General features: G+C 36.9%; 9 protein-coding genes and 1 long non-coding RNA gene across 16 annotated transcripts; 6 read left to right on the top strand and 4 right to left on the bottom strand.

The window, feature by feature from the left end:
- Nucleotides 1-3511: 3511 nt before the first annotated feature.
- On the top strand, nt 3512-4083 carry LOC129236251 (uncharacterized). Its single transcript, XM_054870516.1, has 3 exons — nt 3512-3611; nt 3675-3860; nt 3923-4083. Exons 2-3 carry the CDS (start codon nt 3686-3688, stop codon nt 3988-3990), a joined length of 243 nt encoding a protein of 80 aa, XP_054726491.1. The 5' UTR covers nt 3512-3611; nt 3675-3685; the 3' UTR covers nt 3991-4083.
- Nucleotides 4084-6169: 2086 nt separating this feature from the next.
- On the top strand, nt 6170-10550 carry LOC129236248 (TBC1 domain family member 5 homolog A). The gene is made up of 10 exons (XM_054870510.1): nt 6170-6440; nt 7481-7660; nt 7733-7817; nt 7872-7988; nt 8046-8191; nt 8253-8303; nt 8599-8695; nt 8754-8890; nt 8952-9513; nt 9592-10550. The coding sequence occupies exons 1-10, from the start codon at nt 6307-6309 to the stop codon at nt 10177-10179; spliced, it is 2097 nt and encodes a 698-aa protein (XP_054726485.1). The 5' UTR covers nt 6170-6306; the 3' UTR covers nt 10180-10550.
- A 5081-nt stretch (nt 10551-15631) lies between these two features.
- On the bottom strand, nt 15632-20111 carry LOC129236246 (protein suppressor of variegation 3-7). Of its 3 annotated transcripts, none has more exons than XM_054870507.1 (9): nt 19985-20111; nt 19262-19660; nt 18765-19184; nt 18536-18706; nt 18077-18412; nt 17799-18014; nt 17543-17734; nt 16927-17472; nt 15632-16849 (listed from the first exon to the last, which is right to left on the bottom strand). In XM_054870507.1, exons 2-9 carry the CDS (start codon nt 19606-19608, stop codon nt 16264-16266), a joined length of 2814 nt encoding a protein of 937 aa, XP_054726482.1. In that variant the 5' UTR covers nt 19609-19660; nt 19985-20111; the 3' UTR covers nt 15632-16263. The 3 variants fall into 3 exon arrangements, with proteins under 3 accessions (XP_054726482.1, XP_054726481.1, XP_054726480.1); XM_054870506.1 differs by lacking the exon at nt 19985-20111 and adding an exon at nt 19781-19954; XM_054870505.1 differs by lacking the exon at nt 19985-20111 and having other exon boundaries at nt 19262-19954.
- A 2325-nt stretch (nt 20112-22436) lies between these two features.
- Nucleotides 22437-26097, bottom strand: LOC129236250 (protein suppressor of variegation 3-7-like). Its single transcript, XM_054870515.1, has 4 exons — nt 25950-26097; nt 25597-25893; nt 25468-25543; nt 22437-23465 (listed from the first exon to the last, which is right to left on the bottom strand). The coding sequence occupies exons 1-4, from the start codon at nt 25997-25999 to the stop codon at nt 22926-22928; spliced, it is 963 nt and encodes a 320-aa protein (XP_054726490.1). The 5' UTR covers nt 26000-26097; the 3' UTR covers nt 22437-22925.
- Nucleotides 26098-27198: 1101 nt separating this feature from the next.
- Nucleotides 27199-28453, top strand: LOC129236253 (uncharacterized). The gene is made up of 2 exons (XR_008581646.1): nt 27199-28199; nt 28261-28453. It is a non-coding gene; the product is annotated as an uncharacterized LOC129236253 (long non-coding RNA).
- LOC129236249 (peroxisomal carnitine O-octanoyltransferase) lies at nt 28382-49179 on the bottom strand. Of its 4 annotated transcripts, XM_054870511.1 has the most exons (10): nt 35383-35464; nt 35099-35162; nt 34500-34889; nt 34265-34448; nt 33994-34199; nt 33687-33902; nt 33338-33529; nt 33137-33267; nt 28670-29086; nt 28382-28590 (listed from the first exon to the last, which is right to left on the bottom strand). In XM_054870511.1, exons 3-10 carry the CDS (start codon nt 34875-34877, stop codon nt 28461-28463), a joined length of 1854 nt encoding a protein of 617 aa, XP_054726486.1. In that variant the 5' UTR covers nt 34878-34889; nt 35099-35162; nt 35383-35464; the 3' UTR covers nt 28382-28460. The 4 variants fall into 4 exon arrangements, with proteins under 4 accessions (XP_054726486.1, XP_054726488.1, XP_054726489.1 ...); XM_054870513.1 differs by lacking the exons at nt 35099-35162; nt 35383-35464 and adding an exon at nt 49075-49179; XM_054870514.1 differs by lacking the exons at nt 35099-35162; nt 35383-35464 and adding an exon at nt 35575-35662.
- On the top strand, nt 38944-42885 carry LOC129236244 (RNA exonuclease 1 homolog). The gene is made up of 11 exons (XM_054870504.1): nt 38944-39192; nt 39248-40395; nt 40478-40667; nt 40733-40899; nt 40971-41105; nt 41293-41395; nt 41454-41556; nt 41628-41914; nt 41972-42272; nt 42367-42626; nt 42685-42885. The coding sequence occupies exons 1-11, from the start codon at nt 39063-39065 to the stop codon at nt 42762-42764; spliced, it is 2904 nt and encodes a 967-aa protein (XP_054726479.1). The 5' UTR covers nt 38944-39062; the 3' UTR covers nt 42765-42885.
- Nucleotides 45148-48128, bottom strand: LOC129236247 (protein CASC3). 2 transcript variants are annotated; one of them, XM_054870508.1, is made up of 2 exons: nt 48006-48128; nt 45148-47940 (listed from the first exon to the last, which is right to left on the bottom strand). In XM_054870508.1, the coding sequence occupies exon 2, from the start codon at nt 47911-47913 to the stop codon at nt 45193-45195; it is 2721 nt and encodes a 906-aa protein (XP_054726483.1). In that variant the 5' UTR covers nt 47914-47940; nt 48006-48128; the 3' UTR covers nt 45148-45192. The 2 variants fall into 2 exon arrangements, with proteins under 2 accessions (XP_054726483.1, XP_054726484.1); XM_054870509.1 differs by having other exon boundaries at nt 45148-47950; nt 48006-48107.
- LOC129236243 (attractin-like protein 1) lies at nt 48573-59951 on the top strand. The gene is made up of 9 exons (XM_054870503.1): nt 48573-49390; nt 50730-50948; nt 51009-51166; nt 52407-52554; nt 52643-53617; nt 55402-57265; nt 57339-57425; nt 58742-58823; nt 58892-59951. Exons 1-9 carry the CDS (start codon nt 48918-48920, stop codon nt 59044-59046), a joined length of 4161 nt encoding a protein of 1386 aa, XP_054726478.1. The 5' UTR covers nt 48573-48917; the 3' UTR covers nt 59047-59951.
- Nucleotides 59952-76410: 16459 nt separating this feature from the next.
- On the top strand, nt 76411-119713 carry LOC129236255 (uncharacterized). The gene is made up of 8 exons (XM_054870524.1): nt 76411-76681; nt 95460-95721; nt 108030-109105; nt 113730-113958; nt 114095-114295; nt 114382-115839; nt 115941-116129; nt 117848-119713. Exons 2-8 carry the CDS (start codon nt 95619-95621, stop codon nt 119272-119274), a joined length of 4683 nt encoding a protein of 1560 aa, XP_054726499.1. The 5' UTR covers nt 76411-76681; nt 95460-95618; the 3' UTR covers nt 119275-119713.
- The last annotated feature ends 3475 nt before the right edge of the window (nt 119714-123188 follow it).

Here is a 123188-nt window from a genome sequence, read left to right on the forward strand (position 1 = left end):
TCTGATAAATAGCATAACCTGGCGACCTATGCTATCGCTTGCATCAGACCACTTGCCCATTATCGTCTCGATTGAGAGACCTGCCGACTTCGTTTCCGCGAATCACCGGTCATACATCAACTTTAACAAAGCTGATTGGACCAGATTCGCGGAATTTACTGAGAACATCTTCGCAGCCCTACCCACTCCCACCGATGTGCGCGCAGGCGAACGCGCATTCCGCAAGGCGATTACAGCCGCCGCGACTCGCTTCATACCTACTGGACGGATCCGGGAATTACGTCCCAATTTCCCAGCCGAAGCAGCCGTTATGGCAAACGAGCGTGACCGCCTACGCCAGGCCGATCCCGGGGATCCTCGCATAAAGGATCTCAATTCGGAGATCCGGCAACTGGTCACCCAACATAAACGGACCAAATGGGTAGAGCATCTGAAGTCCTGTAACTTCACCTCTGGTGTGAGCAAGCTCTGGTCCACCGTAAGGTCCCTGTCGAACCCGACGAAGCACAACGACAAGGTGGATATCACCTTCAACGGTCGTACTTCGTCGGACCCGAAGAGATGCGCGAGCTACTTTAACCGGCAATTTATATTGCATCCTCCGGTCGACAGATCCAAGCGTTGTGCCACCAGACGGCTGCACAAACTGCCCTACAACAGTGCACCGCTTGCTTTCACCAGCGACGAGGTTCAGGGGGCCATCAAACAAATGAAACCATCAAAAGCCATTGGCCCCGACGGACTAAACATGCTGATGCTGAAAAAGCTGGGTCCATTGGGAGTAGATTACCTCACAAAGGTCTTCAACCTGTCTATGGCCACTCTCATCAGTCCTGATAAGTGGAAATTAGGGAGAGTGGTCCCACTGCTGAAGCCTGGGAAACCCGCCAACCAAGGGGAGTCTTATCGTCCGATAACTCTCCTTTACCCAGTAGTGAAAACACTTGAAGCCCTCCTACTCCCACTCTACACGACACACCTGGCCCCAGCCCCACATCAGCACGGATTCCAACGAGTGCACAGCACCACCACTGCACTCACCGCCATAAACGCCCAGATAAATCGCGGGCTTAACCAAAACCGCCCCTGCGAGAGGACTGTCCTAATAGCGTTGGACCTAAAGAAGGCTTTCGATACAGTCAGCCATTCCACGCTAATAGATGATATTTATCAGTCGAAACTCCCGCTAGGGCTGAAGAGGTGGTCCGCGAACTACCTGAGCGGTCGTCACTCGTCAGTGATTTTTCGAGATCAAATATCTAAGCAGAGGAAGATTAAGCAAGGCGTACCGCAGGGTGGTGTCCTTTCACCCTTGCTTTTTAATTTCTGCATTTCGAAACTCCCCCAACCACCAGCGGGAGTTTCCCTGATCTCATACGCACGATTGCACGATAATGGCGTCGGGCAATGACATCGATGGCCTGTGTTCCAAAGTGAACAACTACCTCACCGACCTTTCTCGCTTTTTCACTGCGAGGAATCTCCAACTTTCCCCCACCAAGTCCACGGCGACCCTTTTCACCACCTGGACAAAGGAGGTCAAGCTGTCCCGTAAGGTAAAAGTCGACGACACACCATTCCGACTGTAAATAACCCCAAAATCTTGGGTGTAACCTTTGACAGCTTGCTCTCCTTCTCTGCGCATACAACCGCAATTGCCACAAAAGTCCAAAATCGCAACAAGGTCCTCAAATCGCTGGCCGGCAGCACTTGGGGCAAAGACAAAGAACTGTTGCTCTCGACATTTAAGGCAATTGGCCGGCCGGTTCTAAACTATGCTGCGCCTGTCTGGTCGCCTGGAACTAGTGATTCGCAGTGGACAAAGCTTCAGACATGTCAAAATACCGCCATTCGGACAGCGACCGGGTGCCTCCTGATGTCACCCATCCAACATCTACACAACGAGGCACAAATACTCCCAGTTGCGGAGCACAACAAATTGCTCAGCAAGCAGTTCCTGCTGGGGTGTTACCGCAGGTTTCACCCCTGCAGACACCTGCTTGAGCCTGAGCCGCCTCTCAGGCACGTCAGGAGACACCTCCTAGACTACGCTGACGAACTCCAGGACAAAACTGACCGAAACCTACTGGACCGGACAGTATCTAGACTGTCAATAAACGACATTCACCGGGAGACCGTTACCACCTTCATGAACTCCCGTCCTGTGAATGCCGTAATCGGAGTCCAACCACCACCTATCGCAGATGAAGAGCTCCAGCTTCCCCGTGAGACTCGTGTAACTTTGGCACAATTACGTTCTGGATATTGTAGCAGGTTAAACTCCTACTTATCCAGAATTGATCCCGACATACCAAACACATGTTCGGCATGTGAAGGTACCCCGCACGACACTAACCACCTCTTCACATGCCCCCTCAAACCGACTCATCTAACCCCCCTCTCCCTCTGGACCCAACCTGTCGAAACAGCATGTTTCCTGGGCCTACCCTTAGATGAGCTAGACGAAGACGACCGATGATATACTTACACTGACAGGGCTAACTATGCTGTTAAAACAACAACAACAACAATATGAACAAAAATGAAGTATTTCAGTTTAGTGTTAATGGTGGGGATGGGGGTTATTGTGTCCTTATTACATACACGCATATGACGTTTTAATTTTGGGTTTTTATGGTTTTAACGCGGAAAGGAGTTCTACGCAAAAATACTGTGGATTACGTAGCCGGAGTTGGACTGATGAGGGTTATTTTTTTGAAAGGAAAGGAGTTCTTCGGTAAAGACAACTACGACCACCCTATTTGCTTTGCAGATATGATAATCGAATTTTTTTGGAGAAAATCTGTTTATAAAAGGCATGAGGACCCGTTTGTAAAACTGATCGAAACAATGCAATACACTTATTATAAACCGTAATTTTTGGCTTTTAATTACTTTATTATTTTTTGTGATACTCTTAATATTATTGTTTTTAAGTTTCGATGAGTTGTAAGGTTATTTTTTCAAAAATATTACAGCAAAAAATACTACAGTTTTACAATCAACTGAACATCTCTGCATACGAACTTCGTTTTTATTTGAGGTGTATGGCAACACCAACTATTCGCTAAATTACAGAGCTTTAACATTAAATTATCCCCCTTTAAACTTTTTTTTTCAAAGCGATAGACATTGTACTAAATATTTCCCCATGGTTTTTTTTCTCATTTTTCAATACATCTTTACAATTCTTATCAGTAATCCATAATCTTGTTTAAAAAAATCCCTTTGGTGGCAAAAATAGTAAAATAAATCTAGCAACACTCACTCATATCATGGCAACACCAACTATTTGCTAAATTACAGAACTTTAACATTAAATTATCCCCCCTTTAAACTTTTTTTTTCAAAGCGATAGACATTGTACTAAATATTTCCCCATGGTTTTTTTTTCTCATTTTTCAATACATCTTTACAATTCAAATAATCCATAATCTTGTTTAAAAAAAATCCCTTTGGTGGCAAAAATAGTAAAATAAATCTAGCAACACTCACTCATATCAGTTGGAACAACACTGACTATCTGACAATTGCTCTTGTGAATGATTCGTTTCTGATAGAAGAGGAATCACATTGTGTTGCGCTGCTGTTTTTTGCCAGAGGGAATAATTGTAAGTTACATAATTTTTAACAAATATACTTTTAAAAATTATAGAAAATATCTATTTTCTTAGAAATCGTAAAGATGTCTGACAAAGCCGTTGAAAAAGTTGGACGCCCTATGAAGTATCCATATACTTTCAGTGCGAAAATCGCTCAATTCCCAATAAAGCACTACATTCAGAAACAGTGGATCTGGAAATATTATTTCGTTGCCTTTGGTCTCTGCATTCCCGTCTTCTACAAAATCAGCAAATTGGGTAAATAGAAACTAGATTACATTCCTTAAACAAGTAATATTGTTATTTTATTTTCATTTTAGCGAACTCACCTGAAAACAAAAAGAAGTGGGCCGAGAGCCAAGCAAAGGAAGCTGCCGAACATCATTAAACATAAAAAATTATCATTGGTCGCATCATGTATATCTAATATTTGAAGTTATATTCTGGAATAAATAGCGCGCTTTCGACCCTAAAAAATATATTTGCGCTCGGTTGAGTAATTTTTAATATCATAGTTGTAACTGGATACATTGTAACAACCAATAATAAATTGCTCTAGCTTTAACGATAGGATTGACACCTTTTACAGTTTGCGATATTGATGCTAAATGATCTATGTCCGCGAGCAAGTCGCATTCGGTCGGTCTTGGACATCGTCGGCCACTGTGAGAATACACATCAAGTGGTGGAAAGAATTTTTTCTGGTAGCGATCGCCTTAACCGGCAATATCAAACCTTTAAGTGGATTTTTAATATAAAAAACCATTCAGAGGCATATACCACAAATTAAAGCTCTTCTATGCTCCCAACAAAGCATATATAAATATATATATAATCGGCTCGTACGCCGTTTCTGAGTGTTTGGCCGAGCTCCTCCTCCTATTTATGGCGTGCGTCTTGATGTTCCACAAATGCTGCTGCTTTTTCATGGCAGAAATACATTCAGAGGTTTGCCATTGCCTGCTGAGTGACGACCGCTCTTAGAAAAAACTTTTCCTTCATTTTAGTCTTTCACCGAGATTCGTTCTCTCTGAATCCCGAATGGCAGTCACGCGCCAACCTATTCGGCTACGGCGGCCGCAAAGGATGCATGCATTAAATATACAAATATATGTATGTAAATATACACAGATATATTCATATTTTTGTTTTGTCGTTGATAGGACAAATTATAGGTATTTTACTACCATACATATGACAAGCTTTTATGATTTACACACTCCATAGTTGTACTATGAATTGAAGGTCGAGGGATTGTGTAACGGATATACATACATATATAACAGACACATGCCAGAATATAATTAACACTAAGAAGCTGAAACTCTCCAGCTGATAGGTGGACGAGGTTTTTTATAAGTCTGAACCTCATCAGTAAACTGGAAGAAACGAGTTCTGAAATGCCCAGGAGGTGGCTCCGCTTCCACCAAGTACCCACTGGGGTGGACCCCCGTTAGTACCCCAGCACAAAATGCCTGTTCAGCATGGTGTTATGCTGCTCAACTGACAGCATACATAACTCAATACATTTAACTCAATACAAATGTAAAGACAAAGTTCGGGAGCATCAGAAGGCATCCTCAGTATTTTTCGAGCGTCGAAATATTGAAGCTGAATACTAGGGGGAATGTACACCACACTGTGTACTCCATCCCGCACTTTATCCTCCACTTTTGTGAATTTTGATATAGAAATATTACGGTTGATTGGATTACCCCATGTCTTTTAGTAGCGTTGTGTGGCTGATGGCGTCGAAAGTTTTCAACAAGCCTTAGGCTACTAGGACAGTTCTCTCAAAGGGACGGTTTTGGCTATGGTCACGTTTCTGTGTGTTTATGGCGTTAAGTGCTGTTGTAGTGTTATGCACTTTACGCAAGTCATGTTGATGTGTAACTGGGACCAAGACCTTAATGAGTTCATCAACATGCTTATTACATCATAGTCACTAGTTTTGGAAGCTTTTGACTGCCTGATGACTACCTAAGCTTCATTACTAATGAAATCAAATAGCGCATTGAAGTGTGTCCAATTGTGCCACCTTCTGATTACACCACGTTAAGCCTGATCCACCAAATGTGATTGCCATCATTTCATTGTGCTTCACCTTATTGGATCGCCTCCATCCTACACACAACTTTATCATGGTTCGACGGAAACCGAACCACACATTTTTGATTCATAAAGATGAAATTGTTTAATTAACATTACTTTCAATGCTGTACCCGATAGTCACCCCATCCTGCCATTTAGCAACAAGTAATTCACAGCAATATTCAGAAGTTTTCGTAATCAGGCATCGAATTGTTGTCAGTTTCAAAACTGAAATCTATGCACAGGGTTACACAAACAAATGAAAAACATATAAGAACCAAATATTTAAGCAAATTTTCAACAAAAAGAGCACATAAATGTTCGGCTATTTTTAATTTTATTATATTTATGATTAACGGACATGGGCGAAATAAGTGGTATTACTGATATGCAAATTTGATAATAGCGCATTTTAATCGAAATCATTAAACCTCATTCAAAAGGGCAAAATTTTTCAAAAGGGCAGCACTGATAAGACAATGGGAATTGATAAAAACAAAAATATAGTAAATTCGAGTGCACCGTGCCGTATATTGCAAGAGCTGGAATTAATAAACCATTGGTGTTTGGGAATGATATACTATATTAAAAACGTGTACAATTTCTTTGGAAAATGTATGTGAGGGGCATAGAAGCTATAAAGCAATATATGCCTCAAGATAACTCTCAGATTTCTGCAAATATAAAAGAAGAGCGAGGAGAAGAACTAAGTACAACCAACACAATGTCCTCGGCTGAACGGTATAGGTAATTCGTAATTAAAACACGAAATGTTTAAATAAAATTGTCCATTATTAGTGTTTATATTTCCTCTTGTTATCAATTCTGCATATAAATACGTTTGCACTACTTACGCATGAAAATGGCAAACACAAATGATGTACAACCGCAAACGGAACAAACAAGAATAGCTATGTGGACACACAAATTAATTTGTTGTAATCGACATTTGACATATGTATGTATGTATGTGACATATGGCAATATTTTGCCAAGTATATTTGGTTAGATTTTAAATAAATGGGCGTTTATTTTATATTTATATATATGCAAAACCAATGTATTTGTATAAAGATTTGATACTTAAAAAATAATCTTCACATGTCGTTTCTCCGTAAAAATTTAGACTCTCGACAATTACATTCAATGTTATTTTTGTTGTAACATCAACTTAACAATATAATAAATTTACTGTTATTATTTTCGAAATTGTTAGTTTTAAGTTCTATTATATATGTGGGTAAACAATAATTGACTTCGTATTTTGTACGTACTAAAAAGCCTTAACGTACTTAAAAGTCTTTACGATACAGCCGCATTTCTTAAATAAATCATAAAACATTTCGTATAGTTTTGCTAAAGTAACTACTTTTGGTGGTATTTAACCCTCCGTTGGGCACTCGGACCTGGCCAGACTTTTTCGACTTTGGACGTGAATTTAACATATTTCTATTATAGCTAAGGACTTGAGCTTCCAGGTAGCTTCCTAAACGATGCTCGAACAGGACGAAAAAAGGCCAATCGGGTGCCCAACCGAAGGTTTTAAAAAAAGGTATCCAACGGAGAGTTAAATTCAGGTAGTTCCGGCAAAATATATGCTGACTGTCGATGGAACTAGTTGGATCCTGTTCGACCGTTGCGTATTATCTTCACTTTTAAAATAAATTTCTATTAGATTGAGACCAAAATGGAAAAAAATATTTAATTATTCTGTACTAAGAATTTTGAACGTATGGTATTTGCGTCATTAAGTTAACATATTAAATATTATGGAATTATTTAAACAGAGAAGAATGGGAGAATCTGTTGAAATACCTGGATGACGACCCAGAATATATACGTGAACAAGCATTTGAAGGGGATTTGAAAATTTCAAAGTTTCGCAGTATTTATTGGTCATTATTGCTGCGGGTTTTGAATACAGATTACCGCAGCTGGAAGGAACAACGAGTGAAGCAAAGAAAACGGTTTGTATAAATAAATTTTTTCTAAATGTAATGTCAATTTAAAAGCTGCATTTGAATTTTTTTTTTTGCCAGTTATGACAAACTCAAAGATGAATTTATAAAAGATCCGCATGATATTGATATGCCTGATGATAATCCACTATCGCAATCGAAAGAGGTGCATCTATACATCAATATTCAATATTTTACTAATTTCTTTTTCATATTTAAGAGCGTGTGGAACCAATATTTCAGTGACCAGGAACTATTTGCTGTTATAAGCCAAGATGTTATCCGTACTTTTCCTGGTGTGGACTTCTTCCGTAAAAAAATTATACAAAATGCTATGGTCCGTACAAATGTATAATATATTATGATCAAGTAATTGCCATTTACTTATCCGCAGTGTAACATCCTTTTCTATTATGCGCGTGAGCATCCTTACATGAGTTACCGCCAAGGTATGCACGAAATTCTCGCCCCTATATTATTTGTATTATATGGGGATCAGCAGTCACTGCTACATTTTTTGGAAATATCGCAGCATCAGAGGTAAATGCGCATAGCTTTACTGGCATACATCAACTAATTGAATGGAAATATAATTTTTCAGTGAGCTTCTGTTGAACGTGCTTGATGCCAATTATTTAGAAGCTGATTCTTAGTAAGTTTTTTCAATATTTTAATGTTTTAATAGTAGTTTATTTTTGTTACTCAACATCACAACAATATTGGTTGGCTGAAGTACTTTCTTTTCTATGTATTTAGAAATAGAAATTATTCAGAGTTATTAATTATAGCAGGTCCTTCGCGGCCGATTCTTCACGACCTCAAATATTTTAAAAGAATGCAAATGATGCATTCTAGGTTTTTGATTTTTCAAAGTTGTCACTAGGTCCCAATTTTGTATGTATTTTAATGTCATATCCAGATGTTTTAGTAATTTTATATCTTTCTAGTTCAATATTCTCGCGGTTGATGTCATCTATTGAGTCTTACTATCGGATAAAGAATTTCGTGCAGCCACCAAATGATTTCGTTGCAGCGGATGGTGATGTATGTAGGCTATAAAATAATATTTTCTGAAATTTAACAACTCCGTTTCCAATTTTAGTCGGGTAAAGCATTTGAGACTGGGGTGGAAATTATAAGTCAGCTGAATTCCATTCGCGAAAAAATTCTTGCCAAAGAAGACTTGCACTTGCATAATTACCTCCTGAAGCTCGATATACCGTTACATGTGTTTGGAATGTATGTAAAAAAAGATTTAATAGGAGAATTTACATATATTTGTAATGTGTTTTTGTAATAGACGATGGCTTCGTCTGCTATTCGGCCGAGAATTCGCACTTATTGATTTATTGGTATTTTGGGATGCAATTTTCGCTGACAGCGATCATTTCGAGTTGCCAAAATATATTCTAGTGGCAATGTTAATACGAATTCGAGATAAACTGCTCTTAAGTGATCAAACAACTTGCCTTACCCATTTAATGCGTTATCCGACCAACGTGGATGTGAATTTGATTCTACGTCACGCATTGCACATGCTTACGCCGCAAAAATTTGAACGTCCACCAAATATTTTTGTTTACTTCAAAACGAAGAAGCAAATTACGGGCACATCACCAAAAACGGGAGTGAAAGCAACGTTACAAAGTTTGCGGAAATTAAGTGGTACTTCTAATAACACAGATTCTTCTAGCAAACAGCAAAGTGTGCCAGTTTATACTAGGGATAATTTTGCTAGGTTAGAGCAAGAAATAGCAAAACTACAAACAAGAAATGCTGCGGACTCTGCAGCTATTTCTCGGTTAAGGAAAGACGCGCTTCTCGAAGAGGCAAGCGCCATCGCTGAGGGATATTCAAAAAATGTACTTTCAATTATATTGTTGCAATGTGAATCATTCTGAATTAAATATATTGTTTTCCTTTTTTTGTTTTCCCCTTAGAGTCAAGAACTTTTGAATTTGGAATTGAAGAATGCTCAAACAATAATCTCTATAGCACGACACAAACTTCAAACATATGTAACAACTATTAAGGATCATCTTCCAAGAAACAGCTCAAAAGAGTTATTACAAGCAGTGGATGGTATTGATGAAACTTGCAGTTTTCTCGATGTAAAATTTATGTTTCCAATACATGTGGCCAGAGCTCCAATTGACGAAGCGCTGGAAGCCAATGAACAAGTTAATTTGACAAAAGGCCGTTGGAAAAACCATACCAGTGGAGAAAGTATATCTATGGCGGATGTAGGCTCCATTATAGATGGCGCCACTGAAAAGGAGCTTTCAAGTGTTGCAGATGAAGTCTCATTTGCTGCAAGTGCAGTGGTTGGTGTGAATTCTTACGAGCGACCCGAAGACAATGTCTCACCGACATCGTCTTGTTTGCTTGGTGGCATTCGTGAAATCGAACTGTTAACCATTGCACCGTCCGAATGTGTGCTTGAACCTATCAATGCCAGTCAACAGAATATTGAGTTGAATCAAGAAAATGATCTACACAATGATAGTAGCATATCTCAAAACCCTTGACAACATAGCAAATGACTATGGATTTGTGGAATATATACAAACACACATATCCTTATCATGCAGATGTTACGTATAGTGATATTCGATTAAACGTTTAAGCATATTGCTTAAGTATAAAATACTAAACATCTACGACTATCTGCCCATGTTCACAAAATCTTTTTAATACTTTATTTGCTTAATTTTATGTTCTCATATTAATCAGGGCAAAATTTTAACATTTTTGGTATATAATTTAGTCACAAAATACATTTGTTTATATTTTGCTTGGAGAGAAATGAACTACTCGGACTGAAGTTTTGAAATATATGTACATAAAATGTTTATGCAAAAGTAAAAGTGTTAGACACAGCAATAAAAATAAATTCATAAATATTTTGGGAAAAAAAAAATTAAAATTAGCGTATCTATTATATATATTTTTTGTTGTTGAAGTAGGAGTGTTGAGTTCCAACATTTTCATCTTCCGTCGCGGTTAGCTTGAAGGCGAGAAACCGTGCGACAACAATTGGTGTTGTCCATAATGCTTCCCATGTCAGAGTTGTCAAGCGTGGTCGATAGACGAATCGAAACTGATGCAAATTGGGAAACTAGTTAGGATCTGCGGGAAGACGAGTTGTCTCCTAGGCACGTTAGAAGGCAGCTCTTTTACGACGCTCAACGTCTGAATCCGACGAATATGTAAACTGCTATTGCAACAACGACAGCAGGTAACCAAGAAATCTTCATTTCCATGGCAGTCGGTTCTGCGTACCGGAAAGTCTAACCTCGACCCGAAGTTTATTTCTGCACCGTTTACTAAAAAACGGCTCCAACCGAACTCAACTTCGATGAGATGTAATAAACGTAACGGGTGGTGCTGATTTAAGATCTATTCAAGCCCACAGTTTGTGACCACATGCAGATGCCGGCTCCGGCCTCTATTTCGCACAACGCGCCGGTGCCTCCGTTAAGCACCACAATCGGATCATCTACGGTTTCTCGGAGCTCACCAGAGCAGCATCACTTCCCTATTATTTCATCCCACCCACCCCAGTTGAAGCTCCAACAATTTATTTATTTATTTATTACAAGTGCAAGGAATCGAGCAAGATTACCGCGATAGCGGATTTCACATTTGGAAAATTGGTACTGTGGCCTAAGAAACAAAACTGCATAGTAGCTCCTCGCAGATTACCCTAAAGGCTACAATGTCCACCACAAGGTTCGGTAGCGGCGGTGACGTAACGTTTATAGTACACCATATTTTGCAACATCGGATTATCGATGAAGACATCGACAGCACCGTAGAATGTCATGGTCTAGCGCTCCGATCAGGCACTGTCGACCTCGAAATATTTAATGCCTGTACACCCCCCCGGCACTTGCTACTCGGGAGGATACTACCCTGAGAGTGGTACGTTTTTCAGAGGTGAAAGCCGATTGTCGGTTAGTGACTTCAATGCACATCACGATCCTTAGCATTCAAATATGCCAAATGCCGTAGGGGGGCAGCTTTCTGCAGAGCAGATAGAAGAGGTCACGAAATTCAGCCCAGGAAAAGACGATGCCGCCACCAAGATAGAGGGTAACTGCAGTAGCGCGCCTGACCTAACCAATAAAAGCGCTGATCTGATTAATATCATAACTTGGCGACATATGCCATCTCCTGCACTAGACCATTTGCTCATTATCATTTCGACTTTACTTCCGCTCTCGCTCCCCGTGAGGTCCCTCTCAAATCCGATGAAGCGCAATGGCAGCGCTGCCATAGCTTTCGCTGATCATCAGTAGCATTTCGAGATTAAAATTAAAAACAGAGGAGGATAAAACAAGGAGTGGCACAGTGCTTTCAACTTCTATATTTCAAAGTCTCTTCAATCACCAGAAGGAGTTTAGTTGATCTCATATTCCAGCGATTGCTCAATATTGGCGTCCGGCAACGACATCAATGACTTGTGAGCGGCTATCTCGCCAGACTTTCTCGCTTCTTAAGGGGGTCTTCTGGTCTCGAGGCCCTGAAATGAAGGGTTTTTTTGGGGATTGATTGTGACAAATCCTGTGAATATTTAAAAAAAAATTTTTTTTATTTTAAAGGTACATGTCTTGGCTTTTAAAAAATGGTTTTGACTTTGAAAAAAATTAACACCCGCGACCTTGAAATGGCGCTGAAGACGTCCATCTCCAAACGAAACAGGTCTCCATTTTGGTCACGGTTTTTCCACCTGGGTAATCAGAAAGCAAAAATTAGATATGCGTTGTCTTCAGAGTTGCCCTGGTTAAGTTTTCCCGTGACAGATTTTTTTTTTTAATTTTTTTCAAAAGTTATGCAACAATTTGCAAAAAAAATTTTTTTTTGCTCATTTTTTGAACTTTAAAAGGTTATAAAAATGGAATGAAAAAAAATTTCAAAAATCGTACACGGGGAAACTTAGCGGTAAGTTTTCCGAACCTTTTAAGACCAAAACCATTGAAATCGGAGTATAACTACTATGAAAAGTGTGACCAAAATGCTTAAAAAACACGATTTTCGGGGAAACGCGTTTAAAGATAAAGTTTATGATAAAATGGCCGGAGGAGGGTACACTTCGGTGCCCAGAAAAATGTGAAAAAATGCGATTTTCAAAAAATCCTTTCTTTGGCGTATTCTCGCATACACATACAACAAAATTATGCAAAAAAAAAAAATCGATTTTTTTTTCGCTGGAGACCAGAAGACCCCCTTATGCGCAAGGAGCCTCCAACTTTCCCCCACTAAATAAAATGCGATCCTTCTCACTACAGGGACGAAGAAGGTTAAACTACAACTGAGCGTCAAACCAAGGCACATCAAAATCGATTGTCAGCAACCCCAAGTTGCTGGGCGTTACCTTCGATAGTTTGCTACCCTTCTCGCGCATATAACCGCAACAAGAACCACAAATCGCTAGTCGGGAGCAAGACAAGCAAATGTTGCTTGCGGTCTGATAAGCAGCACCCGTCTGGTACTAGTGACACGCTGCTGATGAAGCCCCAAACCTGCCAAAATACTGCTATCCGGACCGCCATTCAATGTATCCTGATGTCTCAGCAAGGCTACTATGCTCCCAGTTAAGCGATTCCCACTGGTATGACACCGCAGGAATCACCACTGCCAGCACTTGCTGGACGCTGAACGCTTTGCAGGCTCTTCGACTTAACTGACGAGATCCAAGATTTCATACGAAGCCTACCGGACCCAGCAGTTTACAAAGTGGCCTTAAACGGCATTCATCGAAAGCTTCTTACCACATTCTTAATGGTCCAAACATGTTTGTCAGCTAAGGCAACAGGCAATATGATTTGAAGTGGTCACACTTGGTTAACCTTAAAAATACGTTTTGCTTAGACTTAGCCTCATTAGCAAATTTAAAGAATCGCATCTTTCGTTTAATGTCAAGTTTTACTCAGGCTGAATGTTTGGCGCTACTGAACTCTATACCACGCAGTCTTAGCAATATGAATGCTCGTAACTTCCCATTGTGGATATTAATTATGTATGTATGTATGTGTTTATCTATGACAACTTCACTTTGCAACGTAGTTTTCTGAGATGGCGCTATATTTCGCTCTTAATGTTTCGCCTCCGGATGCCGTCAGTCCAACCATCGGCATGTGAAGGTAAACCCTACGACATGAACCACCTATTCACGTGCCCTTAAACCCACTCACCTAATACCCCCCACCTTTGGACCCACCCCGTCGTAAAAGCGAGTTGTTTGGGCCTACCATTAGATGAGACCGACGACAACGTCCGTCGACTTCACCGTGTCCAGCAGGGCGTGATAAACAACCAACAAACCTTAGTTAAACCATCTTCCAATCAGTTAGTTAAACCAACAGCCATCAGTCTGTGTGCGGAGCTAAATTTGCAGAGAAGCTTCTGCAATGATAGCCAAGCAGCCCTGAAGGCTTTATCATCCTTTGAGGTTAAATACTTAATAGTTCCGGAATACGTAGACTAAACATAAGACATAAAACGGAACAAGATAACACATTGGCTTGATAGAGAGACTGGCGACAACATATCGTTGCCGTGATTTTGGCCGAGTTTAACAAAGTGCGCCAGTCGTTTCTTTCTCATGCTAACCGGCGCGAGTTGGAGACACCAAGTGAAGTCAAGTCCTCCACCTGATCTGCCCAACGCAGAGGAGGCCTTTCTCTACTTCTAGCAGCTGGTACCGCATCGAATACTTTCAGAGCCGGAGCGTTTGTATCCATTCGGACGACATGACCCAGCTAACGAAGCATCTTTATCTTTATATGCTGCGCTATGTCTTTGTCGTCTTAAAGCTCATACGGCTGATACTTTGTTCTTAGAAAGCTTTATGAAGTATTTAAATATTTTGAGGTTATACCCTATTAGTGGCAGAGCTAATACTCTATAAGGCTCTCATCTATGATGCAGAAGCGTGGACGATGACAATATCCGATGAAACGTCGCTTTGGTTAATTTGAGTGAATGATGCATATGATGGGACCCCGACCTGTACGAGCTGTATGCCGACATCGACGTAGTGAAGCGCATTAAAATTCTGCGACGGCGTTGGTTAGGTCATGTTGAGCGAATGGACAATAACGCTCCAGCAAAGAAGGTGATCTTTTCGAAATGTACTGGTGGAACTCGCAAAAAAGGACGTCATCATCTACGTGGGAAAGACCAAGTCGACAACGACCTGACCGTCCTTGGTGTTGCTAACTGGCGTCAATGCGCGTAATGCAGATGTGATTGGCCCAACATTTTGGTAGTGGTCAAGGCCGACCATCGATTGTAGTTGCCAGCTAATTAAGTAATCTATGTAAATGAGACTGCGAAGCTATCTACACAGGGTTGGGATATGGTTTGTCAACTCTGCCACTCTTCGTCAGAAACACCACTGCACTTACTGCTCGAATGCGATCCCATATCGTAAATAAGTAAGCATCTGATATGTCCCAAACCATCACAGATTCCTCGAGAGAACTGGGTCTGGACAATGTGCTCTGAGTAGTCATGGTTTCTGGCTGTGCGAGTATAAAATAACACCAAGTTTTTCTAACAACGGCCGCCCCCCGGGTAGACTACGGTCAACTTCTGAGTGTATATTTATCATGAAGGTTCTTATAAAAAATCATTTAGTTGGCATTCAACTTTAAGACAACTCTCGGAAAATCTTCCCAAAATGTATATGGTAAGCCAAACAGGATATGTATCGTCAGAAAGGACAGGGAAGGCATAAACAGAACAACGTTGAACTGGAACCCTCAAGGACACAGACGACCCGGTCGCCTATGAAATACGTGGAAGCGTTCTAACCTTCGTGATTTAGAAGCACTTAACCAAACGTGGGATGTTCGCAAAGAAAATAGCAGTAAATAGAATAAGATATAAATGGTTTGTTGCCCTATGCCCTACGTTCCCAAGTCGAATAATAAATGAATATAAAAATAGAAGCAAAAAACGGTGCGTCTCTCATATTATGTTAAATTTAAAAATACTTATTTGTTTATTTGTATTTTTTTCAAAAACTTTACTAATGGTGATAATTTTACCACTCATTACGCTTACATTTCTACTTAATAATACATGTGTGTATGTATGTACATACGACTATATCAGACATATTTTTAAATTTTACGTTGATGAAGCCATAACTAAGAGGACATATGAGATGAAGCTTAAACAAATATATTAATGTTTTTCTATAACTGCTAAGAATTCCTATATGTAGATCGAGCGTCTCAGATTGACCCAAAATTATATTTTTTTTTTCTTTCTTTGAGATTAGAGAGTCAAGTCAATGATCAAGTTTGTACAGTTAAATATCTCAAAAGTAGTTTAGCTTAATGCAATAAGATGGGGTATCTAGAAACCAGTTGCGGCTAGGTTTAAATACAATACATTATGAGCACTATAGTGCAATAAAAATCGAAGTGAGGCAATACCCACTTATCAATAAAATCCGCATGGAAATAACTCGCCAAACAACATACATACAATATATTTTTCTTAACAGTTCTGGCATTGAAACACAAAAATTATTTAAAATCGTTAAATAAAAAAATGTAAGTATATAAATATAATAGGTGTGATATAATAGTATTTCTTCACGGCGTTTCGTTTGCATTGCATTGATTTGTACTTTGCTCGCCTTTGTCTGGAATGATCGTTTCAGCAGCATTCGGCTTCGTGATGGAAGTGCTACGTTCTCTCATGGTTATTGTCGAACGAGACGACAGCGGTGTCGTGTTCGGACTACGCGCTGGCTGCTGTGTTGTTGTACGTTTCATCGCTCGCATTTCTAAATCATAAACGATTTGCATAATTTTAATTCGGCTCTCTGCAGCCAAATCGGATGGTAACCGCTTTACTGTCTCATTCATGCTTTCAAAGAACAAATCGTAGGTATTGCGTTCTCGCTTAGCTTGACTCAAAACATTCAATTCCAATTTTCCATTATGTTGCTCTGAAACGCGCGAATAACAAATATCAGCATCCGAAGGCGAAAGCGATGCAGCTGTCGAAAGTGGCCCCGACAACAATGTCATGTTCTGCCGCGTCTTATTGCCTCTCATTTCACGTATTAAGCTAAGCATTTCCGTGTGAGCGTTTGTTAGGCGCGTAGCCAGTGATGTTTCTGAACAAGTTTCATCCGGATTAATACCTTCCATATTATGTAGTTGCTCTGTCGTGCTAAATACGAGATATACATATTTATTGAGTTGCGGACTATAATTTTTTACACATTTTACATATTACTTAATACTTACCTATCGTCGAGTATACTATTTTGACCGATCTCATCGAAATCTTCATTTTTCTGACTCAAAAATATGGTAGTGGCTGTTCTGTGGCTCCGCGAGTTGTGATGAGCTAAAGCCATCAAACCCTCAGTCATAACGCGAGTTTTGCAAAATTTACAATAGCCAAAACTTCTATTCTCTTCTGGATCAGGTAAAAGCCATTTATACAGCTTATGTTTCGCACTCATATTGTTTTGAGTATTGGCTTCCTGTGTTTTGGTGTTTTGTGACTTTTCTATTTCGCTTTGCTGAGTTAATTGTGATCGTATGTGATTCGCACTGCATTCATGCTTCAACGCGAACTTGGTAGTAGGTACGAATATATCTTGTTTACAATAATTGCAATAGCCGTAGCATTCACGTGATTCCGTTTCTCTAAATGATAGCCAAACGTATTTTTTGTGCCAGTTCGGTACATTATCATCAGTGCCCTCCATTGCTGGTTTGACCTCCTCCTCACTGGCAATACTTCCCTCTCGTGTCACACCCGAGTGATGATTTTCAGTTTTAAAGCTAGAGAATTATGAAAAAATTATAAAACATTAAAACTAACTTCATAATTGCAACAATATATCGTACATACCCATTGCTATCTTGTCTATTCTTTCTTGCAAGAAATATTTGTGCTGCTATTTTATGTCGCTCCGTACGTTCGTGTAGAGCTGGCCGGTATTGACGGGATAGTACAACTCGACAAAACTTGCAAAAGGTTTGCCCATTCTTTGTACGTCTTATCCAGGGTAAATTTACATGTTTTTCTTTCCGTACTTGGTGCCTAAAATTACGAATTAGGCAAATGAAATATTACTCGTATGGCTATCTATAAGTAATGAGCTTACAAATTTGTAACAGTTAACTTGTCGCCCTTTAACTGCTGAGCCTGTACACTTTGGGAAAAACGGTGACGTTCCGCCCTTTCATGCTTGCCGAGATTCAAGTTTTTGATTAAAAGCAGTACTTTACAACATTTACAATAGATATAGTCCTCATCCTCTTTGTTTCTCTGATAACACGGATTTAATTCAAACCACTCATCGGTATAAATGGCTCGTTTGCTGTTGTGAATTAATGTAATGTAGAATATTTTATTAAAAGTACGTAGAAAGCATTTGCATACCGTTTCAGGTTGCTGTCATTTGCTGCACGCTCACTTTCTTCGCATTCAAATTCAACATTTTCTTCTTCATTTCGCTGCATGGAATCCGGTTTGTTTGTAGAGTCACCATTGACTTTACCCTCACCGAGTTTTCGCTTCACAGCATCGCGATGTGAATGTGATTTTTCATGCAGAGTTCTTTTTACGCTTGACAACCCATACATAAAACGTTTTTCGCAATATGAACAGTACGCGTATTTAGGATCATTTGGATCTGCACAAATCCAACTGTGGATCTTGGTGTACTTGCTCCAGTCGATTGGCATATTATTCCCATTTACTTGACAAATACTGATTCTTAAAAAAAAATTAATTCAAGTAAATATTATGAGTTGAAGTGTGTTTGATGATTAAATCTATATAAGACCTTATTTATAGAGCTGTGCCCCTGTTACAAAGAATAGTACATTAGATAATTACTTTTTATCTTTTCTGGAACTGATGGCTAGCGCCTGCATATTCCTCCGATGTTGCTTTGACTTCATGTGTTTCCTGCAGCTGTGTTTATCCATTACAACTCTACAAACACGGCAACAACGATGAGTACTTTTGTTTGCTACTTTATCGAATAAGCGTCCTTTCAATACCTTACTATAAAATTAATTTAACGTGAGACAATTGATAACAATAATTAGTCTACATTTCCAACCTGGTAATATGATTATCTACTCTTGTTATTGTGTTTTCACCATCCTCTACTTGATCCCCTCTGTCAAAGCCATTTCCAAATATTTCATGATGAACTTCCGCTGTTTCATTTGAATATTGTTCATTAGCTTGATTTAAGAACATTTTTTCACCAAGTTTGTGTTTAGCAGCGTTTTCGTGCCTTTTTCTAGTAAGTGAAAACTCCACGTCGAATACGCATTTACAATATTTACAATAACCCTTTGTACCAACTTCGTCTTCGATATTCTCACGTTCTAACCAGCTGTGAGCAGCTAGCCAATTTTTCCAATTAAAATCGGACAGTTCCTTAGACTTCCCTAAACGTTTCTCTATTAGTTCTACCGAGAGTCGTTCTGCGGATTCAGGGTCTATCTCTTTTTTTATATCACATAAACCGTTTCTGAAAAATGTGTTCCAATTCATTTGCATTTTATTAAGTAAAAGTGAAGATTGACAATGGTGTTTCTCTATACTTACTCATTAAATGTTTCCTCACAACTACGTAGAAATGCTTCGTAGTTTTGTTGCCTTTCCTTATGTATCAAGGCTCCATCGTGCCTTTGTAAATAAGAAGTTCCTTCGACGGTCAAATTTTTTCCGCAATAAAGGCAAAAGCCGAGACGTTTTCCTGACCGGTGTAATAACCATGGAAAAGTTCTCATCCAATTTTGCCACTTTTCAACAGTTCCCTCGTCATTGCCGTTAACAGTTACATTCATTTGGTCCTGTTCTTCATCGCTGCAACGCTCCGCCACGGGTTCTAACAAATTCATTGGGTCTACTTCGACAATAGTGGCTTCATCGGCCTGAAATGTGACTTCCATGGTCTCAATATTTTCGGGATAATCAACTGGTTCGTCTTTTATATTTACGTTCCTTAAACAAACAAACTCCATTTTACGAATATATCAAGAAAAAAGCCGCCAATTTCGCTTCAAATATCGAAACTGTTGGTTGTGAAGAAAACGAAATGGCGAATATCGGATATAGTCTTACGAAATATTAAGTAACATTTTAACAGCTCCTCACGAAATATTCTTGCAAACGAAGATAATATACGTATTTTAACTGTGTTTTCAATCTCCTCCGAACAAAAAATCTTAAACAAACTTCCGAATTAAGAATGGTGTACTGATAGAAACAAAAAGTCCAGACGCGACTGCATAAAAATATTGCATGGTTGCCAAACTTCAAAAATACCTAATTCATAAATACCATGATTAGTAGAATGCCAAGGCGAATTGAATGCTAAAAGTGCGACCAACGCGAATCTATTAAAGGTGGTATCGGCAAATAAGCTGATTTGCTTTTTTCTTTCGCTGTGTCCACGTGTCTGTCAGCCCAGAATGAAACAAAGCAATTAATATTTTGTTTCCTATTTGTTTTTCTTAATGATTTGTTTGACAATCAAACGTACAAAACATTGCTGTTGGTACAGTGCTGCCACCTTTAATGAATGCGCCTTGGTGGCGACTATCCAAAATAGTTAATTTTTCGCGATTTTGATGAGTTTGACGTTAGGCACAAGAGAAAGAGAAATTACACGTTTGTAAAAATTAAGTGAATGACTGGATATATTGTGTTTCGTGAGATTTAAACTAAACAAACTAATAAAGTACCGAGCGTTAAATTGTGACAGCACGTAATATAAAAATATCTACAAGGATGCGCCTTCCGAATTAGTGCCCATTTACACAGGGAAATATTTTGTTCGTGTGAGAAGCCAGACATGGAAGAGAGAGAGGATTTTGTCTCCCATACTGGCCACACGCTTAACACTTCTTATTCGTATCTTAAAGCAAATTTTTGACAGTTGACAGTGTTTCCCCTGTGTAAATTAGCACCAATCGAATTTTTCTTATTTGAGGTGGTTACCAACATCAACTTTTCGCTAAATTACACAATTTTTACAAAAAATTACTTAAATCTATAAGCCTCCGGAGGGTGAGATTTTCAGTTTTAAGATGGGGGGTACATCCCTCCATTCCCCTTTACAACCTTTTTTTCAAAGCGTGTCACATTATACTGAAGTTTTCCAAGCTATTGGAGGAAATCCGTAAACAACGTCTACTGAAGTTGTGAAAAATTATGGCAGCAATAAGAACGTGAAGCTCGATGATGCGTTTTACAATAAGCAATAACAGGTTGAAGCGTTTATGGACACACGATTTTTTCTGTTATATGAATGCTGAATTAATAATATCTAAGAAAAATTTTATTAGAATTATGTCTACAAACCTCTTTTCTTTGCCGGCATCCATTTTATTTAGTTTTTACTTTGACGTTTCTCCTTACATGCGTAGTAGTAATTATCGATAACACATGGAAAAAAGTATCTTTATAATCTAAGATTATTTTATACTCTCGAATTTGGAGCTAAATCGAAACAGTAGATAATCTAGTCATATGTGAACTTATTATAAGAGCGCGCTCAGGATATATAAAAGTATTTTCAAATTATCGGCATTTTTCGATTTGTTTTATTTTTCGGGTTTTATTAATCAATTTTTAAAATCAGGCAATATTGAATGAGAATATATGTATTTCAACTTGGTCGGGCGGCCTAGCAATTTTTATATTTATTAGTAAGTAAAGTATTAGAAAAATCACTGAAGCCAGTTTTGCACGAGAATGATAGAATACAAGATTTGGCCCCCATCAGAGACGTAACATCGTACTGATCGTTACAATTTTTTCACTTTGTTTTTTTCTAGGACAATAGAAAGATAGAGTTAATTTTCATGGGCGACCTGTTGACTGGATGGATATCATTCATGTACATACATATATGAAAAAGGCACTAATTGTGATATTTTTTGCCGTCATAAATTGATTTCTACACATGTAAGACCTAATCCTTTTAATGAAATGAGTACCTAATTAGGTTCACAGGTTTTCAGTTGTTTTGTGACAAGTGCAATGTTTGCTACCTAGCACCCGGGTTTTGAGATAATTCTGAGTCTCCATAATTTTTAATACAGCCGACTTTGCCCTTTTTCGTGATAAATTTTCAATATTTTGAATTTTTGTGTATGAAGCCTTGAGATAATTTGAAGGTTATTTCAAAAATAAGTCGTTTGAGATTAGTGTCGTTTTAGTATGACTTTGACAGTCGAAACGGATAAATTGTAAAAAAGCACGTAAACGTTTACGATAAATTGTAATATTATCTATATTTATTAATTTATAATTAAATATATTTATGACTAATGTTATTATGCTCTTTATGTAAATTCCTATTTGTTTGTGCTTTGATAGCCATTTAGTTTCGTTTATAACTTCACGATGGGAACAACTGCCACCACTGAGTTCAAAAATTAAACGTTTTCATTTATAATCAAGCAATATTTTTAATATAATTTTATATTGCATAAATTATATCGTCCTCTTAGTATTAAAATAGCCTATAAATTTTTTGATGTTTTGAGAAAATGAATTTCAAACTTTTTGTCGAAAGTAGCTCTCACCCAAATCTCGTTATGTCTGTAAATATTTATTATTTTTTGACTGACATTTTGACCCACTTTGTGGAACTAGAATTTGACAAAATTTTGACCACATATAAAATCGACGATGGAGAATCCAAAAATTCAATAAAAAAATAATAGCCTATGAGCACATAGGCTATTGTTATACTAAGGGGACGATATTATTTAAATTACTTTATAATTGGCGATTACACACTTTATTGCTTGTTTGGCCGAGCTACTCTTCCAATTTATGGTGCGCATCTTGATATTTTTCTACAATTGGAGGGACCTACAACGTAAAGCTGACTCCGAACGGCAGATGGTTTTATGAAGAGCTTTTTCATGGCGGAAATACACTCGGAGGTTTTCCATTACCTGCCGAGGGTCGACCGTTATCAGAAAACGCTATTTACTGTTCCTGCACAGAGTACAATACCGAATGGCAGTCACGCACCAAACCACTCGGCTACGGCGGCCGCTAAATTTAAAACTTAAAATTTTTATTTAAATTACATAAATAACAAACTAATATTCTATGTATAATCGGATTACTTTCCTAAAACGTAATATATGTATGTAAGTATGAAAAAATACATAAACTAATGGTGGCAATCCGACGTGTAATACAATTACAAATTTACATTTATTTTCCTGGCATGCCATCTTTTAAATCATTCCGGTACTTTCGACTGAAAAGTGTAAACGATATGTGGAACACCATTGGGATCTATGACCGTTGACTCCTGCGTTACCGATGGTGTTGGGTCTGATGGATGAGTTGTAGTGGCAGCAACTACCATTGCGGTATTTTCCGTTGTTGTTGAAGGTAATGTAAGACTACATTGTTGAGCTTCCCTCTCACATATCGCACGTAACTCGAATTCCGCTATCAACTGCGATATTCGACCCTTCACTTCAGCACCCAGTTTTGGAGGCAAAGCTTTTACAGTTGCACATACGCTATCAAAAAATAAGTCGAATGTATCTTTGCACTGTTGAACTGCTGGTGAATGTTGTCTCTTTCGTATTAAATAATATTCATTGAGCGCATTACGGTCGCGGTCGATACGTTTGAGCAATTTAAAACGGTCCAATTTGAAGCTCCGGTTTTTTAGCCTTTCTTCTTGCGATAAACCATTCACAGACGATTGGTGTGATGAAGTCTTTAGTTTATGTGAAACATTTCTCTTAAATCTTTTTTCAGAATCTCGCTATAAAAGTTTAAAGTCATAATCAAAATTTAGCAATTAGAAACTGTAACTTGTACTATCATTAATTTATATAAAATGCAAAACCCTATTAACACTATACAATATCAGCTTTATAGAAAGAATTTAGTTGGCTTCTATAAATATTGGTGCACTGAATTCCAAACCGGTCCCATGAATTATATTTTACCGTCACAATTTAGAGAAAACTTTGGTCGGAAAATGAATTTTTTTATTGTTTTTGATTTAAAAACAGATCACTGAGATTGAGAAATTAATAATTTGCCCAATTGCTTTCAAAAAACTACTGTCAACATAAAGCTGAAAATTTACCTGTATTACGACGAACAAAATTACCAGGAAATAATGGCTCAACTTAACACATTGTGTGCGGGACAGGTAAAAATACGTTTTTCGCAAACTGTGGGTAGAGCGCGGGTCACGTAGTTATACGTTTTTATAGATGGGTGGTAGAATAAGGGAAATAAAGATATACGGGTTATTAATTATTTGTTGGTTAAAATTTTCTTTTTTTCGAGTAAACGACCGCATCTTCACAGTATACAGAAAGTAGCTTTATTTATTATAATAACGATAGAGAATACATTCTAAGATAAGAAAATAAAAGTTAAAAAAAGAAATCAGAGCCTTTTTAAATTTATACTGATTTTTAATAACAATAAAATTCGCGCACATTTTTCAATAAATTACCCGCTCCAGCCGTAATGCACTGGCACAAAACGCCCACCACAATGTGTTGAAAAATATTTATGCAAGCTCGGTAATCGCGGCAATTCAAAGTTAAGCTTTGCGGGTTCTATAAGCCCGACACTTGGTATTATTACATATATGTATATATACATAAATATAATTGGCGCGTATACGTGTTTTGGGTGTTTGGCCGAGCTCCTCCACCTATTTGTGGTGAGCGTCTTGATATTGTTCCACAAATGGAGGGACTTACAGTTTCAAGCCGACTACAAACCGATAAAATAGTTTTATGAGGAGCTTTTTCATGGCAGAAATACACTCGGAGGTTTACCATTGCCTACCGAGGGGCGACCGCTATTAGAAACAACATTTTTCATTCGAGAACCGAACCTACGTTCTCTCTGGATTCCGAATGGTAGTCACGCACCAACCCATTCGACTACAGAGGCCGCCAATTGGTATTATTACGACTCTTAAATTTGCTGCATGGATTTGCATGATATTGAATACATATTAAAAGTAATTTTTTTTTGGTAACACTATTGCGACTATACCGTCCAGAATACAACTTCACTGAAGTAAAAATTGTGTTCAATTACAGAAAACAATATATGGCTAGAGTTACAGTAAGATCCTCTTCTAAGATGTGAAACTTACGTCTTTAAGTGCATACTTGACGAGCAAGACTCTTGCATTATTTTGACACTTTCCTGAAAAGTGTTATGTGACGGAATATTTTGAATAAAAGAAAAATCTGTTTGCAATGTGAAAATAAGCATTTTTTAGAGCCGGGCTAATACTATTAGATTACAAGACAGCCGACTTTACGTTAAAGGAATGCCATGGGCTTATATCTTACCAAGGATTGTCAGTTCAGTAAAATTCCTTAAAAATATATAGGTAATATTTTTTCTGTATTCTACAACACAACCATATGGGTATTTTGTTTTAAAAAGTTGAGTCCAATTGTTGGTATTACCAACAAAATTCCTAAACCTTGAATAATTAGCTATGTTAGCATGCGTCATAAATAAAAAAGGTCTAGCTACTTTTTTTTTTCAATTTATACAAATTCTCTTATGCACCAGATATTTGTGTAGCAAGGAAGTGTCCTGTAAGAGGCTTATTCGTATACAGTATTATAGTTGCACTGAAAAAGTCGTCTAGAAGTACTTTTCAATCAATAGTATTTTTATACAAGCAGTGGCAGAACTACGGACGATTTTTGCAGCCAGTGCAGTAAATACAACAAATTGTCGTTGCGAGAAACCGCAGCCAAAATGTACTTACTTACCTCATTATCTAAATTATAATCTGGATCCAGCTCAATCGCTTGGCCAAATTCCTGCTCTTCTTGTTCGAACTCTCGCCTGCAAAAACAACAAAATAATTAGAACGTAGATATTTATATTTAATCTCGTACTTTCCACACTCCATAAATTCAGGCACATTTGGTTGTGATGGTTCACCTTCTGTGTCAAATGATTCAAAACCCTGAAGCCTCTGATGTTTATATGATTTCTGATGACGCTCCAAATGGCTTTTTTTACACACTAAATGCTTATTACATACGGTACATATTCCAACAGATTCATCTACTTTATCGGCTTTAAGCCAAGGAAAATCTTTTTCCCAACGAGCACAAAATTTCTGTCGGGGATGTCGCAATTCAGTAAGATTTTTCCGGACACGAGTTTTAATTAATGGAAGCCGAGAGAAACTAAAATTTTTGTAATATAAATTGAAGTTCATAAAACGAACCAAGCAGAAACATACCTTTCCTCAGTGTCATCCTCGGTAGACATATTTTTCTCGTTTTCACTCATTACAAATTCTCATACAGGATAATAGATATTTGAAAGGATTTACTTTGCTTTAAAATTCAGTTTCAGAATTTTATTTAGTTGTTTGTAGGAATGTACAAAAACGAACGATATACACTGATATCGATATGAATAGATTTTATGGTGTATCGATTTATTTTTGATTTTTAAGAATTGCGATATGTTTCAGAACAAGAATGATTCGCCTAGGTTTCTGAAAGGTTTATTTCATCGTACAAAAATACAAATAACAAACACTCTTCTTCTTCATATTTTTTGACAGGCAGACTTGATAGGAGTTTGACAGGCAGTCTAGCGTGTGATGGTGTGAGTGCTTGGTTTTTTTTACTTGAGCGTACTGGCGGCAATTTCAAATTAGAATTTTTATGGCAACATTAAAAATAACAGAAAAAATGCGAAATAATATCTTTGACTTCGAAAATTTACAATAGCAAATATTGTTTACCATATTTCTTAGTTATAATATTTTTTTTTATTGAGAAATATATGAATTTTTACATAATTTTTTAGACTTTTGGATACGCTTTTCTATGTTATATGAGCGTTTGGAATCAGGTGATCTCATCTCTGGGCATTTTTTGACAACCAGCTGAGAATGTTTTTACTAATGACTCTGTATAATGCTTTATTTAGCTGTTAACCAAATATCGGTAGATTTTTAGAGCTTGCGAATTTAAAAAAATTATACAAAACAGAAATTTTGTTGGAATGATTTTTTTTTTTTTTTTGTTATAGTCTGGTTGATAATTTTATAGTATTTATTTTTTGTATACTTGTATATTCGCCGCGGCTACGAGTTGCATGGTCCAGTGGATCAGCCCAATTTGTATCTAAATCTGACAATTGTGGCTTGAGCCATCTGGCCGTAGCGCCCTGTATACCAATTTACGCCGTCTTGTTATAATCGGATCTCGTCGTTGTTTAGCTGATTAATCTTTAGAAACAAAAAATCAGTCAACATGGCTCGATGGCGCTCGCCATTCTCCTTCTTCATTCCGAAATAAATAAAGATCGATGATGCCACCAGTACTTTATGAACTTCGTGAACTGTTTGATTTTTTTCGAAGTAAATTTCCACAATCTGGAAGCTTGTCAAACCATAGTTATCGATATCGATAATTCTCATGCAGCTAGAAAAGCTCCCGATAAATAAGTTATTCGCAACTTATTTTTTACTTTGGCAGCTCTCCTTCTTATTCGTTCCTCTTAATTATTATTATTTCTTGTGAATACTGGTGAAAGATAAAACAAGTTAAAACTAAGGATTTACTTTATTTGATAATTCTCAAAATTTATAAAAAAGTTTCCGGCTCATCTGAAAACTTTTTTTAAAGGAGGGTGTATCAACGCGCTATCAGTCAATATTTGTTCACAAGTTCATATTAGCTTTTCAAAGAACTAATTTTCTTCCAAGTTAAACTTAGAAGATGCAGTTGCTTCAATAGCTGCAACTGCTCCTTATGGAAGTGGAACACAATTTGACCCTCAGAACCCAATTTGGTCTACTCCACAATTCTGGAGGTGTTCAGCAACTTCCTCGACTTCATACATTTTTCATGATATCTTTTTGAACATCCATTATTAAAATTTAACTTTTTTCGGTTATCATTCAATGTTTGTTAATTTTGTTCTAATTTACAAATTCGTTTTGGTTTGACAGCTAATTTCGATAAATTTTCGATAAAAAATAGTAAGTGCAACGATTTGTTCGTAATTCACAAGTAAGTCAAGCCGAATTGAATATAGAAGGTGGCGTCTTCCCACAACAGTTACTTTATTTTTCGCGACTTTGACAAATCTGACGTCAGGCTTCTTTCCAATATGAAACAAACTAATAAAAGGATGAAAAATTGCATGTTTGTGGAAATTCAGTGAATGGCTTGATTTAGCAAACTTTTTTTTTTAACTGACGTGATTTTTGCTCAAAAATGCTCATTTTATTTATAAAAAAATTCTATATATGCAAATCGGTCTAGTTTACGGTACTTAATATTTTTCGAATTATTTCTCTTATAATTCCAATGGAATGGGTGGAAACCGTACCTACTTTTTTATGGAAAGTAATGCATGCTAATGTACAGATATAAGAAGCATGGATATAACGAAATCAAAGCTGCAATGTATTCTGCTTCCTATTGTCTTGTACTAAACATTAATACTTACCAGATGCGGAAAACAGGCTGTAAGCATGAATCACCTAAAAAATATAGAAGGCTTTTGTTTAATAGCTTCGCCCCCTCTAGTTGTGGAAGCACATACAGACGGCGACGACGAGCTCGATCAAACACCCAAAGGTGGTGTAAATATCAAATATACATGTATGTAGATACTCGTATATTTAATCTATAAATAAGACTCAAAATGTCGTATGATGCCTTTAATAAAATGTATACTTGAAAAATAAGTGATAACAAAATAAATAACAAAAACCAATAACACTATCTTATAACTTTGAATTATATGTATCCTCTAAAATAGTTCTGAGTTTGGAAAACTCCTGCTTAAATATTTCATTAAATTTATGTGCACACGTAATTGTACTACCGCGAAAAGCTGTGATTTGAATGTAAATACTAAAAAGAAATACAAACAATTTTACAAAATTTTAGTAATCACAAAAGTTAGGAATAAAACTGAATGAATAAAACGTACGTGTCCGAAGTTATAGTGTAGAAAACACCATATCCATCTAATGTCATTGGTGCTACAAATCCTACATTGGTCGAGTAACCCAACGTACTTGTAGATAGAATAAAATTTCCTCCGCCACCACTTCGAATATACAATGGATCTTCATAAAACTCAGGTATATCAATTTGGTTTTCGTAAGCTATGCACCATAGACCAAATAGGTGCCTGTCCACTCCATTTCCTTTCCGTGCTTCATTCATCATGCGATTGTGATGGTTAACAGCATTCCGAAAGCCGAAGGCAATTTCTGAAGTGGAAGACATTGAATTGCTTGCAACTTGAATAAATTTGAGTACTTCTGTGGAGCAGGAACGCAAGGTTTCGGTACGACCATTGTAATAGTGCCGCATAAGAGCAGTTTCATAAGTCGAAGCAATCCTGTGGAAAATATTGTAATAATCAATGAATTGGCATACACAAAATAACAAAAAAAAAAACACCAGTCTAACGGTTAGACGCGATAGAAGTGAAACCTTGCGTAAAACAAACTGAGAGAGAGTAAGACGAAAGCAGCATTAGGAGCAAGATAATTATAGGTTCATTATAATGTTGCTATAGAGTTCATATTTTATTTTCTTCATTTTATTATTATTCATCCTCAATGTTTTCAATTTCAACAAATGATACGAGTGGCTTATGATAGCTAAAATATGATACAAATGCTTTGGTTTCGATGTTCTCACCATGTCTTTGAAATACCGCGTCAATGGTTGTTTTTGATCGTGTTGTCGATTCAGTGCGATTGTTACACATTTTTAAATTGAATGTTGTATTGAGAACGTCAATTAAAGGAACCGCTGTGTCCAATGCAAAATTTACGTTAAAATCGCCACTTAAAATCATTGGAGCTTTATTGTAATCTTTTCTAAGTATCCGCGATACTTCTGGTGTATACTTTATTAAATTTTCGTGAATGAATTCCGTGATGCTATTTATTGATTTTTTTTCTGTCGATATTCACGACACTTTTCTGCATTATTTTTCGACATAATTGCGGTAAATATTTAAAAATGAAAATATTTACGAATATTAAAATACACACGCGGTTGCTATTATGAGCGTCCCCAGCAAAACCTGCGTGACCGAAACTCTAACACAATTAAATTTTTTTGAATGTTACAAACACATATGCACGCAGGTTTTGCTGGGGCGTGACCGAAACTCTAACACAATTACACATATGCACTCGTATTTGTTTGAAAATCGACTTTTTTTTTGGTTCTCCGTCACCTTTGGAAAATGTGTAAACAGTAAGCAAACTTTATTCATATATTTTTCCTCATTTTTGCATCAGTAAAATTAAACAAACGCCGTAGCCGAATGGGTTGGTGCGTGACTACTATTCAGAATTTACAGAGAGAACGTCAGTTCGAATCTCGGTGAAAACACCAAAATTAAGGAAAACTATTTTTCTAATAGCGCTCACCCCTCAACAGGCAATGGCAAAACACCGAGTGTATTTCTGCCATGAAAAAAGTTCCTCATAAACATATCATAAAATAAAATAAAATAACTGTATAAACAAATTTTTTTCTTGTGATTCGAACCAAGGATTTTGGATCGGAAGCTCACATTGCTAGCCGCTCGGCTATCGCGCCATGCTGTCGGCGCTGGCCTAAAAGTTATTTAGTTCGTCGCTACGTATATATGTAATATTCGTAGCCAAGAGTGTCGCTTTTTTCGTTTCACTTTTTCTCAAATCACTCCCAACGATTCTAAAGAAGTTTTCACTTCAAAAAAATGTTATTAGTCGTTTTGTATAATTTTTGTATATATGCGTTCATTAATCCCAAAAATGTTTACCCTTTTTTTGTGCTATTACTTAAATGGCCGGATAAAAACACAAATTGGATTGGATTTTTATCCCGCCATTCAAATAATAGTACAAAATAAAAATAAAAAGAGGTTGTCTGTAAAGTCGGTTTACTGACGATAGTTTAACGTGATAACGTCATAAGAAAATACTGATTGAATGGTTGCATTTTTCAAAAGAAAATTTTAATTTTATTTGTTTGATAGATATTTTGTATGGATATAGAGAATGAGTTAACATTAACATAACATAATATACTGTAACATAACATAACAAAACATAACATAACATAAAATAACAAAACATAACATAACATAACATAACATAAAATAACATAACATAACATAACATAACATAACATAACATAACATAACATAACATAACATAACATAACATAACATAACAGAACATAACATAACATAACATAACATAACATATCATAACATAACATAACATAACATAACATAACATAAAATAACATAACATAACATAACATAACATAACATAACATATCATAACATAACATAACATAACTTAACATAACATAACATTACATAACATAACATAACATAACATAACATAACATAACATAACATAACATAACATAACATAACATAACATAACATAACATAAAATAACATAACATAGCATAACATAACATAACATAACATAACATAACATAACATAACATAACATAACATAACATAACATAACATAACATAACATAACATAACATAACATAACATAACATAACATAACATAACATAACATAACATAACATAACAACATAACATAACATAACATAACATAACATAACATAACATAACATAACATAACATAACATAACATAACATAACATAACATAACATAACATAACATAACATAACATAACATAACATAACATAACATAACATAACATAACATAACATAACATAACATAACATAACATAACATAACATAACATAACATAACATAACATAACATAACATAACATAACATAACATAACATAACATAACATAACATAACATAACATAACATAACATAACATAACATAACATAACATAACATAACATAACATAACATAAAATAACATAACATAACATAACATAACATAACATAACATAACATAACATAACATAACATGCTGTTCAAGCAAAGTAACGAAGCATGAGCAAGATAACGACGCATTTTTTGGTGCGTGCAGCCGGCTAAATCGAATTATAAGACGTTATCACGTCAAAAAATAATAATAACATTAAAACAATAGGTATTATTAACAAACTTGGTTTTATTTTAAATTCTTCAAGTAAATCAAATTAATAATAATCAATAAGAAGGCATATGCAAATACAAATACGTGAATTTATATATGTACATATGCGCATATACATACACATATACGCTCACTTAAGTAGGAGAGAGCAAGATGTCGAACGTTGCCGTTCGTTTGCTTTGTTTGCTTTGTCGTTCGTTCCGTTCATTCAAGGTAACGGCAATGAGCAAGGTAACGACAAATGAGCAAGGTAACACTAATGAGCAAGGTAACGACACATTTTTTCGTGCGTGCAGCCTGTTAAATCGAATTATAAGACGTTATCACGTCAAAATCATAATGAGAAATATTAGAAAGTTAATAGAACAACAAAGAAAATAGTGATTAGAAGGAAATAGTAATTATTTGTTTTCGTTTTTATTGTTAATTTGGACAGATAAGATTTAACTAAAAAATATGTTTCACATTTTCAAAATGATTAGTAGGTTGTGAGGTTAAAATCAAAATAAAAAAATTAAATTAAACATTTTTTTTATAAAGAAATAGAAACAAAACTCACACGAGAATATGAGACGAAGACCAACGTGTAAAATTAATTTTTTTTTCGAAGAAAAGAAAATAAATACTAAGAAGAGTATCTCTATTTGAGAGCTAAAAGTAAAAGCAACAACTACCATAAAGTCCATTAACGAACAAGTGCTCTAATGTGTCATATTCAATAACAATATCTGCCACAATAGAACACACAATCAACACTTCCACCATTCAATAAGTAAAATTAGTAATGTATAATATTAGCTATATGCACATATACATATGTATGTATGTACAACCAACCAGGATAAGAAATGAAAAAATTAATATTCTCCCACTTTGGTTATACAAACATTTACACATACTAAGCCACCAAACTGCCTGCATAATAAAAAAAATTTTACCGGTCATCCATCTCCTTTTGGAGTATCAAAATTTCTCTAGAAGCAGATTATAGATTTTTACCATCAATAATTCACTTAATTTCGGGCATGAAATACCAAATGATAGAAAAGGTAATTTCTAATAGCCGTTACTCCTTGGCAGGCAAACCTCCATGAAAAAGCTCCTCATAAAAATCCATCTGCCATTCGGCATAAAACTTAAGGTCACTCCATTTGTGGAAAAACATCAAGACGCACACCACAAATAGCAGGGGGAGCTCGGTCAAACATACCACAAAGGTGTAAGCGCCAATTATTATATGTAAATATCTACTTCATTTAACCTATTCAAAGCGTTCACAATTCTAAATACATATCTACAACATTTACAACTACTATTTACTCAATGAATAAAGTGCCTTACTTGTTATGTAGTTTTGAATATGCTAATTGCATAACAACTTGAACGAAGGAGTCGGGATGTAAATTCCATTTTTTTATAACATCTTTCCCATATTCGTTGAAATAATCATGTGTTATAATAATATCATTTCTCTAAAAGGGTTGACAAATTAGTGCATTAATTATTTATTGGCTTTAGAATGATTTCATGATAAGTGATTACCCTTCGGTCACAGTCCACTAATGCACGTTTGATCTCCTCACGCAATTTTTCATCCATGTCGAACTTAAGTTCCTTGAAGGTAACGACCGACGCAGTTTCCCTCAAGTTCCAGTTAATTTCAGAAATTTCATACATACTAAGTTGCACAAAAAGTGCATAACTTACGCTAATAGTGCCATCATATGCAGAATGCTTTGAATGAAAAAAAATAATGAAATGAATAAATTGTTATTTATTAAGTGACTTGTGAGCTTATGAAGCAAAATGTTTTCATATATGTATATTATTTCAAACATACGCTTTAAATATCTAGATAAGTTTTCATTTGAACAATAAAAAGGTTGTTTACCTCTCCAACACAAGCAAATCGGCCGTTTTTATAGGCAACAATAGTACTGCTTCGATCTCCCCACTTTGAGTGATAATCACCATTGACACAAAAAAGCGAAGTCTCTTCGTAGTTTTGCGGTTCATTTTCGTCGAATGCAACAACAATTGCAGAACTTTCAATTGTCTTCAAAATTTCGATATTTCTCTCCGAAATTTCTTGGAGATGTACATAATTCTATAATCGATTCCGTTCAATGATTTGAGCCAATACTTTTGTGTAATACGCTTACATATGTATACTCGTATGTACATATGTATGTACTTACGTTTGCCCAAGTAGTGCGATCATCATGGGTAAGAACAGGTACACAATCGCCCATTGGTTCATAATCTAAGACACACCGAACGCGCTGTAAAACGTCTAAAATCTCCTGTGGAGTAATAATCCTACCACTGGCATGAAGGCAATCAAAAACGAATATACGCCCTTTACCAGAAATAATAGCATGAGAAGGCGTTGCACCATCTTTAACTGGAAACAAAAGAAAAACAAAATTTGTTTAATTAACATTTTTGATATGCTGTAAAGGAATTTACCAATTTTAAAGTAATTTTTTATGTAATCATATTGCAAACCAGGTGCACGTGTTGTTGAGAAGAACCTTTTATACAACGCTGATGAGTACTTAATTTTGCCCCCATTGGAGGAAAGTGGTTTGATGGTGGCTTTACGAGCCAAATCCCAAAACTCAAGAGTATGGAATATTATTCGTGCCAAATTCTGCGAATTTTAAAAACTAAGGTTTAAAAACTAAGTAATAAGTGCACATACCTTGAGCATATAAGGTGGTGTTTCTGGAATATTGATAATTTCAAGTTTTACAGGCATCGCCATAACTATGTAAGGATTGAGAGGTAGTCGTAGCATGTGGTAAGCATATTTCTCCCACCATTCATCTAACCAATTTTTTTTCATCGCAGCACGTTGCTTTAATTCCTTATGCAACTGAGCGCCGACACCAGTTTCAAATTCTTTAATAATTTGCTCTGAATTATTCAGTTCCTCAGCTGTGCCAAATGGTTTTAACGATTCATAGTAGCGTTGTAGTGTGTCATGTAGCTCTGGTAATGGCAATGCAGGCAATGTTTCGTCAAAATCGTAAGTATTTGATTCTCCTTCATCCAAGAAGTAAATGCTAGCACGATCCATGACTGTTAAACTCTGTGGAAAGGTACATATGTACATACATGTGGATGTGCGTAATATACATATATATAATACGTAAGTATATGTACAAGACAGCCAAAAGACACTTGCAGGCACATAGTAATGTGGAAGTTGCCGATATATACAAAGAAATTATATAGTTAGACTTCGTTCAACTAAAAATTGAATTCAGTCATTCATTATATTAAATGAATACAAATTACAATATAATTAAAGCATTGAGTTTGTTTTAATATCAGGAATTGCTGGTGTATTCGAAACGAAAATCTGTTGGTAGTGCAAATGTGATTTATATATTCAAGCTAATAGTTATTAATAAAACATAACATAGAACGTTTACTATAATATGTAAACTGTAATACTTATAAGCATTATTAAATATATTATAAGTAAACCAAATGCGCAAAAAGCAACTCTTTTATTAGCGGTCCACTATCATTACAAAAATAATAACAAAACTCCAACAAAGAGCGAGTATTTAACCAACCGTATGTAAGCGTGTACATATGTATATGTAAAGAGTATATGAATGTAAGCAAGTGACTAGACAACCGCTCTGCCAGAAAGTTGGCAAACAACTAAGTGGAATGAATTGTCTTATGTTTATATTAATTATTGTGCCTATTATTTCCATTCGCCAGACAAAAATGCACATGGATTTAAATACAATTATACTAACTCGCTTATTTTTTCATTTGCAAAAACGAAGGGTTCGTATATGCAAAACGCTGGCAGACTTAACTTCATATGGTTGCTGCTTGCTGGCAGTCAAGGCTCAAACACTATGTTAAAACGAAAAAACAAAGAGGTTGTCTGTAAAGTCGGTTTACTGACGATAGTTTAACGTGACAACGTCATAAGAAAATTCTGATGTAATGGTTGCAATTTTCAAAACAAAATTTTAATTTTATTTGTTTGATAGATATTTTGTATGGATATAGAGGAGGAGGTAAATAGAATCGTAATGGAATAGGTGAAGTTACATTTACACAAACGTGAAAAATGACGAAACATTTATCAAATTCATGAAAGATATGTTCAATTTCGATTGTGCGTCAAACGTTAATAAGTCAACAACACTAAGAGGCAACATCATCGATTTGCCTTTTTCAAGACACTTTACACTCGAAATACTCCCTTTCATTTCCTACTTTTTCTATCATCTATCTCAACAGAGAAATGGTGCTCTTTGTCGTTCGTTCCGCGCTCTCGCTTGCAGTTCAAGCACATTAGCTTACATTTGCTTGCGTACAGAATAGATTCGTACATTTGATATGTTCATATGATTTGTATGCATCTTTACATATAGATTTGTTCTTTTTGAAAATTGCGTGAAATTGTATATGCATGTTTATATACATATATTAGTATACAACATATCTTATAAGGTATATGGTAAATATTACCATACATTTTTTCCTTCATATATAATAAAAAAATTAATAATAATAACATTAAAACAACAGGTATTATTAACAACTAGTCGTCACTAATTATAAATTCGGTAAGGATGATGATGATACACTTGGTTTTATTTTAAATTCTTCAAGTAAATCAAATTAATAATAATCAATAAGAAGGCATATGCAAATACAAATATGTGAATTTATATATGTACATATGCGCATATACATACATATATACGCTCACTTAAGTAGGAGAGAGCAAGATGTCGAACGTTGTGCTCTTTGTCGTTCGTTCCGCGCTTTCGCTTGCAGTTTATGCAAGGTAACGACCATGAGCAAGATAACGACCATTGAGCAAGATAACGACACATTTTTTCGTGCGTGCAGCCGGCTAAATCGAATTATAAGACGTTATCACGTCAAAATTTTAAAAATAGTGAGCACATTGAATTTGGAGGAATATTTGTATAAAGTTTGCTTCCGGTCACATTATAGTGTGTGCTTCCGGCTATTTTACTAGGGATAATTTCACCACCCCGAAGCTGACCGAATACTTGTAAATACTCAAAAACAAATATTCATTATTACAAAGAAATCCAGAACATAGAAATTCATAGGTAAACTTGGACGACGTTGGGAACGTACGTTTCAATTCTATTTATCCTGATATATTATATGATGCATAGCCGCATAACCATAACCCAAAGTATAACCCGATTTTAGATAGCAGAAGACTAACGACTGCTTTCCCAATGCTTGTTTCACTGTGGTGAATTTTATAAACTGAGTTTAGGTCTTTCAGGTTTAACTCAACATCTCGACACAATTATTCAATTTATAACTGTCAAATTTGGTTGAATGTGATGGCAATATTTTAAGTGTGATCATTGCCATGTTATGCTATCGTCATTTCGAGAATGTCGTCAAGTAAACCGGTACTTGGTTGATTTATACGATGATAAGGAGAGAATGGCGTCCAGGTTCTGGGTGAATCTTTTTAGCCATGAAAGAAAATGCATAGTCTTCAAAACTAAAATGATCAAAGATTCTGTCAATGCGAGCGTAAAAAATATCAAATTCATTCAATTTGCTGCTTCAACTCGAGGTGAATAGAATACTGAAGGTGATGTTTTCCCGAAACAGTTACTTCATTTTTCGCGATTTTGACAACGGCTGACGTCATGTACCATTATTATACAAAACAAACAAAGCGAAGAGAAATTACTTGTTTGTAAATATTCAGTGAATCTCTTTTTACTGAGATTTGAAGATTTAAATTAAACAAACTAATAAAAATGAGGTGCCTAGTTCTAAATTGTGAAAAACGAATTATAAAAAATACCCCCGAATGCCATTTTTCGCGTTTCACTGGCGATGACGACTCGCAAGAAAGTGCGTTCTGAATAATTCTTGTGTTTATTAGTTTCTATTGCTTTTGTATACTCTTCTTCTTCACCAACAAGTAATTTCTCTTCCTTTTGTTTGTTGTTGTTGTTGTAGCAGCATAAACATTCCCCATACATACGGGGAATGCTGCTGGAGTGACAGTCCTTGGCCGGATATAAATCCGGGTCGTTTCGGTAACGTAGAACCGACTGTCGTGGAAACGTCCTTTTGTTTGTATTCTATCATTCTTGGTGCAGTCTGTCTCATCGTCTGGTTGAAATATCTTAGTCGACATAGTGACGCCACATATATCAGCAGTTTTCCCTTACAACATGGCGATTGATAGTGAAAGTTTAATCTCTTTTATTTCACTCATTATTTGTGATTTTTCGAAAGCACCTTGGGGTCAATACTTTTACTTGATATTAGTAGAGGAACCTCGGTCTACAGAGTACAGAAAGTGGCGCCTTCCGAAAACCGCTACTATATTTTTCGAGATTTTAACATCCGGATGAGGTCATCTTTGCAGGAGAACAAAAGAAAGACTAGCTACTCAGAACGAAGTCCAAAATATACAATAATACAAATTTAAATACGAGCATGTTCATCATCTGTGCTCTACTTAATTGTCGTGAATGTAGAGATATCGGATATCAATGTTGAAGGTTTTTCAGCAATATCTTGCACTACAACAGCAAGATCTTGCTGAAAAATATTCTCAGCGGAAAGTCCATTTTTTGATCTGCGAATCCTTTATCTATCCTCGACAGAACCAGTTTCTAGAAATTTTTCACCAAAGTATAATTGTCAACTCCTTCGGACGATTATTTCCAACAAAAAAAATGTCGAATTTTGCAATATATTGTTCTTAGAGATTGTACATTTTCATAATAAGTTTCAATACTTTTAACTATCATGTAAAATTGTACATCTGCCTACTTGACATAAAACAAAAAAAAAAACAAAAATAAGGTATCTTCTTGGAATCCTTCATTACAGACATCCAGGTGTTACTTTTGAAAGACCCTGCACAACTTTAAAATAACGAAATTCCGAACAAAGCAGCATTTTCGAGCAAAAGAAAGAAGCGTCCGGCTTAAATTTTCCAATGTACTCCATGAGGTGTACGATAAATGGTTTCCATTTGCGATATGGGATATGAGATGACTTGCAAGCGATCAGCGTCCGCACAGGGAGCTACCATTAAAATATTTTCAAAACTTGCCGCCCTGTGCTTGTTTCGACTTTATTCTAAATTTCCCTCTTGTGCCGGCAACGCTGTTATCTTGTGCGAACAGTGCTTTGATGAAATAATAAACTCAAACAAACTTTAGAGTATTTCGCATTGCACAATGACTTTATAGAGAACTAGAAAATGTTACCTTCGCTTGGTTTATTTAAAGGATTTCCGTGTCCATATTATTTAGGCCCAAGTGGGAATAGTGCTAGTACTGGGTCACAATCCTGTCAAAGACCCTATTGTCATTTTAAGCATGTGCGAAAAGGTACTTATATTTTGGATACAAATACATATATTTTCCTTTAATTTCTGTTTTTTAGATGAAAATCCCGTAACAGCTAATGTATCCGTGCCGGAATATAAGCCAACGCCAAAACTGCTCCCATTACCAACAATTACAAAATCAAAACCAAAGTTGGAATATCAACCTGAGAAACCAGCTCTAAATGCTAGCCCTTCTAAACCTTATCTAGCCATCGAACTACAAGCGCCGATTTATATACCAGGAACGTGTAAAAATGAGCAAGAAACTTTTAGGTTAAATCTTGAAGATTGTGAGGATGAGCTAAATGAACTTGGTGAAATATTAGATTGTGAAGTTGAAGACAAAAATCTTAAATTAAATGGTGAGAATCAAAGTGAACCTGGGCATGTTTTATGTTCTAATAGCACAAAGGAAGTCAAGAGTGATGAAGAGCTAAAACCCCCAAAACGTAATAAAACAGATGCTAGCAGTAAAGATGAGAAAAGTTCGCTTCCTAGTAGTAAAAAAATTGGTCTTAAAAAAGAGTGCTCTGCTTCCTACGATGTAAAGGTTTCAAACGATAAATCCAAAAGTAAGGAAATTGCTCGGAAAGAGGTTTCAGAAAAGGAAAGTAAAAACATACACAAAACAGAAAGTAAAAAAAGTAAAGAGCAACGGCAAGAAGATACCTTAAAAAAAGATAAAGATAAAAAAAGAAGTCATAGTGACGAAAAAGAGCGAAAATCTAAATCTTCGAGATCTTCGTCATCAAAAAGCAGACCTTCATCTGATAGTAGGGAAAACGCAAAGCATAGGAGAAGTTCGAAAACAAGTTCCAACAAAATTTCTTCTTCAAAATCAGCTTCCAACACTTCAAAAGTACTGCAGACAGACAGTAACCCCCCTACTTTCGAAGACCTTATTTCAAGTAAAGTCACTGAAAGTACAGAAGAGTTTCCCATAACAGAAGAGATTAATAAGGAATGTCAAATGATATATGAACAATTGGAAAAAGATTTCGCTTCCCTGCATAAAGGCAATGCTACTGAGACTAAAAATCACGCACATGAGTCTAGTCCATTAAAGCGTAAACAATCGGAAGATGATGAATACGCGGCTAACACATTACAGAAAAAACGCGTTGCTTATCACAATGCAGAAAAGTTAAAGGTGCAATCTCCACTATTATTGCGCAAGCCAGATCACATACGCAATGCAATGCAAGTAAGTACTTAAGATGGACGGCATTCACACGGAGTTCATAAATAAGTATAAGTTATAATGCAAATCCTATTTATTGTTAAAGGCTATTTTCAATCGACAAGCAGCTATGCACCGCAAAAGGGAAGAAGAGGCTTCAGTGGTAGAAGCCGCTGTACGTGAAGCAGAAGAAAAGGTACGAGAGGCAACCGAAGCTTTGCGCAAGGCCAAAGAAAAGAGCCAGCTTACACCACTCATACCGAAGAGTTACTTAACACCACCAACTCGCACTGGCGGTAAAGCTTTTAATGCATTCTCAAGAAAGCATTGTGAAAGTTTCTCAATTATTTTTCACTTACAGCTCGCACTATTGCCCCTGTTGCTAATATGATTGCTTTAGAGCGCGCAAAAAAGAAAGTGGAAGAGCTTAAAGCCGAAAAGCACCCGGCATTTACACCAGCGCAAACAATAAAGAAGGGCGAACGAGTTGCACACAAAGTTACCGAGGCTTTAGCGACTAAAGAAGCCGTATGTCTAGTTCATTCCATAAACCGCCCTCGTGTATTTTAGTTAATAGTGCTGCTTATTTATTTCTTTAGGTAAAACCCGCGAAACCACCGGTTCTAGAAGCAAGTTCTTCGAAAATATCATTTAACATACGTATGCAGTATTACGAAATGATGGTGAAGCATTGCTTAGCCATCTACCCTAATGTAGCTGATGCGTGGGAGCGGGTAAATATGTATTTCTGAACACATTATTACAAAGTATCAGTGCCATATTTCTAAGTGTGTTAGAATACTGTATACTTCGATATTAACCGCCAATAATTATAAATCGAATGCCACTGATGCTTTAAATCAACTGCGATTAGGGAATCCAAACACTTTCTAAAAACTTTTTGTTACATTTCCGTTGCAGGCACAAACTGAAGAACTCGCTGTTTTTAAAAAATGTAATACTCCAGTTATTTATAAAAGTAGCTCGTTGCTAGCTATTAATAAACTGAGAAAGGAAGCAGCAGGTATATTATATTTTACGAGTTACGCTTTTAACCAATCATAATGTTACGGTATGTCTAGATTCTGGAAATAAACCTGCCGACACAACCAGAATGATGTCTCATGAAGTCGTATTAGCTGGAAAACTAGCTAAAACGAATACATGGAGTGTTCAGAAAAAAATGTAAGTTTGTCATTATAAAGGTTTTTGTTAAATCTGTGTTTATTAATTAAATATTATAAATATCCACACAGAAGAAGTGATGCTTCGGATGAACCGTTCGACAAGCTGCCTGGTGATAAAGCTTATGACATGGTACAGGAGCTATGTCTAACAGAAGAGCAATTGGTATCAAATGGTTTTCCGCGGCCAGGTAAAGGACCCGGTCTTGCAGTTATAACCAGTGGGAAACCGTCACGACGTCCAAATGATGACGAACGATATTGTAGTCGTTGTGGAAAAGTTTTCAATTTGAAGATTTATGAGGAGGTGTGTGTCGATGAGTGTAATTACCATCCTAAAAGTGCTGGCTACCGTAGAGGTTTGTGTATTCCGCATAATTATAATAATTTTTAAAATAATTGTATAATCAAATAAGGTTTTGCGGACAATCATCATCGTTGTTGTCAACAACCAACGGGAACCCCTGGCTGCTCTTATGCTAATTATCACGTTGCGGATTATATTGATTACGATAATCTCACCGGTTATGTTACAACGATAAAAAAGGAAGCCAAATACGTCCCAACTAAAAAAGATATTTACGCTCTCGATTGTGAAATGTGTTACACCACTCTAGGCATCGAACTGACACGAGTGACAGTCGTAGATATCAATGGGCGTACGGTATACGATGCGCTTGTGAAACCCGAAAACAAAATTGTAGATTACAATACTGTGTAAGTAAGATGCGTAAATTTTAAACCCGCAATACTATATCCAATAGTCCCAGCTTCTTCTTCAGAATTCACTTCTATTTTGCTTTCTACATAGTTATTCTGGGATAACAGAAGCGATGCTGAAGCACGAGACACGCACATTGCGTGACGTGCAAGCTATACTAATGTCTATGTTTCATTCAAAAAGTATTTTGGTCGGTCATAGTCTGGATAGTGACCTTAAGGCGTTGAAGCTTATACACAGTGTGATAGTAGATACATCGGTATTATTTCCACACAAAATGGGACCACCGAAAAAGCGTGCACTAAAGACTTTGTGTATTGAAAATTTGAAACGCATCATACAAGAAAATGGTAACAAGTCTTTGCGCATTCTCTGTATTGCATATTAAAATGTTTAGTAATCTTTCAGAGGCTGGTCACGATAGTGCAGAAGATGCAGAGGTCTGCATACAGCTAGTTAAGTTCTATCTTCGTAATAAGATTAGTTGAGCAAATGGTATCTCGGTAAGCATTATGGTAGTAAGGAGTTATTACTTCACTTAAATGAAACGTGAACAAATTCATTTGTTAAGCTAATTTAATAATACATACAGTGTAACATCACATAACATTTTCATCAAAATTAAATTAAATAAAAATATAATTTAAATAAAAATCCACTTAAGTATAGTATGTATTAACAAAAAAAATTGTTCCAAGGTGTTTAGGTCAAGCTTTTCTTCGGATGTTGAAATCGCAACACAATTGAAGGATCCATGCAATGTAATTACCGGTCGTTTTTATCTAGCTCACCGGACGGAATTCTGCCAAAGTTACGCGGACCTCTCGGGGTAGCTGAAGGTAACTTCATCTGCAGCAGTTTTTTAGCATGTCTGAGGCTTAGTTCACCGTAACCCACTAGTTCCAGAGGACCAGGCAGACACAGCATAGTTCAGAACCGGTCGGCAAGCGATTTGAGGACCTTGTTGCGGTTTTGGACTTCAGTAGCAATTGGAGGATCCTGTGTTCTATTCCTCCTTCGGATGGATAATCATTTTCATGCAAATCGGTTTTCTTGTAACAGCATAAAAAATCCACCATCAATTTTTATTGAATGCAGTCCGAAGTCAGCTCTTGGTGTGAGAAAGAATTGAATTCCGAGATTTCGGGACAGAGAAGTGTCCGGTATTCGTAATGTGAGAAAAATTCGGGTTGTTCAGTTAACAACAATTTTTTTAAAGTTCTATGTCTTCAGATGGGACACGGAACACAAGCCTGGCTGTCGGTATGCCACGCACAAAATTTGGTCTGGTTGTGTAACGACTAAAACAGAAATTGTTGGGGAATTTAGCTGAGTTTGTGAGCTATAAATCCGCATCGTACCCTATTCCGTTTTTGATGCATGTTTAGGGAAGCGAAATTCCCACTAAGTAAAAATCTGCTTATATTTTTTATGGAATTGAATAATGAATTATGGAATATGGATCAATTCAATTTAAACTGCATTTATCATATGTTACATATCTTAAAAATTCCATAAATAGAGGGTTATCCATTTCAAGAGGAATCATGGCACAGCTCTATCTATGGCTTTTCACAACGTCATTCAAATAAGATTTATAACAATTCAACTTCATACTCCGAAAGAACACCGACAGTATTTACACAGCTGCAAAATGGCATTCATCGGGAGACACTTACCACCTTCCTAAACTCCCGACCTCTGAATGCCGTCATTAGAGACCAACCACCACCTCATTATGCAGATCTGCATAATGAGGCCCAAATGCTGCCTGTTAAGGAGCATAACAAACTGCTCAGTAAGCACCCATGCAGACACCTGCTCGAGCCTGAGCCACCTCCCAGGTACATCAGGAGGCACTTCCTCAACTACGCGGACGAGATCTCAGACAAAACAGACAGTAACTGGATCGGACAGTGTATAGACAGACCATAAACGAAATTCATCGGCAGACTCTCACCACCTTCTTAACTTCCCGACCCCCGAATGCCGTTATCGGAGTCCAACCACCACTCCATGCCTGTTGCAGACGAAGAGCTTCAGCTAGCCCGAGATACCCGGGTAACTTTGGCACAATTACGTTCTGGATAATGTACCAGACTAAACTCCTACCTATCCAGAATCGATCTCGACATACCCCAAATATGTATGTTTAACATATGAAGCCACCAAACTAAGCACCTTTTCACTCTCCATCTGAGCGCAAACTGTCGAAACAGCACGCTAGATGAGCTAGACGAAGACGACCGGTAACTACATTGCACTGACAGGGTTTAGTAAGGTGCTACCACAACAACAACAGAACACGCAGAAATTATTCAGCGCATTTATGCGATATTCTTTTCAAAATTTAATTATCCAAGTGAAGAACAAACAAACTTGTTTTTGTAAGGTTTTTGTTTTTTGTTTGAGAAGCAAATGCTTAAACTTTACATGACGAACCCTGTATAATGACAACAAATATTTGTTGAATAAATAAAGTGATTGTATTTTTGAAAAGTTAAACATATGCAGATCAAATTTATATCTCAAATGTAACAAATCTATTTCAAGATAAGATAATTCTTTACTACAATTTTTTAAAGCTACTGTTAATTTATTAAAATTCATGTGTATATATATGCAAATACGTATTAACTTTTGGCAGAATAAAGATTAAGCAATAAAACAGAACCATTATTATAAATTCTTCGACTTGACTCCATAATCAAGAATTCGCGAAATCCACTCCATGCCTGCTTAGAGTTTTAACATTCCATTAAGTAGGAATGAAATCAAATTGAAGAAAACACATTACAATTCATAAAAAAAGACATGGTTAGTAATCATATACTATCTACGTATAGTATAGGTCGTCGTTTTCAGAATTCATTGTTTTTTTTTCTTTTTTTATGTGTATGTAGTTGATGTAGAATCTCATTCTTGTGTTAGTATTATAGAATTGTTAATAGTTTTTTCTAGTTGAGCATTTTCTGCATTGCTATTGGAAGATTTCTCTCCGTTTGCTGCATTATTTCCGATAAAATCATCGGTAAGTGGTGAGTTGATTAAGCCGCCTCCGCTACTGACATTCGCACTGCTCTCTCCATTGCTATTGTCGGTATTCGACGACGGTGAAGAGCTTTTGCGAGCCGGATTATTAGCTGTGGCCTGAGGTGGCTGGAAAGCCGGACGTTGTACAAACATATTATCAATTATATGATCTATGTTTTCGGCACTGCCAATAGGAGCCGATGATTGTGCACCGCCTTGTGTTGTTGCATTGTTGAGACCTTTGGCCTCCTCCTTGGCATCTGCGATGCGTTGCTTATTCTTTTCGGATGGTGGCAATATGGGTATGGCGTTTGTTGGGCGCCGCTGTGGTAGAACAACAGGACGAGTAGTGGATTGTGCTGGTGGCACAAAGTATGTAGTTCCTCCAACAGTATTGTAATTTTGATAGTTTGTAAAGTTTGAATTGCTATTGGTGCTAGCAGCTCCTGTAGAGCTGGTGGCCGTTGGGGCGGGTACAGCAGCAGTTGTCCCGAATGGCGCTGCGGGTGGTCCTGCGACTTGAGGTGGAGTCCCTGAAGAAGGCCCTCCAGCATAAGCAATTGTAGCTGTAGCAGTTGCAGAAGATGATGGCAGGTAGTTTTGGGGAGCCTGTTGCGCATACTGTCCAGCAGGTTGCGCTTGAGGATTAGCGGCGGCAGAGGCAGTGTAGGCATCAGGGGAAGCAACATAAAATGCTGCTGGTGTGGTTGCAGTAGTTCCAGCATTAGCATATGGGGGGCCTTGAGCCGGTGTCGGTACCGCTGCATAGCCTGTAGACGGTTTCTGAGTTTGACTTGGGTTCTGATTGGCTTGTAGAGCTTGCATAGCTTGAATATTTTCTTGATGATAAAGCTGCATGAGGTTTGCTTGAAGCATGTGTTGATCTTGAATTAACATCGGCGGGGGTGGTTGTTGCTGTTGGAGATGCATTTGCTGCATTTGTTCAGTAATATGTTGCGCTTCATGTTGTGAACGACGCAGGCTCGAGTAACGTTTTGGTGGTGCTCGCTGCTCTTGTGAGATCTGTTGTATTGGTTGAGGTTGTTGACTGTTCTGTTGAGTACCCATTACCACATTGTTTCCAGTTAATTGTTGTTGCTGACTAACTATTTGATTTTGTGATGCTAAAGCGTGCATTTGGACGCTACCAACGTGACTTGGATCGTTACGATTCTGAACTTGCTGAAGACGCTGGGATAAATTGGATGTAGTTGAAGAATTTTTTGATTGTGGCTGCTGACGCATCGAAGCAGTAGAAGATTGGGGTTGAATTTGCGATAACGATTTCTGCGTTTGCTGCTGATACGATTGGTGATTATTGCTACTATTACCGACGAGGACCTGGTTGTCAACCACTGGCCCATAACCACTTTCTGCTTGAGAGTGCTTGGAATGTGTGTGCTGCTTTCCATTACCAACCTTTTGTTGTGGATGATCAGTCATTCCAGAACCTTGTTGGCCATTAGACTGTTGGCGATTATTTTGTCTATCATAATGCGCTTCATTGCGTACATTTTGAGAATCTTTATATGATGACCCGGTATATCGACCGTTACGTTGCTTTTGCTTGAATTCCATTGGTGCTTGTCGACCAGTGTGTCCTGATGGATGACTGAAGTTCTTGCTTTTACTAGTATTACCTTTCATATCACGGCGTTCTTCTTGAAACTGAGGTGGACGAGAAGAACTGCTTGATTTTTCAGCACTAGACCTTTTATCTGCTCGATTCTCTTTCTCTTCACGAGTTACGAGTGTCTTTCGAGTTTTGTGGGCAATACGCTCATTTAATACAGGAAAATCAGAAGGACGTGGCGGCTTGCGTTCTTTATTGCTTGCCTTTAAGTAAGCACTTTCATCTTCCCAATTACGAGAATACTTACTAGGGCCACGACCGTATCGACGTCGTCGACGAGCGCGTGGTGGTGCATCTTCTGTACGGATATCGTAACCGTAGGAGGAAACTAATTCTGACCGTGATTTTGGAGCTTGTTCTGAAGCATCGAAACGGTCATGACTCCAACGCTCTACAGCTGATGCTGGTTGCCATTTTCTCATTGTTTTGGAAGCATGAGAAATCGTTGGCGATTGAGGGGGTTTAACTCCTCCAACACCTCCCTCCTGAGTTTCTCCGATTCCATCTAAATTTACTACCCTATCTACGTCAACTTCAGCAGTACGATCATCGTGCTCATAAAATGTTCCCCGTTTTGGTATATACTGTGGGTTGCTACGATCCTCATCTACTTTCTTTTGTGCTTCTATTTCAGCTTTCTCTAAACTAACGTTACCTTGCCTTCCATCTTCTTCATCGTCGTCGTCATCATCGTCTGACATGCTTTCCCCATCCGTCAAACTTTCATCGTCTAAATCGTCATCATCCTCATCATCGTCGTATTCTTCACCGCCGCCTTCAAGATCAGAGGCCGTATCATATTCTGAATCATGAGGGTGCGAGTTGCTCGATCGTTCTTGTGTCGGCGAAGTTCCAAACTCTACTGCGTTGATGCCGGCTGCTTCTCCGATCTCAGACAAAGGTATATCAGCGCCTTTAACTGCCTCAGGGGAACTAGCCGCTGTAGTTGAAACTTTCTCAACTTCAGCCATTTCAGTATTCTATAAATTTCGCCGAGTCTGAAATTTTCTTTTAAGTTCAATTTGTTGTGTATTATTTTCTTAAACTAAGGATAATTCGATACCTTTTTTGCTAAAATTTTTTTATATGTATTAGGACACTTTTACTAATTGCTCCAAATATTTTTCCTGAAAAAAGGTGTTCCTTGCTCACAACGCAATCACAGAAAATAGAAAGTTCGAAGAGTCGTGTAAAAGCCCGAATAGTCAATAAGAAAAAATCAGGGATGCATTTTTTCCAATTTTTACAATTTACGTGCAAGAATTTTAAAATATTCGCACACAAAAAAACAAAAAGTTATATGAACATTTTTAAATGTATCTAATAAAATTAAATATGCTTGATATTATTTTTTTTTTAATTTTTTTCCAATACATTTCTGTACAAACTATTTAATTAATTAACTCCAATTATCGTACAAGTGTTTATAATATTAGACGTTCACGCTATTAAGTTTGATCTCGTAATGCTCCAAATACAATTTACATAAAAAGCTCACATTAGATCAAAATCAATGTATTTATATGTATTTTAAATTAAAACAATATTTAGAAGTATGGCAATTCTCGAATATAAAAAAATATCATTCTGGTAGCGCAAAAATAGCAAATTGTTGTTGTGAAGAGAAAAGTCAAAGAAAGTAGAAATGTCTGAAAATAATTTGATCTTCTTGCTAAATTAAATCAAAGAAATAGCATTTTTAAGTGATTTAAAATATTTTTTTTCATGTATTGAAACAATTTCAATGGCATTTATATTTTTCTTAAAGTGAGTTATAAACCAACACGAAACGAAATAGCCAGTGAGGCAGATCGGCAAAAGGTGGAGTGGTGGATTGGTGAAATCTTTATTTTTTTGGGTTTTTTGTTAAGGCGTTAACAATCGTATTGAAAATATGTTATAAAAATGTGAGTCAATGGCTCTAAAAAAATATTAGTATTTACTAAGTAATCAGGAAAAGTATTAAAAGCAAACAATGTGTGTGGCTTTGACACAGTTCATATGCTACAGGAAAAAAACGAACAGCAAAGGCAAGCGAGACTTGCAGCGGCAGCAATCACAATCGGAACGGTGTTCTCAAAATAGAGACACAACAGAACAAAATCCAATAGTAGGTTGGAATATTATTTTACCTGCTAAGTCGATGAGGCCTTTAAGATTGCCCATGCTATCGTCTTCCAACTGTAATATATCCATCACGGTAGCATCAATTTCACCCGCACACAATCTTTCGATATTTAATGCCAAATACCGGCGGAAATTTCTACTATTTCTACTGCTTCTGATCTTCCATGGGTGCTTTAGTGAGTTGAGTCGCGTCGCAGCTTTTAATTGTACAGTTCAGGGCAATCACTGCCAAAATGAAGGCCAGTGTCAGAAAGATGGTCAATGCCTTTGTGCAGATGGTTGGCAGGGCCCTGAGTGTCAGTTCTGTGGAGGAAAAGTGAGGTAAGTTAATTTACGTAGATTGCCAAGCTATTTTATGTTATACTCTGCAGTGTTTTGGCATTTCCTGTAAATGGTCGATCGCTTATATTCAACCTGGAAAAAATAAAATCTTAGGGCTGCTTGTTATTGATTACCGTTTGTTATGTTGGTTTGATTGTAATTTTTTCCGCAATTATGTGGCTTCTGCCTGGCATTTGTTTTGTAATATTACATTCATATTTTTCAACAAAAAAACTTTTTCATTTGTGCATATGACGTATTATATTTTGTAACTACTCATTTGTATATACAAACATACATATGTCCATTTGCATATTTTAAAAATCGGGAGTAGTGGCTTATCTTACCATAGGTGAGGTAAAAGCAGTGCATTACGGGTTTCACTACTTATCAATTTTTAAATACATACTAGTTTACAAATGCGCAGCTCCACGATATTTTTAACACTTGTACTTTAAAAATAATTTACGTGAGGCGTCGGTACTTAATAAACATTAAAACATATTCATCAAAATTACGAAATTGACTTCATTTTTACAAGTTGTCATGGAAAGATTTGCAAAAGTAGTAATTATACATAAGTATTACAATGAATTTATTCGTATCCTTTCGAAAATGCATTTTTCCAACAGAGCTTCATGGCTTAGAAAACTGTTTTTCGATTAATGAAAAGTATTTATAAAATTTTTAGCATAATTGTAGTTATAGTTTATTGAAGTTAAATTTTGCGTTATGCTGTCGGTTAGTATTAAATAAATAAATAATTGGCGCGTACACTTCTGTTAGGTGCTTGGCCGAGCTCCTCCTCCTATTTATGGTGTGCGTGTTGATGTTGTTCCACAAATAGAGAGACCTACAGTTTCAAGCCGACTCCGAACGGCAGATATTTTTATGAGGAGCTTTTTCATGGCAGAAATACACTCGGAGGTTTGCCATTGCCTGCCGAGGGGCGACCGCTATTAGAAAAATGTTTTTATTAATTTTGCTTTCACCGAGATTCGAACCAACGATCTCTATGTGGATTCCGAATGGTAGTCACGCACCAACCCATTCGGCTACGGCGGCCGCTCTCTAAATGTCCGTGTTATTGTTGTTGTAAGACAGCATACAATTTTGTGAGTGCTGCTTAAATGACAGTCTTTAGCCAGATTTAAATCGTTCGTCAACATGGAACCTACTGTCGGGTGGAAATGTGTACATCCCATCGTCGCCAATACATTAACCAGCGAAAATTCTCGCAAACACTCATAGAAGTAACATTAATTTGGCATCTTTGCTTTACTTCAGCCTTTTCCTTATAAAATTACCTTTGAATATATTGTCTTCTGCTTTCTTTAAGATTATACCACCCATCTGGAACAATTCACGATGGGCAGGGGAATTATTCGGTTAGTGTTAAATGCAGTTGGCTTATTGACGCTCGACATCCACACGCTAATGCTCTGCGAACACCTACTATTCGCATTCATTTGCGCGAGTTTGCTACGGAATGCGGTTGGGATCATTTGTATATTTACGACGGCGACAGCGTGGACTCACCGCTCTTAGCTGTTTTTAGGTAAGAATTCATAAATATTTAAGAGAAATTAAGTTTTAAAGCTATTCAATCGCCTTATAGCGGACTGATGTACAGAGATAACTTTGCGATACGAAGAGTGCCTCAAGTGATCGCTCGATCAGGTACAGCGCTACTTCATTTTTTTAGTGATGATGCCTACAATATGTCTGGTTTCAACCTGTCTTACAAGATGGATGGTTGTCCTACGACTATAGAGGGTGAGTGTATCTCCGATTTTTTGCTATTACTTTAAAAAATATAATTATAATTAGAATTAGAATAACAGGAGGTTTGCACTTCAGCCTAAAGGGCTCTTGTGCCCTCTACCAACCACAATAAAAAATAAATAATTGGCGCGTACACTTCTGTGAGTTGTTAAGCCGGCCTCCTTCTCCTATGTCTTTGTGGTGTGCACCTTGATGTTATTCTACAAATATAGGGACTTGAGTTTAACAGTTTTAAGCCGACTCCGAACGGCAAATGATTTTTAGGAGGAGTTTTTTCATGGCAGAAATACAATCGGATGTTTGCCACTGTCTGCCTAGGAGCGACCTTAATTAGAAAAAACTTTCTATTATTTGATGTTCATGCGCGGATATTCGAACGTACACACTACCGAATGGTAGTAACGCACCAACCTAGTAGCGGCCGCCACTTACCACAATACTTCACCAAAAACTCAGTTCCTGCAGTAAAACTGAGCGTATACTGCCTTTTTCTGAGCGAAGTTTACTCCTCCCGAACCTATTCAGATGATTGCGCCGTCTGCAGTGACCTTTGAAAATGCCAGTTACCATTCTCAGCCTATGAGATGCCTAAATCCCTTTGAATTGCACCCTCACAATAAAGACTTAGCCTTAGTTCTTCGCTTCAAAGCTCTTCCTTGATGGCATGTGGTATCATCGCAAGGAAGGGATCTGGGCATTTTAGAGCCGAGGCCCTAGTTCATCTAGCCACTATATCAGCCCCATCATTTCCAGGTATTCTCATGGGTCCTGGGACCTATACGAGCCTGATACGAATGTGTACTCCTAATAAATTTAGTTCCTCTTTGCATTGAAGGACTAGTGAGGATAGATAGGGCCAAAGGAAGATAAAGCCTTGAGTGCCGCCTGACTGTCTCTCATCGGCACAGACAGCTTTGATTTGAGACCATAAAGCTATCTGTATACAAGTGCAGTGAGTTTTCTTTAAAAAATGATGGTACTTCAATTTGCCTTAAGGTCCAGTTCAATTCTGCACCTTTGCTCAAAAACAATAACTTTTGTGATATCAGCTCTGGGCTTTGGCTAGCGGTGGCTTCTCGCTTAACGATCCATGCTAAATAGGGAACGTTTGGCTGATGGCAAAATGATTATATTAGAGAAGTACCTCAAACGCACTTGCTTTGCCAAATGTAATATAATATAACAACTATATTTTGAACATGTTTTTAATATTTGTATGATATAATTTTAGACCTTGAATGTTCTGGAAATGGAAGATGCAGTGAAGGTGAATGTATTTGTAATACCTTATATAAGGGTGAGGCTTGTGATATAGCCGCATGCCCTAGTGGATGCTCAGAGGACAAAGGTCAGGGAATATGCAAAGATGACGAAGAAAGGTAAATATGTAATCCTCTTTCGATTGTAATGACATCTTATACGCCAAATTTTCTAATATATGTTTAATTTATTTTCCAACATCTTTAGATGTGTATGTAATGACGGTTTTGGTGGCAATGATTGCGGCCAGCTGATAGCTCTGGGGGTTTGGTCCACTATATATCCGACACAGTCACCACCTCCACCAGGAACCGCATCGCATGGTGCTGCAGTATGGCGTGATACGCTACATATAATAGGCGGGGAATCATATGGTCGTGGGGAACTTATGACCACGTATGATTTCAATGGCAATGTATGGGAAACTTTGCATATTGATAGCGGAAGTAGTATACCTGAGAAGCGGTATGGAGCTTCTACAGTTATGTATGGCGACAAAATTTTCATGTACGGCGGTGTAATCGAAGGACGCGGTATTTCAAATGAGCTGTGGGCATTTGATGTATCTGCCAAAACTTGGGAAAACATAACAGTTAAGAGCGACTCATGTAATGCAACGGCCTTAACGGCGTATGCTATGTGCGGTCCGTTACGCGTAGCAGGTCATACGGCGACCTTGGTACCCGGTTATGGTGAAAAAAATAATTACCAGTATATGATTGCAATTTTTGGACATTCACCACAATATGGTTACCTGAATACGGTACAAGAATTTAATTTCGGTACACGCGAATGGAAGATTGTTGAGACGTATGGTTATGTGGTGAAAGGTGGTTTTGGTCATAGCGCAGCATTTGATTATTTGACTGAAAAGGTATACGTTTATGGCGGCATTATCTCGGAGAGTGAATCAAGTCAGGTGCTCAGTTCGAAATTGTACGCCTACGAACCTTCCACTAGAACATGGACACTATTATCTGCAGCGCCAAGTGCCCGATTACTGCATACGGCCAACTTCATAAATCATGGACTAATGATGGTTTTTGGAGGCAACACTCATAATGATACTTCGCAGAGTTACGGAGCGAAGTGTTATAGTCAAGATTTATTAGTGTACGATGTGTATTGTGACTCATGGCATGTGCAGGAAATGCCGCAACATTTACAAATAGATTTGGCCAGGTAAATACAAAACGAAGCTATTGTAATGTTTTTTTTGGAACAGGAATTTAAGCCGACTCCGAGTGGCAGATATTTTTATGAGGAGCTTTTTCATGGCAGAAATACACCCAGAGATTTGCCAATCCCATTACCTGCCTTTTTTTTTTATCATTGATGTTTCATGCACGGAGATTCAAACCTACGCATTCCCAAATGCCCATTCCCTAAGTCTAAGCCATTCGGCTAGTTCTTAATATATATATATATATATAATTGGCGCGTACACCCTTTTTGGGTGTTTGGCCGAGCTCCTTCTCCTATTAGTGGTGTGCGTCGTGATGTTGTTCCACAAATGGAGGGACCTACAGTTTTAAGCCGATTCCGAACGGCAGATATTTTTTATGATGAGCTTTTTCAAGGCAGAAATACACTCGGAGGTTTGCCATTGCCTGCCGGGGGCGACCGCTATTAGAAAAATGTTTTTCGAACCTACGTTCTCTCTGTGAATTCCGAATGGTAGTCACGCACCAACCCAATCGGCTACGGCGGCGGCCGGCTAGTTCTTAATACCCGACATATAAATACTGTGCCAAATAATGAAATGTCATTGATTCGATTTGCAGGAAGATTCATTCCTGTGGTATTTAAGTTTACGTGAACTTGAACTTTGATTTTCCCTCCATAATTATCGACTATTTGCAACGAAAATTAATTGAACACTGAGCTATACGCGTCAGAAGATGTTCCTACGGCAGTCGGTTCTACGCTATCAAAATGGCGCTTTAGTGCTACTGGAGTAGTTCCAGACTGGCACTTCAACCATTTCAGCTACCGGTTCTACGCTACCGGAACGACTCTGATTAATATTCGACCGGCTATTCTGCCACAGCAACAAAAACAACAAGGCGTCAGAAAACTGTTCATTTGCTGAAAAAGAGACTTGCTTAAGGGGGGAAGCTGGTCTAGAGCGCAGAAAATGGGCATATTTTATGAATTTATTTTGACTCAACAAAGGAATCAATCGAAAATCTGTGAAATAGGTTTAATAATATAGCTTTCATGGTACAAATACAAAATTTTTCGTCTGAATTAATTTCAAAATGGCCGCTGTCCAGCAGTTCTCCTAAGGCGCCTTTTTTTCTAGTGGGTCCATTGCCGAAGACGTAAACTCCTTAATTTTTGTCCTGGATCAAAAAATAAAATTTTTTTAGTTTCTATATAACAACAGAAAGAGACGTACGTAGGATTTTTTCGATATTTTGTTTTTTCGCGAAATGGTGCACGTTTGAACAAAAAGTTACAATTTTCACTATAAAGAACGACATAAAATTGTTGATTAAAAAAAAAACTATGTAATATAAATAAAAAATCCTACGTACGTCTCCGGAGAAAGGTATTTCGAATGTATTGTCAAAATTTCGTAAGAATCGGTAAAGATTTGTTCGAGTTATGTCTTCGGCCAGTTTAAAAAAAGTGATTTCGAGAAAAACGCGTTTAAAGTTGTAAATAGCGTTCGGGGCATACCTGCGAGGCACTGCCATCGAATGAAAAATTTGGGCATTTAGACATTTTTGCTGGCATCCCTCATTTGGTATATTATTTCTAAGACCCTAAAGCACCTTTTAAGACAAAAAAAAATTTTTCGATTTTTTCAAAATTCTAGACCAGCTTCCCCCCTTAATAAATTTCAAAATAAGCTCGATTTAAATCTGTCAACATTTTCCTTGTTGAGTTTAAGTTTTTTTATTAGCCTTTTAAATATTATATTTCCGAACTGAAGCTTGTGTTTTAATTTCTTATTGAAGGTTTGGACACAGTGCTGTGGTTTTCGAGGACGCACTTTATATATATGGCGGCTTTAACGGTCAATTGTTGAATGATATGCTGCGATTTACTCCTGGTTACTGCAGTTTCTATACGAAACAAGAGAAATGTACAAATGGTCTGCCTGGCGTCAAATGTATTTGGGACGTGCAAAAAATGCGCTGCATACCGGTAACTCAAGTGCAACGCTCAGCAATTTTCGGCCGGGAGCAATACGATTATGTGGTTTGTCCATCGAAAAGTCGCATCACAATGACTTCAGAGTTACTAAATGATGTGCTACGTTGCCAGGAACTTAGTAATTGCCAATCTTGTGTTTCGAATTCATATGGCTGTACTTATTGTGGCAATGGAGTTTGTACAAGAGAGCGTTGTCGTGAGACTACGTCAATAACTACGTTATTTTATGAAGCTAATAACAAACATCAACAACAGCATCAACAATTTGTGCCGGCAGCCGCTCCAATGGCAAATATTAAACGTTTAGAAAATTGTCCGAAAACCGAAGAATTTATGATTATTACAGTTTGTGAGCAGTTGCACAGCTGTCACGCCTGCTCAGCAAATGTGGCATGTAGTTGGGATGCCGAACACAATCGCTGTAGGCCGTACTTGTCAAATAGTGTACATTTAAATCGCACCCGCGAAGATATTATTTGTCCGCAGCCATGCGCTACGTTGACAACTTGCAACAACTGCACAGAAGATGACTGCATTTGGTGTCAGAATGAGCAAAGATGTGTGGATCGCAATGCATACACTCCCAGCTTTCCCTACGGACAATGCCGTGAATGGACCACTCATTCTGCAAAGTGCCGCTCATCGCCTACAAATACTGGTGTTGGTCGTTCAACTGCCGCGCAGTCCAGTGCGCAATGTGGTTTCTATAATAGTTGTGCACAATGCTTGGATGATCCGGCTTGTGGTTGGTGCGATGATGGATCCAATACCGGGTTAGGCAAATGCATTGCGGGCGGTGCGTTGTCACCATACGATTCCAGTGAATGCCAACTAAAACACTGGTATTTTACATCATGTCCGCGCTGCAATTGTAATGGCCACTCTCACTGCCCCGACTACATTAACTGCGAACAACCGTGTTCGAATCTCACAACTGGTCAACATTGTGAGAAATGTAACAAAGGCTATTGGGGAAATCCAATTAATGGTGGGAGTTGCCAGAAGTGTGAATGCAATGGGAAAGGTGAAAATTGCCAGCCAGATACGGGAAAATGCTTTTGCAATACCAAGGGCATAGTTGGCGACCACTGTGAAAAATGCGACACCCAAAATCATTACAACGGCGATCCTATCAAATCATCATGCTATTACGAGCTCACAATAGACTACCAGTTTACTTTCAATCTATCCAAGAAGGAAGATAGACATTTTACGAGAATAAACTTTCGAAATTCGCCACAAAAACCCGAGATCGATGCTGATTTCACAATAACATGTAGTGTACCTGCCAAAATGGATATTTCAGTTAAGCGTGCTGGTTTTCCAGAAAAGCTCTTGTTTATGGGCATTAATTGTTCCACGTTCAGGCAACGATTTCCCAAAACGGAGTATTCCTTTGGGCATTCGCTGGAAGACAACAGTTCCATAACAACATTCTACGTATTCGTTCGTGATTTCCGGCCACCAATTTGGATACAGATCGCCTTTTCGCAGTATCCAAAGCTTAATTTGCAGCAATTTTTTATAACATTCTCCACATGCTTCTTATTGCTCCTTCTTATGGCAGCTGTTTTATGGAAAATAAAACAAAAATACGATATGTTCCGAAGAAGGCAGCGATTATTTGTCGAAATGGAACAAATGGCTAGCCGTCCATTTTCCCAGGTATGTGTACATGTTTACAAGAAAGCATAAAAGCGAATTATATTGATTTATGTGAATATTAATATTTGCGTAGGTTGTAGTGGAAATCGAAAATAGAGATAATATTGATTTAACGCATACTATGGAGGGCGTAACACATCTTACTAAAAAGCGTAAAAAGGTATGTCTGCTTGCACATTTTTAGTGAATCTACTTTAGTTTGGGGCAAAGAGAAATCCATTATTTTTACGTAAAATATTTGCGCAAATAGTTTAAAACTGTTTTATGGTCGGTCTTTAGCTCCTGGGCGACGCACAGTGCGGCCGATTCCCAAAAAGCTGCCCAAAAGTCGAAAAAAAAGTTTCTAGATAGAGTTTTTTTGTCTTTGGGTTGGCTACAGTAATGCCTTGAGTAGTGAAAACCGTTCATAGCAACGTCCTGTACCCTAAGTATCCTCTGTATTTTCAGTCGCAACGTGGCCTTCGTTTGAGCATCGTATTACTGTCGATGAATAGTGAAAGTTGTACACATTTGAAAGATTTTGTAATGGAGTAAATTGAACAAAACCAAATGGAATCATCTTCGGAAGGTTAGTAAAATACGAGAAATCTTTAGTACATATCAATACCTCGACACAAAATTTTTAGCTGCAGCAATACGTAGATACATTTTTGGCAATTTTTTTTATAAAATTTGAGTTTTCAAACTGTATAGTAATACAACGCCGTCATATGCTGCTTTGAAACCTATTAAAGGTTACTCAAAAAAGTAATGGTTACTGAATAAAACAAGATTCAGCTGCTACCACTTGCTACCCTGCGACCCCGAAAACATAGAAATTTACATGCATCTTGATTATGTTCTTGAATATACGCTATTTCAAGTGAGGGGGTGGCCAATAGGGGTGGAAGGGGGTGGATTTTCAAAATTTTAAGACCAAATTCGTAATCAGCGACCCCGACAACCCCCGAGTAAGAAATTTTGAATCAATTACTTAATTTTTTGAGTTTTGCCCAGCTTTTCGGGAATTGGCCGCACTGTGCGACGCTACGATTACTAATATGCCGATCAACTTCGATTATCTCTGTAATTTTAGCAACATTTTCGACATTTTCTTTAGCATCAAAAATGTCTGAACGGAATCGACGAAACTAAAATTGCACGTAATTGGACGTTGCAGCATCGGCACTATAACCACATTCCCAAAGTCAGAACTCTGGCTTGCGTTTATCAAAGAAAAACTGTAAAATATACCGAATTTTCTCTTTGTTGACTTCCATTGTTAGCACCCTGTATCTCGCAACTGAATGGAACAAACACAAAACAGAAAAATTATTGCAGCACCTTGACAACGAGCACCAACTTTCCATTGTTTGATCGATACTTTACGAGATATCGTTCACTGCAGCCATCTACCGAGAAAATAATGGATTTCTTTCCCCCCCAAGCTAATATTGATATGCAGTTAAGCTAATATTTTATTCAAAATTAATTTAGGATTGTCCCAGCCCCATAGCACTGGAGCCTTGTAGTGGTAATCGAGCAGCTGTATTATCGCTTTTAGTTCGTTTACCAACAGGTTTGTATTTTTATAAGTTGATAGATACATGAAATGTACAATACATCTATGTATTTCCAATGTTTTAGGTGGTCTACAGTATGCACCTGCTGGACAGTCTGCAGGCTTAGCCGTAGCCAGTGCTCTTGTAACATTAGGCAATCCCCGGCGGCCATCTATCGAACACTCTAAAGAGCCAAAATCTAAAAGAAAACAAAGCCAACATCCGGACAGTTGTACATAATAAATGCGAAAAAACATTCAGTGTGGCAATTAACAGCGAAACTTGTAAAAGTATTTCCTTTATACATACTTACTTACATACATACATGGATACATGTGTACACTTTGGCCTACATTCGAAAATCTAAGTCAGTCGAAGACAACCATATACGGTATGGTAGATCGGGGGCCAAGAAAGGAGTAACATTATGAATGCCTTTATACAATATACATAATTATAATACAAAAACAAAAAAAAAAACACTGTACTAAGGCATACTTACTGATTTACTTCACATATTAATTACACTTACATTTAGTAATAATAATTGTAAAATACTAGTGCATAAAATTATTTATTATAGTTACAATTTTAAATGCTAAAATCTTTATAACAGATTTTATGTCAGCCTAAAAAGACATTAATATTATTAAAATAAAACTTAAAGAAACATATTATATAAAGGTTAATACAATAACACAATTTAAGTTTTACGTAATTGAGTGCAAGGAGCTCTACGGAATGTCTTCTTTAGTGCACCTATTTTGTATAATTTATTTTTTTCATTGGTTCAATGCTTAATTGCGTTATAATCACATCATTAGTTGTAAAAATTAAAAATTAAGTAAATATAAAATATATACTTTGCCGTAGAATGTTTTAATATCTGTGTTAAAAGACGATTTAAAAAAAAATTAACCAAATACAAACAAGAGAAATTGGGTATAAACATACATACATACATATACAATATAAACAACATTTATTTAATTGTTTATTTAGTTATGTTAGTATAGTTCAAAAATAAAACTTTTAAACCAGACATAGATTAATATTCTGTTAGCCTGTAAGAAATAAAAAATCTATGAATGGACAACACTTTCAGAAATGAAGAAAAAAATATCACTTGCGAAATTTATTAAAAAGCTTTAACTAAGTTAATCTTATTCACGCGTTGCCATATTTTTATAGTTTTTGTTCTGTAATTGAATACGATGTTCATCTACTCGGCTGCCGTAGCCGAATGGGTTAGTGCGTGACTACTATTCGGCAGTGTACCGATTCGAAACCTCGGGCATGAAACACACACAAAGGATAGAACAGCTTTTTTCTGTTTTGGTTGATTTAATTTTTTTTCTTTCCGAATGAATAAATATAAGGCCACTGATATTTCAAAGCATTAAAAACCATCGTTTTTAAAACGTTTAATTGTGTTGTACTCTTTGATTGTTTTTCAAAGAGCTGGGGTGCAATTTTTCCCTTTCGATATTATTGAATCGTTCCAACTAAAGTAAAGTGCTGTAGGAATACTCCGGATACTTTGTTTCTTACTTACTTACCAGTTGCAATATAAAATAGAAAACAATTCACAAAATTTTGGTCGAAGACCGAATCGTTCTTAAGTATATTTCTCACAAAAATATCAGTGTGCCTACTAAAATGCAAAAAATCATTGCGAATTCTTTAAGAGAAATACGTACCATAAATGAACGCATTTCAATGAATGTGATCCAAGCAAATATATTCAAGCGCAAAAAGTACCATTACGGGTCCGTACTCAATAAAAGATGCGCTCACAACACATCGTTCTTAATTATTTTCCAACGGCTGTATAATATAAAGGGTGATCAGATAGGAGGTACTATTTCCAATAGGGATTTTCTGACAGATCACGCGTGACTACTGTCACTCTAAATGCACTTTTTTTCAATATTCATTGACATTTCATCATGGAAAGACTTACGCCTCAACAACGTTTATAAATCGTGCAACTGTGTTACGAAAATCAATGCTCTGTGAAAAGTATTCATCGCGTGCTCAGGCCAATTTATGTTGTTCAGCGATGAGGCCCAATCTTGGCTTAATTTCTACGTCAATAACCAATATTACCGTATTTTGGCTGAATACAGCTCGAAGCCATTCAAGAGCCAACTAACAGCCATTATATCCATTGAAAACAACCGTTTGGTGTGGCCTATGTGCCACATATTTCTTCAAAGACGTCAATGGCTCAATGTAATAGTGAACAGCGGACGCTATCTCGCCATGGTAAACGACTTTTTGATGCCGTGATACCGGAAATTGAAGCCCGTGATTGCCATACAACCCATGAAACAATGGATTTACTGCGTCTCTCGTCTCGGACCAGTGGATTGGCCAACAAAATCGTTTGATATCACACCTTTGGACATTTATTTGTTGGGTATGTAAGGTAGGTAGGTGAAATGGTTGAGGTGCCAGTCTGGCACTCCTCAAGTAGCACTAACTGGCCGTTTTAATACCATTCTGAGACCTCTAACAGGCAGATATCTACAGCCAGGCAGAGCTGTTGATATAATGGAGAATATTGATGGGATTTAGGTTGGCGCACTGCACCAGGCTGTTGAAAAAAGGAGCATCCAGTGACCTTAATCGTCTAGCTGCCAAACCCGGTCATTTACAGAGAAAGTGCTCGACAGTTTCTTTCTGTGGGGACCGCTTCTGCAATGGGGGTTAAATGGTAACCCTAGTTTTTCCGCGGGTACGTCGATGGTTCAGTGACCGGTAAACACAGCTACGAGTTCGGAAATTGAATGGCGAGGAGTCCAAAGGACTTTCTGGGGCCAAAGGGTTTTCGAACTAACACATGAAGAAATGGAGTTCCATCTTTTCTGTGCTTAAAAATGTGCAGTTATCCTTTAACAACTATCAGGGGGATGTTGATGCCCGGGTAGGAGGTCTCTGCGGCCAATTCAGTTCCCTTCCTGGCAAGGTCATCAGCAATTTCATTTCCCTCTACGTTTCTATGTCCTGGAACACAGAACATAGAAATGTTACCTGCACACCCAAGAGATTTGATCTCCTCTTTACAGGAGTTTACTAGTTTCGTTCTGCGCCATGGGGTAGTGAGAGCTTTGATCGCGGCTTGACTATGGGAGAAAATGTTAATATCTCCCTCGCTCCCGGGTTTCCTAAGCATTTTGCATGCCTGCGGCTTTAAAGAATCAACTTGGCAGGGAAAGGACTAAAAATAATAATATTGGTGAGTACATATATATAAATTCTTCAATTTTTTAGCTCTTAAAATATGTAATAAGGCGAATTTCAATTGTGTTATAGAAACAAATAAAGAAAGGCTTAGAAATATAGTGAAACTTCGAAATCCAAAGATAAAGGTGAGGAACAAATAATTCGTTATATTCATATTCACATATCGTCAGAAGCAATTTTGAGTTAATGGGTTGACTGGATTAATCTTTGCATGTTTTATGTTATACCAAAACCCATAAGGGGCTAGGGGTAGTCAGACGCACGAAAATATGATATGATTTTCAATAATTTTTTTTTCTAGCCAATTGCTTTATTTTACAAAAATAAAAACATGGCATTAATACATCATATTTTGACTTGACTTGAGCAAAATTTCAAAAAAAAAAAACAAAAAATAGTTCTAAAAGTTAGCGCTGTTTGTGCGGAGCCCGTTTCTGTAGAAGTTCCATGCGGTGATCATCACAAGTCGAACGCTCTGGAGCGCCCGAGCGCCCGAGCGCCCGTTGTTAATTATTGAATAACTCGAAAAGTATTTGTCGGATTCACTTCAAATTTTTACACTTTATTTTTAAGATATTATACTTTAAGAAAATGAAAAAAAATGCAATTTTTTGAAAATCCTGACTACCACTAACCACAAATAACTTTTTATATGAGGAAACAAACCTTCTAATTTTCATGGAGCAATAAACTTTCATAGGCATAGTGCAGCGAATAAAGATACGGCTGTTTCACTGGCTAGGTCATATCGTCCGAATGGCTACAAACGCTCCAGATCTGAAAGTATTCGATGCGGTACCAGCTGGTAGCAGCAGAGGAAGTGATGGGCGGCCTCCTTTGAGTTGGAAAGCCCAGCTCGCGATGGGCTTAGCTTTACTTGCTGCGTCCTACTAGCACCGGTTAGCACCAGAAAGGAACAACTGGACCGTTTTGTAAACTCGGCGTAAATCGCTTAAGCGGTTATCGCGCTAATCAAGGAAGAGAAGAAAAAACTTTCAAATTTGATTTCCCAACATTTTCACTTTTATTTTTATTTATTTATTTCACATTCATTTCTCTGGCACACTACGGACGCTAAATAATCCAAACCCAATGCTCTTATGAAATCTAGGAGGGTATTGGATTGTATTGAACTCATGGCGTATCTCTGCCAGAAAGATGTTCGTATAGTTGCCCGTCGGTGTGACGTCCTCATATTTAGACCAAAGAAACCAGCACCCATGTATTCTGATATATTTGTGTACCAGCGCATGGAGACCATTCTCAAAGCTAAATCTAAGAATATTTTTGGTAAACATATATACATAATATATAAGGGTTTTTCAGTAAGAGCGCTTCAACTTTTGAATAAAACACAAACGGTTTGACTTTTTTAACTAATTTTTTTTTTATTATCGAGTTTGAACATATATGTACATTTAAGTATGAAATTCGATTTCTTTTGCATGACCACCGCGTGCACGTTTTACGAAGTCCAATCGTTGAACCCAATTTTCGACCACTCTTTTGCATAAATCGGCCGAAATTCCAGCAATTTCGCGTTCAATGTTGGCTCTGAGCTCACAAATCGTCGTCGGCTTGTTACTGTAGACCAATGACTTCACATAACCCCAAAACGGGACGGCTTGTTAAATGGACCGTAAAATGGCCGTAATGCTCTTAAAGTAGCAGCAACAGAACGATTATTTTCATTAAAAATTTGCACGATTTGCAATCGTTGCTCAAGTGTGTAGCGTTCCATGATGAAATGTATACTAATGAAGTTTACAAATGACAAGCGAAAAATAAAAAATATTGCGTCGTTCGCCCTCCCTATCGGAAAAAAGTAGAAGCGCACCTATTGAATAACCCATATATATATATGTATATATATATATATATATAATTGCGCGCCGTAGCTGAATGGCTGGTGCGTGACTACCATTCGGAATTCAGAGAGAACGTAGGTTCGAATCTCGGTGAAACACCAAAGTGAAGAAAAAGTTTTTTTCAAATAGCGGTCAACCCTCTACAGCCAATGGCAGTCGAGTTTATTTCTGCCATGAAAAAGCTCTTCATAAAAAAAATCTGCCGTTCGGAGTCGGCTTAAAACGGTAGGCCCTTCCATTTGTGGAACAACATCAAGACGCACGCCACAAATAGGAGGAGAAGCTCGGCCAAACACCCAAAAAGTGTACATATATGTATATATATTGGCGCGTGCACTCTAAATAAAACCAACAGCATTATTTAAAGCTAGATTCAGTTTATTCATAGATTCACAGGTTAGATTAACGTACACCTTTTCAAAATAAGAAAATTGGGGGACGAAAAAGGCTAATCGTAGTTTTGTATTATAGTTGACGGTAGACAGAAACAACTAAATAATCGCGAGCTTCGGACTATCTCCAGACGTGCATGACCCCACAGGCCACTTGTCTCGAAATTATATCAACAAGGCTGGATGACATTGCGAAAGCCAACAACAAATAGAAAATTGTACGAAGTGGAAAGGATACTTCGTTTTGTCGTCGTTCAAAAACAGACCCATTCGCTTTGGTTTTTTATCCAGTTTGTATACTGTAGCTGTATAATCCACAAGTCTCAAATACGATATGATTGACGTACGACGGCATTTGCCAAAATTATAAATCTTCCGATAGGGTGATTAATTTTGTGCCACTTGTATAACAACAATTTTTTGATGATATGAGATAAATAATTAAACAAAACGGCAGAGCTGAATAAAAAAATTATGTATGTAAATATATCCATTTAGCTTTTTTACTATATTTATTGCAACCGTCTAAGTATTTCTTGCGAAGTCTACCTTCGAGGTCAAATATATACATAAACAAAATTATATTGTAAATATTTTAAATTCTTCTCGACTCGCAAATAGTACGATTTTTTGAAATCTGTGCGATTTACAAAACCTCTTTCGGAGATTTCTTAACAAAAAATTAAAAAATGTACATTAAATCGTAGCATATGACGTTTTTATAGAAGTTGCAATTTGAAAAATTTTACATTGACAACAACCTCATTGCCTTTTTAACGCTTCTGGACCATTCGAAAGCTTTCGATAATGTTGATCACGAATTACTTGACTATAAACTTAAAAAAAATATTATACTTCTCAGCGCTAGCATTGAGTTCAATAAAATCATACCTTAGTACGCAAGCTGTACATATGTGCCGGTCACAGCCTATCCACCTATTTTCCCAAGGTTCGATTCTTGGCCCGCTTTTGTTTGTATTACACGTCAATGATCTTCCAAACGTACTAAAATATTTTGATATTCAGGTTTATGACAATGATGCTCAGTTGTATGTTAGTTGTCCTTTTGTGGCCATCAATAAATGTATTAATAACCTCAACACTGACTTAGAAAACGTTAACAGGTGCGCCTGCGATAATGGGTTGCTCTTAAGTACAAACAAATCACAGTGCATCTTTATTTACAAAAATACATTGAAACTTGACGACTGCAATGAAATGAAACTGAATAATTAATTCTGTTATAAAATTTGTGGACACTGCCATGAACCTAGGAATAACTTTTAATAGAAATTTGACTTGGAATAAGCACATTTATAGGGCAATAGGAAAATACTATGGTATGCTGCGATCAGTATGGACTACTCAGTACTTTATGTTACAAAATTAGCTTTATTCATCAACGTAGTTTCCAACAAGAACAACGTCGCTGGGAGCCAAATCTGGCGAGTACGGTAGATGTGGAAGCAATTCGAAGTTAAAATTCATGTAGTTTTGCCATTTGATTGACTGGTGACACGGTTCGTTATCTTGATGAAACAGAACAGTGAGCAAACGCAGCACCCACTTTGAACAGAGCTTTCTCGTGCAATATAAAGCCAAGACGTTCTTTTGATATATTTACGATGTCAGCTAATTTACGCAACTTCACTTTTCGATCAATTAAAACGATTTTGTGGATTTTTTTATATTTGCTGTTGTTACCGCGTCATTTGGACGTCTACTGCGTTGTGCATCATCGGTGTCTCTACGAACATGTTTGAAGTCAGTAAACCATCGTTTTATTGTTGTTTCTGATGGAGCGGAGTCCGCATACCACTTTTCATATCATTGCTTTGTTAGGGGTAGTTAGAATTTTCAAAACATTACATTTTTTTTACATTTTCTTAAAGTATACTATCTTAAAAATATTGTGTGAAAATATGAATTGAATCCGCCAAATATTTTTCGAGTTATTCAACAAATAACAAAAGGCGCTCGGGCGCTACATAAATCGATAGCAAAACTTTAAATGTGTTTTTCTCAAAACTATGTTTTTTTAACTGGTGATCACTGTAACTTAAAAACGTTTGGTAGATTTCAATAAAATTTATACTGCTTTTGAAAAACATGAAAAACTCGTGTCTAATCGAAGGATTTTTTTTATATATTTCAATTTTTTTTAACAATTTTTTTTTTTTGCTGTTTTTTTATTATGTGTATGTAATTGGCGCGTACAACTTTTTTTGGGTGTTTCACCGAGCTCCTCCTCCTATTCGTGGTGTGCGTCTAGATGTTGTTCCACAAATGGAGAGACCTACAGTTTCAAGCCGACTCCGAACGGCAGATATTTTTATGAAGAGCTTTTTCATGGCAGAAATACACTCGGAGGTTTGCCATTGCTTGCCGAGGGGCGACCGCTATTAGAAAAATGGTTTTTCTTAATTTTGGTATTTTCACCGAGACTCGAACCAAGGTTCTCTCTGTGAATTCCGAATGGTAGCCGCGCACTAACCCATTCGGCTACGGCGGCTTTTTTTATTGCTTCCAAAAAATATTACACCTGTCTATATTAACAATAAGAAATTTGTTTTAAAGATATTTGGATATACAAGTCATACGGTAAGGCCATTGCTCTTCAGGATCATTTAGGAATATATAATTCAGTTGTATAATACAGGGTGGCTGATGAATTTTGCTACATTAAGAAACTCAAATAACTTTTTTTTTAGTGTATGGAATTCATTTATTTTTTTTTTCAAGTTGATGGTCATTAAATTTTATTAAATGTAGCTTAACTAGTTTTAAAAATAATTGAATTTAAATGCCCCCCATGCTCGTTGACACAAGTGCGGCATCTTAGTAAAAAGTTGTTCATTGCTGCTTTGAGAGTTGCGACAGGAATAGCCGCAATTGTTGCCCGAATGGATTGTTTTAGTTCATCCAAATTTGTTGGCTTTGTTTTATAAACTTCTTGTTTACATAAACCCCACAAGAAAAAGTCAGGTGCAGTAAGGTCAGGCGACCTGGGGGGCCAACGAAATTCGGAGTTTCTTGAAATCAGTTTATTGGGAAATTTTCGTCGCAACTCTGTCATAACAGTCTGGGCTATGTGAGACGTTGCCCCATCTTGTTGAAACCACACAGAGTTGAAAGGAATTCTCTTTCGGCGTAGTTCTGGATAGAAAAATTCTTTCAGCATTTTCAAATAACGGTCTCCAGTAACCGTAACGGTGTGACCATTTTCTTCAAAAAAATAAAGCCCGACAATACAGCGTGAAGAAACCGCACACCACACTGTCACGCGAAGAGGATGCAATTCCGTCTCGCGGAGTATCAGTGGGTTAGAAGTACTCCATATTCGACAATTTTGTTTGTTCACATTGCCGTTTAAATCGAAATGGGCCTCATCAGACATGAAAAGGCAGTTTAACATGTTTTGGTCTTCTTCCACCATTTGCAGGATCTTCTGGCAAAATTCCAAGCGAATCAGCAAATCTGCTGCATTCAGTTTGTTAACCATTTGAATTTTGTAGGGAAATAAGTCTAAATCTTTGTGCATTATTGTTTGCAAAGACTGTCGGCTGACACCAAGTTGAGCAGATAAGCTTCTTGTTGACACCCTTGGATTGCTTTGTATAGCTGCAGCTACAGCAGCGATCGTTTCCTCCGTCCGAACTGGTGGGTTTCGATGATAAGGCCTTCTTGCGACTGTTCCTTGCTCAGTAAAATTATTCACCAGTCTCATTATGGTCCATCTGCTCGGGGGATCGCCGCCAAACATCCGCCTGTACTCTCTCTGTACCAAAACTACGGACTCCAGTGCGTGATAGCGGCGGACTATCCAAATTCTTGTTTGCGTGTCCCAGTTATCCATTTTAATAAATTTTAAAGATCAATCTGCAAATTAAAACAAAAATGGAACAGATAACTTAAAAAGAAAAAAAGTTATTCAATTTTTTTTTGGTAGCGGCTTTCATCAGCCAACCTGTATTTACTATGATAATTTAAATAAGTACATAAATACAATTCTTATTATTATATTACAAAAGATCAGTTGGTGTTTTACGTTTAAGTCTCTTCTTTTTGAATTTTTCTTCAGCAGGAAGCTGTCGGATATGTGTGCGTCTGAAGTCTGCTTATGTGCCTTCTGATCGCAGTTTGTATGGCTTCGTCAACTTTATCGATGTTTAAGCCGCGGTGAATGTCAGCATTTGGTATATACCATGGTGCATTTGTTATAGTCCTAAGTATCGTCGACTGGGCACGTGGCAGTATTGTCAAATTGGATTTAGAAGCTGTGCCCCAAACTTCTATACCATACTTCCAAATGCAATTGTCGTTTTGTAAATTAAAGTTTTATTTTGCAACGACAGCTTTGACTGAGGTCCTAGCAGCCAGTACAGTTGTCGAAAACGATTTTTAATTTCATTTATTTTTTTTTATTAAATGGTTCTTCCAGTTTAATTTTGAGTCAATTGTAATGTCTAAGTATTTAGCTTTCGTATCAGTTTTCGCGTCAGAGTTTCCAATCTTTACTGAGTCTAGGGTTACCTTTCTGTTGAATTGTTTTGTCACCATTAATTTCTACATTCCATTTTTTGAACCAGTCTAGTATTTTGTTGAGGGCGTTTTGTAAATTTTTTGTGCTATTTTCGGGTCTCTATGAGATGCCATTAGTACAGTATCATCTGCAAACGTGTAATCATACTATTTCCTGAAGACGGTTCCGGTAAATCTGCGGTGTAGATAAGCTACAGAGTCGATCGTAATACACTGCCTTGGGGAATTCCTGCGTTCATAGGTTCAATGTATGAACATGCGTCGTTATATCTAATATTATAATTATAAAGAGGAAAACTTTGTTTGTTTGTTTGTTTGGTTGTAATGAATAGGCTCAAAAACTACTGGATCGATTTTAAAAATTCTTTCACCATTCGAAAGCTACATCATCCACGAGTAACATGGATTATATTTTATTTTGGAAATAGGGCTCGAGATATAGGTCAAAACGTGGACCCGGGTAACCTTCGGATGTGTATGTACAATATGGGTATCAATTGGAAGCTGTTGGTGAATGCTTTAGTCCAGAGTATTTTTCATGCCGCTCCGTGACTAGGGTCTCGAGATAGAGACCAAAACGTGGACCCTAGAATGTGTTTGTACAATATGGATATCAAATTGAAGCTGTTGGTGAATGCTTTAGTACAGAGTATTTTTCATGCCGCTCCGTGACTGGGGTCTCGAGATATAGGTCAAAACGTGGACCCGGGTAACCTTCGGATGTGTATGTACAATATGGGTATCAAATGGAAGCTGTTGGTGAATGCTTTAGTTCAGAGTATTTCCATCCGCTCCGTGACTAGGGTCTCGAGATAGAGACCAAAACGTGGACCCTAGAATGTGTTTGTACAATATGGATATCAAATGAAAGCTGTTGATAAGTGCTTTAATACCGGGTAATTTTCATACCTATTGATGACTAGGGTCTGGAAATATATGCCAAAATGTGGACCCGCCGTGTCTTTGCACCGAATTAAACCACACTTACGCACATTGTTAAGTAAGTATTGAAAATGGGTTTCGTAAAGTTTAGTTGTAATTCGGAGCACTGGCAACGGGTACAGCGTTCTTTTGAACCAGCCATAATGTCGCTTACTTTTTAACGCTTGGGGCGGAACTGAACTGTCAAATTGACAGTGTGAGTTACAATGTGTCAATATTTCTTTCTGATTTGGATGCCATAAGGAAAAAACGTAAGTGCAACATGTAAAAATTGTTTGTGAATTTTTTGGAGTGGATTTTGGAACAGTGAATAATTTCTTACGAAATTTGAGAATTTAATGTGAAATCCGAATGAAATTATGTGTTCGTGGAAAAAAAAATTTTTTTCGTTTTTTTTTTTTGAAAAATATAAATGGATAATGGTTAAAAAAGCTCCAATGCTTAATAAAACATATAAATTGAAACGAAAAATTCATGGATGATCAGGAAAAAAGACGATTGTTTCTTAGTTATTCATATGCGTTGATTTGAAATTTAAAAACAATCTTCTTTTTTCCTGATTTTCAATTTATATTTTATATTTACTCAAAAACAAATAGAAAAACAAAAAATATTGTTTATGCCAAAGCGCTTGAATAAAGAATAAAGAAATAAATAATATGAAAATCATTTATTTTCTGTTCTAAACCATATCTATTCTATTTTAGTGTGCCCAGCGAAGAGGGCCAGGTTTGCTAGTTTAATATACAATTTTCTATCTTGGATGTAACTTTTTAGCATTAGAAAGTAGTTATATGGCAATCAAGATTGAAGTTTGTGCAGTAATCCAGGGTGCCATACTTTGTCAAAGGCTTTAGCTACGTCGAAATATACAGTCACGCATACTTGTTTATTGTTGAAGTCTTTATTAATTTTCTGAGTGACTCTGTGCACTTTTTAGATTGTCGAATGGTTTCGCCAAAATCCGAACTGATGTTGGGGAATTAAATTTATTTTTGTTATAATGCGCTCTATGCGATCAAAGGGTAGCTTCTCAAATTTTTTTGATATTGTCGTCAGCAGACTTATTGGTCGGTACGACGATGCAAACGTGGCGTTTTAATTGGGCTTTGGGATCGCAATGATTTCGACAATTTTCCATGTCTTTGGGAAGTATTTGAGTTTTATAGCAGCGTTGAAGACGTTCCTAAGATAAATTTTATGCACTGTCGGACATATGCTTTACAATTTTCCCCAAGATGAGGTCATATCCAGGGGATTTGTTGTTTTTTAAAGTCGAAATTAATTGTTTTATCTCTCTTAGTCAGGTTTTTTTTTGATAATTTGCTCGTCTTTATTGCTCGTTGCGTGAGTCAAATCGAACAATTAATTGTCGGTGTTTTTCTCGAAAATCCAAAAAATATATCCGGAGGTCGCCATATTGTTAAGTTTGAAAAAAAGCTTCGATCAGGCACACGATTTTCTATTAATAAAACTTATTTCTCTTGTCCGATTGATTTTAGATGAATCTCCAAGGACTTTTGATGATTACCGCAAGGGAAAGGGACGAGAGAGAAACACAAACAGCCATAACTTTTACAATTATTATTATTATTTTTTTTTTAATTTTGTTGCAAAAAAAAATATTGAAAATCATAATTTTTTCAAGCCCTGCCTACCCGTAACCCCTTAAACGGTATTTTACCTCATCAAGAAGCAGTGTAAAATTAAAAGACGAAATTGTTTTTGATCCACTGCTTTGAAAATAACAAAAGTAGCTTCACTCTTAACACAATAACTAACTGAAAAGAGGTGAATACAATAAAACTAGTGCCATCTATGTATTAGGGCCGGGACTTTTCAGCCCAGGTGTTAATGCAGAAGTAGAAGAAGGCATAGAAATTCTCATTTGAAAAATTTCTTTATTTCATTACAAATATTTTGCAATTGGCGCCAATTTCAAATTGTCGGATTTGCAGGACAAACCTGTATATTTGTATTTGTAGAACAGCTCGTACAGAGTGGTATTCCATCAGTTTCTAATATCTAAAGGTTATTGAATTCTTCCCAGAATCTGGATCACGAACACTAAAAGGTACAAAAAATCATGAATTTGAGTCGAAATTATTTGAATACTTTATTTTTCAATTGTATTGTCAGAAAAGAGCGGCCGCGGCATATCGTGAACATTTTTCTATGTTTTGAAACAGTTGCGGAAATCTTGGATTGACACACACACACAAAACAGCAAATATCTATCCATCATGTTCCGAAGTCATATTGAACGACCGGAAAAAAAGAAATATTTACATATTTATCTTTATATTTACAATAATTAATTCTGACTACATTCATGTTCGCCTCGGAGTGGTTTCGCCTAGCAAAGTGAAAACGAAAGTGCTGTTTATTCTCTTTCACATTGCTACGCTAATCGTTTCTGCTTTTGAGAGGCTTCTTTATTTAAAACAATTTTCGTTTTCACTTCACGGCACAAAAAGGCGTTAAATCACAAAACAAATATTTTTTATTTAATTTTATATATACTCAAACACACATACATGCATACATGCATGACATGCATATCAATGCTTTTTTTTTGTATAAGTACATATGTATGTGCAGTGCGTATGTATGTGCTACCAAATGCTGACTTACGAATATGACTTTATTATTAGTTGGATATGTACAGCAAAAATTTTATATAAATATTTATTTTTTTGGTGCCCAAACTTCCAAGCCCCGTGTCGTTCCATTTGCCATTCTCGTGATTCACATTCAAAGCTTAAAACCAAAAAACCGGATTGTTTTCGTTTGTAGCCTCGTATGTAAACAAAAAATTATCTACTCATTAATACAAAACTTATTCGAATTGCTTGGCATTGATTTGACGGTATTTCAGAGGGTTATTTATTCAACCATGTGCACACATATACATATAAATATAAGTTTGTAGTTTAATGTGTTTACCTTAAGGCGGATCAGGGGAAATGATCTCCGATAAACTTTGTCAACCTTCTGAAAAAGGCCGGAATAAACCTAATAGTCATACACAATAAGGCATATATGTATATATGAGTGTATGTATGTATTTATTTACACACTTACGAAACCAAAAAAAATGAAGACGGCTATTCAATTGAATTACGCATCTTTTGGCCTTATCGGCGTGTTATTCCGCTGGATAGTTACGAAGGTGCAGTTCCTAATAAAATTAACTACTTTAAGTCAATCAATCTTCAGTTCATATTAGAAAACAAATTTAATAAATATATAAATAGCCCATCACTTGGGACCATTTGGGACTACTTGGTTATTAATCTCATGCAATCTCTCTCTAACGCCTCTTCCAATCTACAAAACACTTTTTACCATAGCTCGATTTCGGAATTATCTTCAGCTACTTCTACGAATTCTCGCGCTTCTCCCCTCAATCGTCTCTCTTTAAGCGGGTTGCGTTAAATTTCTTTCTTGCCTGTTTCTTTACCATTTCAATACCGGCTTATGAAATAGGAAATTGGAAATGTACACTGGGTGCCTACCACAGCCATGCATGCCATCAGACTCTATCCATAAAAGCAGGACTAGTTACGGGAGTCTCCCGAGCTACAAGGCTGAATAAATTATTAAAAAGTTCTTAGCCACACATATTGTCGTACGCTAACAGGGTATACGAGCAACTATGTCGTTATACAGGGTGGCTGATGAAAGCCGCTACCAAAAAAAAATTGAATAACTTTTTTTCTTTTTAAGTTATCTGTTCCATTTTTGTTTTAATTTGCAGATTGATCTTTAAAACTTATTAAAATGGATAACTGGGACACGCAAACAAGAATTTGGATAGTCCGCCGCTATCACGCACTGGAGTCCGTAGTTTTGGTACAGAGAGAGTACAGGCGGATGTTTGGCGGCGATCCCCCGAGCAGATGGGCCATAATGAGACTGGTGAATAATTTTGCTGAGCAAAGAACAGTTGCAAGAAGGCCTTATCATCGAAACCCACCAGTTCGGACGGAGGAAACGATCGCTGCTGTAGCTGCAGCTATACAAAGCAATCCAAGGGTTTCAACAAGAAGCTTATCTGCTCAACTTGGTGTCAGCCGACAGTCTTTGCAAACAATAATGCACAAAGATTTAGACTTATTTCCCTACAAAATTCAAATGGTTAACAAACTGAATGCAGCAGATTTGCTGATTCGCTTGGAATTTTGCCAGAAGATCCTGCAAATGGTGGAAGAAGACCAAAACATGTTAAACTGCCTTTTCATGTCTGATGAGGCCCATTTCGATTTAAACGGCAATGTGAACAAACAAAATTGTCGAATATGGAGTACTTCTAACCCACAGATACTCCGCGAGACGGAATTGCATCCTCTTCGCGTGACAGTGTGGTGTGCGGTTTCTTCACGCTGTATTGTCGGGCTTTATTTTTTTGAAGAAAATGGTCACACCGTTACGGTTACTGGAGACCGTTATTTGAAAATGCTGAAAGAATTTTTCTATCCAGAACTACGCCGAAAGAGAATTCCTTTCAACTCTGTGTGGTTTCAACAAGATGGGGCAACGTCTCACATAGCCCAGACTGTTATGACAGAGTTGCGACGAAAATTTTCCAATAAAGTGATTTCAAGAAACTCCGAATTTCGTTGGCCCCCCAGGTCGCCTGACCTTACTGCACCTGACTTTTTCTTGTGGGGTTTATGTAAACAAGAAGTTTATAAAACAAAGCCAACAAATTTGGATGAACTAAAACAATCCATTCGGGCAACAATTGCGGCTATTCCTGTCTCAACTCTCAAAGCAGCAATAAACAACTTTTTACTAAGATGCCGCACTTGTGTCAACGAGCATGGGGGGCATTTAAATTCAATTATTTTTAAAACTAGTTAAGCTACATTTAATAAAACTTAATGACCATCAACTTGAAAAAAAAAAATAAATGAATTCCATACACTAAAAAAAAAGTTATTTGAGTTTCTTAATGTAGCAAAATTCATCAGCCACCCTGTACTTGGCTCCTCCACTCTTCTTAAACTACTCAATTTTAAAACACATTTTACTCCTTCTTCACTGTTTGGCCTAGCGAATAGAATACGAAGTGGTCACCAATCGTGGTAATTAAAGAAAACGATCAACAAACCTCACGGCCGGGGTCCAACCGGACATCGAGAACAAATGAAAATATCGAATTCGTCGCTAAAAGTTTCCACGATAATCCACATCAGCCCGTGCGCAAGAGAGCGACTGCCCTGAGACTTTCAAAAATGATTATGCATGAAACATTGAGGTTGAATATAAGACTTAACCCCTTCAAAATTCAAATCGTAAGTGCGTAAGGTTTCATGCGACCCAATATTGGAGCGATTTCGTACGGCACACCATAAATTTTGCAGTGATAAGATTTAAATAAAAAAAAATGGTCGTTATTGGTCACTTAAAGGGTAGAGTTTATTATTAAAACATCAACAGCCACTTCACAGTCTCAAAGTGACGGTTTGGTGGGCATTGTCAAGCAGTAGAATAATTGGTTGAATAATATTTTTTAAACAACGTCGAGGGCAAGCAATTTCAACGCATGCCCAACGATTATTTCCTGCCAATAATGAGAGAAGATCCATCCTTCAGTACACACTCATAGTTTCAATAAAATGGCCACCAGAGAAACCAAGGCTATAAAGTACTGCTTGATTTCTTCCCTAACAAACTAATAAGCCGTTTTGGTGAGATATCCTGGCAACCAAGGTCGCCCGATCTTACAGTTTTGGGCTTTTTGTGTGAGTACCTCTCGAATGTAAAGTCTACGAAAGAAACCCAGCGCTAAAAGAAAATATCGCTCACGTGGTTAATGGCATTTTGACATCACTGCTCCAGCAAGTGGCACAGAGTACGAGGGTCAGATTCCAAGCGTGTAGCCGACGTATCCATAAATAATAAAAAACAAAATCCGCACTTACCTTCCTTGTAATAGATACTTAAATACTTTTGTCATTAGTAATTTGGTTTAGCTTTTAACTCTTAATTCTGCAATCGTACACTCTGCATAAGCAAACGATCTTAAGAGGTAAGCTTATAATCTGAACTTACACAAAGTTATCGATGCTTAAACGTTTTTTCGCCTGCTTAAAAATTTTTGATTTGGATGTACGAGTACATATAAAAGCTCATATGTAGTATTTTTGGTCCATTCATGTTACCGATGCCAGGTTACTCGTTTTCATTGATAATCAGCCCTCTGCAAAAAACCGCAATTGTTATGGGGTAAGTTTTCGACTCCAAATAGCAAAAATACAAATATACAAATGTGCCTTACCGGTTTTCAGTTGAATATTGAAACACGAATCTGCAGTTTTGTTCAAACATTGCATTGCTATTGTTTTTATATTTGTTTACGATTGGGTTTCTCCATAGGCTAAGCTTAAATGAATCACATAAAAAAAAAAACTATTGTAAATCTGCGTACTGTATGAATGGTAGCTGAGCGAAAGATATTAATCACAGTGTAGTGGTGAACACTACAACCAGCTACGAAAACCGTTTAAAATTATTATATTTCAGTGAAATAAACCAAGCAAGCCAGCACTAAGCTTTAGTACATTTTAAGACATCGCACGGCATAGACGTCGAGTTACTTACGCTTACAATACTACCTTAAACGAATTTATTTCACAGAGAAAGACACAAAATTAGCGTCGTGTAAGGAAAGTGAAGTTCGGACACCTGAAAATCGCTGAATGTTTGAAACGAACTTGCAACTCGAACAAACGAAAAGTTTACGAAATCTTTTTACTCACACTCATCACCAACAACGGGCTTTACAACGGGGTGCTGCAGTGTGCATTCATTTATGAGTTGCGCGTTAAAGTGAGAGTTTGTGGCTTAAGTCTTTCGAATAGCATATAATTGTTGGTATGTGTGCATATGCAAAACAAAATTGTACGATATTTAACGAAATTGAAACAAATATTTAAATAATTGAAAAAAAAAATGAAATAGAACCAAATTCCATACATATATACATTTAATACATATGTATGAGTGCGTGAAAAGGTGTTTCCTTGATAGAAATAAAAAATTAATAAAAACGTAAAACATCGCTTCAAAGTGCGTTTGGTTTGTTTTATAAAGCATAGTGTTTTACATAAATAAAAAAGTAGCACAATGGTACATTAAAAGACAATCAAAATGTCGTAACCGATGACGCGTGAAAGTTTTACCAATCTGAAAATGGCATATTTTTGTTTTCTAATTTCATATGCAAATGGATTTAAAAACAAAAAAAATCATAAAAGTTTTTAGCATAACTTTTTCCAGTTATATTGGGAATTTTGTTTTCGGCTTTTGTAAATGCATACATACATATGTATGTATGTATATTGGTGTGGATAGATGGGAGGTGTGTGTCATGCCAGTGTGAGTGTGTGGTTGTGCGCTTTTTTAGCGAAAGTGTATACATATGTGTGCATGGGAAAAATTAGTGATGTACTCGTATGTATGTAAGCATGAATTATGTATAAGCACTGCTGAATATTTTTTAAATATCCCAATACACACAAACATATTTGCAAATTATACATTTATACATTTTTTCCAAACTAATTTCGAGCAATATTATGATTTTTATTATTACGATTATTAAAGAAAAATAGAAATTTCAAATTATCATTAGACTGAATTCAAAAAAACATCATTACCAGCGGAAGCTTTTGTTTGATTTTTAATAGTGAAACCAGTGAAAAACAGTAAAAGTTGCTTTAAAATACTAAATTTCTCAATGTAAGTTCAAGATTTATTGAACTAAATTCAAAACCTGCTTAATCAGATAAGTTGTTTTGCCAAAAATACTAAATATTTCCATTCAAATAAAATATACATATGTATCATATGCATATTTCATGTACAGCTGTGGTCAAAATAATAGTAGTGCCCAATCAGGGGGAAAGCAATGAAGAAAAAGTAAGACTTTTTTCTTATTAAGTATGTTTTGTTGTTTTAATTTTAGGAAATTATAAAAAATAAATTAAAATCATGAAAGTAAACTGAAAAAATAATTCATTATAAAATTTTTTAAATTAAATTTCATACAAACTTTTGCATATGGGCGGGCAAAAAAATAGTTGCATGATTTTCTTGAATAAAAAACATTTAAAATAATTATTTATTTTAATCAGATTAAAAAAAAATTATACCTAACCACACGATTAATTGATTTAGCAACCAGCGCGAGATGCCGTCTACTTATTTCAGGTTTGGATTTATATTTAAATGCGTTACAAATCATTGCAAGTGAACAGCCCACAATAGCTTCAACTTCTTTCTAAGTTTTCCCTTTCGAAATTAGTTTTTTGATAAGGTTGCGCTGTTCAGCGGTGTATAGTTGAAAAATTTTCAATCAGATTTCACAAAATTATATGGAAATACATAAAAAACACAGTACTTACCTTTTTGTTAATTTTTGACACAAATAAATATGTTATAAGAATGTTTTGGCAGCTCACTCCTTGCACTACTATTATTTTAATAGCAACTGTATATATATATTATATATATTCATGCGTATAAAGCTGGACTTTTCAACAGAAATGTCTATTAAAAATAACTCAATGTATGTGCGAGCGTACACAAGCACTGGCTTCTACGAAAAACTATCTGTAAGCTCAACTTCCCCCACGAAAACATAACCAATTTCTTTTCTGCCTCATAAAAGCTGTCACGACAAGGAAAGACACAATATAACAGTACTTTGCTTAAGTTACACTAAGCCAGTGCTACCCAGGCTCACTCGCGTAAATGCAAGTATATTAGTATACCGTGCAAACATACGTACATACATACATTCAGACTCGTCAACACGGCGTCCAATGTCTAGCTGTTTGTGTTTGTATGTGTTTGCGTCTGTGGCAATGGTCAAAAATATTAGCGGTTTATTTTTGCTTTTCTTAGAGACGAGCCACCACAAAGCTTAGCACTAAAAATTGCAAAATTTTTATGTTACGTTAAGCAGCTAACTCTTTAAACTTTACACGTTTGCAAACATATGTACAGATGTATGTATATATAGTACATACATTTGCGTACATAGGTTACCAAGGTTGTGACTGAATTAAATGCAAATCCTATGACTAACATTTACGTATACTACATATGCACATATATATATATGCTATATATACATTTATCTACGCACATTTCAAGCAAATATGTCGAAATAAAAATGTACTATACAAATTTGCGCCCATACATATTTAGATGCACTTACACACGCACCAAGATAAACGTTAGGTGCTAAAGAGTGTGAATGTTTTTTTTTGTTTTTCCTTTTTTTTAATTCAAGTAAAATTCTTCTCTTTGACGGTGGCAAATATTTACCATAAAAGTCTAGTGTCTTCGGCACTGTGCCATTGATGATGGCGTTTTCTTTCTCTTTCGACGTACACGTCGTTTCCTCTATTTTACTTCCTAGTTTGTAGTTGTAAACTGTAGCTATTGTTTACTTCACTTTTGCATGAAACACGGCGAAATCGGGGTCACTCAGATGGTATACTGTATGCACAACGAAATGGCAATCAACAGTAAATGTTGGTGAAATGAAAGAAAAAATGCGAAATTGCCTTTATTGCATTTCTTTAGACGAAAACTCGATGGGCGACTGTTTGAGTTAACTTTTCGAATTTCTTTTTCTGTTTCTTTCATTTTAGTCTTGACTTTTGGTATCACCCGAAAACTAGCTTTACAGTTTCTACCCATTTCCGTATTTTTCTATGATACAACTTTATGCTAAGTAATCGGGAATCCACTGAAAAATGTGATCCCTAAATTAATGAACAACTATTATTCTCATTTCATAAGGCTCATGAGAATTGTACAGACTGGAGAAAGGGAATAACAACGATTGTGTAGTTAAGGGATTACATATGTCAAGCAGCGCCAAAAATGCGCTAAAAGAAAAACTATTTTTAGAAAAGATAACAATAGAAATAAATAAAAAAAAAATGTATACATTGTTTATTAGTACTTAAACTTTATAAAAAAATTGTTTTAATTTTTCTTTAGAAAAATTGGTATATAGAAAATCTCGTGACCCAAAGTACAATGAGAAAAGTTGCTCCACGGTCTACATCATTTCTCCTTGAAATATTGATGGATCTGTAAAAAGGAAAAAAAAATCTTGTAAAATAAAGTTGTAGTTATAGTCTGTCGAGCCGGATTTTGGATTTTGAAAAATTTTGAGATTTACGGCATTTTAGAAAAAATATGCGTTTTATGCGTCATAAATGTCACATTATAATTATGTTTATAAAATTTTTTAATAAAAATAAAGGTTGTCAAAAAAGTCTTGCGGTATTTCCGCAAGCTTGTCTTTGCAAGCGCGTAGTTCTAGTTGTATTCGTCGCATCGGTTCACGCTAGAGCTTTTTGGAAAGCTCTTTTCACGTGCTAACACGTGTTTGATTAATTGTTGTTTGCTTTTAGTCGTTCGTGAGTTATAGCGTCGCAAAATAAAGAGAAAATACGGCATATTTTACAGTACTACTACGATAAAGGCAAAATGCATCTCATGCTGCCAATAAAATTTGTGCAGTTTATGGGCCCGATACAGTTTCCATTTCCACCGTACAACGATGGTTTCCACGTTTTCGTTCTGGTGCAGAGGTGATCGAAGATGCGCCACGGTCCGGAAGGCCTGTCGTCGAAAATTGCGATAAAATCGCTGAATTGATCGAAAGAGACCGGCATAGTAGCATCGGCCAAGAGCTGGGCATGAGTCATCAAACCGTTATAAACCATTTGAAGAAGCTTGAATTCAAAAAGAAGCTCGATGTATGGGTGCCACACGACTTGACGCAAAAAAACATTTTTGCCCGTATGGATGCATGCGAATCGCTTCTGAATCGCAACAAAATCGACCCGTTTTTGAAGCGGATGGTGACTGGCGATGAAAAGTGGGTCACTTACGACAACGTGAAGCGCAAACGGTCGTGGTCGAAAAGCGGTGAAGCTGCCCAGACGGTGGCCAAGCCTGCATTGACGGCCAGGAAGGTTTTCCTGTGTGTTTGGTGGGATTGGCAGGGAATCATCCACTATGAGCTGCTCCCCTATGGCCAAACGCTCAATTCGGACCTGTACTGCCAACAACTGGACCGCTTGAATGCAGCACTCATGCAGAAGAGGCCATCTTTGATCAACAGAGGCCGAATTGTCTTCCATCAGGACAACGCCAGGCCACACACATCTTTGGTGACGCGCCAGAAGCTCCGGGAGCTCGGATTGGAGGTTCTTTTGCATCCACCGTATAGTCCGGATCTCGCACCAAGTGATTACCACCTATTTCTGTCCATGGCGAACGAGCTTGGTAGTCGGAAGTTGTCCACAAGAGAGTCCTGTGAAAATTGGCTCTCAGAGTTTTTTGACAATAGGGAAGCGAGCTTCTATAAGAGGAGCATTATGAAGTTGGCATCTCGTTGGGAACTCGTCATCGAACAAAAAGGCGCATATTTGACTTAAATCGCATTATTATAACCAATTTTATGAACAATTGAAAATTCAATAAAAATACCGCAAGACTTTTTTGACAACCTTATATCAAGAATCCGGATCGACAGACTATAGAGAAAACACTTTCGAGTATTAAAACACACCGTATCAAAAAATATTAAAAACTGTAAGAGTTATCATGCAGACCGTTCCGGAAAAAGTAAAAACAAGTTTAAACTTTCAAGTGCCTCAAACAAAGGGCAGCTACCTATGCGCATCAAACTCTCGTTGGGCAGTTACATTTTCTATCATACCTTTGTATCTATGGGGAATTTTTGCAATCGACTTCCACAGAAATACGCCTAAAACTATTAAAAATAATAATCTGTAAAAAAAATCGATTTTTTGAAAATTCTGGACGTATGTAACCCCTTAAATGCAACCCAACTTGGAAAGTCTAAATGGAAGCCAATACAGGGTCATCTTTTTATCGAAAGAGACATTCTCTTCACTCTCAGATTCTTTTGAAATATTGGTGTAAAAGCATGCAACGATATTAGTATCATCGAAAGGTGTGTTAGTGTACTCATTGCCGAAGAAAAATGACCACGGGATATACTGGAATTAGATTTTTCGAATTATGCATCTAACGCACCATCTCTTTGTTGAGGTGATTTCTATGGCGAGCACAAACTATAAGTATTTCATTAAATTATTTAATAATCATGCCATGATATGTAGATACATATGTGTGCCAGGCGAAGGAAATAACAGTAATATAACACGGTACGGCTTCAAGAATTTTTATTTATTTATTTTATTTTTTTATTTTTTTTTAAAGCTTAAATAACAATCGAATTGTTAAATAAACAAAAAGATAACGCAGCGCTAACAACGGAGGGTTTCAGCTGCTTCAAGAATAATAAAATGCAAAATTACCAAGATCAAAGTAGAAATTGAGAGTAGTTTTATGTGACTATAGGTGCTTGGAAACAAAATCAGACCTTTAAAATCAGCTAAAAAACTGATTATGGCAAATGTACTGATAATTTAGTGTTGGTACCACGACATGGGCAACCTTTTGCATTCTCTCAACCGGGGCGTAGCTCTTTTAAACACTCAAGACTGTCGAAAGGCGCTTAGAAAAGTATAATGACACTTTTTTTATTTCTTTTATTTTTTCTTTTTCCTTGTTCGCTCCGCCCGGGAGCAATAGGCCTTGACAAGACCTAATCTTGCGTTTGTTTCGTTAATCTATTTTTTTTTTTTGGTTTCTGACAGGGTAGGGAATTAGCATGCCGCTACCAGTCCTAAATAGTGGGAATGCCCACCTGTCGTTGCTTGGCAACAACGCCCTCTAACTGTTTAGAGCGCCATCTGTGTTTCACATTTTTCTGGCAGAAGAATCGCACAAATGGTTGAGGGCTTCGCAAAATTTGGTGTGTCTGCGCAATTACCGCGGTTGCTCGCTTCCTCTTGCGGGCGCCACTGGTGCATTGTGTAAGTGTGTGTTTCTTTGTTTTTGGCTTGTTTTAGCAGCCACAATGCAAATAATGCGTTGACTATTGTGGGGGCGTAAGGATGAAGAGAAAGGATAAGATTTTGGGGTTGAGGAATGAGATTTTTGTTTGTTTGTAGAAACAGGGAAAGTAAGTAAACTTGGAAAAGTGGAAGGGACCGTGGTTTACGAGGGATTCGAGCCCACAACATCAGGGATGGCAGGCTAGTGCACTTACGCTAGACTACCGAGGCACATAATCCACAATAAAATCTACTTGAACTGGTGTACTTTAAAAATCCTCTTATTATAACTAAAAATTATATTTATATTTACAGCATCTGTTGATGTTGTAGCAGCATAAACAGTCCTCATACATGCATGGAGAATGCTGCTGCAGTGACAGTCCTTGGCCAGATATAAATCCGGGTCGTTCCGGTAACGTAGAACCAACTGTCGTGGGAACGCATCTACAGTATCTCTTTGAGTGCGAGTACCATGTGGCCGTCGGTTCGTCGTGTTCTCCAAAACCGTTATTGACATTATGCATCAAATAATATACAAATATTTTTCTCTAGTGGCAGTCGCTTCAAGGCAGACAATGGCAAACTTCCGAGTGCATTTCTGTACCGAAAAAGTTTCTCATAAAAACCATGTCGTACGCAGATGGCATCAAATTGTACGTCCCTGTAGTTGTAGGACGACGTCAAAATGCATATCACAAATTGCAGTTGAAGCTCCGCCAAACATCTTATAAAAGGTTGTACAGGGCGTTTGGTGGTAGAATTAGGAATTAAAAATTAAATTAATAAAGAGATAACTAATGATACAATTTTATCTCATTAACTATTAGAAAGACGTCAAGTGCGGAGTTAACCTTTTAAAAATTATTTACTCTAGGTATTGACTGTTATGTCAGCTGCACTCTTGAAATCTGCCCTCCGTACTCCGGCAACTCGCTGGAGATTAATCTCGCTTTGAAATAATTTTTTCAGGGTGTAAGTTCAAGTAAGCAGTAATCTCCTAGTGTTTTTAAGGCGGAAGTCTTGGGGAGCGAAGGAAATATTCACATCCTCCTGTAAGAAGGAGATCAAATCTCTTGGGTGTGCAGGTAACATTTCTCTGATCTGGGTTCCAAGATATAAGAACATAAAGGGAAATGAAATTGCTGATGAGCTTGCCATAAAGGAGACTAATAGGTTTCAGTCTTCGGCATCCTTCGGACTGTTGTTACAGGGGAATTGCACAACTTATTTCTCAGTAAAGCGCAGAACAAATGGAGCTTTATTTCTTCATGTGCTATTTCGAAAACCCTTTGGCCCCAGCAAAACAGACGACGGTCGCAGAAAGTCCTGGGGACTCCTCGCCATTCAATTTCCAAATTCTTAGCTATGTTTACCGGTCACTGGATGATCGGCGCACAGGCGGAAACGGCTAGGTTTACCATTTAACCTTCATTGCAGAAGCTGTGGGGACTTTTCAGAGAAGAAGACAGTTAAAACGATTATGGGTAGGTTAAGTTACGTTGACCGGGCTGACTGAAGCCATCACATAGACCTATTGGTCCTTAGTGGTACCAGATGGAGCTTGACCCTTACGATACCTTGTAGTAGGCTTCTTGTAATAAGCCTGCGTCTTTTGCAAATCTAAGTAAGCTCTGAAGCTCTAGTCCTGAGAGGCATTCTAATCTCTCATATTGTATTGTAGAACTCCTAAATATTTCCTTCGGGTTCTAGCTAATGCAGGGCAAGAACATAGAAGATGAAGAGTTTCCCTCTCTTCTAATCAAGACGATTAAGGTCACTCATCACTCTTCTCCATTACAAACAGCTCTGGCTGGCTGTAGATATCTGCCTGTTGGAGGTCTCATAATGGTATCAAAACGGGGCTCTAGCGCTACTTGGGGAGTGCCAGAGTGGAACATCAGCGATTTCACCTACCTACCTAAGTCAAGTCACTTTCTATACGTCTTTAGGTCAAGGGCGCCATTATTCTGTGTATTATTAGCGAGGTAGAAAGGGTTTTGCTTTAAAAGGTGGTACTAAATTTTACCGACTGCGCAATCCCTACTTATATTTAGATGCAAGTGATTACACTACATATTGGTGAATAGCTTAATAGTTTAAGTTTAGTCTAATCACCGACTTATATACATAAATATTTTAAATGGCAGCTTCTAAGTGTGAAAAGAATACCTCAACTGTTATTTTGTCTTTCTTTGTGGAACGCCGAAAAGAAAGTTCAATATGTTACAACAATTTAATGCAACATACATAAATATAATATTATTTTCAGTTTGATCTATTTTAATTTTGTTTAACTCTAAGTAAAAATAAATTCAAGAAAATATAATATTCAAAAATAAATTCAAAAAATAAATATAATAAAGAGTACAGTAACGATGCATGTTTGTATGTGTGTGTGTGTGTGCTTTACAAAGTTTTCTTATACACCTTCGCAAGCTTTTATTTTTAATTACAAGTACAAACACACATTCCCTGTCTTTATACATTACTGTTCACACTCGACTGCCATCGTCTGCTTACGTGCATAGGTATGTACGAGTACTGGTAGATGTGAATAGATGTGAACCATCAAAGTTGGTTGCTGGCCAAACGCAATAATTTGGCATCGAGTTGTTTGTTTGGTGTGCTTTTCGTATGTGGGGCAACCAACCACAGACAATTCGAGCATTGATGATTTTTACCAACTTTGCTAACGAACCGCTAAGTATATACATATACATACATGTGTCTGTAACGTTAAGTCACAACCACCCACATTCCCTACATACCTATTATTGATATAAACACATTAGGGATGCTCATTTCAATAGAGGAAATCTTCATTTCACTTTAAAAACACTTATCCACGATAGAGTTATGAAGATCAATGCAATATGCCCTTTGTTCCAACTTGGAACTCCAGGAAATGATGCAAACGAAAATTAAAATATGTTGGCTAAACATGCGCTACATATTAGGTTGTTTAGGTTGTTCAATAACTTTTGCGGTTCGATAAGAAACATACAATTTTATGGTTTGATATACACTTTAGTATTCAGTATTGTCTCCCTGAACATCAATGCGAGATTCTAATTTATAAATTCCATCACTGAAGTGGGAACCTGGAAGGGCTGCAAAATAGGTTTCCACAGCAGTTATGACTTCATCATTTTGTAAAAAACGCTTTCCACACATGCATTTTTGGGTCTTCAAACAGATGTAAGTCGCTAAGCGCCAGATCTGTTGAGTACGGTGGATGCTCCAACAATTCGAACTTTATTTCATAGATTTTAGCCATTTCAAAATGCTTTTGTGACACGGTGCATTGTCTTGATGAAAAATATAATAATATTTTTGTTTTGCAAACTTGGTATTTTTGACGTGATAACGTCTTATAATTCGATTTAACAGGCTGCACGCACGAAAAAATGTGTCGTTACCTTGCTCATTAGTGTTACCTTGCTCATTGCCGTTGCCTTGCTCATTTGTCGTTACCTTGCTCATTGCCGTTACCTTGAATGAACTACAAGCGAAAGCGCGGAACGAACGACAAAGCAAACAAAGCAAACGAACGGCAACGTTCGACATCTTGCTCTCTCCTACTTAAGTGAGCGTATATGTGTATGTATATGCGCATATGTACATATATAAATTCATGTATTTGTATTTGCATATGCCTTTTTATTGATTATGATTAATTTGATTTACTTGAAGAACTTAAAATAAAACCAAGTTTGTTAATAATACCTGTTGTTTTAATGTTATTATTATTTTTTGACGTGACAACGTCTTATAATTCTATATAGCCGGCTGCACGCACCGAAAAATGCGTCGTTATCTTGCTCATGCGTCGTTACCTTGCTTGAACAGCATGTTATGTTATGTTATGATATGTTATGTTATGTTATGTCATGTTATGTTATGTTATGTTATGTTATGTTATGTTATGTTATGTTATGTTATGTTATGTTATGTTATGTTATGTTATGTTATGTTATGTTATGTTATGTTATGTTATGTTATGTTATGTTATGTTATGTTATGTTATGTTATGTTATGTTATGTTATGTTATGTTATGTTATGTTATGTTATGTTATGTTATGTTATGTTATGTTATGTTATGTTATGTTATGTTATGTTATGTTATGTTATGTTATGTTATGTTATGTTATGTTATGTTATGTTATGTTATGTTATGTTATGTTATGTTATGTTATGTTATGTTATGTTATGTTATGTTATGTTATGTTATGTTATGTTATGTTATGTTATGTTATGTTATGTTATGTTATGTTATGTTATGTTATGTTATGTTATGTTATGTTATGTTATGTTATGTTATGTTATGTTATGTTATGTTATGTTATGTTATGTTATGTTATGTTATGTTATGTTATGTTATGTTATGTTATGTTATGTTATGTTATGTTATGTTATGTTATGTTATGTTATGTTATGTTATGTTATGTTATGTTATGTTATGTTATGTTATGTTATGTTATGTTATGTTATGTTATGTTATGTTATGTTAATGTTAACTCATTCTCTATATCCATACAAAATATCTATCAAACAAATAAAATTAAAATTTTCTTTTGAAAAATGCAACCATTCAATCAGTATTTTCTTATAACGTTATCACGTTAAACTATCGTCATTAAATCGACTTTACAGACAACCTCTTTTTTTCAGGACTTTTTTTCATTCAGCTGGTCTAAAAGGTTACAATAGTATCCAGATTTTATTGTTTTCTAATTTGTAAGTAAGCCACAAGCAAAACTCCTTTCGCATCACAAAAAACTGATACTCGACCGATTTCTGAACACGAACTAGTTTCGGAGCCGCAGAACCAGATTCACACCACCCTTTAGCCCCTTGTTTTAATTAAGCATCACGGTAATAGACCCAGGTCACATAGTGATGAATCGATGCACGAAAGCCACTGAATCCTTTCGAAAATTCTTCAAAAGTTGCTGAGGAAGCCGCTTTCGAATGTTTTTTTATTTTATTGGGTGCCAATGTGGCATCCATTGCGCACAAAGCTTTCTGAAACCCAATACTCCAGTCAAAATATTGTTTACACAACCCATTGAGGTGCCTAGGACTTCTACTAAATCTCTATCAGTCACTCGATGATTTTCCAATACGATGTCCTGTATTTCTTCTACGACTTCTGATGTTGTTGCTGTTTTTGGACATCCTTGTCGTGGATCGATCTGGGCTGGATGTTAATTTTTGGAATCAATCAAATAAAAAAAAAATAAAAGTTAGAGTTATGTTTACACCGAAGTGCCATGACGTAGCAAGTTAGTTGCATGCAAAGACGTAAAATGTCCAGAAGGGCACCCCCCTTCGCTAACCACCTCGGTGTTTTCTCTCGATCGCACGTACTACTTTCTCCGTCGTGCTCGCGCCCCTCCACGTTGTTCGAAGTTTTTCGAGTCATCGTTAGTCATCAGCTAAACCGGCTTTGACTTTAAACAGGGTAGAGAGGCGCGGATAGTATACGTTTAAGTTTTTTCGCTGGCGAGTATACAGATTACAGAGTCGACTATCCTGACGTCTTGTATCTTTATTTAAAACTGAATTTCATAATCGCGATTGAATATACATTGAATATACAAAGTTGAGGTGTCACTTTGCGGGCCCTGCTTGCCATACCCTAGTTACGCCACTGGTAAGAACAGACATAGATAAATCGATTCTTCTCATTATTCCGTGGATTATATCTAATCAATCTCCACTTCTTTATGTTGTTACTTACAAGGTGACGTAAAATTGATCATCCAATTTTATTTTTGAATAACTTTTTTTACTAAATAAAAAAATAATAATTTTGAGTGATGGAAAGCTTTATCTTGACTTTTATGCGCAACATTACTTGTCTGTTTGTATACTGCAGCTGTCTACTTCACAAGTGTCAAATATGAAGGAGATGGATTTAGATCCAATGGCAACATATGTATGTACTTATGTGCCCATATCTGGCTAAACCAATTCATCTCGTCACTCTGAACATTTTGGTATACACTGGTCCGTTGCATTGTATGCCTGTTACATGTGAATAAAGTTACAAACACGAGTATAATACCATTGTGTGCTGATGACAATACCAGACTTTCAATTTAGCCCATATAGTTGCGATTTACTTTATTTTCTCTCCTTGACTTGTTCACTATAATAATATTTTTGAGTTCAATGCCACCCTAATGTAAGCGTATACCTATGTCAGATTAACAACAGATAAATATTTACATAATGTACTCAAATGCATACTTAACGTTAAAGTTATTGGAGTGTCACGTTATTTGATTGATGAAAGGTCGACGCATCTGTCATATCTGCAACATATTTATATATTTTCCAGGTCTCTATTTATAAGTACACATACATATGATTTTATGTGCATAAATATATTATACTAGCGTACCCTCGCCCGCTTCGCTAGGCGAAAAATTCAATGATTTGCTGAAAGAGAATAAAATTAATACGAAACAAAGCAAATTCTTTGATACAATTTCATTCGAACTTTATTTTTTTGGTTGAAAAGTGTTTTTTAAGTTTTGAAAAACACTTCGCTCTAACAAATTTCTTCTGAGTTAATTGCTGAAAATTAAATATTTTGAAAAAACATTTTTTTTTTAATTTAACGTTTTTGAGAAAATTTTGTTCTTGAAAAAATTTCATACTTTTGTAAAAGTTTAAATTGATTTGTTAAAAAAGATTTTTTTCCGCTTTGAAAAACACCCCCTCGAAAAAATGTATTCTCTATTAATAGTGGAATATGAAATGCTTTGAAACACCATTTTTTTTTTTAATTTTGTTTGGTTTTCAGAAAATTTTGTTTTGAAAAAATTTCATACCCTTGAGAAAGTTTTATTTTATTTTATTTGTTTAAAATTTTTGAAATTTTTTTTTTGTAATTTTAGAAAGACACCTCTTCGAAGAAATTTCTTTTATCTTTTTGAGGAAAAATTTACTTTTTTTTCTAAAAAAATACTAAACAAACAACGTAATAAATTTAGAATTTTGTGTTCACTTGTGTTCACGAAAAAACAGTATTGTTTTTATTGTATTAACTGAAAACCAAAATGTTGCAAAAAATCAAAACAAAACTAATTATTATTTTTTGAAATGAGAAATAAACAAAATAAATCTAAAAATTCAAATTCTAACTTTATCTTGTGTATGTTCTTATTACCTTTGAATTTTTCCAATAAAGCACCATTCATTTTAAATTGTCCAAGAATTTTTTTTATCATTTCGCGTTTCTTTCCTTTTTCATTCGATACCAACATTTGTTCATAGCCGAAAACATCGTTTGCAAACGCATTCATTTCCATATAGAATTGGTCAAACTTTATTTTCATTCGAATCATTTGAAATTTCTGTATTCGACTCTTTAATTATAACACGACACAAATCGTTTCACAATAACGAAAAATTCAAAAAAAGTTGTACACATAAAATGAATGTCGATTCGAAACTTACTATAATCTAAGAATCGAGCAAGTTTTGTTTTGTACAATATTTTGATTTTTTCTTTTTTTATATGAAGAAAATATTTAAAACAAAATTTTTTTTTGCTAAAAACCTTCCCCTAGTGGATCCCTATAATATGAAAAAAAGAACGAATAAAATTGGCCTCGTTTCGGCCCAAAAAATTGCGTACAAACGAACATCATTTCATTTTTATATACATATATAGATGGAAGCAAATTCGGCCGGAACGTTACAGTTAATTTTTTTTATATAAGTGTGTATTTCTAATGTGTCAGGGTTTCTAGGCGTGTAAAGTACGAGTAATTGAAGTATTGCACAATTAGGCAGGCCATTTACTATTGCTAAATATAAAGTAACATTTTCAATGAAGACTGATTTTCTAAGGGCTACCATACGTTAGAAATTTGTTTGGTCAGACCCTTGATGACACCATTCGGGAGCATAGGGCCTCGACAGACTCAGTCTTGCGTTGATTTCGTTGATCTATATTATTTTGCTTTCTGGCAGGGTAGGTGATTAACCTGGCCTACCACACCATTCTATAGTCACTGCATTTTGATTATTTTTTAAATTCTCAGAACACGCAAACAAATACAGTGACAAATATATTTGAAAATGCATACAAACAAATTTTCTCGCTATAAAATACATTAAATCTTGGACGGTTTTGTTTTTAGCAAAATCAAGAAAGCGAGATCATTAGCGAGTATTTAGAAACAAATTATGTGAGCAAGGAAGGAATTATATTGCTCTGAAGGCAATATGAGCCCCAGTGACAGTTGAAATTCAATACTTTTTTTCGGATAATTTTTTTCAAAATTAATACAATTAAATTTTTAATTAAATTCAACTTAAAAAACACAACATGTTTTTTTCAATAAGCAGCGCATGAAAATACAGCCTATATTTACAAATGTAGTTACAGCCCATTAAGCCCCGATTTAGGAGCTTCTTCAAGTTTTAGTACTGATTAGTAGCTAAAAACGAGTAATTTAAAGAGATAAAAAGAAAGCTGTTGTGGCGTTGTTTGAGGGCAGAAATATCAATTAGTACTTTAGTCCCCTAGGGGTTGTGATAGAGTTGTACAATAAGACAAATCCGGTTCTTGTGTTTTGTTGAACTCAGTAAAAGTCGCTTAGGCGGTTGTGAATGCAATGAAGAAAATGAAAAAATTAAATTGGCTACGGTTAACGCCAGTCGTTTTATTTTTTGCGCTTGAGATCATCAGAAAAACTCTGACAATATCAACGTGAAAATCGGAGTTAATGGTGAGTGCTTCAAAGTATACCACCGACTATTATACTTTGAAGTTTCTCAATCTATTTTACGTGCTGGTAGAACCGAAAATACCATATAAGTATACGAGAATGTACCAGAAACAATGGTTTACTAAGGAGAAAGAAGAAAAAAATTGTACTCGGGCACTTCATGCGAGAAATACGAAAATGCTCTAAGTGGTAGTATCGAAGTTCAAACCGGTGTTAGATAAGGATGTGTATTATCTCTACTCTTGTTCAACCTAGTCCTGGACCTAGCAATGCGACAAGCGTGTGCGTTCAGCAGGGGCATTTCCTGGGGCTTATGCGACCTGCTTGAAGACCTAGACTATGCGGACGACATTTGTATGCTATCGCACAAATATGATACTTAGATGCATCAGCTAAACTACAAGCGGTATGCCATGCAGCAGCACAAATTGGTCTAAAAATTAACATAGCAAAGACAAAAGTAATGCGGATTAACACCACTGAAACGCGAGCCCTTCAAATTGCCGACACGTCGCTCGAAGATGTAGATGAATTTTGCTGCCTTGGGAGTATAATTTCAAAAAACGGCGGATCAACAACTGACATACGCAACCGAATATCTAAGGGACGCGTTCGATTTGGTATGCTAGACAAGGTATGGAGATCAACCCACATCTCCAGGCACACAGAACTGAAAATATTTGATGCCAACGTGAAGTCGGTAGTTCTGTATGGGTGTGAAACACGGAACTTAACCATAAACATATCACAATCATTGCAATCCTTCCTAATCAGTTGCCTACGAAAAATAGTGCGGATATTCTGGCCTGATATTATAAGCAACAATGATCTTTGTGCCGCTACCCGGGCCACTGGGCAAACACCAGTTCACATAGAAATTGGAAATTGTGGAAATGGATCGGACATACATTCCGCAAACCACGAGATGATATCGCAAGGACAGCGCTAGACTGGAATCCCCAAGGAAGCCGTACGTGCGGGAAACCAGCCAACACATGGAGGCGACAAGTAGCAGCAGAGGCGGACAAAGCAGGCCGTTCATGGAGTCAAATTAAACATCTAGCTGTAAACAAACGAAATTATAACCAGTTTATTGAGGCCTTATGTTTCATCTAGGAACTATGGGAAAATATATATCTTCTGATGTAACAGTAAATTTGTATCCCTGCATCTGTGAACATTGGCACGTCCCTGTCAGCCTTTATCTGTCGCACATTTAAAAATGAGGTCACTTATGCGTCGTGTTAAAGAGCGCGCGTGAGTTCTGTTTTGCTGGGGAGTGAAAAGTTACAGAACAAAGTACCCTAATACAAAGAAATCTTTATTAATAACATAAAGTACTTATCTTTTCTTGTAATAATTGTTTGATTTATGTTACATTATCCTTTTTTTATTTAATACAAATTCTGCAAATCAATAACGTTTTCTTAAGCCTTAGAATATAAAAAAAAGTGTGACACGTGACAAAAATTAAAAAAAAAAAAACATTTTGGCCAAGTAAGAAACACCCTAATATAAAAATATTATTATCTATACTAATATTATAAAGAGGAAAACTTTGTTTGTTTGTTTGGTTGTAATGAATAGGCTCAAAAACTACTGGACCGATTTTAAAAATTCTTTCACCATTCGAAAGCTACATCATCCACGAGTAACATGGATTATATTTTATTTTGGAAATAGGGCTCGAGATATAGGTCAAAACGTGGACCCGGGTAACCTTCGGATGTGTATGTACAATATGGGTATCAAATGGAAGCTGTTGGTGAATGCTTTAGTCCAGAGTATCTTTCATGCCGCTCCGTGACTAGGGTCTCGAGATAGAGACCAAAACGTGGACCCTAGAATGTGTTTGTACAATATGGATATCAAATTGAAGCTGTTGGTGAATGCTTTAGTACAGAGTATTTTTCATGCCGCTCCGTGACTGGGGTCTCGAGATATAGGTCAAAACGTGGACCCAGGTAACCTTTGGTTGTGTATGTACAATATGGGTATCAAATGAAAGCTGTTAATAAGTGCTTTAATACGGGGTAATTTTCATACCTATTGATGACTAGGGTCTGGAAATATATGCCAAAACGTGGACCCGCCGTGTCTTTGCACCGAATTAAACCAAACTTACACACATTGTTCAGGAGGTATTGAAGATGGTTTCCGTATAGTTTGGATACCTATTGGTAGATAGGGTCTCAAGATATAGGTCAAAACGTGGACCCGGGTAACCTTTGGTTGTATATGTACAATATGGGTATCAAATGAAAGCTGTTGATAAGTGCTTTAATACCCGGTAATTTTCATACCTATTGATGACTAGGGTCTCGAAATATATGCCAAAACGTGGACCCGCCGTGTCTTTGCACCGAATTAAACCAAACTTACACACATTGTTAAGTAAGTATTGAAAATGGGTTTCGTAAAGTTTGGTTGTAATTCGGAGCAGTGGCAACGGGTACAGCGTTCTTTTGAGCCAGCCATAATGTCGCTTACTTTTTTAACGCTTGGGGCGGAACTGAACTGTCAAATTGACAGTGTGAGTTACAATGTGTCAATATTTCTTTCTGATTTGGATGCCATAAGGAAAAAACGTAAGTGCAACATGTAAAAATTGTTTGTGAATTTTTTTGGAGTGGATTTTGGAACAGTGAATAATTTCTTACGAAATTTGAGAATTTAATGTGAAATCCGAATGAAATTATGTGTTCGTGGAAAAAACAATTTTTTAGTTTTTTTTTTTGAAAAATATAAATGGATAATGGTTAAAAAAGCTCCAATGCTTAATAAAACATATAAATTGAAACGAAAAATTCATGGATGATCAGGAAAAAAGACGATTGTTTATTCATATGCGTTGATTTGAAATTTAAAAACAATCTTCTTTTTTCCTGATTTTCAATTTATATTTTATATTTACTCAAAAACAAATAGAAAAACAAAAAATATTGTTATGCCAAAGCGCTTGAATAAAGAATAAAGAAATAAATAATATGAAAACCATATATTTTCTGTTCTAAACCATATCTATTCTATTTTAGTGTGCCCAGCGAAGGGGGTCGGGTTCACTAGTGTTATATATATTGCATTTGCAACCACACATGCATCTACATATACATATGTACATATGTAGCTCATCCTACCATATTCCCCTCCTTCGCTAAATGTAGTTCCACGTACCCGTTACACATAACTCTTATTAGAGACGTAGCCACTGCTGTAGATTTTTTATTCCAAAAACAAACGGAAATCCTAATAATAAATAGTGTGCGTGCGTCTCAAATTGATTTCACAACCACTTCTCCTCAGTGTAAGGTAAGCGACAAATCAACTGAATTCCGTTGTTAAAGTGAAAGCGATCCATGGCGCTCTCACTGATTAATCATCGTTGGCAAAAATGTGTAAGCTGAGATGGTAGCGCTCAAACATCTTCTACAAACTTACGCATGCATACATATGTACATATGTATATATGTACGTAAGTATGTTTGCGGTCGCATGAAATGAAACTTATGTTCATTAAGGTGCCTGCAGTAGTAAATGTAATAGCCATAAGCTTTGCTTATTGGCTACACTTCGGTTTTGCGAAACTTTCAAGAAGTTTCCGAATTAATTACATATATGTATATATTTTCGAACTATTAATTGCATTTAATTTTGTTTTTATTCAGCAGTAAGAAACATTATAAGCAATTTAAAATGCACATTGCAGATTTAAAGTTTTTGGACCATTAAAATAAATTAAATAAAAAATTTTAATTTTCAGCTCGTTTACTTGGTTGTCATTTACTTTAGCCTTTATTTATGGAAAACAAAGCATTTTAAGTAATAATAATTTTGAGAATTAGTAAAATTATAATTGCAACTATAAATTTTATTGTATTTTTATTATTATTATTTTTATTTATTTTTTTATTTTTTTATATTTTTTAATTTCGTTGCAGCTCAAAAGTAATCATATATTGTACGAAGTAAAACGAATTTAAACCAAAGCTGGTTTTGCTTCTCACACTATCTGCTTTCGTAAACAAAATAATAAAAAAGGGAAAAACTTGTGTGCCGTTGAGGTTTCATGCTGTTGCCAAATTTTGAGTTTAACGAAAATGGCGCAGGTGAATGAACGAAAGCTGCTGCTTCAACTTGTACTCTTCGTTATATGCATTTGTGCATGCGTATTCGATGCAACCGAGGCTAAACGATTAAATGGTGAGTAATTTATGAAGTTAAATTTATGTACATATGTGTATGCTTGCATATGTATGCATATTAGTGCATACATACATACAGACTTATATACTTATGGACATGTGTCCTTTTATGTTTACATACAAATATTCACTTGTAACGCAGACGAGTTTGTACGGAATTCGTAGCTAAATAAGTATGTGTATTAAAATGAATATTGATTTGAAGAACTGAATTTAACGGTTTTTGAAGTGAATAAAAAATAATAAGAATAATAGTGCATTTTAAAGCATTTTTTTTTTTGCTAAATAGCATACTATTTTTGACATCTGTGCGAAAAACAAGAAATTTAAAATAAAATAAAATTATTCAAATTGCATGAAAATAGTGCTAGACTCAAATTAGTAGTAATAGTCTTAGTGTAATTTTCTCAATGTGTGGTCTCTAAATTAGAAATTACGCATTGGAATTGGATTAAATATTCCCCGTTTGTTATTAGATGCTTCAGATAAGAATTCAAAGTTGTTTTTGTGTACAAAAACTATACTCTAGCCGCTCAGTTCTCTTCTGAAAATGACACTGCCGCTATATCTTACTAGTTGTTCATGAGTATTTTGTTATTTCAGTGAATGTATGTTTGCCGAACAGTTTTTTTTTTGTAGGTTACAATTATTGCATTTTATTTATGCTACTGAATTTAAATATGCCGAAAACAGGATTTATTGCTAGACGACATGTCGAAGCTATTCTAATTATTAAAATTTTAAACAAGAGAATGAACGCAGCTTCCACGGAAGAATTGTTCGCTTCCTTGTTTTAGCTCAGATTTTTCAACCCAGATAGACTTCTAAAATATTAGTAAAGCATTTTGTCTCATTCATCTCTTTAATTGCTATTAGCAATCAATTTTTGATTTGGTTAACAGATAACCGGCAGTTTGTCGTCCTATTTTCAGATGTTTACTGCAGCTCGCTAACAAAATAATGAGAAATCACTTTTTTAGCCCCACGCTAAAAAAATTCAATCTAAATCCCATATCCTTTACTTAAATATCTATGTAAATAAGCTTCCATATATCCTATGAATTTACTTCTTTCATTACTTAATTTATTTATTAATTCATGTGCCGATAATGCTTAATAATCTTTTCCAGAAAATTAACTGTCTAATAGCTTAAATTTTCTAGTCAAAAAATAATCTTATTAGAGCGGTGAGCCGTAAGCCCTGGCAGTTAGTGCTCCTTTTACTGTAAAATAATAATTTACTGTTATTTTCCATACATCAAATAAATAAATAAAAATAAATCACATATTGAGAAAATTACTCTTAAGGGGACACACTCTCTTTTCACACTTCAAATGAACTAACGGACTCGTATTGAGCATTTAATAGCCCTAAAATTCACTATCTGTCACAAAAAGTCTCCCCGATTAGAAGGCCGCATAGACTTATGGGGTACAACAAAAATAAACAACTACATACATATAAAGGGTTTTTCAATAAGAGGTGTTATTTTGATATTCAGAGAAAAATGCTATTTTTTAATATAAATGATCGGATGTTTATTTCATTATAAAGACCACCCGACCACGCTTACAGGACAATATCCTCTTCATGAAATTTTCCATAACCGAATTGCAAAGCGTCTGCCCTATGTCCTCGACAGCCTCACGAATTCTTTGAGGTCTTGAATCGACCACGGGCTGTTGGGGTAGGCCTTCTCTTTCACGTTGCCCCAAAGAAAAAAGTCACAAGGTGTTAAATCACAAGGTCTCGGTGGCCAATTGTGATCACCTCTTCGAGAGATAAACTCCGGAAACTTTTCCCGTAAAAGATCAATGATTGTGTTGGTTGTGTGGCACGTAGCGCCGTCTTGTTGAAAATAAACGTTGTCCAAATCGATACCATCCAATTTCGGCCTAAAAAAAAGGTTAATCATCTCTCGATAGCGCAATCCATTCACGAATAACACCTGTTATTGGAAAACCCTTATATACAAGCCAATCTATCTGAGGAAACTGCAAAAAAAAGTGATTCAACACAATTTAAAAAAATAAGACGAAAGAAATAAAAAACTAGAAGCTGCCATAATAACGGTAGTCTATACAGTACAGTTTTACGCCAAAATACAGTTTGATCTCACAAACGATGAAATACCCTGGCGTTTTGTGGATTTTCATCCCGCTATTTAAATCGGAATTAAAAAACAAAAAATAAAATTCACTAATGGCAATTTATAATATGTTGTAACCATTTTAAGTACAGATAAATAAATATTGGGAGTAAATTAAAAATATGTTAACGTTAATGTAATAATACACACACACATATTTAAATCAGATTTTGTTGCATTGAAACGCATTAGTTGATAACATTGCGTGCAGGAAGCCACTGTACTTATAGTGATTTTCCAACACATCATGTTGCACGAACATGTCGAGACTCCGCACGAACGAACAAATATAAAATAAAAGCAACAACATGCCTCAACATCAAACACTCCATTTCCGTAATATAATAAACTGGTAAGATTTCGGTTAGGAAGAAACTGGTGTAAAATACATACAAAGCCACATATCTACATGCATACATACATAAATAAAGCAAAAAGTCATGAAAGAACCCTGGCAAAAAGAAATATTAAGAAAGCACTGTGTCAGTCGGTCAATGAGCAAAAAGTAGGAACATCACCTAGCATCGTGCAGTAGTAGTCACTTCGTGTGTCATTCGTCGTGCTAGCAACGTTACGATAGACGACGCAGTTGGTTTCCGATACACCAATTCTAGCAATTTTCGCTTTCATTTCAGATGGTATGGTAATGTCGGCTAAGGTATGAGTAAGTATGCATTTGTATGCATGTAGTATGTGCATAAGCTTGTGCATACATATGTACGTATGTATATCCGTTTTGTTTTTAATTAAACAAATATTTACTCAATCGTGTTTGTATCTATGTGCATTCATTATCGGTAGTTTACACTTTGAGGAATTAAATTTTTTGGATATGAATGCTTACATACATACGTATAAGTAAACAAGGTGGCGCAGAACTAATAACCGTATTGGAAGGTTAATAATTTTTGCAAATGGCGTCGCACGTCAATCATATTTGGCATTTGTAAACTAGACAGTTGCAGCAAACAAACAGACAAGCAATGGAGGGCGTAAAGGTCAAAATACAGATTTCCAGCATCATTTGTTTTTATTTAGTCGAAAAGTTATTCAAAAACAAATAAATTTTGCACCACCTGTTATTACATGTTTCATTAATACTTTAATTCAAAGCGAGAATATTACATACACATGCACATACATGTGTACCTATGTATACATACACTAGCAAACCCGGCCCCCTTCGCTGGGCACCCTAAAATAGAATAGATATGGTTTAGAACAGAAAATATATGATTTTCATATTATTTATTTTTTTTATTCTTTATTCAAGCGCTTTGGCATAAGCAATATTTTTGGTTTTTCTTTTTGTTTTTGAGTAAATATAAAATATAAATTGAAAATCAGGAAAAAAGAAGATTGTTTTTAAATTTCAAATCAACGCATATGAATAAACAATCGTCTTTTTTCCTGATCATCCATGAATTTTTCGTTTCAATTTATATGTTTTATTAAGCATTGGAGCTTTTTTAACCCTTATCCATTTATATTTTTCAAAAAAAAAAACGAAAAAAATTGTTTTTTCCACGAACACATAATTTCATTTGAACATTCGGATTTCACATTAAATTCTCAAATTTCGTAAGAAATTATTCACTGTTCCAAAATCCACTCCAAAAAAATTCACAAACAATTTTTACATGTTGCACTTACGTTTTTTCCTTATGGCATCCAAATCAGAAAGAAATATTGACACATTGTAACTCACACTGTCAATTTGACAGTTCAGTTCCGCCCCAAGCGTTAAAAAAGTAAGCGACATTATGGCTGGCTCAAAAGAACGCTGCACCCGTTCCCACTGCTCCGAATTACAACCAAACTTTACGAAACCCATTTTCAATACTTACTTAACAATGTGCATAAGTTTGGTTTAATTCGGTGCAAAGACACGGCGGATCCACGTTTTGGCATATATTTCGAGACCCTAGTCATCAATAGGTATGAAAATTACCCCGTATTAAAGCACTTATCAACAGCTTTCATTTGATACCCATATTGTACATACACAACCGAAGGTTACCCGGGTCCACGTTTTGACCTATATCTCGAGACCCCAGTCACGAAGCGGCATGAAAAATACTCTGTACTAAAGCATTCACCAACAGCTTTCATTTTATACCCATATTGTACATACACATCCGAAGGTTACCCGGGTCCACGTTTTGACCTATATCTCGAGCCCTATTTCCAAAATAAAATATAATCCATGTTACTCGTGGATGATGTAGCTTTCGAATGGTGAAAGAATTTTTAAAATCGGTCCAGTAGTTTTTGAGCCTATTCATTACAACCAAATAAACAAAGTTTTCCTCTTTATAATATTAGTATAGACAATGTGGCGCAGAACTAATAACCGTATTGGAAGGTTAATAATTTTTGCAAATGGCGTCGCACGTCAATCATATTTGGCATTTGTGAACTAGACAGTTGCAGCAAACAAACAGACAAGCAATGGAGGGCGTAAAGGTCAAAATACAGATTTCCAGCATCATTTGTTTTTATTTAGTCGAAAAGTTATTCAAAAACAAATAAATTTTGCACCACCTGTTATTACATGTTTCATTAATACTTTAATTCAAAGCGAGAATATTACATACATATATACATACATACATGTGTACCTATGTATACATATGTACATGCAGCTATGGTCAAACGTTTAACGTTTTTAACACTTAAAAAGAGTTCAATATAATGCTCGATTAAATGATATGAAACCAAATTAAATCCAGTTTTTTTAACTAAATATATTTAACACTTTATTATAAGACAAAATAACTTAAAGTATACAGTTTTCCGTAGTAAAAATATGATAAAATAGAAGTAATTCTTATGTGGTCATAGTGGGATTTGGACAAAGACTTAGCGCAGTTTTTATTTCTGTAAAAAATATGAAATATTTGTAAGAATTGAGAAAAGATTGTTGACTATTATTATTTACCATATCAATATTTGGTAGAATATCCGTTATTCTGTATAACTGCTTCACACCTGCGTGGTAAACTCTCAATTAACTTTTGGCACCTGTCCAAAGGAATAGAGTTCCATGCTTCCTGTACACCTTCCCAAAGTTCATCGATATTTTTAAATTTTTTTTGTCCAACCATCGTCTTCACATCATTCCACAAGTTTTCGATTGGATTTAAATCCGGACTTTGTGCTGGCCAATCGAGCTGGGTAATATTTTCCTGCGAAAGCCAGTTTTGGACCACTCCCGCAGTATGTTTGGGATCGTTGTCGTGCATAAATATCCAATTTACTGGCATAAACTCGAAAGAATATGACTCCATATTATTTCTAAGTATATTCAGATACATATGCTTAGCCATATTTCCTTCTATCTTGACCAGCGGCCCAACCCCGCGCCACGAAAAAGACCCCCAAACTTTTAAATTCCCACCGCCATGCTTCCCCGTCTTTTTTGTGTACCGTGGATTGGTTTCCTGATTTTTTTCACGATGTACATATGTTTTTCCATCAGGACCGATGCGGTTTATTTTAGTTTCATTCGTAAAAAGTACTCGTTTCCAAAACTCTGTCTTTTCGAAGAGGTGCCTACGCGCGAATGATAAACGCGCTTTAATATTCTTTTTTGATAGGAGCGGTTTTTTTCTGCTTATGCGACCAAATATATTATTTTCATTCAGACGCCTTCGCACGAGCTTACTGGACACAACTAAGCCTAATTCTGCCCTTACTTCAGCCGCTATCGTTCGTGAAGACATAAAAGGATCCGATCGACTTTTCCTTACAATTATTCGATCCTTACGGGGGGAACTTTTACGTGGCGGAGCTTTACGAATTTTTTTTTGTTTTAATAAATTAGCATTCGACTTGACATCTCTGATGGCATTGTATACCATTTTTCTTGAACAATGCACTATTCTGGAAATCTTCACTTGATTGGTCCCCATTTGGTAAAGGTTCCATATTATTTTTCTTTGTTCAACTGAACAACACTTTCCTCTAGCCATTTTAGCAAACATTTACCATAAATAATAGACGTTATTAATTAAATATTCACCACAAAAAATAGTTATTTGCCGAACCGATCGCATGTAAGAGAAAAACACGTGTAAGTGCGCTAAATAGTTGTCCAACGTAATTGAGACAGAACTCAAGAAAAAATAAGCAATAACAAATACGAAAGAATTATAACGGTTATTTTTTGGGCATTTGAAGAGACTCATAAATAACTCTTATCATGCTGAAAACAAAATTAGGAAAATTTGCACTCTCTTAGAAGTAACTGCATTATTTATCAGTATAATATAAAGTGCGCTAAATGTCTGACCATAGCTGTATGTATGTAGTAGAACATTATTGGAATTAAAGATACTATTTTTATTCGCCCTGTTTGAATTTGCAAATTAGGATGCGCAAGCGGCTGGGCACATTGAACTCGAAAGATTTAAGTGCTCATTGAAAAGCGGTTACCAATAAGGGTCGGTTTTTCAGTATTAGTTTAACTTTGCCTTTCAGTTAAGATTGAACTCCAAATTTTATATATTTATTTATTCTGAAAACAATAAACAACTGTTCTAAATAACTACTGACTACAAATACACTGTTTAATTGAGCAGAAAAGCATAGGTTAGGTAATGAAAAATGAGTTTCAATAGAATCCGAGATCTCATTGAGTTCATGGAGAGAACGAGCACTTGGAGCATTGCAGGTGTAGTTTGTTCTGAATCTATTCAAACTGAACGAATATTTGTTATGTGAAGACCTAGTAGGGCCGAAAAGATAATCCATTCTAAAAGAGACGAACCATGAATGTCACCCTTGATAATATTAACAAAAAAGTCAGCTGCAAAATCGATCTTCTACTTTCTAGTTGTTTAACATTAATTAGAAGTAAGCAGAGTGGATCAGATATAACGGGACTGGAACAGAGAAATTCAAAAAGAGAGCAAATTTAAGAAAAACTTGATTTACTCGTTCAATTCTGTCAATAGATAATTGGTGGCAAGGTTTCCAAATAAACAAATGTAATTTCTAATGTACATCGGGCAAAAGCAGTAAAAGCCACTTAAGCATTTAAGGATCTCAAAGTTTCCTCTTATAAAGTTAAGTATAGAGCACGCTGTAATTAGAATAAAAAATGAATAAGATATACATATGAAATTTCACGCATATTTCACGATATTCATGGATTTATATGGCTTTTGACAGCCAATTCACGTGAAATGAAAACTTAGTACTATGCTTTAAACGATTGTCAGGAGCCGCCTCGTCTTGAAATTTTCATAAATACGTCAGACATTGATAAATATTGAGTTTAATGCTACACGTTTTGAAAAAAATTATGTTGGGGGCGGGGGCAGAGGGGTATATCCCAATCCTAAAACTGAAAACCGCACCCTTCGGAGGTTTATAGATTTTAAGTGACTTACGGTAAAAGCTGTGTGATTTGTTGTTGTTGAAGTGGTGGAGTATTTCTACTGAAATAATCCTAATAAGCGAGCACCACCGTTTTACTACCACTGTTTTCGTGGGATAATGCCTTTTTTTTTCTTAGTCACATCTATTTTGTGAGATCCAAGTATAGCTGCAAATTCTTTATCTCGATGTCTGAGATCTTATTAATTTGCTGTAAGAAAGGCTTACCGAAAGAGCGAAGTCGTGCCTTAGCTAGCCCTGGACATTCACCTGCCAATGACTTGCTTGTAAGGGTTGCAGTGATGCGTGAAATGTTTGGTCGAGAGCATCCTAACAGGTAATTCGTCCTTTGGATGGCCATGTGCTTTTGTTGTAATACATGTAGTTAATTGCTTCCACCTTCTTTCGGCTAAAGCATGATAGTGTGAAGCAATGGATGCTTTTATTGTGTTGAGTGGAGTGGCGACTATGTCTACAGCAGAGGCGACTCTAGTGTAGTGCCTTTTCTTGCTAGCTCATCCGCTATCTCCTTACCTCGTATGTTCCTTTGGCCGGGAGTCCATATCAGAGTAATTTCAAGCCAATGACTAAACAATTCTTGTTTCTCTCTACACTGTAAGACTAGTTTGGATAAAATGGAGTTGGAGTATAAGCCCTTGACAGCTGCTTGACTGCCCGAAAAGATAGCAACTCTAGCCCCAACTTCTATGTAGAGTTTTAGTCGTTTGCATGCTTTTCTGATCGCTAATAGTTCTGCCTGGAGCACCCTGCTGTGGTTAGGAAATCGAATTGACTGAGATAGGTTGAGCGGCTCCGAATGAAAGCCAGCTCCCACACCACAGTTCATCTTAGAACCGTCAGTGTAGATTTCAATTTCGACTGTACCAATCACTTTTCCTTTGCCCCATTAGGCTCTTGGTGGAAAACGTACCGTAAAGTCTTTCTTGAAGTTCAGCTCGGGGACTGTGTAGTCTGATTAGTTTTTGAAGAGCGAAAGTGAATGTTGCCAGACACCTCAAACAAGAAGGAAGTTCGTATGCATAGAGAATTTTCCAGAGAGGTTGACTATAGCGTGTTTGTAAATGTGAAGTATTTTTGTGTAGAATTTCTTTTCGGGTAATAAAGAATATTTGAATCATTCACATGCAGAAATAAGTTAACATAAGAAAAACAGTATAAGGGGCTGTTGTCGTTGACAAATAAAACATGATTAAATTCAGTTTCTTTAATTCACCACAGTTAAGCTAGCGCGGCTCTCATTTTTAATAATATTAAATAAAAACACATTTTTTAGATAAATATTCAGAAATTACCACAAGGTCTTGTTGCTGTGTAAAAAATGCATGGCTATGTCTTTTACAGTATCTCATTAGATGAAAATGTATCGTAAATATTACTTAGTGAGGCATAGTAAATTGGAAACTTTTAAACAGTCTTTCTCGAATGTAAAGGGTGTTTTTTTTAGAGGTTAGGTTTTCAAATTGGCACTACTTTTTTCGTAGATGGTCTTTTTGACAGCTGTCACTTGATTTATGTTCAGTTTGGTTTGCCATTTCATAATGAATAGACTTACACCTGAACAACGTTTGCAAATCGTGCAAATTTATTACGAGAATAATGGTTCGGTTCGCACGACGCATCGAAGAAAATTTTGTTCAGCGATGAAGCTCACTTTTGGTTGAATGGGTATGTCAATAAGCAAAATTGTCGCATTTGGAGTGAACATAATCCACAAGCCATTGCTGAGACGCCGTTACATCCTCAAAAAGTCACTGTTTGATGTGCTCTATGGGCAGAGGGAATCATTGGTCCATATTTCTTTAAAAATGAAGCCGGCCATAATGTTACAGTCAATGGAGAGCGCTATAGAGCCATGATTAATGACTTTTTCGTGCCTGAATTGGACGATGTTGATGTGGACGACCTTTGGTTCCAACAAGACGGCGCTACATGCCATACAACCAACGCAACAATCGATTTATTGAAGGAAACTTTTGACGCATGAAACTTGAAACGCATTATCTCGCGCCGTGGACCTGTGGCGTGGCCTCCAAGATCGTGCGATATAACACCGCTGGACTATTTCTTGTGGGGCTATGTGAAGTCGCTTGTCTACGCAGATAAGCCCGAGACGATTGACGTCTTGGAAGAGAATATTCGGCGCGTTATTGCTGACATACGGCCCCAATTGTTGCAAAAAGTGGTCGAAAATTGGGCCTCTCGGCTGGAATTTATTCGAGCCAGCCGCGGGGGCCACTTGCCCGAAATCATTTTTAAAACATAATGGCAAACCCTTATCTTTATAATAAAGCTAAATTCTTGGCCATAACATCAAATTATATACGTTTTATTTCATCTGGAAAACCTAACCTCTAAAAAAAACACCCTTTATAATATTTTTGACAGTCTTCCTGCGAACGAGCAAAATAGTTTTTAACAATTGGAGTTTTAAAATAAGAAACTCAGGTGTCAAAAAATGTAGCTGATGAAAGATGGAATTACTTGTTGAATTTTTAAACGATTGGAGACTATCACGAAGCGTAGGGTTCACGCTGAGGCACGAAGTATCTCACTATCGATGGAGTAGTTACAGTGTATTGCTTAATAGAAAGACATGTGGGAAGGTTAGGCGTTCCTTTCTGAAGATGATATACAACTTTTTAGAGCTCTTTAGGAGCATCGAAAAAATTGTGGTTAATATTTCAATATTTAGCGAGCAAATTAAGTGACGAAAATCAATTTGAACTAAAATGAAATGGAACTGATTAAAAAATACAAATATTTAATTTTTAAAGGTTTCATTATTTTACTTGTCCAGTAATCTATACTTCTATACTAATATTATAAAGAGGAAAACTTTGTTTGTTTGTTTGTTTGGTTGTAATGAATAGGCTCAAAAACTACTGGACCGATTTTAAAAATTCTTTCACCATTCGAAAGATACATCATCCACGAGTAACATGGATTATATTTTATTTTGGAAATAGGGCTCGAGATATAGTTCAAAACGTGGACCCGGGTAACCTTCGGATGTGTATGTACAATATGGGTATAAAATGGAAGCTGTTGGTGAATGCTTTAGTCCAGAGTATTTTTTATGCCGCTCCGTGACTAGGGTCTCGAGATAGTGACCAAAACGTGGCCCCTAGAATGTGTTTGTACAATATGGATAGCAAATTGAAGATGTTGGTGAATGCTTTAGTACAGAGTATTTTTCATGCCGCTCAGTGACTGGGGTCTCAAGATATAGGTCAAAACGTGGACCCGGGTAACCTTTGGTTGTGTATGTACAATATGGGTATCAAATGAAAGCTGTTGATAAGTGCTTTAATACGGGGTAATTTTCATACCTATTGATGACTAGGGTCTCGAAATATATGCCAAAACGTGGACCCGCCGTGTCTTTGCACCGAATTAAACCAAACTTACGCACATTGTTAAGTAAGTATTGAAAATGGGTTTCGTAAAGTTTGGTTGTAATTCGGAGCACTGGCAACGGGTACAGCGTTCTTTTGAACTAGCCATAATGTCGCTTACTTTTTTAACGCTTGGGGCGGAACTGAACTGTAAAATTGACAGTGTGAGTTACAATGTGTCAATATTTCTTTCTGATTTGGATGCCATAAGGAAAAAACGTAAGTGCAACATGTAAAAATTGTTTGTGAATTTTTTGGAGTGGATTTTGGAACAGTAAATAATTTCTTATTTTGAGAATTTAATGTGAAATCCGAATGAAATTATATGTTCGTGGAAATAAAATTTTTTTTCGTTTTTTTTATTTTTGAAAAATATAAATGGATAATGGTTAAAAAAGCTCCAATGCTTAATAAAACATATAAATTGAAACGAAAAATTAATGGATGATCAGGAAAAAAGACGATTGTTTCTTAGTTATTCATATGCGTTGATTTGAAATTTGAAAACAATCTTCTTTTTTCCTGATTTTCAATTTATATTTTATATTTACTCAAAAACAAATAGAAAAACAAAAAATATTGTTTATGCCAAAGCGTTTGAATAAAGAATAAAGAAATAAATAATATGAAAATCATATATTTTCTGTTCTAAACCATATCTATTCTATTTTAGTGTGCCCAGCGAAGGGGGCCGGGTTTGCTAGTAATTTATATATACCTATGTATACAAACTATCTTCCATTAGATGTAGAATTTCGTTGTATCGTTGGCATGGACCTGCTCTACTTCACATAAGACCAAAGAAACACAACTGCAAAAAAACAAAATGCACTTCGCGGTATCGCAAGATCATGAGAACCACAAGACAATATCTTTAAACAAGAGATGCCAAATCCCGTATACAACAACATTTTGTTTCTTGCGCGGTGTGATATGTCAAACCAAACTGCTGAACCTAAATGCAATCCTTGTCAGTGTGGTGCATTGTGTAATGCCACGATAGCCGATTAAAAAATACTGCGATAGCGAAAATTATATAATACTGTACGTTTTCTTGCTTAGAAGAAAAGGAAAGCTGCACAGTCGGAACGGCACAGTTACCGGAGCGACTCGGATTTATGTCAGGCCAAGGGCTGACGTTTCAGCAGCAGAAATGTATAGAGAATGCTTAGTGCTGTAATAATAACAACAACGAACTAAATAACAATTAAAAGTGAAAACTAAACTTATTTTGTACCTACTTTGTACCGATTTCAGAAAACATTAATGTTTGAACGCTGTGACGCTTCCCATATTCAAACTTCCTTCGAAAAGTCTCTTGTTACTCTAAATTAATAATGTGTTTTCTTCCCTTTCAGCAAACCTAACAGCTTGCCAACATTTGCGTCGTGTTGAGACGAGACGTGCCAAGGCCCTCTATCCAAATGAAAAAGATGTCGCCCTTCGTATCCCCAGATGTAACAAAAATGGAGAATTTGAAAAGATCCAGTGTAGCAACGAGAGAGCCGATTTAGACTGTTGGTGTATTGATGAGTACGGCATGGAAATACCAGGTACGCGTAATGAGACAAAGTCTGGCGTACGCTGCACCGAACCAGCGCATTGCCCGGCTTCTGCATGCCGTATGTTCTGTCCAGCTGGTTTCGCACGTGATCCTAAGACTGGATGTAGTATCTGTCGTTGTCGTGATCCATGCGAAGGTATACTTTGTCCCAATGGCCAATCGTGCCAGTCACAAGAAGTGAAATGCAAAATCGAACCATGCCCGCCGGTGCCTACTTGTAAAAAAGCTCGTTCTATATCTACATACTGTCCAGCTGGAACGCCACTCGCCATTGAGGGTAGCATTCGGCCATTCCTTTGTGGTAACGAATTGGGAAAACCACAATGTCCGCCGCTTTATCGGTGCATGGTTGAAGCGGGTAATGAATATGGAGTATGTTGTCCCAGCTCCATGAAATTCTCGAAACCCGGAATATGTCCAGCGCAAGATAAGGTTGATTACAGCGAGCGTACTGGCTACATGTGCGGTTCCCCATGTAACAGCGACCTGGAATGCGGTAACATGGAGAAATGCTGTTTTACAAAGGGTTGCCAATTTAATTGTCAACAGCCATATAATGTGACCACGTGTCATCAAGCGCGTGCGCTATCGGATATTTTGTCAGTCAATGAACGCGAAGGTCGTGGCTATCAACCAGATTGTAATGGCCCCGGTGGGCTATTCTCACCGCGTCAGTGCTCACGTAATGGCCTGGTATGTTGGTGTGTTGATCCACGTACTGGTCATAAAATTCAAGGCACAATGGGGCCCGCAAATGATGTTAATTGCGATGGATGGGAGAATATGATAAGTCATTCGCTGGCTAGAAGCTTTAATATGGAAAAGTGTGATACGAATATTTGCGCCGCTGTATGTGAATATGGCTTCAAGGTAAGGAATGGAGTTAAAGATTTTTAATTGTTAGTGAACGAAATCTATTAGTATAAATGTGTAAGTATATATGAGTGTAGTATACATTAACTACCCGGTATATATACAGTGAAACCTCCCCTTGCGGACACCTCCAATAAGCGGACACTCCCCATAACCGGACAAAAACTGAGGAACCAAGCTTTATGTTGTGTTTTTAGAACGAATTCCACTCTAATAACCGGACACTCTAATAACCGGACGCGGACACTTTTTCTCATTTTTTTTGTTCTAATCACCTCTCGAAAGCGGACGCGGACCTCTCGGTAACGGACAAGCAAAATATATCACTGAACAAATATGTAAAGAAAACAATAAACACCTCTCATAAGCGGACGCGATACTCTAATCCACGAACAACAAAGATAGTAGATAGACAATAGTTGAAATAAAAGATATTAAAAGAATATGGATGGGCGGTGATAAGGTCAACATAAAGAAAAAGTTCTTAAACGCGGATGGCTCAAAAATTGGCCATTTGAGTTTCGAATGGTTCGTTAAGGCCAGAAGCCAAAATATACCAATATCGGGTATTATTATAAAGGAAGAAGCAAAAGAAATCGCTGGCCGATTAGGTATTCAAAATTTTTCTGCGTCAAATGGATGGTTGGAGAAATGGCGTAGGCGTCATAATGTGACTTTCAAAAGAATATGTGGGGAATCTTCCGAGGTTAATTTCGAGGATGTGCAGCAATTTAAACAAAAACTACCAAATATTTTATTAGGCTACAGCCCAAAAGATATTTACAACGCGGATGAAACTGGACTATTTTTCTGTGCTTTGCCCAATAAAACTCTTGCTCTGAAGAATAAAAAATGCGTGGGCGGTAAGTTATCAAAAGAAAGATTAACTGTGCTATTGTGTGCCAATATGGTTGGAGATAAAGAAAAGCCATTGGTTATCAGAAAAGCAGCATGCCCACGCGCCTTTAAAAGAGGCAATATAGGAAGTTTGCCAGTGGAATGGAAGTCAAACCGGAAAGCTTGGATGTCTCGTGAAATTATGTGTGAGTGGCTAGATAAAAAAATGGGCTGCCAGAAGAGAAAAATTTTATTATTTTTGGACAATGCTACAACTCACCCTCGAGATATTAAACTAGATAACATAAAGTTGATCTTTTCACCAGCTAATACAACATCCGTTTGTCAGCCCCTCGATCAGGGTATAATACAAAATTTTAAGTGTCATTACAGATGCCAAATAATCAAACATATTTTGACAAAATTAGGAGACATTCCAATGGACAGACTTTCAAAAACTTTTGACATTTTGGAAGCTGTTTTTTTTATTAAATCTTCATGGGACAACGTAACGGCAGAAACAATTAAGAATTGTTTTTCGAAAGCCGGGTTTCAAAAAGCTCCGCTTGAATGTTCTGACTTCGAGGCAGAGGATGATATTCCCATATCGACACTAGCGGCTTTGATAAAGATTTTAAATGAAAATCAGCAAGGTCAGTATACAGAAGAGTTTTTGTAAATTGACGAAGTTGTTAATACAGAAGACAATAATATTGACGTTGTCATTGACGAAATTAATACTGAGGAATTATCTGACGAAGAAAGCGAAGACTCAAATCATGTATGTGTCCAGGATGAATGTCAGATCAAGTCATATCCCGAAGCATTAGAACAACTGCGTCGCATTAAACAATTTCTAAGAGACGATATTACTGGATTCCAATACGCCAAGACTTTAGAATGTCATCTTGAAAATCTTTTCCTGAAACATAAACAGGAAAATCTACGACAGACTACGGTATATGAATTTTTGAAGGCTGAAATATAAATATGTTCATTCAAATATGTATGTGTAAATACATATGTATATTCATTGTTCCCAATATAAAAATGTACATACATACATATATATTTTTCAATAAATATGAAAAAAACTGAACGTACCATAAAAAAACATAAAAAAATTGTTTAAAGAGGTGGGATAGTAATTTTAACTTAGAGTTTTTTTTCAACCCCCATAAGCGGACGAAAATTGTGGAACCGTGAGTGTCCGCTTGTGGGAGGTTTCACTGTATATATAATTGGCTCTTACACACTTTATTGGGAATTTGGCCGAGAAATAGTATTATAGAAAGGCTATTTGTGGGCCACGTCTTCATGTTGTTCCGAAAATTGAGAAACCTACAATTTTAAGCCGACTCCGAACGGCAAATGGTTTTTTATGAGGAGCTTTTTCATGGTAGAAATACACTCGACGGGTTAGCCATTGTCTGTCGAAGGACGACCTCCATTAAAAAAACAAAACATTTTCCATAATTTGAGTGTTTCAGGCACGGAGAATCGAACCTACGCACTTCCGAATATTAGTCACGTACTAACGCATTCGAACGCTACGGTGGCCGCCAAGCTCTTAGGTAGGTACGATAAATTTACATACATATGTACTTCGTTGGATGTTTGACCGAACCATCTTGATTTGACTATAAATCTGCCTATGTCATCTATTTTCTTCCTGCAACAAGTTGTTCATTGAGAATTTCCCCAGCATTCTATGTCGTAGAACACCCAGACTTGGGCACTCACACAGATAGTGGAAGACCATCTTCCTAGAATCTTCTTGATTACAGTTTCCCACCCCATCTTCCTAGCATGGTCTCCGATAGGCCAAAGGCCGGTTATTGTTGACGTAATTCTAAAGATGTCTGTTCTTGGCTTTCGTAACAGCTCGTCAGTTCTCAACTTGTTGTACGCTGGCCACGTTTCCTTCGCTATTTTGCAGGTATCTGTGTTGGTCCATCTGTCAACAGACTGCTTCTGGAATTGCAAAAAGATCACTCGTTTCGGGGGAGCCCACTTCTATCACTTCGGATACCCTAGAGGAAGCCCCCTGTCTTGCCAGCTCATTTCCTCCTCCAGCTTTCTAATTTCCTTGTATATTCCTATGGCCAGGTACCCAGATGAGAGTGATGTCTGCCATGCGTGCTAAGGCATTTAATTCTTCTTTGCATTGTCTGACAATTTTTGATTTGGTTGCTGGTGACTTTATAGCTAAGATGGCTAAGATTGACTATCCGTAAAAATACGTGCTTCTGATAGTTGTTGTGAATGATGCCGGTATACATGTAGATTGATTCCTAATTATTTCTTTTTTTCTTTTTTTACCTATATTATTACCTATTCAAATCAATAGCCCAAAGTCTTAACAGCCAGTGCTTGTGCCTTTTTTCTTACCTTTTAAGTGGAATAATTATTTATAATTACTACTCTTTTCATATAACGGGTGATCAATCATGAGGTGCTTTTTTCAATAGTTAAAAAAAAAACAAAAATGTAAATTATGTTCAAAACCTTTATTTATCATTTGAAAGGACATTCTTTGACATTTACTTTTTGAATATGACTTCATTCAAATGTTGGCCGCAACTACGCTTAAGGTGGTCCATTCTGAAGGTCCAATTTTCAATCATTCGACTGGTATGTCGTGAATAACACGCGTAATGTTGGCTTCCAGAGCTTCGATCGTAGCTGGTTTATCAGCATAGACCTTGGACTTCACGAATCCCCAAAGAAAAAAGTCCAAAGGTGTGAAATCACAAGATCTTGGTGGCCAACTCACAGGTCCTAAACGTGAAATCAGCTGCTCTCCGAAATGACTTCTCAATAAAGTCATTGTTTCTCGAGCTGTATGGCAAGTGGCTCCGTCTTGTTGAAACCAAATGTCGTAGAGATCATTAGATTCAATTTCAGGTAGCAAAAAGTCCGATATCATGGTACGGTAGCGAGCACCATTCACAGTTACGTTGCGGCCATCATCATTTTTGAAAAAATATGGACCGATGATTCCACCAGCCCATAAACCACACCAGACCGTTGTTTTCTCTGGGTGTAAAGGTAGCTCTTGAACCTGTTCTGGTTGCTCTTCATCCCAAATACGGCAATTTTGCTTATTGACGTAACCATTGAGCCAGAAATGCGCCTCATCGCTGAACAAAATTTTGCTCGAAAACAGCGGATCTTCTTCAATCTTTTCAAGAGCCCAATCAGCAAAACAGTGACGTGCAGGAAGGTCATTTGGCTTTAGTTCTTGTACGAGCTGTATTTTGTATGCTTTTAAATGAAGATCCTTCCGTAAAATTGACCAAGTTGTTCCATACGACAGTCCAAGTGGCTGAGAACGGTGCCGAATCGATTCATCGCGGTTTTCACGTACACTCTCTGCTACTGCCGCTATATTCTCAATGCTTCTTGCTGGACGTGGTCTATTCGGTCGAGAATTATCCACCAATGAATATTCGGATTCAAATTTGTTGATGGTATGTCGAATAGTGTTTAAGGCAGGCCGATTATGTTGACCATAATGCGGTCTAAGCGCACGAAAAACATTTGTCACAGAACGCTGATTTTCATAATATAGTTGAACAATTTGTAGACGTTGTTGCGGTGTGAGTCTTTCCATGATGAAATGCCAAACGCTGTTCAACAAATCCACGATGACAGTTTGCCACAACTCGCGCGCGATCTGTAAAAAAAACGCAAATGAAAAAAACTCCTCTTAATTGATCACCCGTTATTTTATATCCTTTTTATATCCTATATACATACCATATCCGTTTCCACATTCTAGAATGACCACAATGGCTGCCCTTCATGCGAATGCTCAGAGCCTTGTGAAGGCTTTAAATGCGCCATCGGTTCGCACTGCGAGGTTGCCACAGACCCACTGTGTGAATCTGGTTCGGCGTTATGTGCCTCCTGGCCTGTTTGCAAACCTGACTTGGTCTATTCGAACCCTTGCGATGTGGGTGCGCCATTAGCAGATAATGTGACTGGTGAAGTAATCTATTGTTTTGAAGGTACGTAAGTAGCTCTTAAATTGTAAGATTATACATTTGTTTGAGAATCCCAAATTTATACAACCTATCTAAGCTCCAATACGTACATATTTATACATTCATATACACATGCCTTTATATTTACATACATACGTAGAACGTCAATCTCGAGCATTTCAACCGACAGCCTTCTTTGAACCTGGACCGGAACTAAAACAGTCACGTGCTATGTCTAGCCGCATTATGTGTCCGGATAACTATAGATGTGTGAAGTTACCTCACGATACGGAAAGTGTTTGTTGTCCACTCCCAGAAGAGATCGCGCCCATGGAAGGACATTCGGTTCACCAACAAACCAGTGCGTTAATATTCTTAATTATTTGTTTTTGTAAAATGTCAAGCGACAAAAGTGTACATTTTTATTCTCTAATATAAAATTTTTAGTGTGCGAATATCTAAGAGACTTTTCCGAGCGTATGGAGGGTACTGAAGAAGGCATGCAACTGGCTATACCGGCCCCACGCTGCACCGACGATGGCAACTATTTGGAGCGCCAATGTACCATGAAGAAAATACGAGTTACTCGGGCGGAGCAACGTAAGATTCTTGAGGAGAATACCATACGACGTATGCGCATGCTGTTGCAGAGCGCTAATCAAAGACAGAAACGTGAAAAGCGGCAAGTGGAACGTTTAAAATTATACCGCGTCAACGACGACGCCCTAAAAGTGCACATTGCCCCACCCATGCAGAGTCGTAATGCTAAAGTAATTGATGTCGGCGCCGATCGTGTGCAAAGTTTGGGTAAACTTTTTGAAGTGGAATTCAAGAAAGTGCTGCCAGCACCAAAACAATCTTTGTCCGACAACGAACTCATGGATATCGAAGTTGAGGAATGCTGGTGTGTCGACAGTTTTGGTACTGAAATACCGAATTCACGTGGATTTAATTTAACTGACAACGATTGCTTGAATATTCGTGAATCCATTGATTGTTTGGACTTAACTTGTCGAATGGGATGTGAGTACGGCTTCACATTGGATCCCAATACACGTTGTCCCGCCTGCCAATGTCGCGACCCATGTGATGGTATCGTTTGTGGAGATGGCAAAGAATGTCGCATTGTCGATGTCTCCTGCGATGAAGAGTACTGCCCACCAGTGCCGGCGTGTTTACCACGCAAACCCGGCCAATGCCCATTCCTAGTACCACCTGGTCCTGACAATCTGGACGCCAATACTTGTGCTTACGAGTGTCGCACAGACTCACACTGTGATGGACACAAACGCTGTTGTTCGAATGGCTGTGGCACCCAGTGCGTGCTACCTCAAATGAAAACAGCCTGTCAACACCTACACACTATACAGATGCACCAAGCTTCCGAGCTTGGTATTCCCGCAATGAAAATGCATATTGCTCAATGTGACGCGCACACTGGCAAATGGAATCAAGTACAGTGCTCACCGGATGGCTTTTGTTGGTGCGTTGACGAGAATGGCTGGGTGTTAAGTGGCACACGAGTCAAGGGATCAGCGCCGATATGTGAGATGAATTCAACAGCCACTTGTGCGGAATCGCAGTGCGATAAGAAATGTGAGGCCGGATACAAAATCGATCAAAATGGGTGTGCAGTTTGTGAGTGTAGAGATTTTTGTGATGAAATCAATTGTTCGAATGGCGAGGAATGCCAACTGATACATGTAGAGTGTATTGATTCGCCGTGTCCGAAAATGCCCATTTGTGTGCCACGCAGGGTATCAGTTTGTCCCGAAGGTAGTCCGCTGAGGCAAGGCGATCTTGAGGTGAGTTGTGGACCGCACAACGACAACGAGGCATGCCCCACTACACACACATGCCAATTGAATCCAGTGACACATCGTGGAGTCTGTTGTTCAAAAACAAGTATGTATGTGTGCATTTGCAACAATGTATGTGTGTAATACGTTATACTATAGCAGCAACTAACTACATACGCATGCATTACAATTAATACAATTTTGCAGGAGATGTGTGCTTTGAGTCTATGGACAATGCTTGCTTAGGTAAAGCGCTGTCTGAGCGAAACGCAACACGATACCGCTTCAGCCCCAAATCTAATAAATGTGTAACTGTCACAATTGATCTTGATGCGAGTACGTGCCAAACGAAGAATCTATTTCACAGCGAGCTGGCTTGCAATTCAGTGTGCCCAGGTGAGCTCTAAGACTTAAATGAAATTTATGTTTTCCCTTTGTTAAATGTTTGAGCAAGCTCGACCGCCAATTTATGAATTGCGTCTTGATGTTGTTGTTACACAAATGTCATTTTGCTGTTCCATGCACGCAGATTCGAACTTACGCACTCCCGAATGGTAGTCGCGCACCAACTCAACTGGCTACTACGTCCGACGTGTGAAAGAATAGAATTGGGGAAATTCCAATTCTGTCCTGGCCACCATAATGGGTATTTGTGGCCGCCGCGTGAGCTCTCTAAGGGCAGCGCGTGAAAATTTTATTTTGTATGCACATAAATGTTTTAACTTTTATGAATCTAATAGTTAATTTAAAAACATTTCTTAGGAAAATGGAGGTTGAATTGGTTTTAAAGGTGACACACAGATGGCACTATTTATCACTTTATCGCGTTGGCAATACTGAATATATATTCATGACAAAGCCTCATCCCTAGGCTTTGTTTATCAGTATCTGTCATTTCGCTGAAGTATAAACAACGCAGTGTTTTCGTGCTCCGAGTATGTCAACTTTCGTGCCGTCGAAACGCAATTTGCGGGAAGCTTTGCTTTTCTGCTTCAATTTGAAAAAAAAAATACAGCCCAAGCCCGTGAATTGCTGCAGGAGGCCTACCCAGACCATACTTCGTCGATTTCAACATGTGAGTACTGGTTTCGACGATTCAAAAGTGGTGATTTTCACACCGAAGACAAGGAGCGTCTTGGCCAGCCCAAAAAGTTCGAGGACGCGGAATTGGGGGAATTGGTAAACGAGGACTCGTGCCAAACCCAAGAAGAGCTTGCTGAATCATTGGGCGTTGATAAATCAACCGTTTGCAAGCGTCTAAAAGCGATGGGAATGATCCAAAAGCAAGGACATTGGGTCCCGTACGAGTTGAAGCTGCGCGACGTCGAACCGCGATTTTTTACGTGCGAATTGCTGATCGAGCGACAAAATCGGAAGGGTTTTTTGCATCGGGTGGTGACTGGCGACGAAAAATGGATCCACTACGATAACCCAAAACGCAAAAAATCATGGGGTTTGCCCGGCCACGCATCAACGTCGACGGCCAAGCAGAATATTCACGGCAAGAAAATCATGCTCTGCATTTGGTGGGATCAGGTCGGCGTCGTATATTTTGAGCTGCTCCAACCGGGCGAAACAATCACGGGGGAGCGTTACCGACTGCAATTGATGCGTTTAAGCCGGGCATTGAAAGAAAAACGGCCGGAAACGGTAAAAAGGCACGACAAGGTTATTTTGCAACATGACAACGCTCGGCCGCATGTTGCTCAACCTGTCAAAAAATACCTTGGAACGCTTGGCTGGGAAGTGTTACCCCACCCGCCGTATAGTCCAGACATAGCTCCCTCCGATTATCATTTGTTCCGGCATATGAGTCTCGATTTGGCGGACCAGCGGTTCTCCTCGTACGAGGCTACCAAAATATGGGTTGAGTCATGGATAGCCAAACAGCGGCCAGAATTTTGGAGAAACGGCATCCGGAAATTGCCCGAAAGATGGGCGAAGGTTGTAGCTAGCGATGGCCAATACTTCGAATAAAATATTTTGTACCGTTTTTTCACAATAAAGCCTCAAATCTTCGAAAAAAACCTTTAAAACTAATTCAACCTCCATAATTGTTGTAATTTATTTATTTTATTGATTATTTATTTTATTCCTCCTTACTCTATTTTCAGTTCTAACTTCATGTGAGCGTCTCAAGCTGAAAAACAGTTTAGCTGCTCAACATTCTGGCTACACATCAGTCTGGTTCCAACCGCGCTGTGACCCCATCACCGGTCATTGGAGTCCAGTGCAATGCTTAGGAGCGCAACCATCTCTCAATGACGAGTCAACTCCTCGAACAAAGGAACTACGACGCGCTTTAAAACAACGTCCCATTAAAACCTCTTCAACGAACGGAGTTTGCTGGTGTGCCGATAAGAAAGGAGCACCACTAAAAGGTACACTCACACGAGATGTGGAGCCCATTTGTAACAGCCGCCAGGGCCGTCAAAGTAAAGCATTCAATGTTGACGATCATTTGATGGAAGAACTAATCCGGCAAATGACAACAATGGTCGATATCGAGGAGTATAACATTGAGGCAAAATCTCTAGACATAAAAATCGATGCCGAAGAGAGTACTGGTCGAAATCGTGTTGGAAAACGCCTAAATGACAACATGGCAGTTGAGAGTGAATATCACCAAATACCAGCCAATCGAAGAGACGAAGTTACAGCCGTTCCAAATACTGCAGCTGAAGCATACGTAACCGAGCATATACTGGAACTAGCGAATTCATTATTGGACTCTCAGTTGAGTATCGAAGCACTGAAGCCCATGCCGGTGGAAACGACGCGTTGTCGTGCTCTCGCCGAAACCGCGCCCTTCCCCGTGTCTTGTGATGAAGAGGGCGCATTCCTTCCAACCCAATGCAATAGCAAAACTTGTTGGTGTGTCGATGCGGCAGGCAATCAAATGGACACATCCAACATGTTTCGGCAAGGTACACATCATTGCGCGGCGACCCCAATCGCATCAGTGGCGATCGAATTGCACATGGTAAATCGCACAAATAGAAATATTCGAAATGCCTATGACACCATACGTAGAGAGCTGTACCAGCTGCTCGGCGATGCTGTGGAGAATTTACGCGTTCAAGAAAATTTCGACGGATCTGTAATTGTGCGTTTTGAACTTCACAATGAGGCGAAAATCGATCTGGCCTTCGCCATTGAATCGGCCATAAATGCGAATCGATTCAATTTAGTGGGCGGGCATTTCACACCTGACATTACGCGCTCGCATTTCATACACCGCAGCGTGAGTTCGCCTGTTACAACTGCGGTTTCCCACGAAAGTACGATTCAGTTGGTTTTATTCATTATGGCAACCAGTTCGGCGTTTCTAGTCAGCATCTTCGTGGTGTATGTTATGCTAAAACGAGGCAAACGAACAAAAGTTCTAACCGACCATTACGGCTATCCAGTTTATCCAGCTGAAACTGATACCAAAACGTTGGGCGGTGGAGATAAAGCAGTGGATTTTACAGCACCCATATTTGTGTTGAGCACTCACGAACATGACTTGGAGAGCTCGTCAAAACAGGAAGCGCTGTAATTTATAAAATCAATTTTTGTTATTTATTTTGTTTTTGACTATTTGCGGGTGACGCTCGGGTCGCTACATAAAAGTGGTACCAGAAGTTAGCTAATCGTTATTTATGTTATTTTTTTGCGAAATTGATAAACTTTGTATTTGATAAACATCAGCAAATTTAATTTTTTCCAAAAGAAAAAATATCTTAATGAATCTGGCATTTTTCGTAGGCGAATCATAAAATATCCGCACACTTCGGCGGTGTGTGCGGTGTAGCCCAGAGTGTGGCTGGTGTTGATTGATGTATTTGTTAATTTTATTTCTGTTCTACGCTGCATATTTTATGCATGGATGTCTTTAGCAGTGGCGAGATAGTATTAAAATAATAATTGTTTTAGAAGTTGTAAATATTACTCATTTATACATTATTTACTTTTTTTAGCGATTTCACATACATACATACATATGTACATATTGGTTACTTTATTATGTGTATTTGTATTTATTTCTAATTATTTATAAAGTGCTGACAAATTGTAATATGCCTATATTTTTTAAGACTATGAAGTTAAAATATAAAGATCTTTTGCATGAATAAATTTATTTTTTTTTATACCGTAAGTTTCAATTGATAAGCATTTTCTTGTTTTGAACAATGAAAAAACGGTGTTTGTTTCAGCAGCTGCAAAACTATCAATGACATCCAGCTGCCAAAATATTCAGTAAATTTTCCCATTTTTTTATGCATCGTTACACGCTCGCCGAACGTTTGGAAGTGATTAAAAAATACATTCTGTCAAAAAAAGAGGTTGTCTGTAAAGTCGGTTTACTGACGATAGTTTAACGTGATAACGTCATAAGAAAATACTGATTGAATGGTTGCATTTTTCAAAAGAAAATTTTAATTTTATTTGTTTGATAGATATTTTTTATGGATATAGAGAATGAGTCAACATTAACATAACATAATATACTTTAACATAACATAACATAACATAACATAACATAACATAACATAACATAACATAACATAACATAACATAACATAACATAACATAACATAACATAACATAACATAACATAACATAACATAACATAACATAACATAACATATCATAAAGCATTCACCAACAGCTTTCATTTGATACCCATATTGTACATACACGTCCGAAGGTTACCCGGGTCCACGTTTTGACCTATATCTCGAGACCCTATCTACCAATAGGTATTCAAACTATACGGAAATCATCTTCAATACCTACTTAACAATGTGTGTAAGTTTGGTTTAATTCGGTTCAAAGACACGGCGGGTCCACGTTTTGGCATATATTTCGAGACCCTAGTCATCAATAGGTATGAAAATTACCCCGTATTAAAGCACTTATCAACAGCTTTCATTTGATACCCATATTGTACATACACAACCAAAGGTTAGCCGGGTCCACGTTTTGACCTTTATCTCGAGACCCCAGTCACGGAGCGGCATGAAAAATACTCTGTACTAAAGCATTCACCAACAGCTTCAATTTGATATCCATATTGTACAAACACATTCTAGGGTTCACGTTTTGGTCTCTATCTCGAGACCCTAGTCACGGAGCGGCATGAAAAATACTCTGGACTAAAGCATTCACCAACAGCTTCCATTTGATACCCATATTGTACATACACATCCGAAGGTTACCCGGGTCCACGTTTTGACCTATATCTTGAGCCCTATTTCCAAAATAAAATATAATCCATGTTACTCCTGGATGATGTAGCTTTCGAATGGTGAGAGAATTTTTAAAATCGGTCCAGTAGTTTTGAACCAAACAAACAAAGTTTTCCTCTTTATAATAATAGTATAGACAACATATCTTATAAGGTACAGTGCACTCGCGATAACTCGAACTAATTAAAACAGGCGCTGTTCGATTTATCGAATTTGTTCGACTTATCAATTGAGTGTGCTATGTTAAAAAAACAGTCATCGATATCGATTTTTTTCAATTAAATTTATTTATTTATTTACATATGGGTATGAACATGAATATGTTTAAAATAATTAATTCGTTTCAATATTTTTCATCAAATATTTGGCAGTCTTTGTGTCAGTTACACAAAAAAAGTCAGCTTTAACAGAAAAGTTAGGCCGAAAAGAAAGTTGTAATGTGTGTTTGTCTTTTCTTGCCTGCAGCAATGTTGAAGAGTGTTAACCTTTGCGGGGCTTACTTGTTCAGTTGTGGCCCACTGAATTACCTTATTGATAGAGCTAACTGCCTCCTCAGATGATATCCGCTCACATGTCTCAGTTGTGTTGTTAAACTCAGACTCAGAATCACTAGTTTCAATTATTACTTCTGTGTCGGTAAATTCGGCACCATCATTCCATTTGTTAACATCATAAAGCGTAAATTCGACCTGTAAATTATGTTTTTCATGTTATGTTCTTTCAAGATGAGTTCACTTATTGGGTAATTCTTTTTTCTTTGGGACAGAAACCATTTGTATAAAGCGGCTTTCATTTTAGGAAACTCAGAAGCTTTTAAAGTTCTCCTCTTCCCAGGACCCAAAATCGTGTTGTTTACTGCTTTTAAAAGTGCCTTGTCTTTCTTTTTTATAAGACTTATGGTGGACTTGGCTACCCCATATTCCTTCGCTAGAGAAGTAACACTACATCCACGTTTAATTTTGTTAAGGACTTCAGCCCTCTCTTTTAATGTTAAACACTTCAACCTTTTACGATCCATTACTCACATGCACTGATACACTACAAATGACAAATTTAAAGCAATTTGGTCAATGCAAGATGTTGTTCCCAGAAAACTAACGGGATATTAACGTCGAAATATTCATATGGAAAATACACTAGTATATATATAATTTATATACATATACTATTACATATGTATGTATGTACAAAATGTACATACATGTTTGAAAAGAATGTGTGTACAAATAAATTTGTTTTTTTGTTCGAGTTATAGCGCTTTAATATTGTTCGAGTTACAAACTAGTCAATAGGGAAAAAAATGTGTTCGAGTTAGCACGTCGTTCGACTTAGCGGCTATTTGAGTTACCGCGAGTGCATTGTATATGGTAAATATTACCATACATTTTTTCCTTCATATATAATAAAAAAATTAATAATAATAACATTAAAACAGCAGGTATTATTAACAAACTTGGTTTTATTTTAAATTCTTCAAGTGAATCAAATTATTAATAATCAATAAGAAGGCATATGCAAATACAAATATGTGAATTTATATATGTACATATGCGCATATACATACATACAGATATACGCTCACTTAAGTAAGAGAGAGCAAGATGTCGAACGTTGCCGTTCGTTTGCTTTGTCGTTCGCTCCGCGCTTTCGCTTGCAGTTCATTCAAGGTAACGGCAATGAGCAAGGTAACGGCAATGAGCAAGGTAACACTAATGAGCAAGGTAACGACACATTTTTTCGTGCGTGCAGCCTATTAAATCGAATTATAAGACGTTATCACGTCAAAAGTACCGGGAATTGTTCAATAAAATGCAAAATAATTTTTTAGTCATCCAAATTTATTTTTTCGCCTTCAAAATAGGCTCCATTCCAAGCAATACATATATGCCAACTATTAGTCAAGTCATCAAAGCACCTTTTAAACGCGTTTGAAGAGATCTTCTTCAGCTCCTTCAGCGAATTCTCCTTAATGGCCTCTATCGCCTCAAAGCGGCGTCCGTGGAGTGGCAATTTAAGTTTTGGGAAAAGGAAAAGAAAAAACACAGGGGGCTAAATCCGGTGAATACAGTGGTTGTTCGATGATGTTTGTCGAGTTTTCGGTCAGAAAAGTGTTCACAATATGAGCCTTGTGAGACGGTGCATTATCATTGGTGCAAGATCCATGAGTTTTCTTTCCACGAATTGAGCCGTTTCCTACGCACATCCTTTCTCCACCGTCTCA

Source organism: Anastrepha obliqua, chromosome 1, assembly GCF_027943255.1.
Source record: "Anastrepha obliqua isolate idAnaObli1 chromosome 1, idAnaObli1_1.0, whole genome shotgun sequence".
Taxonomy (NCBI): Eukaryota; Metazoa; Arthropoda; class Insecta; order Diptera; family Tephritidae; genus Anastrepha; species Anastrepha obliqua.

Bases quoted from the DNA above. Each gene is read 5' to 3' on its own strand.
- LOC129236251 (XM_054870516.1), top strand. From the start codon at position 3,686: ATGTCTGACAAAGCCGTTGAAAAAGTTGGACGCCCTATGAAGTATCCA. The intron at 3,861-3,922 runs GTAAATAGAAAC...TTTTCATTTTAG, and splicing joins CTACAAAATCAGCAAATTGG to CGAACTCACCTGAAAACAAA.
- LOC129236248 (XM_054870510.1), top strand. From the start codon at position 6,307: ATGTATGTGAGGGGCATAGAAGCTATAAAGCAATATATGCCTCAAGAT. The intron at 7,661-7,732 runs GTTTGTATAAAT...TTTTTTTGCCAG, and splicing joins CGAGTGAAGCAAAGAAAACG to TTATGACAAACTCAAAGATG. The intron at 8,891-8,951 runs GTATGTAAAAAA...TTTTTGTAATAG, and splicing joins CCGTTACATGTGTTTGGAAT to ACGATGGCTTCGTCTGCTAT.
- LOC129236246 (XM_054870505.1), bottom strand. From the start codon at position 19,680: ATGGAGTTTGTTTGTTTAAGGAACGTAAATATAAAAGACGAACCAGTT. The intron at 19,185-19,261 runs GTAAGTATAGAG...CACATTTTTCAG, and splicing joins TGTGAGGAAACATTTAATGA to AAACGGTTTATGTGATATAA. The intron at 17,473-17,542 runs GTATGTACGATA...ATAATTCTCTAG, and splicing joins AATAGACAAGATAGCAATGG to CTTTAAAACTGAAAATCATC.
- LOC129236250 (XM_054870515.1), bottom strand. From the start codon at position 25,999: ATGAGTGAAAACGAGAAAAATATGTCTACCGAGGATGACACTGAGGAA. The intron at 25,894-25,949 runs GTATGTTTCTGC...CAAAAATTTTAG, and splicing joins GAGGATGACACTGAGGAAAG to TTTCTCTCGGCTTCCATTAA. The intron at 25,544-25,596 runs GTACGAGATTAA...TTGTTTTTGCAG, and splicing joins GAATTTATGGAGTGTGGAAA to GCGAGAGTTCGAACAAGAAG.
- LOC129236249 (XM_054870513.1), bottom strand. From the start codon at position 34,877: ATGGATCGTGCTAGCATTTACTTCTTGGATGAAGGAGAATCAAATACT. The intron at 33,530-33,686 runs GTAAACAACCTT...TTTCATTCAAAG, and splicing joins GATTTGCTTGTGTTGGAGAG to CATTCTGCATATGATGGCAC. The intron at 29,087-33,136 runs GTAAGGCACTTT...TATTTTCCACAG, and splicing joins TATTCAAAACTACATAACAA to GATTGCTTCGACTTATGAAA.
- LOC129236244 (XM_054870504.1), top strand. From the start codon at position 39,063: ATGTTACCTTCGCTTGGTTTATTTAAAGGATTTCCGTGTCCATATTAT. The intron at 39,193-39,247 runs GTACTTATATTT...TCTGTTTTTTAG, and splicing joins TTTTAAGCATGTGCGAAAAG to ATGAAAATCCCGTAACAGCT. The intron at 40,668-40,732 runs GTAAAGCTTTTA...TTTCACTTACAG, and splicing joins ACCACCAACTCGCACTGGCG to CTCGCACTATTGCCCCTGTT.
- LOC129236247 (XM_054870508.1), bottom strand. From the start codon at position 47,913: ATGGCTGAAGTTGAGAAAGTTTCAACTACAGCGGCTAGTTCCCCTGAG.
- LOC129236243 (XM_054870503.1), top strand. From the start codon at position 48,918: ATGTGTGTGGCTTTGACACAGTTCATATGCTACAGGAAAAAAACGAAC. The intron at 52,555-52,642 runs GTAAATATGTAA...CAACATCTTTAG, and splicing joins TGCAAAGATGACGAAGAAAG to ATGTGTATGTAATGACGGTT. The intron at 53,618-55,401 runs GTAAATACAAAA...TTCTTATTGAAG, and splicing joins TTACAAATAGATTTGGCCAG to GTTTGGACACAGTGCTGTGG.
- LOC129236255 (XM_054870524.1), top strand. From the start codon at position 95,619: ATGGCGCAGGTGAATGAACGAAAGCTGCTGCTTCAACTTGTACTCTTC. The intron at 109,106-113,729 runs GTAAGGAATGGA...TCCACATTCTAG, and splicing joins TATGTGAATATGGCTTCAAG to AATGACCACAATGGCTGCCC. The intron at 115,840-115,940 runs GTATGTATGTGT...ACAATTTTGCAG, and splicing joins AGTCTGTTGTTCAAAAACAA to GAGATGTGTGCTTTGAGTCT.